The sequence below is a fragment of the Bacillus rossius genome, chromosome 16, assembly GCF_032445375.1.
Source record: "Bacillus rossius redtenbacheri isolate Brsri chromosome 16, Brsri_v3, whole genome shotgun sequence".
Lineage (NCBI taxonomy): Eukaryota > Metazoa > Arthropoda > Insecta > Phasmatodea > Bacillidae > Bacillus > Bacillus rossius.
In genome coordinates this window covers 11,279,713-11,420,126 of record NC_086343.1, presented here as the reverse complement: position 1 = coordinate 11,420,126, position 140,414 = coordinate 11,279,713, and the positions used below count along the sequence as shown (strand labels likewise).

General features: G+C 39.0%; 1 protein-coding gene across 1 annotated transcript; it reads left to right on the top strand.

Annotated features, from left to right (window-relative positions):
• The first annotated feature begins 62,366 nt into the window (after positions 1-62,366).
• LOC134540233 (apomucin) lies at positions 62,367-133,491 on the top strand. Its single transcript, XM_063382848.1, has 6 exons — positions 62,367-62,529; positions 119,377-119,458; positions 120,761-120,835; positions 124,289-124,465; positions 125,606-125,797; positions 130,881-133,491. Exons 2-6 carry the CDS (start codon positions 119,389-119,391, stop codon positions 132,500-132,502), a joined length of 2,136 nt encoding a protein of 711 aa, XP_063238918.1. The 5' UTR covers positions 62,367-62,529; positions 119,377-119,388; the 3' UTR covers positions 132,503-133,491.
• Positions 133,492-140,414: the final 6,923 nt, after the last annotated feature.

Sequence of the window (140,414 nt, the reverse complement as noted above, 5' to 3'; positions counted from 1 at the left end):
TTAATATGCACTAAAAAGTAAAAAAAATAATTGCGTATTCTTCTACAACTTAATATTCAACTTACTTTTTCTACTCATCAATATGTAGGTACGATCTATGTGTTTACCACGCAAGAAGGTAGGTATAATGTACTTAGTTACAATTAGTTATTTTTGTAGTCGGTGTCAGCCAAGGATACACTACAATATTCCTAGCAATAATAATACGAGAATACTTAAAGAAATTTTTTTTTTTTCCAAATTAACTTTTATACGAACGACAATATACTGTGAGTACTGTGACAGAATACCAATACCTAATTAAACCCATTTACTAATAACTTTTATACGACAATATACTGTGACAATATCTGAGACCTTGAAACTACATAAATAATACCTAATTAAACCAAACAAACGAACTTTAATACGACACTATGCTATAACATAATGTAGCAAACGGTGATACGAAAATATAGCCAATATTAAACACACATACTTACCGTAAGAAGGACGGTGTAGGTATGTGTTGAGTTAGATTTGAAGTGTGACACCGACTCCAAAAATAACAATAATTGTAACTACATTATACCTACCTTCTTGCGTGGTACACACACAGATCGTACCTACATATTGATGAGTAGAAAAAGTAAGTTGATTATTAAGTTGTAGAATAATACGCAATTATTTTTTTTACTTTTTAGTGCATATTAATTTGTTTTGGAATTGGTTTTTGAAGTCGGTTTTTTCCTTAACATTTGTGTATTACCTGCAAACTCTATATATATATATATATATATATATATATATATATATATATATATATAGTAACAATTATTAAAAAATTATTTTAAAACATTTAAAAAATGTATTTTTTACGTCATGGACTTTGAATGGCTGGGTTCAATATTGCTAAGAGCAATTTAATAATGATTTGATTTTTGATTTGATTTTTTATTTCATTCAATATATAATAAATAATGGTATAGAATATGTCAAAAAAAATTACAAATAAACATAAATACAAACACATAAACAGGTACAAGAACAGTATTAAAAGCATTACAAAATTAAAATAATATAATTTAACAGCCGCTCTTCCATGAATAAGCACCTATTATATATTATATATAAAATAAATTATATATAAAAGAAAAGTCATACATAAAAAAAATTACGAAGCTACCTCCTGTTCATAATCATCTATATTATAAAAAGCCTTTTGTGATAAATAAAGAAATAATTCATTTTTAAATAAATTATATTGGTCCATATTTTTTAGAACTGATGGTAATTTATTGAATAATCTAATACCAACATTTCTAACTGACTGTAAAGTTTTTTTTTCTTATGAACCCTTTGCAGATGAAAATCTGCATTAATTCGGTTTTAATCATTCCTCCACATTCATTATTTACCAGGCAACTGATCTCCACTATACTCACTACGAAATATTTTATTTCAGAACATATAACGTCATGGCAGCCATCATGATTTCCGCCATTTTGTTTTCGTCTGCTAGAGTGCATCCGACATCTTGGTTTATTTTATACCCGCTAGAGTGCAGTACTATCCAACACAAGATCGTCAGCTGTCGTAGCTTTCGTCATCTTGTCTTGTGTATCAATTTGTTGTCCTGAACATCTTGAAAAGCAAGAGAAATTATGTAAAGCATCTAATTGAAAAGCGATTGGCTCCACAATGTCACGTGGCTTTCGGGAGAGGATATATAAGTGACTAGTATTCAGTGTGACTCACATTTCGCCTTTGTTTGTGGAAGAGTGAGAACAATGTTAATCATGCCTCGGACTTGATAGCTGCAGTAGCGTCAACGGCGAAAACTTTGACACCATGTGCCATCAGTAAAGGAATGTTTTTCGGGGTCAGCCTGACCTATCACATACAACAACAGTAATGCCAACTCCATCAACCCTTAAGTGACCTTCGTTGGCCTAGTATGTACGCAGCTTTAGAAATACACTCTATATAGGTCTACATCGCGTCGCGGGGTGCGAAATTCCTATGAAATGAGCATCAAAATATGGTTTTCGAAAGATGGTTAGACTGGTGTACTATTATCTGTGTATTTTTGACGTGACAACGTCTAATAAATCGATGAACGCCGGATGCACGCACGAAAGTGTCCCGTTACGCACATTGTTCCGTTACGCTGTGTCCCGTTACGCTCATTGTACGCTTGCGCCGCATCTATCTCTCTTCCACTCGACAGTTTATAAAGTGAAGTGAAAAGTTAATGTGGTTTTCATTGCTTATTACAACAACAATGTCGGCAATAAAGGTTAATTATTCTTGCATTTTAAAAATCTGATTACTAGTATAATTTCAAGTATTTATTCTTTTATTATTAAAAAAAATGATTCAATTTTATTCATAAAAGTATGTAATCATTTCATCAATGTTTTGTTATGACGTTGTCACGTTAAACTATCGTCCGTAAACCGACTTTACAGACAACCAATTTTTCTATTTTTTTAAATTAATTTTATCTGTAAAATCTTTTAAATGTTATCAAGCGCGGTTTTTATTTTCTCTCGAATGATTTTTGATGCTTAAACATCTTAGTTCTTGGTATGCGGAATTTTGTAGGAGCAATTTCATGAATGGAACTCAACTCTAAGGAACGTAAAGATGTAACCACGGTGCCGAAATCGTAAAGATGCTGGACCCACGTGTAGCAACTTAAACCCGTATATATTCACTTTCGCAAACATTAGGGGACACAACAAAAGTACTTGTTTGCCAAATGAAACTTTATGATAGTGAAACTAACCTGGAATATATATATATAATTATTGCGTGTTCAAGTTTTTTTCAGCTCGTGTGATGTTACCAACGTTGCTGTTTTGTGTGTTACAACCAAGATTTACAAAGTAACTTGCAATTAAACATATCCTTCCATTATTTATTTTTTGTCACGTATTAATTTTTTCTTCTTCTTTTCGACTCTTACGTTAATTTACGTGTATTTTAAAGTATTGATTTTACATATTTCTGTCAAACATATTGGTTGAAAAAATCCCAGGAAATATTGATGGCTGTCGTATATTTAGTGCTTTTGTAATGGAGGATTTTTTTTTAAATGTTTTGTTTTGTGGTCGTCTCATGGTTAAAAACCACACGTTCACAACATCGCAATATTCAATCACCTCGGGGATATAAGCACGCACAAATTCTCAGAACGTATACGTCAGTGCAGAGTTCAGCTCATTCCGAACACGTTATTTAAGACACTTCTTGTCTAGACGTCGTGTTTGAGGTGTTTATGGCTTGTCATAAATGTGACAAGTGAATGTGTTCGTTTATCTCGCGGGCTGTGCTGAAGGCTTCGTAACCACAGTTGTACTTGGCGATAATACGGATTTTCAACTAGGCTTTTAATGATGACTGCCAAAGAAATTTAGAGCAAAGATGGCACATGTCACTCCGAGCTTTTAACTTACTTGACACCCTGTTGAGTTTTAGCTACGGTTGAAGGCGCTTCCGTACCACTGTCTGGCACTGTTGGCTTAGTAGATAGAACTACTGGTTGGGTTGCTAACATATGGAAAACTTATCTCGCAATAAAATTGAAATGCAGGGAAATTATCTGAATATCCTAGTTGTGTCGAGTAAAAAGTAAAATTCATTTCATAAATCTTTAATTTACTCGTGCAATTAAAAATCATTTAATCTACAAAACATTAATTTTATTTTAGAGTAGACATTTATAAAATTGATCTGTCAAAAAAAATTGTGCCATACAGAGAAACACAAGAAATTGTATATACCCAGTGGGTTGTCAACATTGCATATTGATTTTTCATTCATATTTTCACGAGGACCCTAGGGTCGATGCTGGCCAGCCAACCTGTGCGCCTGCCTGCGTGATACAGGTGGTGCCTCCCACCCTCCTATTACTGCTACACGACTAATCTTATTAGCAGCGGCGCCACACTACCCTCCTTCCCCTTCTCCAACGCTTCCCCACTGAGCCCGGAGGATTCTCAGCGGCTCTCGAGGGTTCGGCACGTTCCCAGAGCCCCGTGTGCGTGTCTGTATTTGAGTTATTTCTTACACTTATAACGTTTAAGACTAACTTCGTGCCAAATAACTGAAGTAATATTATATACAAACAAAATAAAACACGATTCCGAAATCAATGGATGTAAGGACGACGCATCAGTATATGCATGCCTAGAAATCTCGAATTCGGTGGACACGTGTAGGGATGAATCGGCACCCCTTGTGAGAATTCGGAAGCAACCCTTTAATGGCCGCTTCCACTACGGTGCGCTTTTAGTGAATCCCTTAGCTAAAGGTATCCATTTGGCTGGCATTCGAATGCAGCTAAGGACTATAGGGATGAATCTACAAGGGAAAAAAAAAAAACAATTAGAAACCGAATTAATATCATGAAAATTACATTTCCAGCCATAAATTGAACACCCAACGGCGTTGATTGGACATGGGTCACTGTCGCACGAATGATCCTTCGCTCGTACAGCGACGTCTTCGAACCTGGCTTCCTTGCCCCGTAATAAGGAAGGCTTTTGTGAGATGATTGCAAGGGGATTACTGGGTGGTGTTAAGAAGGGGGGGAGAAGGGACGTAAAAACAAGTGCAAGCGAGCCTGCAATCACCGATGGCCAACGACCTGATTTAATCCTCTCTCTCTCCCTCTCCCTCTCCCTCTCCCTCTCCCTCTCCCTCTCCCTCTCCCTCTCCCTCTCCCTCTCCCTCTCCCCCTCCCTCTCCCCCTCCCTCTCCCTCTCCCCCTCCCTCCCCCCCTTTTTCAACCGCCTCCTTTTTCCTCTTCGATGGGCAACTGCCTAAGGATTTCATTGAAGTGGAGTCAGACGCCTTGAACTGTCCCGAAAATACAAAGTTCGCCGTTCCGTCGTGCAAGATCGTGCGTTAATTCATACATTTCAACGAATGTATTATACCCAACCCAATTAACTTTTCATTTTAGTCACAATCATTTGGACGTGCGGAAAATTTTCCCTTCCGAAAAAAAAATTAAGAACGAAATTTTCTGCGGGAATTTAATAAATGTTACACAACCTAACCTAACATAATTTTAATTTTTTTTTTCCTTAACCTAACTAAAACTTAAGTGTGTTTGTCGGTGAGGGGTCTGGGTTAGGGAGGGACCTAGGTGAAAACTATACTCCTTGTCATGCTGGGATCGGCCATTCAGGAAGAGGGTCACGTGCATCGTGTGTCTTGTTCGGGATTGGCCAGTCATGCCAGTGATTGAAGACATGGGTAATTCCGATTTCTTAAATATAGGTTATAACTGTTAGGTTGGGTCCAGGTAAAACCTGCACAGACACCTAAAAAAACCCGAACATAGACTTACGGGGTGCGATTTGCATGAATTAAGCGCAGGAGAATAAAGGATAGTCTGGATGAAGAGTTGGTTGGGGCCGAAAAGAGTCTGCCATGCGGGGTTTGGGGGACTTAGACCAGGGATGTAAGCGCCCCTGGTGGTGTGTCGTTTTTCTTCAACGAAAGAGAAAAATCGTCTGAAGATGCACGAAAGCAGATAAATCGTGCGCCTGACTTCACGTAAATGAATCTTAACGTTCCTCCACTCGAGTAGCGGGTTGACCAGCGACCTTGACTTCACCTCGCATTAAAGGCGTGGATCGTTTGCGGAAGATTAAAGTTCGGTTACTGCACGGACACCGTTACATTCTGACTGAAGATAAAACTGTATATTCCGTATCTTTCTACAGCGAACAGGAAAATATTGTTACGACCTATGTGGGGAGAACTGGGTTCGTAAGGAATAGCCCAATTAAGTTTTATTACAGTTTTATTAATTACTAATATTTACATTAATAATAAATAATTGTACTTAACAATTTCCGATCACCAATAACTGGCAGTTGAAAATGTTTATTCGCGAGTCTCTCAATGTCTGTCAAGTTCCACAGTTCGCGCTCCTCACTGGAGCAAGGCACGACATGGTGGTTCGCCCCTTACCTCGCGCCTGTCCACACACACACAGTCTCTCGCCACTCAGTCGCACTCTCTCGATCCCGTCGCTCCGCATCGCGCCACTCTCGAGAGGGGTGGTCTCTCACCCTCTTCGCCGATGTCGCACTTCCCTTCACTCGCGAAACTCTCGGAACTCTCGCGGAACTCCCACGGAGGCCGACGAGAGCGGCCTTGACCGAGTCGCGTCATCCCTGGCCCCACCCGACGTCCGAAACATCAAGAACGACGACTCCTATTCACGCCACTTCACGCGGCTGCGTCTGCAAGCCCGGAATTCTCAGGCCGCTAAAGGTGACAATAGTCCGTGGCGGGACGAAGTGCGGGGAGCAGAAGGATGGGGGAGGGGGAGGAGGGTTAGCGACGACCCTTGTAATCCGGCCAGGCACGCGTGGCATGCCTTAAGTCAATGAACGGCGCGTGACGTCAGAGGGCCGTGCAGGTCCGCCAACCAACATCGCGACCTTGTCTCTAGCGTTCCTAACAACATTGAGATTGCAGGCTTCCACAGCATTGGTTTAATTATTATATCTGGGGTTTGGAGGTTGAGTCGCGTCGAAGTGGCAGGTTGTACCAACGCTTCCCTCAGCATTTCAGTACGCATCTTCAGGGTTGCCCTAAACAATGCCTGCTGCAGTGCAGAGTGAATCCTTGGTGCATTCTACCACTTCGGCGTGACTTGACCTCGAAAGCTAAGACAGTTTTTTTTAAGGAAAATATATGGCCAGGTTATACGTAAAATGTACGTCAAAAACTTTGGGTTGGCCTACTTAGGCTGGACATGAAGACGAAGAGGCAAAAACATCGATGAACAGAGGTCCGGTAATTGTTCTGTTCACCGCGAGTTTTTCCCGTGTACAAGGCGATACACCGGATACCTCTTCTGTGGAAAGACATATAGGTTAAGATACACAATTGGCCATACGTAAGGTAACCGTTCGCCGATATTTCTACTCGTTTTGGATTATTCAAACCATTCGTAAATAATGTACGGAAAAGTTCACAAAATTACAAAAGAAATTCCCGTTGAAACTTTGCTATGGGTTACGATTACACACAATAATACGTGCATATTCTTGTAATAAAATAAATAAAACTTTCCCACTTGAGTTGAAATCGGTTGTCGTCTTCCGTCGATCGTCGTTGTGGATTTATGGCTTTGGCGCGGACACAGTTTCGAATTGTGAAAAGGTGAGTACCGGAGGTTTTTTTGAGGACTTCCGAAATTTCGTAAAATAATAGATCTTTAAAAGGTGCCTTGAAATGAAAATTTACTATCAGAACTATGATGTTATCTGGTGTTTTTGGAGAACCAAACTAAACAAAAATACAGTAAAGTAGCACTAAAAAAATTTACAATCATAATTTTATAAAAAAAAATTTAACTTACTCCGAAGGTTGTATGATGTCTGAAATTGATTTATTTTTTTGTTTTTTTTATTTTTTTTTATTTTTGGGGCTTATACGGGAGAAGGCGAAGCTGCTGGAGGAGGGGGGGGGGGGGGGAGAGAGAGAGAGCTGCTATTGGCACCATCGTTACTCCCCTAGGACTGCCATTGGTTTCTGGCAACTGAAACGAACCACTCAGGTTCACCGTCACTTTTTTTTCCAAGGTTACGTCTGATCGCGTGCGTGAGGTGTGCGTGCCAGGAAAGGTTTTATTTTTACCCGAAGTCCAAATTCTTGCTGTTCATCACGTTGAAAGATTATTGTGTAACTCTCTCGATGTTTTTAAATTGGCCTTAATGGATATATGCGCCGATACTTAAAGGAACATCTGTCCCTAAAGTGCTAGTTTTCTGAAATACTATTAGTCTTTGCCAGTGATTTCAATGTTGCTGTTATTGCCGAGGTTTAACCCCGCGCGGTGAGAGGTCCTAAATGGCATGCCGGACCCAAATAACGCGCGGTTCTGGAGATGAGTTTATCGCCTGGAGCCCCGCACGCACTCCAGCTCTTAATTACCGCATCGGGCGCCGTTTTTTCTTTTGAGACCGCTCTTGCGCGCAGTCCGGAGTCCGCGCGGAAGTCTGAAACCACGCATTAGTGCCGGTCCAGAGCGCAGGGTGCGGGACGAAGTGCATTCTTGCACCACCGACTGGTCGCAGCCGCCCAGAACCGGCTCGCCCGGCGGCCAAGCCGTCAGCGGACGAGGATGAGGAAATTTGGCGTGGTGACTTCAATGAAATTTTAAGAGAGTAACCTTTTTTACGATCGAGCCCACTACAATCACATAACGGTTGTCGAGGGGGGGGGGGGAGGATGAAATCACAAAATGCATGAAACAAGAACTATTAATTACTTAAAATAGGAAAATGCAAGCTAAGAAATTTTTTAAACGTTTTACCTACAGTATGTTGTGTCCGGAATTTATGGAAGTGACACGCGTGGGAATGACTAGCTTTTTTTAAATTCTATATATGTTTAATTTAATTTTAGAAATAACATTAACTTATTTACAACTTTATTTGTAAGTTGGTTGCAGGAAGTATTTCATAGTGATTCACGTGGGATGGCACACACGCAGATGTGGAAGTAGGAAGTGTTTGTGCAGACTTTGTGGACCAATGTGTTGACGCGAAGACGCATCGGTGACTGTGTGTACTTAAACTTGTTTACTTTACTCAGCGCTGTACAAACTAAGGGATGGATCTGTGCGCGTGCTACTGGGATTGGTGGAAGCTTCTAGAAGCATTCGTGCCTCATGATTCCAACATATGATGAGATTAACTTTGTTTTCGTTTGGGCGAGCCTGGTATGTGGTGGCCAGTTGTTGTAATATAATACAGTTTCGATTATTCAACTTTTAATTAAAATAACATGAGGATATCAAAACATGCATCATATCTGACCGGTACAACTCTGTACAGGTGACAGTTGTACGTACGTAATAATAATTTACAAAAAAACTCGGGTATGTTTAAAATTAAATTATTAAATTATTACTTTTTTTTTTTGTAATTTCACCGTACTCAATTGCCCTCTCACCTACACATACGTTAACATAATGTTTATTTGTAACAATCAACGTCACTTTTCAGGTAAAAGATAGACGCAAGCCTTTTTAGAAGTTTTTTTTTTAGTTACCGTTAAATCATTCTTAACGTTAACAATCACGACTCGGTGACAATGAAAACATACAAAAATATTGTTAGCCAAATAGAGTTATTACAATCACAAATTTAAAATTAACTTTTATGTCATATTAAATTTATGTATAAAATATTCATATTAAGTTTTATGCCAAACGCACACATAGCTCTCATACTTGACGATACTTAAATTGCATACCACTCCAACAAACACGTCTCAGTTCAATGTTCATGTTGTCCGTTCATAATTGACACACTCGAAAACTTTACTACATTTGAAGCAAACGTTAACGGTGGCAATTAACGCCCTGTCTTCGGCTGTCTTTGTGTGCGTCTACGCCGCGCACTGGTTGGTTAAGATAGGCGAGGTACGCTGGAGCTGGTAGGGGAAGCTTAAGATGTCCATCAAGTTCTGTCCCTGCCCGAACACGCCCGAATAATATTCACCTTCGGCCAACCTCGGGTTTATTTATATGTATTTATATTTCTATGTTTATTTTAATTTAGCTATACTAACCTAACTAACCAACCGTCCAAAGTGTTTTAAAGTGTTTTTATGTAGCTAACCTAACCGACCACTTTTAATATTTGAATTAATTTTTCCTGCGCAAAAATAAAAAAAAATCCCTAAGTTGGCCGAAGGGGAATTGTTCGGGTGTAATCGGGAATGGCAGAACTTCATGTGCATCTTAGGTCTCCCAGCTGGCAGTACGTATAAGGCGTGCTGCTTGGACAGCGAGGGTTGCTGTCGGTCTCCCCGGACCAAGAGTGACCTGAGGCCTGTGGATCGCAATCTAGTTGAAGTCTGTGGTAGAGGAGTGACCGCGACTTATGGCTAAGCTTCCTTCCTCGATAAAGCTATCCCCTTAAATTCGGTCAGTAGCTAGTGCGGCGCTCGGCTCTAGAACCCACTACCGTCCGGCTGCGAAGAATCATTGACCTCTGCGGCCGCAGGACACAAGTACAATTAATCGACTATCCCTCGTTATATCAAAATATAATTTAAATTTAAATTTAAATTTTGGCGAAAAAAAAATGAAAGTATAGCGGCGGCAGGGATTCTATCCGTCAACCTTCAGATTGGTAGTTAGCGATGCTAACCGCACGGCCACGAGGCCATATTGGAAACAATTGTTTCAGATGGTATAGCCTTTACATATTTATAAAAATTTTGTTTTGTGTTGTGGAAGTTTTAAAAACGTATGTAGTCCGCCATGTTTATTTCTTATAGTGGTAGGAGGGAATTTAATAACCGTACCGATTGTGCTGAAAATCGGTGGACGATCGTTAAATTACATAATATTAATAATTCAAACGACGAAAATATGATTGAAAAGTCAAATCGATGGTTGTTCCAATCGAGTGGGAGAGAGATGCCACGCATGCTTACAATGAGCATAACAGGACACATCCGTAGTGGGACATCCGTAGTGGGACAACGAGCGTTACGGGACACTTTTTCGTGCGTGCAGCCGGCGTTCATCGATTTATTAGACGTTGTCACGTCAAAAAAGGTCTGTAGTGACCATCGGCCACATCTTCTTAGGATAATAATGTAGAAATAGGTGTAACTATTTCAATTCTTCAAGAACAGTAACCTCTGACGAATAAAGCATAAAGAGATTGTCGTGATGACTTCAATGCCGATAAGACACTAACCTCTAATGTACGAGGACGCGAATAAATTATTTTGGTGATTTCAGATTGAATTAAGAGTAACCTCAAAGTCTTTAAATGATTTATTTTCAAAAGTCAGTTTTTAATGCTCATTTTTCTTCATATAAATATTAATGCAATTTGATGAAGTGAGTTCCAGAGGAATATTCCACGTTTTTTTGCGCCATCTTCCTGGTAAACCGACATGATTCAAGTAAATTGAATAAGTTTGTTTGTGGACTGTAAAATATTACAAAATGTTTCATCAGATGTTCAACGGGGACAGCGAATTATATCCACCCTCACATAGAATGCAAAATGTTTCTCTTAAAATAATACAGGATAAAATTGTCTTTAAATACAACCCAACGCAAGGACTTTGCATGTATGAAGTCAGTTTTCTCATTGTAACTTTTCATGGTCTACATTTCTTTATTTTAATGTTTTGAAAGTTAACGACCTGTCGTCTTTACCTCCAAAGCAATTTAATTTTATAATCACGTACGACAACTTAAATTAATACAGTGTGCTTGCCATTTGTACATCCAAAACTTGAAAATTGTTAAGAATATAACGGACAACAAATTTGAGTCAAAACAGGTGTACTTTTTAGAGTTTTATAATGATTTCAGTTTAATTTGGAATTTTATTTTAGTCCCTAATTGATAGTTTGAAGTGCTGTGCCGCAGAAAGTGTCTCTGAGGCTACCTGCAAATTAAATTTAAAAAAAAAAGGGAGAGGGGAAAATAAAAATCCTGAAACTTTCGTTTTTTAATTTATTTTTTTTCGTGTATATCCGTTATTTAAGTGGTATCGTGATTTTTTTAAGAAGGTAAGATGGATTTGGATTTCCTGACAACTTTATAATCGCAGATGTCTTCAGTAAGCTTCATCTCTGTCCTTGTATTTTTCTTCACCCTTACCTTCGATTATACCTTTAAGTAATCTAGTCTATTACTATAGCTAGGATCCTACATACGTCATATTTGTTTCGACATTCTTTAGGCAATAACATTTTCTATAGATTAGTTTTCAAAATTTTGCGTTATTAATGTATTTATAGCTATAATTAGTGTAATACGTGAAGTAAATAACATCATGACTTAAATGTATTTTTGGGAATGAATACAGCTGAATAATATCTTATGGTCTTTGAAAATCTTGATATATGTGATATCTGCCTTTACGAAGACAGGTTTTCAACAAAAAAGTTGTTAAACATGAAAACATATAGTGTTTTATTTGGTTCCTAGATCTCCCACTTAAATTTATCATACAGTTGTGGTTAAACCCCCCCTCCCCCCTCTTTTTTTTTTCACAGCCTTCTCTCAATCTTCATCTCTTTGGTTCGTTGTGTAACTAGTGGGATGTTTCTTTGCTCTTTAAATCTGTCCGAGATCTCTCGTCTTTGGTCACTCGGACCAGTCCATTTGATCTTGTTGCGTCGCACAAGCTGTTGTTAGACACGGTCCGGGCTGTTGTTAGAAGTCGTTTCTTGTTTGTTTTGTTTTTTTACGTTGGCTGTACCGCCTCGATGGTGTGGCTTTCGGCGCGCACGGCGCAGTGGTCACAGAGAGCCAACTTCCCCGTTGTATCTCCAACAATTTCTCCCCCTCCCTCCCCCCACTTATCAAACGAGTCCCCACAGACGATTCTTCCCAATCATTCCTGTCCCCCATAAAACAATACATGATTGCTGGTTGGCTCGCTCCCCTTGCGTACTCTCCCGTCGCGCGAATCCAGCGAGGCGTACCGGATATACGGTACGCGTGCCAGTCCGTCGGTGCAAGTTATCGGAAAATTTTTCGTCCTGGTACGGAAAGATTAGGACCAGAACTTAGGAGAGAGAGAAAAAAAAACTGAAGTTGTTGAAGTAATCACTAAAATAGTAGTGCATTCCAAGTGAATATCCTTAATGCCTTAATGCCTTAATGACCTTGCAACGCTGTGAGATAGCGCCTACCTGCAGAATGCTTCCAAAAGATGGCGTCAGAAGTTATAGAAGATTTTTTTTATGTTAAATTTGTGAGATTTGAATCATTCTTTTACTTTCCTAATTTCAATTAATTAACATCGAGAATTAAGAAAATATTCAATTTATCGCTGAAAATCAATTTTGATTACGTATGTCGTTATAATTCATTAAAGATTATTGAATGAGACGATTCATTCGCAATGTAGTTTTTCAAGAGGTTCTTCATTAATAACAATTTTTTGTCAAATACTTTATCATTATGTGTATATACGTATGTATAAAATAATTTTCATTTGCACAAAATTAAAATAAATTAAATTTTTTATAAATATTTCGTGTATATTGAATTGTTGTTACCTATATTTATAATTTTTTTTCAACGGTAAATAAGTGCGGCACTCTTTAAAATTCTTTAAATTTCTCTAATGAAAAAGATTTTTTTTTTTTTCAAGGTGCAGATACGTGGATTTGGAACTTATGCATGTTTTCAGTACTTAGGGATTGAAATGCTGTTTAATTTTTCATTACCATAAATAATTACGCACAACTACGTGATCGGGAATATTAGAGTGAAAAAAAATATATTTGCGGTTCATCCAGTTTATCATTTTGAAAAAAAAAACACAGCTTAAAGGTAAAGCACTGATTAATTGAGGCGAATTGGTTAAATATTACTCCGGTCGACTTTAAAGTGAGCTTAATTGCGGTGATCGATTTTTAGTCATCCATCTGCTCATTTTTGTGTAAGCATTTTCCGGGTTACTTTATACTCGAAGCTCTGGCAGCGTTTAGCATTCTTAGCTAGTAAAATGAAAATTGAGTAATGCTATTAATGACGCTACAGGTCTTGTCGTTGTTGGGGTCAATACACCCAAAATCTTTTCCCACGTTTTTTTTTCTTTTCTTTTTAAGAGTAAGTCCGTAACACTTTCCCCACTAAGCCTTTCGGCGTAAGAAGTAATCGTCAAAATTCTTTTAAAATATTTTTTTTTTTAAAATCCAAAACTTAAGAATTTGAGGTCAGTGCCTTGTCGCAGTCATCCTAAAAAAGTAACATTTTGCGTGTTTGTAAGTTATGTTTTTTTTTCTAAGGTGTGTGTTTCTAAGTTATAACAGTACGTCACGGGGTAAATGTAAAATTCATAGACCACGAGTCGGTCGCTCGTAAAATTTCGGATTTTTTAATGCTGTAAAATTGAAAGGTAGGTTAGGTATACCAATAAATTATATCCTTGCGAATATTCGTTACTGGTAATTTTTTCCTGGAAGGGAGCCTATATGATCGTAAAAAAAAAATGAAAGCGTGTCTGGGTTTGGTGAACGACATTTAATTTTATTTTAAATAGAAAATTTTCATAAATTTTTTTTTTTTTTTTTCGCCCACTAAGTCACACGAACAAGTTAACGAAGTGTCCAGAGCGACGGCAGAAGTTATTGGATGAATCCCGTCACTTTCCTCCATGCAGTGTTTTTTGCGTGCAGGTGGGAGTTCCGTAACTAAATATTCGTGTTCGGAACATGTGAATCATCAACTCTAAAACATTTTGAACCAATTTTTTCTTCGATGTTTAATATAAACTACATCGGAATGTTGATGCGAAGAGCCGAACAGGTGATTGATGGATATATATATATATATATATAAACGACAAAAACAAATCACAAATTAAAACAAATTTTTACGAATCGATAAATTTCGAAAAAGGAATGAGATGTTATAATTCTTTCTTTCGTGTTGGCGATGATTGTTTTTTTTTTTTTTTTTTCGTATATCGATCCGGGGAATGATTTAGACATCTTTCTACATTCCACAAAAAAAAAAAATCGGAAGGAAAAGGAGACGAACGAAGCATCTTGTCTATCTTGCAACGCACATTCTTGTCCTCAGACGTCTTGTGTACACAGCTGGCATTCTCAACCGTCTTTGGTGTTCCTTGCCTCGCCGTGTTATGCCGACAATACACATTCTTGCGCCTCAGTTGGTGACGCTATCTTCACGTAGGACGTCTACCAACGCCGAATAAAAATCTGCAAAGATTACGAAGGTGAAATGGTTTACGCTTAGTTTCCAGACATTCTGTCTACTGTATTGATTTTCCTCTACATGCTGTCATTTTAATAAGTTAGAACAGCGGCAAAAGAAACACACAAACATGATGGCATGAACTACGCTGTTGAGTAAACAAAATGCAACGTAATAAAGCAAATTCTTCATTTACAAATGAATGTAGTTAAATCGATTTATGCCATCCTTTTTCTTTAGAAATATATCTGACTAATTATTTGATTTAAAATCCCCTTAAATTTAATACATCATTTATGATATTAAAAACATTTTTTCACAGCATTTTATAGAATGTAAAACAATGTTTAAATTGTACAGAACAACATTTCCATTTTTGAAAACATTCACAATTTTGCATAAGTCATTGAGATAATATTTTTTCTTAAAATTGTTCTATAAAACCATGGTTGTCACAAAAAAAATATTTATTGTGACAAACGAAACATTTTTTGATAATGAACCAGTAGAAATTAGGCCATGTTGCCACAAAAAATTTTTTCGTACTTGTATATTAACAGAAAAATCAAACATGCTTTATAATTATTTGAACTGTGCAACATTATTTTATGACGTAGTTAGCCACTACTGTTATAAAGAAAAATTTTGGTAACAAGCCAATTTCAAATAAATATTAATCTCCAGCAAAAACAAATATATAAATAAACAGTAATAAATTGAATTTTTTTTTAAAGTAAATCTTCTTTGCTGAGGGGGCTACAGTTTTCGAGCGTTACGAAAATTCCGATCGCATGAGGGGAATAGTTAGGTAGGTGGTGGGGGAACCGTTAGAGGAGGAGAGTGCGTCAGCGGCGACGCCACTCCAACGCATGCGCTAGCGATCGAATGGGAAGACTGCAGGAAGGGAGATAGATACTTAGCGTAGCATGTTGTATGCTAGTTGCAGCAGCCTGAAGGGGAGACGGCAGGCTGAAGTATAAACGACGCTAAGGAATTCTCGTAACATTTGCTTGTGTTTTTCTACTCCTCAGTTTTCGTAACGGCTGACGATTGACGCTACCGTATTTCTTTTATCTAAAGCATCTACAAATTGTTTATTTGTGTGGTAAAAAGTTATTGATATGTGAAACTAACTTCATACTTGATTTACAATTTAAAAAAGACTTAAGAGTTTAGCTTTATACTTGTACTTTATTTTTGGTATGTGAACACTGATTTGAAATTTCAAAAGGATTTATTGACTTGTGAGATAGACTTTATAAGTTTACTTTATGTTCGATTGGAGTGTTTGTTCTTTTATTTCATTCAGCTTGAGATTGTGATTTAACATCAGGCCTAGAAATAATAAAAAGGCAGAAGCAAATACGAAGGAAACGTGGGAATAAACCGCCTAAAAAGGCGTCAATTAGTGCCAGTGAACGAATGCAAGAGAACATGGCGGGGGAAAAAAAAAAGCAGAAAAACTGCTGAACTGTATCACTCCAAGACTTGGTGTCATTCCTACACAAATATGCTTACATCAGAGGTACAGAAGCAGAGATATAAATCTGTGTTAATAAAATAAGGATAGTTTGTCCGTCTGTGTCTGTCTGTCCGTCTGTCTGTCCGTCTGTCTGTCCGTCTGTCTGTCAGTCCGTCTGTCTGTCCGTCTGTCTGTCAGTCCGTCTGTCAGTCCGTCTGTCAGTCCGTCTGTCAGTCCGTCTGTCAGTCCGTCTGTCAGTCCGTCTGTCTGTCCGTCTGTCTGTCCGTCTGTCTGTCCGTCTGTCTGTCTGTCCGTCTGTCTGTCCGTCTGTCTGTCCGTCTGTCTGTCCGTCTGTCTGTCCGTCTGTCTGTCCGTCTGTCTGTCCGTCTGTCTGTCCGTCTGTCTGTCCGTCTGTCTGTCCGTCTGTCTGTCCGTCTGTCTGTCCGTCTGTCTGTCCGTCTGTCTGTCCGTCTGTCTGTCCGTCTGTCTGTCCGTCTGTCTGTCCGTCTGTACGTCTGTCTGTCCGTCTGTACGTCTGTCTGTCCGTCTGTACGTCTGTCTGTCCGTCTGTACGTCTGTCTGTCCGTCTGTACGTCTGTCTGTCCGTCTGTCCGTCTGTCTGTCCGTCTGTCTGTCCGTCTGTCTGTCTGTCTGTCCGTCTGTCTGTCTGTCTGTCTGTCTGTCTGTCTGTCTGTCTGTCTGTCTGTCTGTCTGTCTGTCTGTCTGTCTGTCTGTCTGTCTGTCTGTCTGTCTGTCTGTCTGTCTGTCTGTCTGTCTGTCTGCAGCTTACGTAGCGAGGGGACGGCAAGGCCTAGACATGAATAAAAAGGGAGTTTGCACCACGAAGAGATTTTTTTTTTGTGTTATTCAACTTTATTTTTATTTATTTTTTTGTATTTTTCGACCGCATTATCTCATTGATATCCATGACAATCTGTCGCATTCTTGATTATGCTTCTTTTCGTCTCCTGGTAACGGCTATTGTATTGTTAATATCTAATGCTTTTTTCTTCTACTGGTAACGGCACTTGCATTGTTGATAGGTAATGATTTCATCGTCTCCTGACAACGGATATCGCATAGTTGATAGGTACTAATGATTTCTTCCACTGGAAACTGCAATTTCATCGTTAATATGAAATGCTTTCTTCGTCTCATGGCAACGGTTATTGCATTGTTGAAAGGTAATGCCTTCTTCGTCGCCTTGCAACGGCTATTACATTGCTGATAGGAAATGATTTCTTCTCCTGGCAACGTCTATACCATTGTTAATAGGCATTGCTTTCGATTGCAGGTAATTGCAAATGCATTGTTAAGTTAATGCTTTCTTCGTCTTCTGGCAACAGCTCTTGCATTGTTGATAGGTACTTAATGTTTTCTTCGTCTCCTGGCATCAGCTATTGCATTGCTGGTGCCGCATCCACTTTCGGATCATAATCCAGTCTTTCTGTAATCATCTTCGCCATCATGCTGACATGAATTTTTGGTTGAACAAATGCGAATTTGATCGTCGTTGAAAACTGCTGTGTCAATGATGGTTTGTTGGGTTATATTTCTTCCCGTTTACATTAGTTTTAACAATTTTTTTTTACAAGTTCATTTCCAAAATTTGATTCAGTTTTTTTTTTTTAATTTCGAGGCGTGACAGTTGCGTACTCCCGCCTGCAGACTGCCTTAGTGAAGCACCGGCTATTCAACTAGTCTTAAATAGAACAGAAGTGGCTTCTACGGGAGGGTCCTAAGGGCCGTAAGTAAAATACAAGCAGGTTAATCAAATAAAATGGAGAAATACTTTTTCTTTGCCTCGTGTCACGACTGTGGAAGTCGGTTTGAGAGTCAATGACATGGGAGTCAGTCGCCCGACTAATCCGTGTTCGTGCATTTTCGGAATATATGTTTTTTTTTTTATTGTTGCCCTGAAAGTAAAATTTAGGTTAGGTTAGGTCTGCTGTGTAAACAAAATGCTCCAGAAATTTCGTTCTTTACCTTTTCTTTTCCAGGAGGGTAGATTTTCGCACGTCTGGGTGATCGGCAGCTTTAACTTACATGGAGGATAGGATTTGTTAAGTAGTTGACGTGATAAGTACGTACAATCGTTGTTAGAACTGACATCATTGCAGAAACTCTATATTCATTTCTTTTTTTCCACGGGAGAGGTGGATTTCACACGTGTAGGTGATTGTAACTGAAATGAAATGTATTTTATTTTAGGTCAGAAAAAATATAAAAAAACTCTAAAATAGCGAGAAAACAATTGTCTGTTGTTCCGAGCGAGCGGCGAAATAATTCGTATATGTTCGGAACGTTTTTTTTTTGACGTGACAGTCTAATAAATCGATGAACGCCGGCTGCACGCACGAAAAGGTGTCCCGTAACGCACATTGTCCCGTTACGCTGTGTCCCGTTACGCTCATTGTACGCTTGCGCCGCATCTATCTCTCTTCCACTCGATTGGAACCACCATCGATTTGACTTTTTCGAGGCACATTAAACTTGAAACACTCCCATTCGTTTCCTACTTTTCCAATAATCGTCCTATCCTTAACAGAATAACACAGATTGGAAGAAGTTAAATAGCAAACATGTATAAAAGTTATAGTTAAATTAATCTCTTCGTTAAAGTAATAAACATATTTGAATTAATGAGTGCAAATAAAAGTAAATTTATCAATTAAATTGTAGATTTCATTTCACTCCTTCTTTGTATCCATACAAAATAGTGATAATTCAATAAAAATGATTCAATTTTATTCATAAAAGTATGCAATCATTTCATCGATGTTTTGTTATGACGTTGTCACGTTAAACTATCGTCCGTAAACCGACTTTACAGACAGCCAATTTTTTTTTTTTTTTCCTTTTACGGTAGAGGTGGATTTGACACGTGCAGGTAGGTGACCATAACTAAAAATAAATATACTTTATTTTAGGTCAGCAACGATTAAAATACTCTTAAAATAGCGAGAAAAATAATTGTCTGTGTTTTTTTTTTGTTTCGACCGCGAAGTTGCAAAAGCGAGCGGCAAAATAATTCGTGTATGTTCGGGATCTGTTCAGGGCGTCTTTTTTTTTTTTTTCCAACTATATGTTTTGGCCCCTGACTAACGGTTGCGAAATCGATTTTCACCGTGCGTTCTCGGATCCGACAAAAGATTTGCGGTCGCGACGAATATATACTACCGTGGTAAAAGATTTTCCTTTTTTTTTATTTGTTTTTCTTTCTTCTTTGCATGTTTGAATAATCTCTTCCGAGAACAATTCTCCTGGCCCCGGCGACCGGCGTTGTGAGGTCGGACGCGCACCGTTAGGACGTTATTGCAATTCCCCCCCTCGGGCGCCCCGACCGTTATACCTCGTCGTACCTGCAGGGTGGGTCTGAACTCTTCCGACATACTTGGGCTGCTGGTTCATTCCTGCGGGGTGCTGTCATAACTTAGAAACACACAACTTAGAAACAGATAACTTAGAAACACATAACTTTGTATTTACTAAGTTATGACAGTTCTAAGTTATGACTTTCTACGTTATGACGTTTCTAAGTTGTGTGGTTCTGCGTTGCGTGTTTCTAAGTTACGTGTTTCTATGTCGTGACAGTTTTAAGTTGTGTGTTTCCAAGTTGTGATAGTTCTAAGTTATGAGTTTCTACATTATGACGTTTCTAAGTTGTGTGGTTCTGCGTTGTGTGTTTCTAAGTTACGTGGATTTTTCCAAGTTTTCTAAGTTATGACAGTTCTAAGTTGTGACTTTCTAAGTTATGTGGTGTTCCCCATTCCGGCGAAATAAGTTGGAAACCTCTATGCTACGTATTGCCTAAAGCGCTTCACAAAGTTGATCTACGTCTTTGAAGTTGGGGGTGAACATAATTTTTATTGTAAATAGTAAAGTATTTAAGTACTGACTAGTAAGCGTCTGGATTATGTTTAAATTGAATAATGTTCGAAAAAAACACTGCAAATTTTGCGGCTGTTGGAAATTATATAATACTAGCTGCCCGACCCGGCTTCGCACGGTTGTATTAATGGGGGAGAAAATGTGACCAAATCTCTTATTTTTACAGTTATAATAAATGAAGTAAAATCAAAATTAATTAATTTTGACAAAAACTTAATACAATGCTTTGTAATGTACCGAAGAAAAAACGAATAGCACCGATGGTTTCCCGACTCTCGAGCACGCAACGTTGTCTTGGAGACGAAGTGCCCACTGTTTCCCGGGGCTTAAGACCATTAATCGAAATAAAAACTATCCTATCTCTCAAATTGGAAAAAATTACACATAAATGCCAATTTTCATCGAAATCGGTTGACTTGGTGAAGAGTTCACTGGAAACAAACATCATGACACTGGATTTATATATATTAAGATAGTAAAGTATTTAAGTACTGACTAATGAGCGTCAGGATTATGTTTCAATTGAATAATGTTCGAGAAAAAACTGCGAATTTTGCTGCTGTAGAAAATTATATAATATGAACACATTACAAAATATATATATATATATATATTGAAAATAAAGGTGTTACTGCCAACTATAAAGAATTTTGCCGTTATCTTTCGAATGTGTGATGCGATAAAATAATCAAGAATGAGCGTTTCATGTAACAAGAAAGAATATTTGACTTGTAAACGTAATTCCAGACTCCGCTGTCTGCTAAATACATGAATCGCTAGTTGCGCATTCTGGCAGGCACGAGCTAAACTAACCATGACTTTTCTCTCCAGAGAAGACTTGCCATATGGCGTAACATAGTTATTATCTAGCACACACGGGCGTCCAAAATATTTATGCTTAGTATAAATTATTCAACCATTTCAATTGGGCTAGACCTAAAGCAAAATTGGCAGTGAAGGAATGTATATGTATTAAAGAATTTTTTTTTTAATGTGTCATATTACTAACTCGTTGCATTGTGTTTAACGCTACACAAGTTCCAATGACATTGTGCACACAAAAGTTAAAAGAAAAATCACTTTAATTAAAATTGAGCGCCTCTTAAAATCTGTGACCTTCCTACTTCAAATTAAGGGTTGCTGTTATAACTTAAACATACAACTCGGAAACACACAAGATATAATTTTCTAAGCTATGCCTGTTTTAAGTCGTGGATTTTTTTAGTTATGTGGTTCGTTGTTGCGTGTTTCTAAGTCATGACAGTTCTAAGTTTTAATTTGTAAGTTATGGTAGTTATAAGTAGTGTGTTTCTATGTTATGATGTTTCTAAGTTACGGTGTTTTTACGTTGTGTGTGTTTCGGCGTTGTGTGTTCCTAAGTTATGATCGTTCTAACTTATGACAGTTTTGAGTTAAGTGGGATTTTTTTTTTCTCGAGAACTATAAGTTACTGCTGTTCTAGGTTATGTGTTGATCCCTTTAATTTACCGTCGTCTTAACACAGCGCAGATCAAACGCCGTCGAATCGGGTGGCGGGCGTGAAGGAAGGGGGGGTGGAGGCTTGCTTGTATTGTAGCCCGACAGTCAAGGTCGGACCTCTTAGAGTATTTATAACTGCTTCCTTTCCCCCTCCCCCTTCTCCTTTCTAACGATCTGATGAACTTGCGGTCAATCCCGTCTTCTGGTTCCCCGTGTTTTTTTTTGTTTTTTTTTTTTTTGCGAGCCAGCGCCTGTCGGTCATTTTACGCTCGGGCGCGTCGATGCCACAGGGCGGATAGAAACTCTCTTGTCCCCCTCCCCACTACACATTTCCCCACTTTTCTACTCCGCTCCATCTTTCCACCCTCCTCCCCCCCCCCCCCCCCCACCCATTTACGATCCACAACCACCTCCTGCATGTTAAACATGCCTGCGGAAGGTTGCTGTGTGTATTCAGAACACCTGTTTTTTTATTTATTTTTTATTTTCACATAGCTGGGTTTTGTCTTTATTTACTGTGCTTCTTGCTGCTGCCTCGTCGTGTTAGCTCACTTTGTCCGTCGGTGCTATAATAATATTTTTTTTGACGTGACAACGTCTAATAAATCGATGAACGCCGGCTCAACGCACGAAAAAGTATCCCGTTACGCTGTGTCCCGTTACGCTCATTGAAGGCTTGCGCCGCATCTATCTCTCTTCCACTCGATTGGAACAACCATCGATTTGACTTTTTCTAGGGACATTAAACTTGAAACACTCCCATTTGTTTCCTAATTTTCCTATCATCGTCCTATCTTTAACAGAATAACACAGATTGTAATAAGTTAAATAGCAAACATGTATAAAAGTTATAGTTAAAAAAATCCCTTCGTTAAAGTAATATACATATTTGAATTAATGAGTGCAAATAAGAGTAAATTTATCAATTAAATTGTAGATTTAATTTCACTCCTTCTTTGTATCCATACAAAATAGTGATAATTCAATAAAAATGATTCAATTTTATTCATAAAAGTATGCAATCATTTCATCAATGTTTTGTTATGACGTTGTTACGTTAAACTATCATCCGTAAACAGACTTTACAGACAACCAATTTTTGTTTAATTTTTTTTTTATGTCACTTGACATTGGCTTGTTTTCTGCGTGTTTGCGTGTTTCTTTCCTGTCTGTTATTGAGGTTTCTTATAACATACAAGGTAATCGTTATTTCCCCCATTTCAAAAACCATTCAATAAACGCATTTCAAGAAAGTTAACATTTGATTAATGTTACACCTAATTTATCACCTATAATCAAAACGAGTTGATTCGTTAACAAAAGTACACCATACCAGGATGAGTTTTTAAATTTAATGAATGATTCGTTTATTTCAATCTGAGGAAGTCGTGTTAATTTCCCCGCAATAAATTTGCATTTCTACGTCAGCCAGTCCAGTCTGTGTTATCAGATGGATACACAGTGGAGCCACGCGTATGTGTTGCCTGTAAGAGTGATGCTGTGTGTGAAATACGTAAGGCATGCGTTCGTTACGAAGCACGTACGTATCTCGACATGTCTTAAGATGCTCCGGAAAGCGTAAGCGATCGTGTGGAGAATGTCCTATTGACGCCTGCGCGTGCGATAACCACCATTAAGCTTATGCGCTTCTTGTTGCAGTACAACTACTTTCAAGGCGCAAACTTTCCCCGTGCTTGTAGCTTCACGTAATTACACTTGTTTCCAATTAATCACTGCTTAAAGTTAAGGTAAAAAGATAAATAAAATAAAAATTTATAAAATTCTGTTGTGGTGGTGACGGGTGTGGAAATAGACTACCATATGTGACCAAACTGAAACACACCAAATTTCTAATATATCATAAACTGAATCAATATAAATTAGGTATGTATTTCCAAAACCATAGAAACCATAAAGATTTAAAGTTTTAGGAAAACCTAATTTTATGGGTTTAATTAATTATTTTTTTTAAAAATAAAGATTTGTAAGAGGAAGGCTACATTTTAACGTTTAATCCAAAACTGTATGTTACACATGCCTTTAAGTTCATAAATAAAAACATTAAATTAGGACTTGTTTGCTAGAAAAGAACGTTCAGAAACAAATATTGTTATATTATAAATTTATTTAAAATCATGCGCAAAAACATGACGAAATATCGTAAGCTGATTAATTTGGGAAACCACCTCCTTGAAAGCACGTGGTATGTACTGGTCAGCGAACTCTGCTGGAGGAGACGGCGTGAGGTCTTTTCCTCGCTGGACAATGAACTTCCCCTCAAAACCCCTTCTCCTCCCCTCCTCACCATCTTTCTCGCCAGGAAATGTGCTGTTTCACGTTCCGGGCGGTCGACAAAGTCATCTGCCTAAACTATTCTCTCCATCGGTGCAGTCGATAGGGTCGTGATGAAGACGTCCCCCCCCCCCCCGACCACTCCCTTATTCACGTACCCCTACACCCCCTCCCCACCACACCTCATTCCTTCGCCACGCTCGAGGATGAAGATCCTGGAAGGACATCTTAGTTCCGCCTCCTTTCGTACTCCACTCCCGAAAAGACACTTTCGACAGGCGTGAGATTGTCCCGGCGCGCTTTCAAAACCCAATTTTGCATTGGCTGAAGAATCTGCAGAGATACACAGAATGTATATATTTTAAAAAAAATTTGGTTGTCTGTAAAGTCGGTTTACGGACGATAGTTTAACGTGAAAACGTCATAACAAAACATTGATGAAATGATTGCATAATTATATGAATAAAATTGAATCATTTTTATTTTAATAATAAAATAATAAATACTTGAAATTATACTAGTAATCAGATTTTTAAAATGCAAGAATAATTAACCTTTATTGCAGAAATTGTTGTTGTAATAAGCAATGAAAACCACATTAACTTTTCACTTCACTTTACAGTCAGTCGACGAAACAGATAACGTGTAGATGACTTGTAATTAATTTTAAAAACTGGCGTTTAGCTATAAAGTTTAAATATAATTATGAACAAGTTTTCATATAAATAAACTTATCAAATATCTATAATCAATTATATGAATCACCATAATTTTTAGTCAATTGTAACATAACCTCTTATTACTGCACTCGCCGACAGCGTAACGGAACAATGAGCGTAACGGGACACTGCGTATCGGAACAATGTGGGTAACGGGACACTTTTTCGTGCGTGCAGCGGGCGTTCATCGATTTATTAGACGTTGTCACGTCAAAAAAAACTAGTTGAAACCGAGGCTCCATAAGGAATTCCCGTACGTTAAGGTCCTCTAGAGTCATTAACCGCGCTAACGATGAAACACGTGTGTTATGTCGCAAATTTAACTTATACAACAATACACTCTTAATATAAAACAAACGTGGAATTATTTAAAAAAAATGACGAGATAGATGAACACATACGCAAATTTGTGTTTTCAACTACATTTCTTGACGCGAATCGCACGTAGTTTCCGCATCCGCCGCTAGAATTCGCTGCCGGAGCAGCTAAGTCGACTATCGAATCATTTGATTAGCAGACAGAAATTTTAAACTATATAACGGAATGGCTCCGGTAAAAACGGAAAAGACTTGGAAAAAAAAAATTCTAAAAGGCTGGTTTGAACCTGATTTTCCACAAGGAATTATATTAAAATAGTGCCCATCTTCTTAAGATTCATTAAACAGTTAATACTATAAAGGTTTTTTCGTTTGAATTTTGTGGACTTTGGCTCGCGCCATCCGCCACAGATGGCAGCACTGTGGTTACTCATTTCCGTTCCATACGACTTCCGACAAAATCAAAATTACTCCTTCTGTATTCCGTACATCGAGGGTTAACTTGTTACACATCAAAAATGTCCGTGAGAACAACCGTTTTAGCCCTTTTCACGGTCACGTTATAGACAAAAAAAAACATGTAACGAAGCGTGTACAGAAACTTGCAATGGCTCTTAAATGCTACTCGTAATCACGCTTGTGAATAATTTCGATAGGTTTGTAAAGAGAAGCCTAAGATGTCCATCAAGTTCTGTCCCTGCCCGAACACGCCCGAATATTCACCTTCGACCAACCTCAGGATTTGTTTTATTTTTAGCGCAGGAAAAATGAATTCCAATATTAAAAGTGGTCGGTTAGTTTAGCTACATTAAAACACTATGGACGATTAGTTAGGTTAGTATAGCTACATTAAAATAAACAGAGAAATATAAATATATTTATAAATAAACCCGAGGTTGGCCGAAGGTGAATATTCGGGCGTGTTCGGGCAGGGACAGAACTTGATGTACATCTTAGGCTTCCCGTTTGTGAATAGCGCGTCAACACCTGGAGCTCTACACGACATTTGGTGACTGTTGAAGGTGAGAGAAGTAAGGTTTGAAGATGGAGGGATGGTGGGGGGGAAGATGGAAAATAGGCAAATCGTGTTTTTACTGGAAGCGTGCAGCGGTGCAGAAGCGGGCAGCGACCGAGTCGGTTGCCATGACAACGGGGGAAACAATCACCGCATTCCGTTATTCACCCGAAGACATGAACATGCTAACTAAGTTCTCCGAATAGCAACAGCGAATGACGCTACGCGAATAAAACACACACATATATATATATATATTAACCAATCACGTTCGACACATCTTTGACGTCAGCGCGGCCAAAATGGCGGACATCACACATTTCCTAATTAGAAATTTTTTTTGCTATTCTGTATGCATCGTGGGGACAGTATTACTGAAATGTGAGAATTTTTTTTTTTTTTGCGAAAGATTGTTACACTTTTGTAATACATTATTTCCGTGTATTTCTTGAGGTTTATCCGTGAAATGTTCGAAATCACTGTTTTTTTATTTTTTACGTGACAACGTCTAATAAATCGATGAACGCCGGCTACACGCACGAAAAAGTGTCCCGTAACGCACATTGTCCCGTTTGTTGTGCCCCGTTACGCTCATTGTACCCTTGCGCCGCATCTCTCTCTCTTCGACTCGATTCGAACAACCATCCATTTGACTATTTCGAGGCACATTAAGCTTGAAACACTCCCATTCGTTTCCTACTTTTCCTATCATCGTCCTATCCTTAACAGAAAAACACAGATTGGAAGAAGTTAAATAGCAAACATGTATAAAATTTATGGCTAAAATAATCTCTTCGTTCAAGTAATAAACATATTTAAATTAATGAGTGCAAATAAAAGTAATTTTTTCAATTGAATTGCAGATTTCATTTCACTCCTTCTTTGTATCCATACAAAATAGTGATAATTCAATAAAAATGATTCAATTTTATTCATAAAAGTATGCAATAATTTCATCAATGTTTTGTTATGACGTTGTCACGTTAAACTATCGTCCGTAAACCAACTTTACAGACAACAATTTTTTTTTTCGAATTAATGTTTAATTTAAGTAAATCATATTGCCAAGGGCGTATTCAAGTAGGGGAAGGGTGTGGGCTATGGTCTCCCTCTAAAGACATATACTTTTTTTCAATAATAATGCTACCCATTTCACCAGCTTAAAATGACTCAAGTGTGGCTCAATGTTTGGCCACTGAATATGCAAAATAGAAGCCGTGTCTTTTTAAACACGTATTAGGATATAAATTTTTAAGCAGTTGTACATAGTGTAACCTTATACCTTTCATAAGCGAAAATTTTTATATAAGAATTCCAGATTTCGAAGAAGCACTAAAAAAAAGTTTTTCCATAATATTTTTATTCTTCCCTGGTGGGTATTTCCATAACCCCTATATTCTCAAAAAATTTCGAAGTCTGTTTAAAGAATTTTTTTTTAGTTAAATTTTACCATTACATGTACAAACCTGGTTATTTAATATAAATTGTATCAAAATAGACTCAATAAATTGGCAGTTACACTGAAAGAGACTAAACGGTCTGGAACAAGTGTTTGTGTAATTACAACGTAAACTAGATCAGAACAATGAAGAGAATATCTAAAAACAAAACATTTCCAATATTTACTGCGCACATTAATGAGCAAAATAAAACCAAAAAAACACTCCTTGAATATTTGATTATCTTTCCCGTGGTTTAAAAAAAATTATGGTCGTATGAAATATAAATAAAAATATCAATCATAAGTACGGCAGTAATTATTCATTATTGTTCCCAAAAACGTTTTTTCATATACCTATGCAAAAAACAACCATAGTGTAGTACAAAATTTACCAATTTTTTTTTCTTTGTGACTGGTTTACAAAGGAATCTTTTTTCTAAAGGTACAAAAAAAATTATTTCTATGTCGCCTATGATTCCCCCACCCCTGGTTCAGCAGTTATGAAAATGAATCTAATTTTTATTTTTTTTTTCGCCAGTTCCCCCCCCCCCCCTTCTCTTCCCGGAGCGACAACGGGCAGGTGGAAACGATCGTGACTTGGCACGTTCTCGAGAAACCCCCCACAGATCGATCTATCGATCCATCGATCGACGCGGCAGTCTGCGAAGGGGCGGGTCGAGAAATGAGAATTCCTCTTCCATCCAAAGTCTTTTGTGGTCTCGGACGACCAACAACCCCCCCCCCCCCCCTCCCTCCCAATACTTTTTTTTTCCTTTCTCTAAGCGAGATGAGCTTTGCTGTGGAGCAATAGACGGGAAAGGGGAAGGGGGGGGGAAAGATCGTTGTATTTACACAACGCCATGATTTTTTTTTCTAGCGGAGCAGGTGAAAGACTCTTTGGCACGATTCGTGTTATTGACCCGGCCATCATGATCAAGTGGAATCGATGCTAGGAAGTTTCGCTGGAGATTTCCGGCTGCCTCAGGGCTAACTTCTGTTTCATGAATGTAAATAAATATATATATATATATTTATATAATTAATCTTTCAGCACACGTCCTTGATGTGTAACATCCACCCTCCGACCGAAACTCGGACATGAGAAAATTAACTCAAGAATTCTTTCAAATAATGCCGAGCGTGTGATAAATATAAATATCAACTACATTTCTTGACGCGAAAACAAAATTAGTTTACGCACCCGCCGCTAGAATTCGTTGCCGGATAAGCTGCGTCGACTATCGAATCATTCGATTTGCAGAGCGAAATTTGTAAACTACATAATGAAACGGCTGCGGTAAGAGCGAAAAAGACTTGAAGAAGAAAAAAAAATTCTAAAACCCCGGTTTTAGACCTGATTTTTGGCAAGGGTTTTATTAAAATTATGCCCATCTTGTTAACATTAATTAAATAGTTAATATAAAAAGTCTCCCTTTGACTGTGTGTACATTGGTTCGCGCTATCCGGCACAGGTGGCAGCACCGTGGTTACACATTTCCGTTCCTTGTGACTTCCGTTCCATTCACGAAATTACTCCTACCAAATACCGTAGACAAGAGCTAAGACGTTCCACATAAAAAAAAAAAAAACTCTTTTAATATCAAGTTATTGCGGACAGGCGTTTCACATAGATTTTTTCAAAAAATTTTCACTTACAAGTAAATATTTCAGTGTTGTAATCACAAGTTGTTAAGAACTAATATTTCGTATACATTTTCTAAAGTCTTCACTTAAGGCACAATGAATTCAATTATAGAGTTACAGCGTTAAGTACCAACACAACAAAAACTATCACTATGTCTGACTACAACGGAGATAAACTTGTCTTCTTTTTTTTTTTTTTTTTTTACGCAAATTGCCCAGTATATTCCTAGACCAACGTGCACAGTCCGTCGTGTTTTCTACAAACATCACAACCATCCTGTCCTTGATTAGTGTGCCTCGACTTAGTATACCCATGCAACTCAGAACGCACAATAGCTCTTGCTGATCTTCAGCAACGTAGTCAAGTCTTCTGCAATGGAGATTTTTTTTTTTTTTTTTTTTTTTTTTTTTTTTTTTTTTTTTGCGAGTGTTTCGATTGTGTTGGCGGTCGACTCCGGCGGCGGTGTCTCGTCGTCCTGGCGTCTTCGACTGTAGGAGGGGAGTGTTGCGACTCGATACATCGACTCCTCGAGCGGCCGCAGATGCGGATTCCATGGTTTAGCGTCGGACAAAACATTAAAAAAAAAAGGGGGGGGGGGTGTTGTCGTGATAATCGGGAAGCCTATGATGCACTCGTCCTTCTGGACACATACCCGAATACTCACGTTGGCAAGCCTTCTTTCAACAGACGAGAGAGCCAAACGCCCGATCGTGCATCTTCGGTTTTATTATTTTTTTTTGTTCATTGTAAATAAATATACAACTCATGATAACTAATGGTCAATTAGGTTAAGTTAGCTAGTTTATAAATACTTTAAAACATTGTGGACGGTTGATTTGGTTAGGATAGCTACATTAAAGATACTGTGAAATCATGTAAACGGTTTCCTAGCGCTGCATAGCTACATATTAAAAAGTTATTTGCTAAGGAACCATAAAATGATTTTACAGTATTTCTAATGGAGCTCTACTTACCTAATATAACCAACCATTCACAATGTTTTAAAGTAGGTATTTATAATTACTTCTTGCTAATTTTAAGAATGACATCTTATAAGTTAAACCCGTGCATTTTGAGAATAAATGCCCGCGAATTTTTTTTTTCCCCTCAAATGAATACACATGTGGTACGGAAAAAAAAAAAAAGCGAGCATGAACTTTGGGGAACTTCGGGTTTGGCTCTGTCGTCTGTGTAAAGAAGGCTTGCAAACGTGAGTATTCGGGTATGTCCAGAAGGACGAGTGAATCGTAGCTTTGAATATATATACTGTATAGAAGTCGCCAGCCCAGGTTAAAATTTCTAATACGGTTTTGAGGTAGTTGGTTAATTCACCGCCGCAATCGCCACCATCTCTAGGGCATCGACTTGTGGTGGTCCCTAGCGGACAAGTCTCGAACTCTTCAAACACCCCTTCCCCCTACCGTTGAACGACGTTGAGCTGCAGTGAATGATGGATGAGGGGAGCGGGGAATGACAGCGGGCGACAGCACTGCGCTCTAACGTGTAAATAACAACTAAGACGATACAGGGCGTTACGGCAGCGCACTGCAGCGGCGAAGTTCCCAAGCTGCTCATCATAAGCTTCTGAAAAACGTAGAGTAAATCCTATCCACTCGCGACTTCTATACAGTATATGTATTCAAAGATCGTAGGCTTCCCGTGATAATCCTCGGGAGGCGTCGAACCGGGCGCGACGACGACCGCACTAATGAGACGTTGTGGCCTTGACTCGGCGCGTCGGGCGACAAAACCCGAAGCGCTGAATCGAATCCGCGGGGCGAGAGCTTCGGTGACATTTCCGAACAGGTTCGACTAATCGAACCTAATGGTTTTGTTTTCGTTTGTCGACAAGTCTTCCCCGCATTCTGCAGGCGGGGGTATTTTCCGAGACGATGTACGTGCCGATCGACGTCGATTTAAAAGGGTGCAGAGTCCCGTTCCGGCTCATCATTCTGTTTTTTTTACGTCTAACACGGTTGAACTTGTGGACTTCGGATAGCCCGAACTTCAACAAAATTGATATACATATATGGTGCATAGTTTCTGGACACTTAACTGGCAAAGTTGAATTGTTAACATTATTGTTAGCAGTATGAATGAAGAGAACCAAATTAAATAAATAACTGAAAAATTTTATGTTTAAGGGCAATGAGGATGGCTAATGCGTGTTATGGTTTTTATTTTTTTAGAAAAAATTATTATATTTTGTTCAGCCTTTTAAAATCACAAATTTTGAGCAACTAAAAAGGCTAATCAAAATTAATTTTTTTTCTGAAAGGAATTAAACTATATTTTAAATATAATTGTGTATATAATTTAGATATACTCATCACTGACTCTGTAACGCTTATGGATTGTTTTCATGCGCTTACAGTGTAAAGTTTTGATGCTAATTTTGTTGCGAACTGTATGCAATTTAGCACCTACATACAAATTATTTTTTTATTTTTTTCTAAACAAATATACGCGGAAAGATGGCGTACAAATTCCAAAAAAATATTTATATATATGTATAATTTCCAGTTCCCACCAACAAAAGGAAAGAATTTGAAAGCAAATCGCGGTGCTATCCCCACTCCCCATTCCAAAATCAAATTCCACGTACGCTCCTGATGAAGAATACTGTGAATCCCTGACATACAAATGTTTACCGTTCGTAATTCTGTAATACGCCCTGAAAACACGTGTTTAAGCATTTTTAACTTTCGTAAAAATTTAGTTTGAAAACGTAATCCGGAATCAAAAGTACTTTCCGGTCCTCGGTGGCCATGCAGTTAAGATTACAAGGTAATTAGCATGTAAAGACGTCAAGTGAAATGAAATGTGGTCATATCCTACACACAGTGAAAAATCTTTAATCCGGCTCATTCAGGACAATAGCCAAGCCAGGTTATCTCTTCTGCTGGATTATCGAAGATCAACATAGTCTTAATGGAAAACCGCAGAAAAATTAATACCTGTAAAGTACAGTGGTATTTAAAACACATAATGAGCTATAGAAAGAGAAAATATAAAGCGGTAGTTTTTTTTTTTTGACGTGACAACGTCTAATAAATCGATGAACGCTAGCTTCACGCACGAAAAAGCTGTTTCCCGTTACGCTCATTGTACGCTTGCGCCGCATCTATCTCTATTCCACTCGATTGGAACAACCCTGGATTTTACTTTTTCGAGGCACATTAAACTTGAAACACTCCCATTCGTTTCCTACTTTTCCTATCATCGTCCTATCCTTAAAAGAATAACACAGATTGGAAGAAGTTAAATAGCAAACACGTATAAAAGTTATAGTTAAAGTAATCTGCTCGTTAAAGTAATAAACATATTTGAATTAATGAGTGCAAATAAAAGTACATTTATCAATTTAATTGTAGATTTCATTTCACTCCTTCTTTGGATCCATACAACATAGTGATAATTCAATAAAAATGATTCCATTTTATTCATAAAAGTATGCAATAACTTCATCAATGTTTTGTTATGACGTTGTCACGTTAAACTATCGTCCGCAAACCGACTTTACAGACAACCAATTTTTTAAATTCATTACGGAAATGTAACCCACTGGAAAACTAAAACACCACTGAAATTGTTTTCGTGAGTAGACCCCGCTCGGATATTTTGTAGTTTTTTTGAAATCGTGTTGGTTTTTTTTCCTGAAGCTCTGCGCACCGTGAGCGTGTGTGTGTGTTAGGGTAGGCATGAGACACCATCAGCAGTGCGCGCGCTGTAGTCGCTTCTGGCTTTGAATATATATACTGTATAGAAGTCGCGAGTGGATAGGATTTACTCTACGTCTTTCAAAAGCTTATGATGAGCAGCTTGGGAACTTCACCGCTGCAGTGCGCTGCCGTAACGCCCTGTATCGTCTTAGTTGTTATTTACACGTTAGAGCGCAGCTCTGTCGCCCGCTGTCATTCCCCGCACCCCTCACCCATCATTCACTGCAGCTAAAGTTCGTTCAACAGGAGGGGGAAGGGGTGTTTGAAGAGTTCGACACTTGTCCGCCAGGGACCACCACGAGTCGATGCCCTAGAGATGGTGGCGATTGCGGCGGTGAATTAACCAACTACCTCAAAACCGTATTAGAAATTTTAACCTGGGCTGGCGACTTCTATACAGTATATATATTCAAAGCTTCTGGCACACGTTGCTCAAGAGTTAGAGATGGAGAAAAAGAGAGAGAGAGAGAGAGAGAGAGAGAGAGAGAAAAAAAGGGGAGGGGTGTGTTGCCGTCGACAATGGGGGCTAGATTCTGGTCAAGACCATCTTGATCGCCGCCTGTGTGGGGCGCGCGGAGGAAAAGACAAGACTCTTTTGGTGTCGTGCTCTTCAGCCGACGCGAAGCGACGTGGTGTTGACGTGGGAAGCGACCTCGTGCGACCACCCCCCCCCCCCCCCAACCCTTTGCCAACGGATTAAGGCGCTTCGCACGTACCTACCCATCTGTCCAAAGCATGGCCATTCACATTCGATTACGGGAACTGGACCCAGGATCAGATACGCCCCCCCCCCCCCCCCCGGAAAGCCATCATTTCACAGACGAGAGAGCCACACCCGAAGTTCCCCCGAAGTTCATGCTCGCTTTTTTGTTTCCATGATTTCACAATATCTTTAATGTAGCTATCCTAACCAAATAAACAGTCCACAAATATTTAAAGTATTTATAATGTAGCTAACCTAACCTAATTGACCATTAGTTATCATGAGTTACAATGAAACAAATAAAAAAAACCGAAGATGCACGATCGGGCGTTTGGCTCTCTCGTCTGTGAAAAGAAGGTTTCCCACGGGCCCCCCCCCCCCTTCCCTCCCCCACAATTTTACAGTCACGTGGCTACATTATATTTGCATGTTTATTTCTTACCTACACTCTTTCTAGAATGTTGTTAAAACTGAAAAATACAGGAAATAATTATGGTTACTATTTTACAAGTCCAAACTAAGCTTTATTTATAAAATTATTTTTATTTAAAATAACCACAGCGAGTATGTATATTTATTTCACACACAGAGATAAAAATAAACAGGGCTGGGTCCAGGGGTCCACCCAGCCCCACCCTTGTGAGGGCCATGGTCCAAAGGTAGGCTGTTACTTATTTGATGTGCAAACACTTCAGTATTCTCGGCTTATGGCGTTTGGTAGGGTAGTTAGGGGGTAGTTTAGTGAACGTGGAACGGAAATACGACACCAAAGATGGCGGTCCCCACGTGTCGCAACCACAAACCCCTGTGTAGTCGCTTCCGTTAACATCAGGGGACGTACCAGACGTATTCGTGTACCGAACGAAACTTTTATGATAGTGAAACTACCACGGAAAAATATAATTGGTAAAGATAAAAATAGTCATAGTTAAAGTGATCTCGAAGTTTTAAAATGCATGCCTGCCTAAGGAATCTGGCATTACAATGATTATAATTAGGGACCGGAAAAATTCGCGGGTTCAATGACCTCTAGGATGAACTCCACAGTTCTACGTACACTCGGTCAAATGTCACCCACCCATTGGCTGCTGTCTTGTGAGACGTCCCAACGTAGCAGCCTGTGATTCGATAAAGCTTTGGTCGCGGTGTTTCTCATTGGTCCACAGACTTCCAGGTGAGTTGTGAGCCAATAGCAGAGGCAACACTGAGGTATAACTATTTGTATTTTAGCCTGTCGCGAAATGAATTCGCGAATTTTTCCGGTCTCTAATTATAATATCAGAAAATAAAATGGCGAGATATCAAGCGAAGTTAGTTGTTGACAGTGAAAATAAGGGTGACATTTGGTGAAATTCCGGTGGTTTACTGCATGATTTGATGACCTAACTTAATAATGCTCACAATGTTTTTTTTTTCTTCCAATTAATTGTAAAAAAAAGTCCACAATATTTACAAGGTATCTGGAAAACCCTCCCCCCCCCCCTCCACCAAAAATATATTACTACCAAGGTATATATTAATTCCACGTAATGACGTCATGACGGCCTTCAAGGACCCGCCATTTTGTTTTCGTATACTGGAGGATGCACCCATTATATATTTTTTTTATGTGCACTCGTTAGAGTGCAGTAGTGTCAATCAACAGATAGTCAACTAGCATAGTGTCCGCATCTTGTCGGCCAACTTCAGAATTTGTAACTATCGACCAAAAAAAATCGGTAAAATGTATATATATATATAATGATTGAGTGCATCGATAAAAAAAATTGGTTGTCTGTAAAGTCGGTTTACGGACGATGGTTTAACGTGACAACGTCATAACAAAACATTGATGAATTGATTGCATACTTTTATGAATAAAACTGAATCATTTTTATTGAATTATCACTATTTTGTATGGATACAAAGAAGGAGTGAAATTAAATCTACAATTTAATTGATAAATTTACTTTAATTGCACTCTAATTCAAATATGTTTATTACTTTAACGAAGAGATTATTTTAACTAAAACTTTTATACATGTTTGCTATTTAACTTCTTCCAATCTGTGTTATTCTATTAAGGATAGGACGATGATAGGAAAAGTAGGAAACGAATGGGAGCGTTTCAAGTTTAATAATGTGCCTCGAAAAAGTCAAATCGATGGTTGTTCCAAAATCGAGTGGAAGAGAGATAGATGCGGCGCAAGCGTACGTACAATGAGCGTAACGGGACACTTTTTCGTGCGTGCAGCCGTCGTTCATCGATTTATTATACGTTGTCACGTCAATAAAAATAGAAATGTAGCCGCCTCGCGCCGCGCTGCCGCGGTGTGTGCGCCCGCAGCGGCTCTCTGCAGCCAAGGACGGGAACTGGTGGGAAAGTTGTCGTGTTGCGGCTCCTAGTGTCGTCGCGAGGATGTTCAACTCCCCGCTCGTGGATAAGGAATGGAATGGATGTGCCCACGCGGTCCGGACGAGCTTGTCCGCCTGCCGTGTCCGTGACAACCTGGACAGAACCTGCGCGTCCGTGGCGTCCGATCACCCCGATCCCTTCCAGATATATAGATTTTATAGGTAGAGACAGGAAAAATTCGCGGGTTCATTTCGCGATAGGCTAGAATCCAAGTGCTTGTAACTTATTGCCGCTTCAGTGATTGGAACACAGTTTGCCTGAAGGACTGTGAGCCAAATGAATGACCCTCAACGTAAGAAGTATCGAATCATAAGCATCCCAGTTAGCAGGTGACACGAGTCAGTAGCCAAATGAGCTGGTGTAATATTCCCGCGTACATAGAGGATCGTGGAGTCCATCCTAGAGGTCATTCAAACCGCGAATTTTTCCAATCCCTAATTATAGGTAGAGCCACGGAATTTTCGCGCATTCATTTAGTCGCAAGCTAGAATGCAAACCTCCACACTGTCGCACTGTGTTCATGATTGGACCGCAGTTATTTGGACACGCCCCTCTAGGACCGTGAGCCAACGATGTCCAGCTAGGAGAGAAGAAAGCGAATCAGGTAGTGCCAAATAACAAGGATAAAAATGTTCTCGCTAAGAAATCAACCAATGGGAAAGTAAACATGGGTCGAGCACACCTATAACTTTGAATTCTATCCTGAGGCCAGAGTAATCCCGCGAAATTTCCGGGACTCTAATTATAGGGACTGGAAAATTTTGCTGTTTCAATGACCACTAGGATAGACTCCACGATTCTCTATGTACTCGGGCAACTATCACCTGGTCATTGGCTACCGACTCGGGACACCTGTTTACTGCGGTTCTTATGATTCGATACCTCTTTTGTTGAGTGTTTGCCATTGGCTCAGAGTCCTTTAGGTAAATTGTGGTCCAATCACTGACGCAGCATTAAGCTAAGCGAGTTTGTATTCCAGCCTGTTTCGAAAGGAATCCGCTAATTTTTTCCGGTCTCTATAGATATATGAGCGTGTCTTTCAATACTCGCCAGAGATATTGTAACATCTGACCTCGGTATCGAGAAAATAACACGTGTTCTCGTGTTGCGAATACACTTGTGATGCGAGACACTCGAAGCACGAAATATAAAATAATGCCAAGCGTGAGAACTAGAGACTGGAAAAATTCGCGCTCTGGATGACCTATAGGATAGACTCCACAACCCCCTACACACTCGGGCAAATGCCACCTGCTCATTGGGTACCGACTCGTGACACGTGTCAACTGGGACGCTTGCGATTCGATACTTTTTTTGGTTAAAGGTTTTTCATTGGCTCAAAGTCCTTCAGATAAACTGTGAGCCAATCAGAGAAGCAATATAAAGGTACAGTTTTTTGTATTCTATCATATCAAGAAATGAATACGCGAATTTTTCCGGTCTCTAGTGATAACTATGCGAAAAATTATGTTTTCAACTACATTTCTTTGACGCGTATCACACGTAGTTTCCTCACCCGCTGCTAGAATTCGCTGCCGGAGCAGCTTCGTGGACTATCGAATCATTTGATTAGCAGACTTGAATTGAAACCTATATATTGATGCAGCTCTGATAAAAGCGAAAAAGACTTGAAATAGTTTTTTTTTCCAAGCCTTGGCTCTATATCTGAGTTTCGACAAGGAATTTTATTAAAATACTCCCCATCATGTCAAAAATTGAGTAAACAGTTTATAATATATAATTTCCTTTTGTCTTTGTGAACTTGTGGTTCGCACCTGCCACATATGGCAGCACCGTGGTTACACATTTCTGTTCCATTCACGGAAATTTGCTCCTACCAAATGCCGTATACCGAGAGCTAAGGTGTTACACGTTCAAAAAAAAAACTTTCATAAAAATTTTATGCTATAGGTAGAGACCGGAAAAATTCGCGAATTCATTTCGCGATAGGCTAAAATACAAATAGTTATACCCCAGTGCTGCCTCTGCCATTGGCTCAAAACTCACCTGGATGACTCTGGGCCAATGAGAAACGCCCGACCATAGCTTTATCGAATCGCAGGCTGCTACGTCGGGATGTCTCACAAGACAGCAGCCAATGAGTGGGTGGCATTTGACCGAGTGTACGTAGAATTATGGAGTTCATCCTGCAGGTCATTGAACCCGCGAATTTTTTGCGGTCCCCAGTTATAGGTATTACGAATTATTTTTAAATTATGAGCAAAGCACAAGAGATAATAAAGAGTCCAAATGATTCAGGATACTGCCCCCTTGAGTGGCGAAAGTTGGTGAATGTCCTTCCTCTACCAGCTCTTGCAGCCGCATGGTTGACCTCTGAGTCAGTCGTCGACGGACGAGGGGGTCTTGCGATGTATGCGACCCGCGTCACACGCGCGTGCCCACAACGTGGCGAGGCGTCGGCGTCGCGTTTCAGTTCAACGCTCGCTGAGGGGCCGCGGTTGACCTTCCTCCCCACCCCTCCCTACCTACCTACCACCCTCCCCCAACCAACACGTCTCAACACCCCGCAACAGAATGACCTTGGAACACGTCACGAAGGAGCGGCAACCTCGCACACCTCGCGTCTTAAGTCTTCCGTCACGTAACTCTACAACAAACTGTTTCACTGTTCTCAAAAAGTTGGTAAGTTCTTAACCGTCCCTTGATAACTTGATGTAAGCTTTTGGACATACGCCATTGCTAAGCACTTTTTCTGTAGAAGAAAACTACAAAATACCCAAAAGACAAAGATCACAATTTAAGCAAAAAATTGCTGTTGTCAACAGGATATAAACACCACATAATATTCCATAACAGGAATATGGTCAAAAAAAAAACAAAGAAAAATGGACTAAGAGAACGGAAAAACCCTCAAATGATGACAGCACAAAAATATTCAACCCAAAAAAATTCAGCACAACAGTTCAAACGAGACAAAAATACTACAGAAAAAGTGCTTAGCAATGGCGTATGTCCAAAAGCTTACATCAAGTCATGCACTGCCATTGCACAAATCTTTCAAAGATAACGTCCCTTGATAAAAAAAATATAATTGTTAAAGTTTTTTTTTAAGTGTATCATCTTAGCTCTCGGTGTACGGCATTTTCGTGGTAGTAATTTCGTGAATGTGTCACCACGGTACTGCCATCTGTGGCGGATAACTCCAACAAAAAGGAAAACTTTTACTTTTTAATGAATTTTAAGAAGATGGGCAGTATTTTGATAACATACTTTTGTCAAAAAATCAGGTCAGAAACCGGGGTTTAGTATGTTTTTCCAAGTCTTTTTTCGCTTTTATCAGATCCGTTTCAGTACACAGTTTAACCTTCTCGCTCTGCGAATGGAATTATTCGATAGTCGACGCGACGTACACAGTTGTTCCGGCAGCGAATTCTAGCGACGGGTGCGGAAACTTAAGAGTGATTCGCGTCAATAAATGCAGTTGAAAACAAAATTTGCTCACACATTTATCACGCTCGACATTAATTTAAAGAATTCTACGTTATATTTCGTGTCCGAGTTTCGTATTATGAAGTGCATCTGCAACGTGGAAAAATAATGAATTCATTCGTTACCGAGGTTAGATGTTAATACATCTCTGACGAGTATGGAAAAGGCTCGCTCATATGTTTTTTGACGTGACAACGTCTAATGAAACGATGAACGCCGGCTGCACGCACGCTGTCTCTCGTTACGCTCATTGTACGCTTGCGCCTCATCTATCTCTCTTCCACTCGATTGGAACAACCATCGATTTGACTTTTTCGAGAAACATTAAACTTGAAACACTCCCATTCGTTTCCTACTTTTCCTATCATCGTCCTATCCTTAACAGAATAACACAGATTGGAAGAAGTTAAATAGCAAACATGTATCAAAGTTATAGTTAAAATAATATCTTCGTTAAAGTAATAAACAAATTTGTATTAATGAGTGCAAATAAAAGTAAATTTATCAATTAAATTGTAGATTTCATATCACTCATTCTTTCAATCCATACAAAATAGTGATAATACAATAAAAATGATTCAATTTTATTCATAAAAGTATGCAATCATTTCATCAATGTTTTTTTATGACTTTGTCACGTTAAACTATCGTCCGTAAACCGACTTTACAGACAACCAATTTTTTTTTCAAGTGCATTTATATAAGTGAGGTTATGTTTTCGTATGTAGCCTATAAATTATTATTAATTAGACAACCATTGTATTGCGCATCATTGGTCTTGTGTAGTTATTGCATTACATTATTGTTAAATAAATAATTTAAATTAATAATTTGGAATAAACATTCACCATAATTATTGATTTCAATAATTAATTAGAATTTATCTCGATTATTTTTCTAAATTATGTAATTAACTTTATGCACGTGTTTGTATTAATATTGAATACTAGGAATTCATTTAAATTTTTATAATTTCATTGAATTTATACTTTATCAACCGTATTCATTATATCACAACAGTCCTTTTATTACTTTATTAATTAATCATTTGCATGCAAATGCCAAGTAAGTATAACGTCTAACGCGCATACATAAGTACGCGCACACGTATTTGTTTACTACACAGCAGGTTGGAAATCACGGGGGTCACATCCTGTGCTCACACGCCGTGTTCTTTGTTGCTACTGAATTTTTAATCGTGAAGCCACCTAACGGGCTCCGCCCACCCGGGCACACATTAGGTGCGCAGAGCTTCAGGGAAAACAACGCGATTTCTAAACTACACAAGATATCCGAGTGGGGTCTGCTTACGAAAAGCATTTAAGAGTTCGCTGAGGGCCAACAAGTACTTTTTATTTCGGATAGAGATTTTAAACAGTATTTTTAGAAGAGTTAAAAATGGCTAAAACGCATGATTTCAAGAGTCATTTTTAGGCGTAAAACAACCAGTACAGATTCTTGAAAGCACTTGAGGGACTTGTATTACACCTTTATCTTCATTTCTCGGCCATATAATGTTACGGTCACCGCTCAAGTTTCGCAGTTGTCCTGTGCACGACGAGAAGACTGCGCGCCAGTCCAGAGGAGACACCGCGCTAGAAGCACCAGCGAGCGTCGCGCTTATCATCCCGCCTCACTAACACACATACACCCCTGACGAGGCGGGCCCCCGGTTCCAGCAAGGTCGAGATATCTCGCCTCTCCAGCGGCGACAAGGCGAAACACTGTGCGGTGCGACCAGGTGCGAAGATAACGCGCGCCCCGGGTTTAACGCACGAGGGGGTTTTATCTCCCCTGACACCACAAGGTCGGGAATGTCAAATATTCTTTTCCGGTCACCCGGTGAATACCGCGGCCAGCGCGTAAAGAAGCTCCCTGTAGTGAATGTTCGCCCCTCTCTCTGCAAATAATTAGATATGATAGAAGGCAGCTGTCTTGTACATCCGTAACTCGGAGGCATAACACACTATGTCAACGTTTGGGCAAAGTTCTTTTTTTGACGTGACAGCGTCTAATAAATCGATGAACGCCGGCTGCACGCACGAAAAAGTGTCCCGTTACGCACATTGTCCCGTTACGCTCAATTTACGCTTGCGCTGCATCTATCTCTCTTCAAATCGATTGGAACAACCATCGATTTGACTTTTTCGAGACATTAAACTTGAAACACTTCCATTCGTTTCCTACTTTGCCTATCATCGTCCTATCCTTAACAGAATAACACAGATTGGAAGAAGTTAAATAGCAAACATGTATAAAGGTTATAGCTAAAATAATCTCTTCGTTAAAGTAATAAACATATTTGAATTAATGAGTGCATTTAAAAGTAAATTTATTAATTAAATTGTAGATTTAATTTCACTCCTTCTTTGTATCCATACATAATAGTGATAATTCAATAGAAATTATTCAATTTTATTCATAAAATTATGCAATCAATTCGTCAATGTTTTGTTATGACGTCACGTTAAACTATCGTCCGTAAACCGACTTTACAGACAACCAATTTTTTTTTTAAACCATAAAATTTACTACCGTTTGACTTTCCTTTCTAGTGGCATACAACATTAGTAACCACAATTTGTAAAAAATTTAGAATTTTTGAGTAGAAATTAGTTGAGTAAATAAGTGAGGCACTACTTAAAATTTTTTAAAATTTCCTGTGGAAAAATGTTTTTTTTTCTGACATAGTGTCTCCTCCGAGGTGTGTCGCTAATGTGACTACAGCATTCCAGCTCTCCATTCGCCTGAATTTTCAAGCATGTCAATCGAGGCCCCTGTCTTTATATATATTGAAATACGTTACCTAGCTAACATAGAAATTATTTGCTCTTTAAAAAATATGCTTTTAAAATGAAGTTTTTTTGTTTGCTTTAATTCTATCTTTTTTTAATTTCAGTGATTTATATATATTATTTTCATTAAATGGATCGTATAGTTAAAATACCACACGTGGCATGAAATAGACAAGCATCACTCAATACACACAAGATTTGCTTTTTGCAAGTGTTTTAATTTCCTGAATAACTTAAGATTTGATGGTGTAAATTATGTAATAAAAAGGTAAAGTAAAAAATTGGTTGTCTGCAAAGTCGGTTTACGGACGATAGTTAAACGTGACAACGTCATAACAAAACTTTGATGAAATGATTGCATACTTTTATGAATAAAATTGAATCATTTTTATTTCAATAATAAAAGAATAAATACTTGAAATTATACTAGTAATTAGATTTTTAAAATGCAAGAATAATTAACCTTTATTGCCGTAATTGTTGTTGTAATAAGCAATGAAAACCACATTAACTTTTCACTTCACTTTATAAACAGTCGACGAAACAGTTCACGTGTAGATGACTTGTAATTAATTATAAAAACTGGCGTTTAGCTATAAAGTTTAAATATAATTATGAACAAGTTTTCATATACTGTTAATAAACTGTGATCAAATATCTATAACCAATTATATGAATCACCATAATTTTTTAGTCAATTGTAACATGACCTATTATTATACTGCACTCGCCGAAAGAGTAACGGAACACAGCGTAACGGAACAATGAGCGTAACGGGACACCGCGTAACGGAACAATGTGCGTAACGGGACACTTTTTTCATGCGTGCAGCCGGCGTTCATCGATTTATTAGACGTCACGTCAAAAAGGAAATGATGATAATAAGTACGTAAATGTGCTTCCGAGTCCAGGGTGTAATTGGGAGCGGTGCCAATGACCTCGTTAAAGAAACAGAAAACTGCAAAGTCAGGTGTTTGTGCGGGGGGAGAAGGGGGGAGGGGGACTTAAAATTAAAATAAAAGTAAGCCCCTGGAAGAGAGAACTCGTTGTACAGGTCTTCTCGGGAGCGTCGATGGTTTTCGCGGAATTAAGATGTACACGGTTGCCTCATGAGTTCTCCGCCCGGGCTCCAGAGTATATGTATAGTCCGTTCTCGCTTAACTGGACATCCATAGCCCACATATACCGTGTCCCGCGGAAACAAGCTAAGTTGATATGTTCTGTACCAAAAAAAGTGTCGTCATCGAGCTATAGGCATTTTTATCCTTTTTTTTTAAAATTCCCCAGATCACACATTTTACTACTGTTATAATTTTAGCTACGCAATCCTGAATAACGCTACTATGAAACACGATACATGACTAATGAGGCATTTCTTTTTTTTAAATTCCGTGAACATCGACTGTTAATACTTTAAAAATCTTGTACATTTGTAACTTGGCAAATTATGTATTTTTAAAAGATGGCTCAGTGGTGACATTTTCTTGACTTGAGATTTTTTTTGTGTACAATCAACCTAAGATACTAGTTACCAGTTGTATACTTTGATATGATTGTAGCGATCATAAAGTACAGTTAAAGGCAAGATTTCATGGTGAATAACCTACATAAATTAAACCGGAAAGCAAGTCAGTAAACTCCGCAACACCACAATCCAAAGCAAAACACGACATACAAAGAAATTAACCTTATTTTTTCAATTAAAATGTAAAATTATTTCTAAAACCTTTAGTTTAGTCATTTGTTTAGAAAGTATAGGCTTATGTGATGTGTATAAAGGTTTTTTTAGTGTCTAGCGTAATGTTTTTCGTTTGTATTCAGTAAAAGTAAAAAGCTATTAATACGCATATATTAGTTAAACGACCTAATTTACACGCAAGTAAATAATAGCAGTCCATATGATACAAAAAATGAAAATGTATTTTGTAATTGAGCTTCCAGCATTACATATTTATCTTTATTTATAATAATAGTATTTTCATGGTAAGATGACAAACTCAAATTCAAATTTGAAACTGTCGCCATCAGAAAGAAGTTAAATTTTTACAATCAATATAATATAGTGTTTGTTACCACTGAGCCAATGCTTAAACAATCTATGTAAATTTAGTATATCTAATAACACATGGTCTTGTTTTAATACGTGAAATGGTAATCATGCCAAATTTGAGTAATTTTTTTATATCTGTGCACGATATTAGAGATATGTACGTAATTCCAGACAAAAAAAAACATGAGAACAAAATCTTAATTTTTTAAATAAAGACATTGGCTAAAATACAAAAGAATAAATTCTTGACTCCCAGTAAAGTTGTCTCATCGGCAATGAGCAAGTTACATGTCCCCCTAATTCACGGTAATTTCTGTTTTTCCGTGCTTTTACTGAAATCAGATACTCCAGTCAAAATCGTGGATTTCCTAATTGTTTTTGTTGACAAATTTTCATTTCATTTTTTAAAAAAAAAATTCTTTCTTTTTCTCTCTTAAAAACAATTTTCTGCTGTTTGCAATGAAATACGGTTTGTGTTTAAACCTATCACGACTAGAGGCAGGGTCTATCAGTTGTCAGGCCCGTTAACCACAAACCGACTATACGGATCTGTCTGGAAAACCAGTTCCAGCCATACGAGACAAACCTCCGCTGGGTTTTTGCTGCCTCTGGAAAGGGCAACGTAAGGGGAGGGGGGGGGAAGTGTGTGGTCGCATTACAACTTGAGTGCACAGAAATTATTCTCTCTCTCTCTCTCTCTTTCTCCCTCCCTCTTTCTCCCTTCTCTTCCGGACGGGCGACGACGAAGTCTTGTTCTTCCTACGCTGCGCGTGGTAACAGCAAGGTCGGCGTCTTCCGAGCTGAATAAAAAAGAATAATAATAATAACTTGCAGGCAAATGCGTTTCTGGCCTTCCGGCCGCAACGTCAATGTATGTCTACCACCCCCCCCCCCCCTCATGCACCACTTCCATCACCAACAACTACTGTTCTGCCTCCTTCAGCTAGCTTCCTTGAAAAAAAGTGGAGCCTCAGCGTCTGGAAGTCTCAACCCCCCCCCCCCCCTATTTCTTCCTGGCGAACTAGATTCGCATTTAGGTATACCCCTGTGACCCAAGTTTTAATGAAACTGCTCCGATAAAAGCGAAAGACACGTGAAAAAAATACTAAACCCCTGCTTTAGACATGATAAGGACTTGTGACAAAGGGATTTTATTTTAATACTACACATCTTGTTAAAAATTAATGAAACAGTTAATACTATAAAGTTTCCTTTGGCTTTGTAAACTTAATTCGCGCCATTCGCCACAGATGGCAGCGCCGTGGTTACACATTTCCGTTCCATGCGACTTCCCGTTCCATTCACGAAATTACTCCTACCAAATGCCGTACACCGAGAGCTAAGATGTTTAAATATTTAAAAAAAAAATCAACATGGCGCTGAAGCCTTGAGAACAAGTAGTAGCGGCAAAGAAACGGAAGTGACCGTCTCGCCGAGTGAAGACTCTTGCAGACGTGTCCACGGAAGGTTCGGTCGGCAATTCACGAGACGAGTAGTACCGACGACTCTCGTTTTTTTTTTCCTAGCCTAAGTTAAAACTAAGTGTGTAAGGGAGGGGTCTAGGTAGGGAAGACTCTAAGTGCGTCTCAGGGCAAGCCCTATACGCTCTAAACATGCGGGTTTTTAACCATGCAGAAAAGGTCACGTGCATCATGTGCTAGGAGGGGATTGGCCAGCCATGGCAGACGTTTTCGCCATGACTAACTCCCCTCACTCTTAATTCTAGACTAAAACTAGATAAGTTGGGCCCAGGTAAAACCTCCATAGACAGAGGGAAAACCCTGGGCACATACATGCGGGATGCAAAGGTCATGCATTATTACAAGCAGGTGGATTACAGGAATAGAAGGATGGTCCTGGAAGAAGAGTGGGGCGTGGTAGAAGTTCTACTATGCAAGGGGTGGGGCACTTGGACTTTTAGTCCGCATTGGTTTGGTCAGGTCTGGTCTTTTTGGGGGCGGCTTATGCCGTTTCCCGTCGTGCTGCCAGTTAGCACTCATTGTGGCTGTGTAATATGATCGTGTAAGTGGGCGGTCGCGAACTGTGGCGTCGGACTAGACTCCAGAGTGGTGACATAGCTTCAGGTCGACCTGTCGCCAGCAAAAGGCAGTCGGTCAGTTAGAGAAATTGCCACCATCTGTCATTGAAAAGTCCTAGCTGCGGTTTGGCATTGTGTAGCTGCGTGGCTGCGGCGATGCTCTCCTCACTCTCCTGACCCTCACGAACTCCGCTTCCCCATTTCCCCCCTCCCAATCATAGCAACACCGCGCCAACACGCGCCAGGCGCTAACGGGGTAGCGCGCGTTCGCGCGTGCCTACTTCGGCGTGCGCGCGCAAGGTCGCGTGTTCGAATGTTCGATTCCTCCCCCTCCCTCCCGCGCAAACGGTGGAGCTGAATTGTTGCCCCTTGGAAGGGCAGCCCTTCAGGATTTTTCTGGCAATGGTTTGTTTGTTACAGCGACTGAAAGGGCAGCCCATCCAATTTCTGAAAACATGTTTCTATAAGTGTTTAAATAATCCTGAAAAATTACCCCTTGGAAGGGCAGCCTATCAGGATTTTTCTGACAGTGTTTTTGAAAGTTTGTCTGAATTGTTGTCCCTTGAATGGGCAGCCCTTCAGGATTTTTCTGACAGTGGTTTGTAAAGCGACTGGAAGGGCAGCCCTTCCAGTATCTTAAAATGTGTCTATTTTCGTAATTTTATAATCTTGAATTGTTGCCCCTTGGAAGGGCAGCCCATCAGGATATATTTAACAGTGGTGTTTTTTTTGAAAGGTTGTCTGAATTTTTGCCTCTTGGAAGGGCAGCCCATCAGGATTTTTCTGACAGTAGTGTTTTTGAAAGGTCTGAATTGTTGCCCTTTGGCAGCGCAGTCCTTCAGGATTTTTCTGACAGTGGTTAGTTTGTAAAGTAACCTAGCCTAACCTAGCCTAACCTAGCCTAACCTAGCCTAACCTAGCCTAACCTAGCCTAACCTAGCCTAGCCTAACCTAACCTAACCTAACCTAACCTAACCACTGTCAGAAAAATAAGTTTATTTAACTTATTTTTTAAACTTGTTTAAATAATATATTTATTTCACTTATGAATAGCAGTCTGAATAAAGTGAAAATAAACTTACACAATTTAATTATTTTAAATACATTTTTCAAATATAATCTACAAAACTTTTTACAGTATGTATGTGACGTTTCTCCAAGTACTGTCAGTTCGGACTTATCATTTTGGAACTGCCGTGTGTATGCAAGGACGGTGGCTTTTAAGTTGTCATAATTTCTTGTTATGAGTATAAATATATTGCTTTCGTGAACATTGCAGGAGTCATACCGTGCATGGGTATTAAATAAACAATACCTGGGCTCGAGAGATCTCAGTCTGTATGGGAACAGTGTCTCGCAAGTACAAACTGTCAGTCCAAATAATCAGTCCCATCAGCTGAGTGTGTGGTAGACATATTTGTTTGTACTCTTTGTTTGCTTTGCTATTTTTTTTTTCCTTTTTCTAACTAAACGTGCAACTGCAATTGCAACATCCATGTGTTTCATCCATATTCTACGTTGAAACGATACCTCCAACAACAACAGCAACCACAAGACTGATCGTGTGTTGGGAAGTCTTCAATTCAGTCCAAACTGTCAGATCATGCTGTTCGGTCCCAAACTGAACACCTGGATTGATAGTGTGCCCAGAGGGCCTTAATTCGATCCAAACGGTCAGTTTAATTTTTTTTTTAATTGACACTAATGTATACCTTAGTGATATGTTGTTACCAGATTTAAAAACGCTCACTTGATGACAGTATATTATTTACGATTATTTACCTAGTGGATTTCATTCAAGCTATTACACAAACCATTAGTTTTCACACCATAACTGTTTTATTTTTTACTGTGAACCAATTGCTAACCATAGTTATTTCAACTTTGGACATGTAGACAACCGTATTTTAAAACCACAAGTAACTCAACAAAAACACACGTATAATACACGTTGAATACATGGAGTATCTACTATGAGCGAGTAAGAGAGTTTAGATTTATGTAATAGTCGCTCATCGACCCGATAGTAATAAACTTATCACTGACGTCAGTCTCGTAGCGACATTTTTTTCAACTGATAATCGCGGCTAAAGTTATTTCCTTCTGATGAGTTTCCCATGCGATAAACAATGTGCGTTATGTTCAAGGAAAGGTGAGACTTGTTTTTTTTTTTTTTGTGTGGTGACAACGTCTAATAAATCGATGAACTCCGGCTGCACGCACGAAAAAGTGTCCCGTAACGCACATTGTACCGTTACGCTGTGTCCCGTTACGCTCATTGTACGCTTGCGCCGCATCCATCTCTCTTCCACTCGATTGGAACAGCCATCGATTTGACTTTTTCGAGACATTAAACTTGAAACACCCCCATTCGTTTCCTACTTTTCCTATCATCGTCCTATCCTTAACAGAATAACGCAGATTGGAAGTTAAATAGCAAACATGTATAAAAGTTATAGTTAAAATAATCTCTTCGTTAAAGTAATAAGCATATTTGAATTAATGAGTGCAAATGAAAGTAAATTTATCAATTAAATTGTAGATTTCATTTCACTCCTTCTTTGTATCCATACAAAGTAGTGATAATTCAATAAAAATGATTTAATTTTATTCATAAAAGTATGCAATAATTTCATCAATGTTTTGTAATGACGTTGTCACGTTACACTATCGTCCGTAAACCGACTTCACAGACCACCATTTTTTTTCATGTTCTGCCAGAAATATTTAGGATTTGACAGATGTTTTATGGTGCATGACAAAAAAATTAATTAAACTTAAGGAAGGACATTAAAGAAATGGTCACGAATGCCTCGAAAAATTTCCCGAGATAAGCGTCAAGTTGTTGGAAGTCAGGGAAAATAACATTTCCCTGCAGCGCCCTTTGCCAACTTGCCTGTAGTTTTAGACGATGAGGGATGGATGATCTGGGAATGGAGCGTTGACGGAATGAATGAGTGAGTGTATCGGGAGCACCAATGAGAAAACCCACAGACCCACGGCGACGTTGCCACGTTTCCCACGTGCCAAAAAAAAATAAAAAATTCCGGTTGTGACCCCGCTGGGGAATTGAATCCCTCGTCAGTGAGAGGCGAATATTCAGGCGAGCAAACACATTTTTTATTCTGGTGTGAACATGTTTTAAGTGCTGGCAAAACAGCCTTTACTACAACTACTGCTGTGCTTCCTCGGAAAGTACTTGGAAGACGTCCTTCAAAGAGACAATATCGTCGGGGTTAGATTACATTTAGTCAAAGGTGAAATTTCATAACTTATTTTGCTTTTAACTTTTTTTTAAATATTTTTGCCGGTGATTCGAATTGAATCGATTGCATAATTAATTAATATTTAACAAGTGGTTTTATCAAATAAATAACTGAATAGTGACAAAAAGTATATTACGCAGAATGTCCCATAACTCATCTTAAAGCCGAGAAGAGTTGATAAGAGGTTCTTAAAAAAAAATAAAAAAATGAAAAGTGACTTAGTTAATTAGGTACAATTATATACTGTGACTAATATTTTTTTTTGCAACGCTGTCATTATTTCGTACCATTGATAACAATTCAAAATAAAATCAAACATTCCATATTTTTTAAGTAAAAAAATAATTATTTACACGTCTTAGGTGCCATACAATTATTTAATCGGGTAACTGACTATCCACAGTATAAAAAAAAACTTTGCTAACTTAGAAAGTTATCTGCTCTAATTAGCCAGCTTTTCAAATAATGTGCTAAGTTAGCAAAGTATTTATTTTTTTACAGTATGACACGTCACATTTACCCGATTAAAATTTTCTTTGCCAGACAATTCTTCCAAATAATGTTTTCCTCTCTAAAAGTATAGCATGTTTTAATTTAATTTTAATTGTTATAAATATATATTAGGGTTATTTGTGATTTCGTAGCAAACAAATTTAGTCATAGTATTTAATAATTGGTGCAAGGTGGGGATTAAAAAAATACTTTGGAAAAAAATGACTATAACTGGAAAAATAAGACACTACATGAATTGCTTTTAATTCAGATCCGCAATTTACTGGCTTATCAACTGCTGTCGGCTTGACGTTGCGTTATGGGACCACCCGTATTTTGTTTCGTGGTAATTATCTTTAGTAAAAAAGAGTTTTTTTTCCTGTATTTCTTGACATGCCACGTACTGTACGTATTTATTTCTCCACACGTTAAGAAGACATTAAATAATCGTTGTTTAAAAACTGTAAGATTTATCCACGCGTGTTTGGCCCTCGGATTAGTTTGAGGAAAGATATATCTTGCCCTCGATAATAATAAAGTTGGCCATCACTGAGGTAGAAAACAAAGAAAAGGGGGGGGGGGGACGCGAATATTCACTGGGGCCACTCTTTTCAAGGGCTATATGTCATTCTTCAAACTAATATGACGGCCAGACACACATTAAATAAATATTACATCACAACCATGGTTTATTTTTAGTGTCGCATATTTCTGTGTAGGGTAAACAATTCGAATACGTGGCACGCCATAAAATTATTAAATATATATAATATGTAAGAAGAATGACAGTGAAATATATTTATATGTGTGTGTGTGTGCAAGTGAGTGAGAGAGAAGAATACCATGGATTATTAGCAGTGTAATTGGCAAGTTATCCTACATATAAACAAACACAAATAGCTATTATGATATTGCATCACAAGATTCTTTATATGGCCCGTGGGATCGCAAAACGAAAGGGCAAACTGTCATTAAAATATTTTAACGTAACAACGTCTAATAAATCGATGAACGCCGGCTGCACGCACGAAAGTGTCCCGTTGCGCTGTGTCCCGTTGCGCTCATTGTTCCGTTACGCTATGTTCCGTTACGCTGTCGGCGAGTGCAGTAATAATACGTTATGTTACAATTGACTAAAAAATTATGGTGATTCATATAATTGATGATATATATTTGATTACACTTTATTTATATGAAAACTTGTTCATAATTATATTTAAACTTTATAGCTAAACGCCCGTTTTTAAAATTAATCACAAGTAATCTACACGTGAGCTGTTTCTTCGACTGTTTATAAAGTGAAGTGAAAAGTTAATGTGGTTTTCATTGCTTATTACAACAACAATTTCGGCAATAAAGGTTCATTATTCTTGCATTTTAAAAATCTGATCACTAGTAGCTATAATTCCAAGTAATTATTCTTTTATTATTAAAATAAAAATGATTCACTTTTATTCATAAAAGTATGCAATCATTTCATCAATGTTTTGTTATGACGTTGTCACGTTAAACTATCGTCCGTAAACCGACTTTACAGTCAACCAATTTTTTTTAATGATGAATCAGGAGAGGAATGGCAGGTTTTAATTTCGTAGTATTTTCTTCCTAGCTCTAAATAATGATAATGATGATGAACGATTCCCCACTAACTAAATATAACTATATTCATTTAATTGAGAAACGTTCCGAAGCCACGTCGCGGAAAGTGAGAGTAGGCAGGAAGTTCCTTTTCCCGAAAGAAGAGCAGTGGCGCGCAGGAGAGCCAATCAGGAAGCAAGAAGCGGGTGGCATGATATTTCCCGCCCACCACATCAGTTGTGTCTGCATCACGCCACTGTGGCGCATTCGCTGACCGCGCAGGGCTATATAGGTGCGTGGCAAAGGAAATGCGCGGTTTTTTTTCTTTCCTTCTAAAAAAAAAAATTAAAAATAATAATAAATCAGCTTTTTGCGTCAGGTGATGACAAACCCCTCCCCTCCCCCCAAATCCCCAACAATTCCTCGACCCAACCACCCTCCTTTTCAAAAAAACATCGAAACTTGCTTTCCTGTCGGAAAAAAAATGGGACTACACGACAGGAATGCGATCATCCGATGTGGATTTTACGGGCGAGGCAGCAGGAAAGAAGAATTCGCCTATTGAGACGGCGATTCGCGTTCATTAAGGGAAATTTGCTTCCCTGGCGCGTTGGATGTTCACATCAGCTATACTCGATCCGCTGTACTGTCCAAGGGGTACTCGGTGAATAGATTCGTGTGTTCTACACCTCTCCCCTCCTTTTTTTTTTTACCATCGTGACATAAATTATGAGCACTGAGTATGTAACCAAGTGGAGTTTTTTTTTCCCTTGACTATTTTGCTTCAAACATTTCGTGTTTTTATCGTGATTAAAATCTATTTCGTAAAATAACAATATTGTGGACGTTGATAAATGACTTAATAACTTTAAATACCCGTTTAAGTATATTTATACTCTAGCATTAACCGAGAGCATACACGCATATCGGTGTAATATACAGTTCTGAAGTTGTCACTTGTCGTAAAACTTATTATCTATAGAAATTCCTTCATTAATACCTTAAAAAACGTTTTCTCGAAATCTTGTAAGTCTAATTTTTATCAGGTTTTTTTTTTGGGAAAATCTATATTTTTATTCATTAGTTAAATTATAAATGCAAAGCGTTTTACGGTTAATTCAAAACTGCGTATTACATTAATACATGTAACCAGTTCATGATAGAGATGCAGATTTTCTAACCATGACGTAAACACGTATTAAATTGATAACACCTTCAATTCGCAATCAAACGTATTTATATTATTAATTGAATTTAAATCATGAGCAAAAATAATTATAGACTAAAATAATTTACAAAACTACCACCTTAAACTTTGGGCATAACCGTGAGACTTAAAAACCTATCAGATCATAACAAATTTTAAACTCAAGAATTATCTAGGTTACGTAAGTGTGACCAAACTTTATTCGTTGTTTTTTGTTGTCCTTCGGAATGAAAAAGTTCAAATGCTAACGTGAAATATCCTTCTTTAGACAAATATCCTGTGATAATTCCTGTCTTTTTTTCCCCCATCATAAAATACCACAGCTAAATTTACATTACTTGGTTACCTGCATTATTACGTTTCCCAAGGTACTCCCATTGAAATATTTGGACTAATAATAATAGCAATACATTAGCACCTTCATAGGTACGACTAACCACCATATTAGTTAGAACAAAGGGGTTGTCTGTAAAGTCTGTTTACGGACGATAATTTTACGTGATAACGTCATAAGAAAACATTGATGAAAAATTGCATACTTTTTAATTTTCAAATATTATTTACAGTTTTTGCAAATTTAATTTAAATAATTTGTTTAAATATAATCACGAACAATTAGTTAAAAAGCCCTCCTTAACCTGTTTGATATTATAGAAGATTTTCTCGCACGGCGGTTGGCCGGTTCTTGCACGCTCGGCTCAGGCGGAACGTGATAATTTTTCGTGCGTGCAGCCGGCGTACACCGATTTATAAGACGTTATCACGTCTAAAATTCCTCTTAGTGTGTACAAACAAGACAATGTTTATTATGTAGTTTAACATTTTGTATAGCGAGTTTACCTAAACCGTCTTTTTTTTATGATTTTAACAAAAACGATTATCTGCTAAAATATGTTGTAGTTATAGTCTGTCTCATGCCTAGATTGCAAAACATAGTAAAGATCAACCACTGTCGCCACATTCATACTACCCATTTTGTTACCTAACATTAAACTGTAATTTTTATAGTACCTATTTTAACTATAGTAAATTTATTTTTATTTTTATTTTTTAAGTCTGGATATCAGTGTCTATTGACAGTATTATCACAGTTGTAGACATACTGTCAAAAAAATGCCAATTATTATTTCACCGTAGAATTAATTTGCAGCAGTCCGTCTCTCATCAAGGCATTTAGTACATTTAACTGCTATGCTCGAATTAGTAAAAATAATAATAATTTTATATTATATAACATATAACTGAAAAAAAATTAGTATCTTTCAAATACCACTCCTAAGAAATCAATTATTAATACTACCAGATGGCGCTATTGATGAAATGCGACAAAAAAAAAAGCGTGTTTCCAAAATTCTCAATCCAAAATTTTACTTAAAAAATACGATGTTTCAAATACATTTTAAAAAACTTTTTTTTTTAACTACACGAAAAAGTTGTGTACGAAACGTTTTGGCTCATTGTTTGAAGATCTGGCAACACAGCACACGGTTCTAATAGCAGGAATCATGCCTTGGGAAGGGAGACTTAATGCCCGTCTGAACGCACACTGCATTCTAAGGATGAGACGTGCAATAGTGAAAAAAAATGGGGTGTGGCTGTGTTTTGGACACGGCCGTGTGTTGTACGTGAATACGTGTACGTAACAGGTAACATTTTGTATGCAAAATATAAAATACGCTGTTTTATGCATGTTATCATGTTTATTTTATTTTATTTTAACACCATATATATTCACTGTATTTTACACCAATGTTTTATATATGGAATCGATAGCTTTCGATGAGAGCTGACGATTGAAACTCAAACGAACGTCGTAGCTTCTCCGAGTCAAAAGTTATTCTAAATGGAAATCTCTAAACGCAGCGAAATGACCTCAAAATGGCGGCGCTTCCCCCCTCCTCCGCGCGCGATGCGTCACAGTCCACACTTAGCGTAACGAGTTCTTTGATCCTTTAACTATCCAGTGGTGTAATTAATATTTGGATGGAGATGACAGATATGTAGCTGCAACACCAAACTGTATCCACCGATTTTGTTATCATAGGTTTTTTTTTAATTGCCTCCCACTATGGAAGCAAATTTAAAGACGTATTCGCGTCAGAAATAACGTGTCGCGTGTTGTCATTTGGAAGCTGTGGAACTTCCCACCCACGCACCGACGGCATGAAAACTGCGCATGACGTGCATGATCTCTCACGAGTTCGCTGGCCTTCGTTTGTTCCGTTTTCATAGTCGGGCAGCTTGGAAGGCACGTTACAGTCAGCCTGTGATCACGTGTCGTGCGGGTGTGTGCGTAAGTGAAGTAAAACTTCACAGATATAAGGATAGGAAATATTAGGGTACTCTAGTATTTCAAACACGCGTAATCATGCGTTTTGAAAATTGAGCTTTATTTACTAGTGTCTGCGCTTGTTTTCAGTGGAATAAAAAAAATAACATGATACATAACCCTGTATGAAGTGTCTATACAGATTGTAACAATCATAATGTTATTATCTTTGAAATATTTGTGCAATGGGAGTGCATGACTTGATGTAAGCTTTTGGGCATACGCCATTGCTAAGCACATGTATGTCTGTAGAAGAAAACTACAAAAAACCCAAAAGACAAAAACACAAAGTAAGCAAAAAATTGCTGTTGTCAACAGGATATAAACACCACATAATATTCCATAACAGGAATATGGTTAGCAAACAAAAAAAAACAAAGAAAAATTGACTAAGAGAAAGAAAAAAAAAACCCATAAATGATGACAGATCAAAAATATTGAACCCAAAAAATTTCAGCACAACAGTTGAAACGAGACAAAAACACGACAAAACGAAAAGACGAAACAACACACAATAGTTTTCCAAAACAGAAACAACCAACGTTTCGGGAACTGCTATCTGCTCCCGTCCTCAGGTGCCCATATTCCTGTTATGGAATATTATGTGGTGTTTATATCCTGTTGACAACAGCAATTTTTTGCTTAATTTGTGTTTTTGTCTTTTGGGTTTTTTCTAGTTTTCTTCTACAGACATGCATACATGTGCTTAGCAATGGCGTATGTCCAAAAGCTTACATGCGCCTGAGGACGGGAGCAGTTAGCAGTTCCCGAAACGTCGCTTGTAGTTGAAAACACAATTTGCGCGTATTTATCACGTTCGGCGTTATTTTAAAGGATTATAAGTTGAGTTTCGTGTCCGAATTTCGTATTATGAGAGTGTCCGCAATATGAGGACACGCGAATTCGCTCGTTGCCGAGGGCGTCAGCCAAGCGCGGCTCCAGAAGGGGGGCGGTGGGGGCGATAGCCCCTCCCGAGACCAATTTCATTGATTAGTGTATATTTATGTTTACTTAAATATTTAATTTAATATATGTTAAACTTTTATCTCATCAGAAGTTGCATGGAGCTACCAAGATTCTGTATTTGAAACCTGTAATTTGTAAATGATATTCCGAGGCCAATATCTGACCACTTTCATTTTTTTTTGGAACTGTGGCCTTTTCTTTGCGCGCGATAGCCCCTCCCGAAAAATCATCCTGAAGCCGCCATTGGCGTCAGCCGCAGCGCTAGGAGTCAGTGAACACGTGATCATCGGGCGTCTTGTCGCGTCAGCATCAGGGTGACCCGGGGGGGGGGGGGGGGGTCGGGGGCGGTCATGAGTGTGGACCTAACTGGACACTTTGGCCCCCGCCGAAGGCAGTCTCGCTGACACCGGATCCCCTTCCTCCTACGCTATTCCTCTCCTCTCTCTCTCTCTCTCTCTCTCTCTCATTCTCTATCTCTCTCTAGAGACGTGCATTCTAGGCCAGGAAGTCCATGCACTTTGTCTGACATTTACTTTTTACCGTCAGCAGTACTGAGATCATAGACGAGAGTTCAACTATGTCCCAAGACTACTGATCTAAAGGCAGAGGAACGATGCTTTGGCGTCGGAATTTGGAGGCCATCTTGAAAAAACTGTATTTTTTTATGCAAGGAAATCGGGGGGAAAAAATAAAAATTTACAAAAAAAAATTCAATAATATGAATTTAAATAATGAACATTCCGCCATCTTGGATTATGACATCATCGCGGCCTCCATATTGAAAATCCGTAATTATTATCCGAAAATTTCGAAAAAAGTTTGTAATTGTAATTTGGAAAATTTTTCTTCATAATCTAGTTGCCAGTGCGATATGTGCGGGGTAGGCCTATATGAAATGATGGGAGAACGGGACTCCTTGCACTAACTAGGAGGCAGTCTCGCCTGAAATTCGCGGAGACGTTGGTCGAAGTCGCTGGAAAGAAGGTTCTTGCACCCGGCACGCGTCTCGTGTAAAACTGTTCTCTGCGCAATCTCCGTGACGGCTTCCCCTCTTTATTTTCCCGTCCGCAAAGCCCGCGCGCGCGGTGCATTATAGGCCTTCTCGTCCCGAGATCCACGGCACAGATGACGATCGAGACAGTTACCGGACTGAGAATTAAATAGGGTTTATATAAAAATTACATGCATATTCGGACTTGTAATTTTTTTTTTTAATTTGAAGTAATAATAGCATCGCATGTTCGAGACAACCGCCATCTAGTATTAAGACGTAACTGTTGCAACTATCGTTACGCCCGCCGTCTTGAAAATCAGTAATTATTAACCTATTTTAATAAATAAAATTGTTTGTCTGTAAAGTCTGTTTACGGACGATAGTTTATAACGTGACAACGTCATAACAAAACATTGATGAAATTATTGCATACTTTTATGAATAAAATTGAATCATTTTTATTTTAATAATAAAAGAATAAATACTTGAAATTATGCTAGTAATCAGATTTTTAAAATGCAAGAATAATGAACCTTTATTGCCGAAATTGTTGTTGTAATAAGCAATGAAAACCACATTAACTTTTCACTTCACTTTATAAACAGTCGACGAAACAGTTCACGTGTAGATGACTTGTAATTAATTTTAAAAACTGGCGTTTAGCTATAAAGTTTAAATATAATTATGAACAAGTTTTCATATAAATAAAGTGTAATCAAATATCTATCATAAATTATATGAATCACCATAATTTTTTAGTCAGTTGTAACATAACCTATTATTACTGCACTCGCCGACAGCCAAACGGAACACTGCGTAACGGAACAATGAGCGCAACGGGACACAGCGTAACGGAACAGTGTGCGTAACGGGACACTTTTTCGTGCGTGCAGCCGGCGTTCATCGATTTATTAGACGTTGTCACGTCAAAAAATTCTAAAATTTATAAAAATATGAATTAATTAAAATTGAATACATTATTACTTAAAAACCACCGTTGCACGTAACGTTTGCTGGAAAGCGCCAACTATAGACTATAATTCTGGGAGTGGCAACAACTGAAATAACAATGCAATGGACACTCTGGTCAGTATACCAATACACGAAACATTAAGGATTGAGGTGTTGAATATGATACACCTGTGCCCTAACCACATCACTAGAGCACGATAAGACACGGCCGGTCCCTCATTTTTAGGGACCGGATATTGGTGTCCTATCCGTTGCCGATCTGTTGCCCAAATTCCGCGCATGCGCAGAGCACACTTTTTCGTCGATTTCGGTCTAGATGTCGGACCCGCGTCCTGCGCCATTAACTCGTATGTAGTCAGTCATTTTTGTGAACATCGGGGGACATACCAAGTGTGTTGGTGTGCCAAATGAAACTTTGTGATAGCGAAACTATCCTGGAATTCATTCTGTACACTTTAATGATCGTAACAAGGAAAAAATCGCAACTTAAAAAAGAATACTTGAGAAAATTAGAAAGGCGGTTATATATATATATATATATATATATATATATATATATATATATAGTTGCGATGGTGCTGCTTTCTAGTATATTTTTTGCAGTAAAAATGATATCGATGGTTTCCAAAATTTCGCTAGAATGCGTTGGAACCAGTTTCTAGCCTCGCGCGGGGCTCCGTTTTTGAAAATGTTAGCCGGTTTTTTTTTCCTTGCTGGGATTCGGTTGGGACACGTTCTGGAATACGGCCCGCGAGTCCCAGCAAGGCAGTGCTTATTCGCTACCTTGCCCGAACGTCTTGGAATACCGTTACGATCTTTGAAACACTAATGTGTGAACACTGTCCCAATGAAAAAAATAAAAAATAAAAAAACCGATAAGGCAGTCATGGGGACTGTCGACAGAAGTGAAAACATGAAACTTTGTTTTTAAATGTGTAATATGTAGGGACCGGAAAAATTCGCGGGTTCAATGACCTGTAGGATGAACTCCATAGTTCTGCGTACACTCGGTTAAATGCCACCCACTGATTGGCTGCTGTCTTGTGAGACGTTCCAGCGTAGCAGCCTGTGATTCGATAAAGCTTTGGTTGGGCGTTTCTCATTGGCTCAGAGTCATCCAGGTGAGCTGTGAGCTAATAGCAGAGGCAGCACTGAGGTATAACGATTTGTATTTTAGCATATCGCGAAATGAATTCGCGAATTTTTCCGGTCTCTAGTAATATGAAATCATTTCTACTTCAAATGTACGCAAGAAAATGAATTTGATATTATATCACTAGCATGTCGGTGACGCGTTCCCATTAGTTTTTGCCCCTACCGAAAATCGCTCATTCGGCTAAAGAAGTTTTCACTTATAAAGAAAACAAACAATAATTTTCTGTATTACCATCGGGAAACCAACCGCTGGACTCACATTCCAGAGAACGCGAGTTCGAATTCCAGTCCAAGTATCTTTGTTTCGGTTATCTGTTGTGTTTCCTGGAATCCTAACAGATTGCCTTCTCAGTATTCCTGTTCCTACGAGATACCGTGCGTGCACCCGTCTCATGTGAACGATAACTGAAACCAGACACAGAGCGCTCTTTTTTTTTTACACTAGTGATATTACACTAAAGACTGTATGTTGAAATTATTTGCGGCAGAACAACGATCGCAACGGAGGCACCGAGTTAAAAACTTTAGAAATAACAACTTTGAATAAAAGTAATGAAGTGGAAAAAAATTGGTTGTATGTAAAGTCGGTTTACGGACGATAGTTTAACGTGACAACGTCATAACGAAACATTGGTGAAATGATTGAATACTTTTATGAATAAAATTGAATCATTTTTATTGAATTATCACTATTTTGTATGGATACAAAGAAGGAGTGAAATGAAATCTACAATTTAATTGATAAATTTACTTTTATTTGCACTCATTAATTCAAACATGTTTATTACTTTAACGAAGAGATTATTTTAACTATAACTTTTATACATGTTTGCTATTTAACTTCTTCCAATCTGTGTTATTCTGTTAAGGATAGGACGATGATGGGAAAAGTAGGAAACGAATGGGAGTGTTTCAAGTTTAACGTGCCTCGAAAAAGGTCAAATCGATGGTTGTTCCAATCGAGTGGAAGAGAGATAGATGCGGCGCAAGCGTACAATGAGCGTAACGGGACAAAGCGTAACGGTACAATGTGCGTAACGGGAAAACGAGTCATACCTTTCCGTGCGTGGAGCCGGCGTTCATCGATTTATTAGACGTTGTCACGTCAAAAATCCAGAAAATCAACACGGCGTGTGAGATGGTCTTAAGGACCACTTTAGCAAAAGGCATCCTCGAGAGGTCAACCATACGGCATTTTGGTGGGAGTAATCACGTGACCGCGACGGAAGACAAGGAACGGATGTGCGTTACAACCGCGGTGCAGCCATCTGTGGCTTATGGCGATAACCGATGTTCACAAAGACAAAGGGAAACTTAATGGCATAAACTGTTTAACGAATTAAAAAAAAAATGATGAGCAGCATTTTAATAAAAATATCCCTTGTCGAAAATAAGATCCTAAGCTGGCGTTTTAGGATATATATTTTTTTCAAAGTATTTTTTTCGCTTTCAGCAAAGGCGGTTCATGATATTGTTTAAAATTTCGGTCTGAAAAAAAATAGGATTTTGGAAGTCGTAGCTGCTCCGACAGCGAATCCTATTGGCGGGTGAGGAAACCTACGCGTGATTCGAGTCAAGAAATGTAGTTGGAAAAAAAAAACAATTTGTGTGTGTATTTATCATGCTCAGCATTATATTAAGAATTCAACGATAAAATTTCGTGTCCGATTTTCGTATTACAAGTCTATTTGCAGCACGAGAACATGTGAATTTGTTCGTTTTCGATGTCACACATCACTGGCGAGTACTGAAAGACTAGATCACATTTTTGACGTGACAACGTCTAATAAATCGATGAACGCCGGCTGCACGCACGAATAAGGGTCCCGTAACGCACACTGTCCCGTTATGCTGTGTCCCGTTACGCTCACTGTACGCTTGCGCCGCATCTATCTCTCTTCCACTCGATTGGAACAACCATCGAATTGACCTTTTTCGAGGCACGTTAAACTTGAAACACTCCCATTCATTTCCTACTTTTCCTATCATCGTCTTATCCTTAACAGGATAACACAGATTGGAAGAAGTTCAATAGCAAACATGTATAAAAGTTATCGTTAAAATAATCTTTTCGTTAAAGTAATAAACATATTTGTATTAATGAGTGCAAATAAAAGTAAATTTATCAATTAAATTGTAGATTTCATTTCACTCCTTCTTTATATCCATACAAAATAGTGATAATTCAATAAAAATGATTCAATTTTATCCATAAAAGTATGCAATCATTTCATCAATGTTTTGTTATGACGTTGTCATGTTAAACTATCGTCCGTAAACCGACTTTACAGACAACCAATTTTTTTTTTAATATTTAAAATGTTTGTGGAAGTACATTTGACCCGAAGTCGTCCTGAGTTTTGTGGGTTCTAGCTAGCGCTTCCATTCTAGACCGACTCGCGCGGGAAGTATACTTTTCACTTAACCCCGATCAATCCCCGAAACGTATCCCTAGTTCGCCGCTGACCCGTACAACTTCGTGGTCGGAATAAAGATAAAATACTCATTTTTTGAGATTTCATAAATTTAGAGTATTTTGAATGTAGCTGATATAACATAACCAAATCATTAATTTTGGTAATTATCACCTTTACGAGCGGAAACCCCATCCTGAAGAAAATAAATAGGTATATAAGTAACATCTTATTGTGAATATTCTAATACTTAATCAATGATTTTTTATTATTATTTATGTAACTAACCTATCTTAATATCCTTTCATTTTAGTTATCACTTAGACAAGCAAAAACTTTATATCCAGAATGTTGGGAAATAAATAATGATTTTTGTGAAATGTTTATTTTGGCGTATCCAGTTTATATCAAAGATTTATAGTGCATAGCTTCAAAATAAAATAAAAATTTCGGTGAATTTACGGTTTCAAATCTCTCTCACACACACACACACACACACACCTACACACACAACAGTTGCTCCCAGAAAAAAATGTTCCTCAAAAGTTCCGTTCATATTTTCAAAATCAAACTTATTCTTCAGCTGTGCATGACAAATACAAACAATTCCTTTCTTTAATTTTAATACTTTATTTAAAAATATACAAACTGTATACGCGAAAAAGGAACAATCGTCGGATTTCGATTAATGCGATGGTCCGAACATAACCTGTAAAGAAAAACGCGGGCACCCGGGGTCGATGGAACGATTTATTGAGGGGGGGGGGGGGTGGATTCTCCCGCGCGCTCGCGACTGCAGCGCTGCTCTGCGGTCGCGCGGCGAACTTGGTCCCTCCGCGCCTGCGCAGATATGAGCTGGCGCTGCGCTCGGCCCGTCGCTACTCGCTACCCGTGCGTCGTGGAGTGCAGGTGTCGCGGTGGGCCATCCCCCCTCTCTCTCTCTCTCCTCCTCCGCCTACACTCTGTCCCTCCCTCGCTACCGGAGGCCGGGCAGCGCGCTGCAAGTCCGGACAGGTAAGTTTCACGCGCCGTCTTCCGTTCTCTTTCCAAGAGCTTCATGATGTGTGTTTGAACACCTTCAGCCCTCGGCACAACGGCAATTCTTCAGGACCAAGGGCGGATACAGAACGAGGTTCAGGCAGGGGCCAAATTATTATTATTTTTTCTAATAAATTTTAGTATATTAAGTATTGAAAAATAACGAACAGTTAAGTTAGGTATGGTCTTAATTAGCTTGCTGCTCTATTTAACAGTGGGTCGGAAGCTGATTGATAATTTTTGTAGTTCTCATTTTAGTTATGTGTATTTGATTTCTGGTTCAAAAAAACGTGATGTTGTTTATAGCACTGCAGTAAAATAATACTTTAGTAATTTTGGAAAACTATGATTGTAAAAATCAGAAATTGTTCAGGGTTCGCTATGCCGCCCTTTTTTTCTGGTAGGAGAAATTTCGAGAATGGAACGGAAATGTGTAACCACGTCATTTTTGGCGGTTGGCGCGAACCAATGTTCTCAAATACAAACGGAAACTTTATACATTTAACAACATGGTCTGTATTTTCACCGAATTACTTGGCGAAAATCACATCCAAAGCCGGGGTTTAGTTGTTTTTTTTTTTCTCCCCCGAGTCTTTTTCGCTTTTACAGGAGCCGTTTCATTGTATAGTTTAAAATTTCGCTCCGCAAATGGAATGATTCGATAGTCGACGTAGCTGCTCCGGCAGCGAATTCTAGCGGCGGGTGCGGAAATCTACGACCGGAAATTCAGTTGAAATCATAATCTACGTGTATTTACCACGCTCGCTATATTTAAAAAAAAAAAAAAAATTCTACATTAAATTTTGTGTCCGAGTTTCGTATTATACGTGTATTTGCAACATGAGAACACATGAATTTGCTTGTTACCGAGGTTAGATGTTGCCCATCACAGGAAAATACTGAAAGACTCGTTGAATTTCGTGTTCCGTATCGAAATGTTTTTTAAACAGAATTTTTTTCACAAAATACAACCCAATATCGGTAAAAAGTCACTAAATTTGTTTCAAGTTTGAAAATAATTTTTAACCAATATGTGCTGAGAAAATTTGTGGCCAAACAATTAATGCAAGAAAGCTATTTTGGATAAAGTACAGTATAATCCATGTCGCCTGTTTAATTATTTTGTAGTTATTTTTTGAAGGGTTACAATCTATCAATATGATAAATGTTAATATTGGACGGGGCGTTTATTAGCAACATCTCTTCGATGTGTAAAAAATCAATTAACTGATTTATTTACTGTTCTATTTTTATTACAGGTATAGCGGGGGAAAAAATAAAGTCCAATATGCCATAGTATCAAAGTTTTGGAGTTCTCGTTACACGTACGTCATATATTTATTTCTAACAGTGTACAAAATTAATTTTCGAAATTTTAATTTTCAAAAAAAAATCGTGTCACCTTTTTTGTTTAACTTGGTAAGTAGTACTTTTTTTATTTTTTACTAAAATATAATATAAAAAAGGAAATATTCTCCGTTATTAATTAAAATGTATCGTTATTTTATACTTAGTACAGCCTCGGAATCGTGTTTGTACCACCATTGAATATACATTATATATATTCAATGGTACCACGAACGAATTTGCATTACCGTCTGACTTAGCTAGAGATAACCAAAACTGGCGCGTACTTCATCGATTTGTACGCTGAGGAAAACATTTTCCGTTTAATAGTTGTATATATTTGCAAACATTTAGATAGCATTAAACTAGTTTTTTTTTTTAACAAATTGAACTGATAATTTTTTCAATAATTATTTTAAACCTTATTATTTTATATTATCCGAACTTTTCTTTGAAAAAGTTCTAGTTATGACTAACAATGCAGTGGAAGTATGTAATAACACATTTATTTCATACTTATTCACGTGTTTTGAGATTCGATAATTTGATCCCTATGCAGCACTATTTGATGGCAAGCTTAATTTTTTTGAGTAGTTCTGTAAACCTGAAGAGAATTTTGAAGATCAGTGGTTTAACTGCATGTGTCGTTGGGTGATGTAAAAATACAAGTACTTGGCTTCTTCGAACTTGTCGCATTTCCAAACTGCACGCTGTATGAACTGAGTAAATACTTGCGAAACTATTTGTTCCGTAAGCATAAAAATGTTTCATTAGCGCAGCAAAGTATTTATATTTCACAAATAAATACGTCGAAAACTTGTTTGTTAAAATATAAAATAGCGATTGCCTCAGTAAAAAAAAATTTTTCTACCACATTGCTATGTAGCATACAAATTTTTTAATGTATCTTAATTTTTTAGTTAATGTTTGCTGTTTCTGATAGTAAGGATGTGTCCTTTAGCGATGGAGCCTTTGATTTCAAGGCTGGGTGCATATATTGAGAAACTGTGTGTGGAAGGATAATGAGCATTCTGTTAACACTAACAGATGAGCATACAAAAAAGTGCTATTACGGCAGTCATTTGTATGAGTATTTCACATTTTCACACTCTTATTTTCAGGCAATTTTCAATTTTTATATGTTGCAGTAATTTGACGGTAAATATAACAATAAATAAGTGTGTTCATTAATTTATTATCGTCTTTATTGGTGGCGAAGTTACGGCGATACATTTTTCCTTCAACTAAACATATTTTCTGTTTTACATCACACCTTGGAATTTTAAGTGGTAACCATTTCAAAATTTAACAAAAAAAAAAACTAATTTACGGGTAAATAAAAATTAAGCGTAGGCACACACTTGCTGGAAAGTAATTAACGCTTAAAAAATCCGGCGTTGCCATAAAAAAGATAATAGTATTTTTACATTAAAACCAGTCATTCACACGTTCACACAGTTTCAAGCAGTAGGCAAGTAGTAAAATGATCATGGCAAGCAGGTGTTACAAACATGTTTTTTTTTTTCATTCAGTCTGAGTTCGGAATTAGCTAGACAGTAATTGGTCGGCTAAGCAACTTGACTATTTAAGCATTTTTCCTGAAAGATCGCGCCACAAAACCCATCGATGGAATGTCGCAAAGATGCATGTAAAATACGCGAAGACTCTTCCGTTCACTTAAGACCGCATCGGTGATTTCGCAACTATTGGCAAGGTCAGCTACAATATCTGACGTATTTTTAAGACGCATTTTAAAGGATCGTTCGGGCAGAAGGGTCATTTGAGGAGATAATCGGAAACAAGCCCAAGAAGTCATTAATGTATGGATCATGTTGACTGCATTTGGCGCATCTGGTTTTGTAGGGAGGAAAAAAAAACTGCCTAAATAACTCGTGGTTCATAAACAAGAGAAAATTTTGATACTGCCAGACAATGGTTTCTCCCGTTTTATGATTCTTTCGTGCTTGAAGACTATTTCACCCACGAACGCTTGCTGTTTACAGACTATCACAGACTGCCGTGGGGCTGACCCTAAAATAAAGAGCTACTTGATATCTGTAGACCGATTTTCTATTCATTTTGCTTTTCCGTTCCGGTTCCAAACGACCAATTCGGGTGAAATTTCGTGTAGGTAAATCTGCGGTACTATTATGCGGACATTACCGTTTTCCTATGAAAAAAAAAATATCACATTTATTTAAACACATTACTATACAGTTAAAATATTAATACATTCCCGTAATCTGTAACCGCGCAAAGCCGGGTTTATGAATCACCCCGAGAAGCGCAAAGCGATTAAGTTAAATAATGAAGTTTTCGACTACCAGTTTTTACAATTACACAAGACGCATAAACGCAACACACATATTGACCAGCACTCGCTTCCTTGTGTGTGCTATTGTAGTTCTTGTGGGTTTCTCAGCACTTCAAACGTAGGCAAAAAGATAGCTACTAACACATTTGTTTGATATGTTTGCATAAATTATTCATAAAGTAACAGATGTTAATTTATTATATTTTAATATGTTTTAATTTTTTTTCAATTTCCAAATACTTTAAAAATTAAATATCTTGGTGTGCTTCAAAACGGTAACCAAAAGAAAAAAAAAGGAATCGACTTCAGCTGCATAAAATTAAACTTACCATAATTGTTCCTTATTGCATATCCAGTTGCATCTAACATTGAATATTAAAATAAAGGTAGGAATATAATATAAATACCAAAAATAATTTTTATTTTGGAAATACTGGATTCCTTTTAAGGAACAATTGTTGCGTGTAACGAAAATTAATTTTATTTTTACGTAAAATATTAAAAATAAAGAAATCAGTTGAATGTGTTTGTGATTCCAAACTGTTACTACGTCCAAACTAAATTTGGTTTTGAAAATTTGAATCGTAGAAATAGGGAACAATTCCCCTCCCCCCAATTATTTTAAGATGTACTTTTGAAAGATTTTTTTAGACTAATGGTTCCTTTTAAGGGGAGATGTGTTGGTAAAGAGCAATAACAATGATCTGAAACGAGACGGAACTATTTTCTCAGGTGGCGCGAATATCTCTGTCCCCCCCCCCCCCCCCCCGGCCTTCCCGGGCCTATAAACCAAGGCAGTGAAAGGAGTGCGCGGGTTGATGCTCCGGGGAAACCTTGACCGCTTCCAGACACGCCGGCAGAATCAGTTCCTGATCCCCGCTGGGCTGTTTCTTTTCGCGAAAACCTGCTACCTGTTCACATACCCCGAGTCAGACACACGAATAAACCGGCACCCCCCCCCCCCCCCCCCCAATTCCCAAACCCGAAAAAAATTATAGGAGATACGCCCATGGTTGTAGTCAATCCCAAAAATAAAATTCATCATTCCAGTGATTACTTTGTACTACTATTAATTCAAAGTGTTCCGCTCTAGTATACATGCATTATGGTTTAACGGATCTGCGTTTTGCTAATCGAACGTTGGGAGAACTGAACTGTTGAAACCAAAGATGACGTCTTTCTGTTCCTGTATCTCTCCTTCGAACCTTGACCGCGCACTCACAACGATGAGACGGGGGCTTTTCCTCTTATCTCTTCCCGCTTTCCTTGTTTGTTGTGATTTTTTCTTTCTTTCCTCCTCCTGCGGCCTGTTGTTTTAATCCAATCTCGCGTGTTTTCTTTTTTCGACTGTCGGGGGAAACTCCCCGTTCTCCAGAGGCTACGCGCCATCTTTGGCAGTTCTCGTCTTTATCTGCCCCGGTCGAAAGGCGTAACTTGCCCGTGGCCGAACGCAATCACGCTTATTTCTTGCGGCTCGATTTTTTTTTTTCTTCCCTCGGCACTACTTTTTTTTTTTTTTTCTCTGCCGATTCTGAATTTGAAACTTGACGGTCTGTAGAGTTTCCCAAGGCTGGATGGTATACGTCTTTGAAGATGGAGCTGAAGAAACAATTTGTTTTTGTTAATAGTTATGTAGGTATTTAAGATAGAACACGAGCGTCTGAAACATGTTTATTGAATGAAGTTTTATAACCACCGCGAATCTTGTCGCTGTAGCAAAACTATTAAATTGAAATAATTAAGAGGATGCACACGACACAAAAATTGTATGAACAGTAAAGGTGTTAGTCTCAATTATTTCAATGAATAATTTTGCTTCAGCGACAAAATTCGCTGTGGTTGAAGAACTTCATTCGCAGTTAAATAAAGTTTTCGGATGACCTGTGTTCTATCTAAAATACTTTATCTATTATTTACAGAATAAATGTCCAGCTCTAACGTACACACGAGCCTTAAGAAGCACTTTAGACCATTAAGTTGTATATGCAGATGTTTTCAAAGTATTTTGCCACGATGAGCTGCAGTTCGTTGGTCATATTCAGACTCGCCGTGTGCATTATCTGCTTCCTTCTTTTGCATCAGTGGCGGGAACATAATTTTTTTTTCGGACGATAGGCGATTTTTTGACGTGACAACGTCTAATAAATCGATGAACGCCGGCTGCACACACGTAAAAGGATAACTCATTGTCCCGTTACGCACATTGTCCCGTTACGCTTTGTCCCGTTACGCTCATTGTACGCTTGCGCCGAATCTATCTCTCTTCCACTCGATTGGAACAACCATCGATTTGACTTTTTCGAGGCACATCAAACTTGAAACACTCATATTCGTTTCCTACTTTTCCCATCATCGTCCTATCCTTAACAGAATAACACGGATTGGAAGAAGTTAAATAGCAAACATGTATAAAAGTTACAGTTAAAACAATCTCTCCGTTAAAGTAATAAACACATTTGAATAAATGAGAGCAAATAAAAGTAAATTTATCAATTAAATTGTAGATTTAATTTCACTCCTCCTTTGTATCCATACAAAATAGTGATAATTCAATAAAAATTTATTCAATTTTATTCATAAAAGTATGCAATCATTTCATCAATGTTTTGTTATGACGTTGTCACGTGAAACTATCGTCCGTAAACCGACTTACAGACGACCAATTGTTGTTGTTTGCCTGGACCCCCCCCAGAGAAACCATCAATTTGACTCATTTGAGTGTCTCTCGAGAACTCCCTGCAGTTTGCTTCGTAGTAACTTTGAATATATATACTGTATAGAAGTCGCCAGCCCAGGTTAAAATTTCTAATACGGTTTTGAGGTAGTTGGTTAATTCACCGCCGCAATCGCCACCATCTCTAGGGCATCGACTTGTGGTGGTCCCTAGCGGACAAGTCTCGAACTCTTCAAACACCCCTTCCCCCTCCCGTGGAACGAGCTTGAGCTGCAGTGAATGATGGGTGCGGGGGTGCGGGGAATGACAGCGGGCGACAGTGCTGCGTTCTAACGTGTAAATAACAACCTAAGACGATACAGGGCGTTAACGGCAGCGCACTGCAGGCGGCGAAGTTCCCAAGCTGCTCATCATGCGCTTCTGAAAAACGTAGAGTAAATCCTATCCACTCGCGACTTCTATACAGTATATATGTATTCAAAGGTAGTACGTTGACAGTGGGTCCTATTGACTCAACCGCGAATCTTAACGAGCGAGCGTCGAACTTGGCGAACGGTCGGGACTTGATAGCGGGTCAGCGCATCTCGCTCGGGGTTTCCCGTTAGAACTCGGGGCATCTCGTTTACCGTCTAGCGCGTGTGTATGCGTGTATGTGTGTACCGGTGGCGCTGCCAAGCGGAGCAGCCCGGAAGAAGGCAATCCTCGCCGGCTAGCTGTATCCTGCTCTCGGGAGGGGGGGGGGGGAGGGGAAGTCTTTTAAGATTCACAGTCACTCGACCAGTCCCCACAGGTTCTCTTCTTCGGCAATCGGGAAGCCTACGATTCACTCGTCCTTCTGGACATACCCGAATACTCACGTTGGCAAGCCTTCTTTCAACTGACGTGAGAGCCAAACTCCCGATCGTGCATCTTCGGTTTTTTTTTCGTTCATTGTAAATAAATATACAACTCATGATAACTAATGGTCAATTAGGTTAGGTTAGCTACATTATAAATACTTTAAAACATTGTGGACGGTTGATTTGGTTAGGATAGCTACATTAAAAATACTGTGTAATCATGTAAACTGTTTCCCCCAAATAAATACACCTGTTGTGGTACGGAAAAAACAAAGCGAGCATGAACTTCGGGGAACTTCGTGTTTGGCTCTCTCGTCTGTGAAAAGAAGGCTTGCCAACGTGAGTATTCGGGTATGTCCAGAAGGACGAGTGAATCGTAGGCTTACCTCTGCAATCATCAAGAGTAAAAAAATAAAAAAAAGGAGTTGTCTGTAAAGTCGGTTTACGGACGATAATTTTACGTGATAACGTCATAAGAAAACATTGATGAAAAAAATGCATACTTTTAAATTTTCAAATATTATTTACAGTTTTTGCAAATTTAATTTAAATAATTTGTTTAAATATAATCACGAACAGTTAGTTAAAAAGCCCGCCTTAACATGTTTGATATTATAGAAGATTTTCTCGCACGGTGGTTGGATGGTTGGTTCTTGCACGCTCGGCTCAGGCGGAACGTGAGAATTTTTCGTGCGTGCAGCCGGCGTTCATCGATTTATAAGACGTTATCACGTCAAAAACGTAAACGCTGCCAACCTCAGCAAAAAAAAAAATTTTTTTTTGTTGTGATCACACTTTTTCTGGAAGTGAAAAACATGACTAATTTTAAAGAAATAAATCAAAGTTTTTAACAATAATTATAATTATTTTAGGAATTTACTTGAGAATACTACACATATATGAATATATTGAAGCTCCTTTCACGATTAGAGATTCAATTTGTGGATCAACATTTTTTATAGCAACAGGATTCCATGGTATTCATGTAATCATCGGAACGACATTCACTTAAAAAAAAAACAGATGTTATAATACTGTAAGAAGACACTATTTTATGGTCTAAGGAAAATCAAATACTATAATTAGAAAGTATTAAAACTTATTATGATTAACAAGCCGGGTATTATCAACCTGGTAACGAGTGTTCGCCATTTTATTCTGGTACTGCAATATAAGCGTGAGACAGGCTATAGATATCCTCGCGTGTATTAGTCATGGTTTAGTGTCGTCGAATGTTACGGTCTCTCAAGATCTCGCTGCAAATAAAATCATATACAAATATGAGTGGTCTGTCAATACCAGAAGGGGGAACAGACTTTACCGTGTTATGAATTTTGTTAAAATACCTTTATCGTGGGAGTCAGCGTGTATTCATCTAATGGGCTACGTGTAATAAAGCTGTGACGTAGTTGTTTCTTCACATGAGAATAATATTGGTCGAGTATAAAGTAAGAAAGTTATAGACCCCCCCAAAAAAATCCTTTAAAAATTTGCTTATTGTTCTTACTGTTAAACGTTACAGCATCACAAAAAAAAAACACTGTGTAATGGATTGTGATGAAAATTAGCAAAATGATGAAATATTCAAGGATGTATTTTTTCAGCTCGTTAAGTTGCAATGTTTCTGCTGGACGAAAACTCTTAGCTCTTATTTTTTGCACGCGAAGGAAGACAGGGGTGCACCTAGTAGAGAAAAGGCGAATGTGCGTAAAACGTACCCGGTGAGTTGGGGGGAGAGAGGTTCTGCCCCATTTTCTAAGGTACGAATTATAATTTTTAGTACGCTGTAATTCCAGTATATAGTAAAAATGCATTGTTTTTCTTATTTGATATTAGTTTTAGGTACAGTGGCTGCAGTTTCCGAGCGAGAAATCCTCCCGACTGTTTTTCTTGGACGGCCGCGCTGAAATGGATCGAGCGGGAATCGATTCTCGGAAGCTTGCTCGGTTGGTACCAGTTGGAGGGAGAGTTGAATTTCGATCGGCTGCGCCTCTCTCGTCGTCGCTAAAGTGGCCTTAATGCCACGTCCTCCCTCAACGCTCGTTGCGCGCCGACATCGGCGACTATTATGGTCGTAGCCCTCTCTCCCCCCTCCCCCACCCCCTCTACCTATTTTTTTCCCCCGTTCTTTCACCCTTCCTCCATTTTGTACCCCCCACTTCTCCTCGTGACCTCTCTCTCCATCATTGTCCTCCGAGGGCATTGCACTCTCCTCGCCGGAGCAAGACCCTTGTTCGATTCCCGATGGCCGCCGCGCGCCGTCAGACTTGGTTCATGAACGACGCAACCAACGCGAAAATGTCAGTCGTTTACGAAACACGCAGGTCGGGAAGATGTGAAATAATAGAAAAGCGAATTTTTTACAACAGTATCACGAAAAGGAAATAAATTTTCTATTAAATTTGAAATTAAAAAAAAAATATTTTTTTTTTACCGCTGGGTGAAAGTTAAAAAAAAAAAAAAACTTTAAGGACGTCGTGGGCTTCTGTGCACGTAACTTCTGCGTCTTTTAAAAACGGTTTTCGGAACACTCCTCGAAATCTCAAGCCAAAACGCAAGGAAGTTGGAATTTTGACGATACTTGCATTGTGATATTGCACATTTGTGTATTTTATAAACCAGCAATCTGAAGATGTGATTTCTGAACGATTTGCGTCATGCTTTTCTTACACTCTTTTGAGTTTATTGCGTGTTTTATAACCCCGGCCTTATCAAGTGAAACTTCACACTTAAATTACTAACGTGAATGATAAAACTAAAACAAATTTCACAATGGTAACACACATGGTGACAAAAAAAACCGACAAAGAGTCTTGCAGTTATGTGGACTCTACTTTGATAGCTATTACTAGAGACAGGAAAAATTCGGGGATTCATTTCGCAACGTGCTGGAATGCAAATAATTGTACCTTCATGCAACTTCTGCTATTGGTTCGCTGTTGACCTGGAGGACTGTGGGCCAACTATAGACCCTCAGTCAAAGCAGTATCGAATCACGAGTCTCCCAGTTGAGACGCCTCACAAGTCAGTAGCCAATGAACAGGTGACGTTTGCCCGAGTGTGCACAGGATCGTGGAGTCTTATCATGGAGGTAGTTGAATACGCGAATTTTTCCAGTCCCTAGCTATTACCCACCCCCTCTCCGACATCGAGAGTCCCACTCCTTAGCGTTGCTCTTTTCATTACGCTCTGTCATCGCCACGACTTAGCCCTACTGGCTGTAAAGAAGTTTAAGTTCAAAACGTAGACAAATTTATGACACCATAGGTACTCAATTAAACTTTTCAATCCATAAGAGGGAAAAGGAGGGAGGTTTATGCCTCTTTTTTAAGGTACGTATTATGAATATGGTACACCGTGTCTGAATGTGGCACGTTGAGGGAATTTTGGAATACCGTAGATAATTCAGCAGTACAAGTTATCATTTGCCATGCCAGAATTATTGTGGTGAAGTAAAGTGGTCTTCTGTCGGCCGCCATTTTAGTTGGCGAGGATTGCAGGTACCTAGGTGTCACCAGTGTCGTCGATGATATTTATTTTTAATCTCGAGTGCAGTCCCATTTCGAGGTTGTAAAGCGGAGACCTTACACCTAAGCCAATAGGCGATAAATAATGGAAACATACATGCGCCCAATTTTTTTTTTCTTTTCAAAAATGTGTTAGGCCCTTTCCGCCTACCCGGGCACACATACTGTGCGCAGAGCTTCAGGAAAAACAACGCGATTTCAAAACTACTCAACATATCCGAGTGGGGTATAGTTACGAAAAGCATTTAAGAGTTCGCTGAGGGCCGGAAAAAAAATTTTGATTTCGGATTAAATATTTAAACAATATTTTTAGAAGAGTTAAAAATGGCTAAAAACGCATGTTTTCAGAGTGATTTTTAGGCGTAAAACAACCGGTACAGATTCTTGAAAGCACTTAAGGGACTTGCATTACACCTTTATCTTCATTTCTCGGCCATATAAAGTTACGGTCGCCGCTCAGATTTCACAGTTGTCCTGTGACGACGAGAAGACTGCGCGCCAGTCCAGAGGAGACACCGCGCTAGAAGCACCAGCGAGCGTCGCGCTTATCATCCCGCCTCACCAACACGGATACAACCCTGACGAGGCGGGCTTCTTAAGGGAGTATATAGTGCTGGTGTCGTCCGAAGGAGTTCTAAGACCCGTGGTTGTCTACGGTTAAGGCAAAGCTACGTGACTCGGACTGTACTGCTGCGGAGCTCTTCTCTCGTGGTGAGACCTGGAAGAGGGCTGGAGTGCTGGACCTCTCGGCTCTTTGCAGCCTCTCCTCATCCTCTTCTCCTTCCAGCACTCCCTCCCTCGCCCCCCTCCCTCTCCTCCTTCCATTGTTCGCCGAACAAAGAATAGTGACCTCCCGAGTCTCGTGTGTGGGCAGAAAACAGCCCGTGTCGCCTCGTCCGCCTTTCCTTCGCGGTTTTCCTCCTCCCCCCCCCCCTCCACCCACCCCCCTCATCATCTTCCTCATGTCTAGCTTCCTTGGTCCGCCGCCTGCCTGGAAGTATTTCCCGCGGGCTTTCTCAAGCGCGCGGCTTCTTCCCACAAGGCGCTAGTTACATCACTGGCAGCGGGGAGAAGTGGATTTCAAACACTTAGAAAAATTGGGGGGGTGGGGGGGGGGGAGAAGTAAGAAAATAACAAAAAAATCTAAAAAAAAAAATTGTAGAACGTAAAACATTTGTGTGAGGAAGTAAAATAAAATAAACCAAATAAAAAATAAATAAATAATTGTTGAGTGCGGACTTCAAATACTTTGTCTGTGTGTGGGAAAAAGGGGGGGGGGGGGGAATAAAATAAATTAAACACAAAATCTAAAAACAATTATCAGTTGGCGTTGCGTCTTAAGTTGAATAATTCGCTTAATATTTTAGCGTTATGTTTACATTAAAACATGATCATGATAAAATATTTTTTTTTCCTGGGTAAGTATCCCCGGACCACCTAGTAACTGTTTTTTTTTTGGGGGGGGGGGGATAGGATGCACCATAATCATTGGAAGTGTGGCACCAGTGGAATATATATAGACTACGAAGCTCGTATTTGAAGTAAGTTAGTCTATATTATATTACCAACCTCGAAATGAAGCACAAACTCGCATGATTTTAAGGTAGTCTTTGTGTTCTAGCGTTAATCTAAAAATCGTTATTTGCAGGATTTAAATATGTATTGATTTTAAAGCTACTTAATTTTAGCGTGTTGAAACTATTCCCTGTATTGGGGACATCAATAAAACCATTCGTAAAGGTGGTCAGGCTGTTACACTTTTTTTTTGTTTTTGTGATAGATTTTTTATATTCTCTACGCACGTGTATACATTTACGTGGTTTTTATTCTTATGCAACTTGAAATTCTAATTGTATTCGTTTCTAAATTCGTGAATCGGTCTGAAAATATGTTGGGTGCTAGTTATGAACAAAACAACCTCCCAGAAACGAAAGACTATTAAGAAATAATAAAAAAATTAACGAAAATACCGCACTGTATGGACGTTAAAAATATTTTTTGAGCATGTAGCTATAAAAATTTATTTGAAAAAAAAAAGGAGGATTATGAAGCATTAACACGAATATATTAGTTATTGGCATTAGTATGCGGGATGTAGGCACTACATACTACACATTAAAAATGCTTATATTTTAACTTACATTTTATTTGATGGTTTTGTTTCCCATCTACATTGACTGAGGTTAATATGTATGCAGGGACCTGCTGTCCACACATCAGCCCCTCCCCCCCCCCCCCTCCATCGAAAAGAGACCAAAAAGGAATTTTCGCCAATAAAGGAGTGACGTCTCTCTTTACTTTGTTTTCGAGTATACACAGTACAAAGAGCGAGGTCGCTCGATGGTTAGGCTACGTTCAAAATATTTAGAAATTGGTTGTCTGTAAAGTCGGTTTACGGACGATAGTTTAACGTGACAACGTCATAACAAAAAAATGTTGAAATGATTGCATACTTTTATGAATAAAGTTGAATCATTTTTATTGAATTATCACTATTTTGTATGGATACAAAGGAGGAGTAAAATAAAATCTACAATTTAAATGATAAATTTTATTTTTATTTGCACTCATTAATTCAAATATGTTTATTACTTTAACGAACGGATTATTTTAACTATAACTTTTATACATGTTTGCTATTTAACTTCTTCCAATCTGTGTTATTCTGTTAAGGATAGGACGATGATAGGAAAAGTAGGAAACGAATGGGAGTGTTTCATGTTTAATGTGGCTCGAAAACTCAAATCGATGGTTGTTCCAATCGAGTGGAAGAGAGATAGATGCGGCGCAAGCGTACAATGAGCGTAACGGGACACAGCGTAACTGGACAGTGTGCGTAATGGGACACTTTTTCGTGCGTGCAGCCGGCGTTAACTATTGGGAGTACTGGGAACACACAGCATAAATGGCCCGGACAAGAGTCCAAACCCAGTATTAATGTGAACACTATTTTGTAGCGACACAGTTGTTTTCATTTGAACGTACTCATTTACAAAATATCTGTAATTTTACATTAATATTTTTGAAAAGAATCACAGTGTAGTGGTGCTTGGAAAGAATCAAGAGTTACGGGAAGTGTTGTTAAACAGAGTAATACATGCTGAAAGGTAATGCTATAGTTGTTCAGAGGAGAACGTTCTTGCGTATTTATGTTGACCCGCCTTTTCCCCCCCTTCCCTCCTAGCATACGCTTCCTTTGCAGAAATTTGTTGTGGTTAGTGAAGCGCCTGGGCGATATAGATTCTCTCCCCCCCTTCCTCTATTTTTTCCGCTAATGACCACAACGCGCCACGTGAGTATTTATAGTCGCCTCCCCGCGATGTCGGGGGTGAGGTGTGTGTCTGTGTATGTGTCCATGTGTGTTGTGTCCATGTGTGTTGTGTCCATGTGTGTGTTGTGTCCATGTGTGTGTTGTGTGTGTGTGCGCGTGAAGAGTGAACATTGCACCAGAATCTTAGTCAATGCAATACACCTTTAATTATTTAGATGTTAGAGAAGATAGGAAGCGATTTTATACTTAGTTTAATTATTTTAATAAATTTAAAAACCAAAGATACTATCAATTTTCTGGATTTTTTTATGACGTGACGTCTAATAAATCGATGAACGCCGGCTGCACTCACGAGTGTCCCGTTAAGCTCATTGTCCCGTTACGCTCATTGTACGCTTGCGCCGCACCTCACTCTCTTCCACTCGATTGGAACAACCATCGATTTGACTTTTTCGAGGCACATTAAACTTGAAACACTCCCATTCGTTTCCTACTTTTCCTATCATCGTCCTATCCTTAACAGAATAACACAGATTGGAAGAAGTTAAATAGCAAACATGTATAAAAGTTATAGTTAAAATAATCTGTTCGTTTAAGTAGTAAACATATTTGAATTAATGAGTGCAAATAAAAGTAATTTTATTAATTAAATTGTAGATTTCATTTCACTCCTTTGTATCCATACAAAATAGTTATAATTCAATAAAAAATTATTCAATTTTATTCATACAAGTATGCAATCATTTGGTCAATGTTTTGTTATGACATTGTCACGTTAAACTATCGTCCGTAAACCCACTTTACAGACAACCAATTTTTTTTAATATTCAAGGTAGTCACAAACTATAACGAATTTGGTGGTTTAACTTCCGTAGGGAAATCTTCAGATAATTATTAATATAAATGTAATCTTAATTACAACTTAAATTATTTTGATGTTACGAAATAACGTGTTTGATTTGTGGGGTTTTAAAAGCATTTGCTTTTCATTTTGTAACTTAAACGTGTTCCGACGAAGGATTGACTGTTTAATTTTTTATCTTTGGTTTATCGCGGCGGTACTGGACCTCGTGCGAACGTCATCGATTGGCTTGAGACACTCCTCACGTGCTTTCCTGGGGGGTGGTTATTAATTCAGACTCGAAACTGCTAGACCTTAAGGCCTCCCCGCCTACACGGACACACACGATGTGCGGAGCTTCGGAAGAAAGTAAGCCATTTCAAAACTACTCAACATATCCGAGTGGGGTCTGTTTACGAAAAGCATTCAAGAATACGCTGAAGGTGTAATGAGTAGTTTTCCGTATTTAATTTTTAAAACTCTATTTATATAAGATTGTAAATGGCTAAAACGTCTTTATCAGAATAATTTTTAGGCATAAAACTCCAGCGATAAATTCCTTAAAATGTTTAAGGAACTGGCGTTACACTTTTTTTTTTTTTTTCATTTCTCCACCTTATAATATTATGGTTACCACTCAAATCTCATAGTTTTACCGTGCATGACGCAAAGACATCTTTGTGCGTAGATGCGATACCGCGCTAGAAGCACCAGCGGGCGTCGCACTTATTATCATCCCGCATCAGGTAACAAATACACCACTAAGTGGACCCCGTATGGTAGCAGCTTGGCTATCAGTTTAGCAAAAAATAAAATAAAAAATGTGAATATTATAACGGCAAAAAACCTCAAATGTACATTTTAGAACTATAAATATTGGATATTCATGAATGAAAACTCTTTTAAAATATATGAAAAATCCCGTGACCTGACCTTTCGGGTGTGGTTTGTTGCAGGCAACTATTTACCACAATTTTTTTTTGTGTCGAGTTACTGCCCGCAATTATATAAATGAAATAATGTTGCTTCAGTGGAGGGAAAAAAACTCGATGGTTGTAGAACTTAATTCAATTGATCGTAATCTAAAGCTTAGTTATCTATCTTAAAAAACCTTCTCTATTATTTACAATAAAATGGTCGTTCAGCCCCAACTTCAAAGACCCATACCAGCCTAGGAAAGCACTTCAGAATATAATTAGTGTACATGCTTTAAACTTATTTTGCTTGCAGATTGTTTGTCGGTCTGAACGTAGACCCGTCCTGTACGTACACGAATTCCGAGTCTACGTACGAGAAAATGTAGATTTTTCTCAGGTTTGAAACAACTTTTTAATTTGATGTTGGTCTTTTTTTTATTTATGTTTCTGGCAATACGTGCGGTAGGAAAATAAAATTTAAATAAAAATTTTTTATAAGTAGAAGTTTTAATGTACATGTTTAGTTTTGTTGCTTTGTTTACACGGTAAAAACAAAGTAATTATTTCTCGCAATTTTATTTAAGAAATTTTTCGTCTCTATGTGTTTCCGTATGTTTTGGGTCGTGCGCAGTGGTAAGAAAAGTTTTTGTATCTGATCGTTTTGTTTCGGATTCGTAGCGCGCGTCTTGAGTGCGCTGTCGCGTTAGCTCCTGTCACGTGGTATCGCGATTCCAGAGCTACAAGCAAGCCTACGCATTTCGTTCAGGCGCTTCAGTTCTACAGGATGGCGCAGTCTAAGCTATAAGTAGGGACCGGAAAAATTCGCGGGCTCAATGACCTCCAGGATAGACTCTACTACACTCTACACACTCGGGCAAATACCAACTGTTCATTGGCTGCTGACTTGTGAGTCGTCTCGACTGGGTGTCTGTGATTCGACACTTCTTTGAGTGAGGGTCTCTAATTGGCCCTCATTACTCCAGATTAACAGTGAACCAGTGGCAGAAGCAGCGCTAAGGTATAATTATTTGAATTGTAGCATATCACGAAATGAATCCGCGAATTTTGCAGGTCTCTAGCTATAAGTAGGGGCAGGCGTTTTTCGCGAAAAGATCTGAACGCTTAATAGACTGCAACAAGGTATACCCGTACCTGTGGTTTATTCCTCGCGATTGTCTGCGAGAGAAGTCGTTGCCTTATTTGACTGAGCCATTCAGCATTTCGCACTGAATCACTGTGATTGGTGTTGTTACAATCGTTATGTATCTGGGAGAAACTCACCCAATCACGAAACACAGACGATGTTACAGTGTTTTAACTTTCAGCTAGTCTCGAAATCTTTCCGCGAAATCTGCATGCCCTTAGCTATAAGGTATCGGTCGAATCATTTCCTCTCACGAAAGAACCATCAAAAAATAAAGCCGATTAATATATTTTTACGTGTAAATCTTAGCTTTCGGTATACGACATTTTGTGGTAGTAATTTCGTGACTGGGACGGAAGTCGAGGAACGGAAATGCGTAACGAAGGTGCTGCCATCGGTTGCGGATGTTCACAAAGCCAAAGGTAAACTTTATAGTATTAACTGTTCAATTTCTACAAGATGAGCAGTATTTTAATAAAATTCTGTGTCGAATATCAGGTCCAAATCCGGGTTTTTAGTATTTTCGGTCTGCTAATAAGGTGATTCACCTAGCGGCGGGTGAGGAAACTATGTGATGCGCGTAAAAACATTCAGTAGAAAATACAATTTGCGCGTATTTATCACGTTCGGCATTATTTCTAAGAATTCTACGTTAAATTTAGTGAACTGTATGTGTGTGTCTGCAACATGAGAACACAAGAATTTGCTCGTTACTGAGGTTAGATGTTACACATCTCTGGCGAGTACTGAAAATCTTCGTCCAAGGCAGTTACCAAGTTGATGAAGACTTAAGGTTGAAACCTATTTTGACGTGACAACGTCTAATAAATCGATGAACACCGGCTGCACGCACGAAAGTGTCCCGTTACGCACATTGTTTCGTTACGCTGTGTCCCGTTTCGCTCATTGTACGCTTACGCCGCATCTCTCTTCCACTCGACTGTTTATAAAGGGAAGTGAAAAGTTAATGTTTTCATTGCTTATTACAACAACAATTTCGGCAATAAAGGTTAATTATTCTTGCATTTTAAAAATATCTGATTACTAGTATAATTTCAAGTATTTATTATTTTATTATTAAAATAAAAATTATTCAATTTTTTTCATAAAAGTATGCAATCATTTCATCAATGTTTTATGACGCTGTCACGTTAAACTATCGTCCGTAAACCGACTTTACAGACAACCAATTTCCACCCCACCACCCTTCAAAGTTCCCAGCGAAGTAGCCCTCGCATTGAGCAGCCAGCTGCAGTAAGTATTGATCAAACACTCCAGCAGGAAGGGCGCAGCGCGTGGCTGGCCGACTGAATCATTCTACTTCCTCCCCCCTACAAACCGTGTTTTTTTTATTCAACCGTAACCCCCCCCCCCCCGGGGGCAGCACCTGTCCACGTGGATTGTTTGCAAGAGGGGAGGGGGAAGGGGTTAGGCGGCAGGTGAGGACTAGAGGGGTGCAGCCACGCGGAAACATGCAGTGTGTCCCGAAACTCAACGTCAAGCCGAGAGCAGTTTATAGGCCAGTAAATTACGGTTCTGAATTTGAAAAAAAAAAAAAAAAAAGTATGCGTGGAGCCCACACGCGACAGAAATGAAACTTCTTGCTTGTTGTGGTATCAAGGCTTAGCAAACACAATTCTCCTTGCCCGAGGTCGCAGATAAAATAACGCAATTATGCTATTGCGCAAGTATGCGAGTATGCAAGTATGCGAGTATGCAAGTATGCGAGTGTGCAAGTATGCGAGTGTGCAAGTATGCGAGTGTGCAAGTATGCGAGTGTGCAAGTATGCGAGAGTGCAAGTATGCGAGAGTGCAAGTATGCGAGAGTGCAAGTATGCGAGTGTTCAAGTATGCGAGTGTTCAAGTATGCGAGTGTTCAAGTATGCGAGTGTTCAAGTATGCGAGTGTTCAAGTATGCGAGTGTTCAAGTATGCGAGTGTTCAAGTATGCGAGTGTTCAAGTATGCGAGTGTTCAAGTATGCGAGTGTTCAAGTATGCGAGTGTTCAAGTATGCGAGTGTGCAAGTATGCGAGTGTGCAAGTATGCGAGTGTGCAAGTATGCGTGTGTGCAAGTATGCGAGTGTTCAAGTATGCGAGTGTTCAAGTGTGCGATTTTGCGAGTGTGCGAGTATGCGAGTGTGCAAGTATGAGAGTGGGCAAGTATGCGAGAGGGCAAGTATGCGAGAGGGCAAGTGTGCGAGAGTGCAAGTGTGCGAGAGTGCAAGTGTGCGAGTGTGAGAGTATGCGAGTGTGAGAGTATGCGAGTGTGAGAGTATGCGAGTGTGAGAGTATGCGAGTGTGCGAGTATGCGAGTGTGCGAGTATGCGAGTGTGCGAGTATGCGAGTATGCGAGTATGCGAGTGTGCGAGTATGCGAGGGTGCGAGGGTGCGAGTATGCGAGTGTGCGAGGGTGCGAGTAATTTCCACCTCTCCTGCCTCTCGGTTCCCCCACCAAGTACCTAACTATACCCCTCATGCGATCGTAATTTTCGTAACGCTCAACAATTGTAGCCCCTCAGCAAAGACGTTTCACTTCAATAATTCAAAAAGTGTCGAAGTTTGAGTTATAGGCATCTTTTTGCAAAAGTTGTTAAATTCAAGCCCTGCACCTGTTGATTAGATACTGTGACTGAATATTTTTGCTTCGCAATGATAAATAATCCTACTATTGATAATAATTCAAAATAAAATCGAACATAAAACATTCTATACTCTAAGGGAAAATAATTATGATGGCTTTTCTCGGGTAAATTTGACCAGCCATTTTTTTTAATTAGCCATATTTAAAAAAATTGCTAAGTTAGCGCAATCTCTTTTTTTTACGGTGTGTATAGTCGGATGTTACCCGATAAAAAATTATTGCCGCATAAGCCGCAAAAGTGTTGCCTTTTTCTTCTTCTTTTTTTAATTTTTATCAACAGTAGGTTTAAGACACTTTATTTTAAATTATGGTTTCAGAACTGTGATTAACTGGCAACTGTTATAGGCTTGACGTTGAATTATGGGACAATTATGTATAATCCGTGTCATTTTTGGGGACTAACCGGTTTCTAATTTGACCGTTTCTGGAAAGTAGTACCAAGTGTTGCCCCATTTTCACTGCCGTCAATCGCCAAGCTGTCAACACGGTATCGAACGCAGGCAGATCTCATGAAGTTGTTTGCAAACACCGTTGATAGAACCGAAAGTTTCGTGATACGTAGCCCACGGGCATATCTAACTCAAAACAGCGAGGAATATACGAATAGTTATCCGTATTTTTGAATATATATTCGTTATATTCCGTTATTATACGTCTTCCTCCGTTCGTTCGTATATATATATATATATATATATATATATATTCGTGATGTATATGGTCCTCCGTACTGTATAATATATAGTACTTTCGAATATATATTCTATTATACATAGATGGTAATATATAGGCTACTATAAATATTCGGATATATGTAGTAATTTATATATAGTTAAATATTATATGTATATTTTAATATGGTTATTAGGTAAATATTTGAATATATATGTAGTGTAATATGCTGCTTTCGGATATATAATCGTTATATATCGCTATTGACCTCTTTCTCCGTAGTTTCGTATATAAGGTTCTCCGTACTTTCGAATATATATTTGTTGCATATTGTCATTAATCCTCTCTCCGTAATTTCAAACATAGATTCGTTATATATATATATATATATATATATATGGTTCTCCGTATGTTGTGATATATATTCGTTATATTTCGTTATCAAACCTCTTTTAAAGTGAAGTGGTGCTCCTGTGGCGCTATCGTATTTCAAGCATTGTTCAGACGCACACGTCAGGGAAGCCTTCTTTTCACAGACGAGAGAGCAAAACGCCCGATCGTGCATTTTCGGAGTTTTTTTTTTTTTTTTTTTGTTCATTGTAAATAAATATGGCTGATTTGGTTAGGATAGCTACATTAAAGATACTGTGAAATCATGTAAACTGTTTCCTAACGCTGGATAGCCACATATTAAAGCGTTATTTGCTAAGCAACCATAAAATGATTTTTACAGTATTTTTAATGTAGGTATACTTACCTAATATAACCAACCATCCACAATGTTTTAAAGTATTTATAATGTAGCTAACCTATCCTAATCGACAGCAAAATTTAATGCCACACCGGTTTGTACGATGAGAAAGAACGGCGAATGACGTATGAGTAAGCTACATCCCAAATAAATACACGTGTTGTGGTACTGGGGAAAAAAAAAAAAAATAAAGCGAGCATGAACTTCGGGTGTGGCTGTCTCGTCTTTGAAATGAAGGCTTCACCACACGTCACCTTGGGGGGAGACTGTTACAGGCGTGTGATGCATGCTAGGCTTCCGTTCAACCGAGGAAGGTCGATACAAACCCCAAACCTGTACTCATAAAACACCGACCCGACAGACAGGTTGTTCATTTATTTTTTATTTTTAGGCCGCGGCGGATGTACTTGTGGACCTTGTACACGCGTGTCTTGCGACATCGTACACTTACAACCCACCCATCCCTCCCCTTTCCGGCATATCTTTTTTTTTCTCCTCCGCTTGCGTCCGTGTCTTGACCACGACGGACAAAGATAAAAAAAAACTCCCTGCAGCGACAAGTTTCCAAAAAAATGCCGTTAGCCTCGTCTAGACCACCATTTTGTTTTTGATGTGTAACATCTTGGCTTCTCGGTTTGTGGCATTTGTTGGGAGTAATTTCGTGAATGGAACGGAAGTCTCGTGGAACGGAAATGTATAACAACCACGGTGCTGTCATCTGTGGCGGGCAAAGGGAAGAGTTTTAGTATTAACTGTTCAATAAATTTTAACAAGATGGGCGGTATTTTAATAAAATTCCTTTGTTGAAAACCAGGTCCAAAGCCGGGGTTTAGTTTCTTTTCTTTCAATTTTTTTTTTCGCATTTATCAGGGCCGTTTGATTATATAATTTAAAATTTCGCTCTGCAAATCGAATGATTCCGATAGTTGGCGTAGCTGCTCCGGCAGCGAATTCTAGCGGCGGGTGCGGAAATCTACGTGTGATTCGCGTCATGTGTGTTTATCACGCCCGGCATTATTTTTTTTAACAGTTGTACGTTTAATTTCGTGTCCGAATTTCGTATTATATTGGTACTTGCAACACGCGAACACGTGCATTTGCTCGTTACCAATGTTAGATGTTGCACATCTCTGGCGAGTAATAAGACTCGCTCACTTTTATTTGTTTTTTCTTAATTACATTTCTAATATTGTTACTCGATACCTCCCTTGCATTTCTGGTTATGCCACAAATCTTTTCAACAGATATTACACTAAGTAAATATCTGCTGGAAATAGTTGTAGAAAAAAAAATGCAAGGTACATATCGTGTTGAAATTTTAGAAATAGTAATCAGAAAAAAAAGTAATGATGAATAAACGAAAGGAAAAAAAAAAAATCAACACTGCGTTTAAGACCGAGCCTTAAGAATTGGCAGGAGACGGCATGCGATGACGTAGTTGAAATATGTTTCTACCTCACCGTCAACATGTTGCAAGCCCCTTAAAATTGCGCTAGATGGTGCTTAACCAGGACTGATGTTGGTCAATAGGTACGAATTAGAAAGTGATGCGGGTGCTTCTAGCGCGGTATCGCCTCTATGCATAAGGCTGTGGACTGGCGCGCAGTCTTCTCGTCGTGCACTGGACAACTGTGAGATTTGTGTTATTTCAACGACGTCTTATGGCGGAGAAATGAAGGTACAGGTTCCTTCAGTGATCTGCACCTGGCGTTTTCATGCCAAAATGTTACCACGAAAACGCTCATTTTAACCATTTTCACGCTCCTTAAAATACAATTTAGAAACTTAATACGGAAACGGGACTAAGTCAACCGCCCTCAGTAATAAAAAGCTCCATATCAAGTATCAAAGTTTATTTTTTGATCCTGGTAGCATGATCCTGTGGTATATGATGCTTGCTGTTATTTAGTTTTAATTTAGATCTTGGAAATAAACGTAACCTTGTGATATAAAAATGAATTATGATCATAATGACTAGTATGCAAACAAAATTCCTATTGAAGTGAAACTTCTAATGCGACTTCCAACAAGGTTGCGTTAAACGTTTAACGCTTCTGGGGAGGGGGAATAGAAAGAGACAGAGCGAGAGTGAATGCGTGTTTCATACAATAAATAGTGAGTGTGTGTCATTTTCTCTATGTCCACGAGGTCTCGCCGCGTCAATTTTCTCCTTGGGGCGAACCCGTCCGCTTAATTAAATAAACAGCTTTTATCGTTGAATGATTTCATAATTTATTTTAGTTTGATTTAATACAATATGATTTCACTAAAAATCAATTTATACCCCTTCCTATTTTCATTTCCACATTACGAAGTTTCACTTCATCCGCGCGGAGGGACTCCGCGCACTATTTTTTGTGATATTCGAGTTTTATTGCCAGTATATTTCGACATACTAAATAAAACCGCAAGCATCATGTACCACATGATCAATGTATTCAGGTTCACGCCATCAGAATCGAAGGATGAACTTGAATACGTGATGCGGAACAATTACCCTACACTTTTGAGGATCGTAGACTTTCGTGGTCATTATCTGAAGTTGCCTTGGCTTCTGGGTTCTGTGCCGCGTTAAAGGCGATTATTTAAACCGAAGTTTCGCTTGACCTTGCAGTCGTTATCTTCACGTTAGCAGTTAACCCACTAGAACTAGTTATTTTACTTTCTCACGGTACTTCGAAATCACTCCAGGGCAAATGCTGGGATGTTTTCTTAACTGTGTAGTTCAGGGCAGATTTACTCGTCACAATGCACCTTCGTTGTTTTGTGAGTATCCTTCCTCAGTGATCCAGTATTCGACGTTACGTCTGACGTAAAACCAAAACATTACGCAAAAACAAATCCCCTCCCACTTAGTAAATAACGAAGCCGCCACTGACCCCTGTGCCAAAATGGCGGTAAGAAGTTGGGGAGAGGGTGTGTGCGATCGTTGTCGTGTTAATGATTGAATTCAAATCCCGTCGGGATTGATTTTTTTTTCCGTTTATAATGATGTTTAACGTTAATTCCTGGCTGATGTGAGGTTAACATTTTTTTTTTTTTGTTCAACAATACTCGGTTCATAATGTCATTTATACTATTATTTCTGGTGAAGGTCCATCAAGCTCTAAAAGATAACTCCTAGCTTTTAGCTTTAGCCTACGGTTTGTTTTGCTAACCAACTGAATAACAAGTTTCCTTCAACTTTTAGCAGACACCCGCCCATAGAACACGTCTTTTCTCTCTGTATCGTGGAGCAACAACTATTCTCTCTCTCTCTCTCTCTCTCTCTCTCTCTCTCTCTCTCTCTCTCTCTCTCTCTCTGTAACAACCCCGGTTTCCTTTTCTTTTCCTCTATATCTATTTATCTTTCTCTGTTTCTCCCGTTATATCTTTTTTTTTCTCTCTCTCTCTCTCTAACAACCCCTCTCTCGCCCTTTCTTTCCTCTATATCTATCTATCTATCTTTCTCTGTTTCTCCCTTTCTCTCTATTTTTCCCTCCCTCGGAGGACCGCCACCGCACGAGGCGTGGGAATATTACCCTTGTTTATGGCGGCTAACTTTGGGGCATCTGAACCCCCCCCCCCCCCCTCCCATCACCTTTTCGAACACCTTGTTTCTCACGGCTCCCCCAGTCTACGGGGGCGGGCTGGCTCTGTCGGGGCCTCACAAAGGGGGGAAAATAACCGCCCTTCGCACCTGAGGGAGAGGCCTTTAAATTAACCCTCCCTCCCCCCCTCCTCCTCCGTCTACCTCCGGGCCGCCAATCCCGGTCGCAGCCTGCTCAAAGGCCGCACCGCCGCGTTGATTGGACGCGGTCAGAGGGAAGATATAGGGGAAAGGGGAGGGGAGAGGAGGCGTGGGAGAGATTCTGGCATAACCGCCACTCCTGTGACCTCTCTCGCATGAACCTGGGAAACCAAGGCTACTTTTGTTTCTATTATATATATTTTTTAATTTTTATTTAGCAGAAGAAAACTGTTAAAGCTTGTCTGTGGGGGAACTTTTCAATTTTGACTTCCTCCCCACCCCCGCGACAAACCTTGGCTTACCCACCATAATACGTGTGTGTGTGTACATATAAGTATATACGCCTATACAGGATGAGTTTGTATTCGAACAACCTATGCCCATGTCAATCTATATATAGCACAGAAGATTTATATCAAGCGGCATTAAAATATTTAAAAATTTAAAGATGGCGAGGGCCATTTCATCCCCCCTTAAAGATGAGTGATCGCAGTGGGATTGATTAGAGCAATAGAAGAATTAAAACAGTTTGTCTTGCAAGAATGGGACAAAATCATCCCTGCCTTACGTGAAGAAACTGTGAGGTGGTCATCAAAGATAACGGATTGGTAACCGAATACTTAAGTTCCTGTGCAACGAACAATTTGTTTCGAATAAGTCTGCCCACAGAAGGCGTACATAACATGTAAACTTAGAACTGCTTTTCAGTTCATTTTGCGTGAAATTATGTACCTACAAGGGTTTATTTAGTTTGCTATTTATGTGTTATACGAGTGGCGTAGAGTAACGTATTCGAATGGAAGCATCCATTGGATTCACTTACGCATGAGGAATTTACATAACGTGTATATATACATGTGTGTGTGTGTGTGTGTGTTTTTTTAAGGACAATGCGTAAGGTACTTTTTTTTTTAATTTCTAAACAGATATGTCTCGTAAAGAATTCTACAATATGTAGGGCGAGGCATTAGAGAATTCATAGCATTGACGTCAAAGAATATCCTTCTTTGGTGGAGAGGTAAGTCCAGAGCTGAGTGGAAAATTGCTATTCAGTTTATTTGATTCTCATTTTGGTTAACTTGCAGGCAACTCTATAGGTGGAAAGAGATTAGTAAGGTAAGTAAGAATCATAAATCTTTTAAAATTGTGTTAAGAAAATGAACTCTTAATAAATATATATATGTGTATATAATTTTCAAATTCTGTTTTGTCCAGAACAGCCCTTGTTCTACCGTAGATTCTGTGAGGGTTTGGTGGAAGTGGCTTTGCGTCTTCGTTTTCTTTTCTTTCTTTATTGACGTGACTACGTCTAATCGATGAACGCCGGCTGCCCGCACGAAAAAGTGTCCCGTTACTCTGTGTCCCGTTACGCTCATTGTACGCTTGCGCCGCATCTATCTCTTCCACTCGATTTGAACAACCATCGATTTGACTTTTTCGAGGTACATTAAACTTGAAACACTCCCATTCGTTTCCTACTTTTCCTATCATCGTCCTATCCTTAACAGAATAACACGGATTGGAATAAGTTAAAATAGCAAACATGAATAAAAGTTATAGTTAAAATAATCTCTTCGTTAAAGTACTAAAAATATTTGAATTGATGAGTGAAAATAAAAGTAAATTTATCAATTAAACTGTAGATTTCATTTCAGTCCTTCTTTGTATCCATACAAGATAGTTATAATTCAATAAAGATGATTCAATTTTATTCATAAAAGTATGCAATCATTTCATCAATGTTTTGTTATGACGTTGTCACTTTAAACTATCGTCCGTAAACCGAATTTACAGACAACCAATTTTTTTTTTAAATTTAATTTTCGACCACGTTTTCCGGGTAATCTCCGTGACAACGCCTGCTATTACATTGGAGATGCTTCCTTCGTCTCCATGGCGACGGCTTTTGCATTGTTGGTGCCTCCTAAGGGAATTTCTGAATTCGTTAAATGAGTTAGGAATGCCGTTACACTTCATCGAACTGAAGTTAGGCTCACCGAGCATTTCGCTGCTGAAGACCGTAATGTATTCTCACACGGGCAGCGCCGGGTGTGTCAGCTGATGTTGTTGGTTGAATAAACGCGAACTACAAGGACCTTAGAAAACTTAATCATTTATTTGTGTTATTATTTCGAACGATTTGGTCGTTGTTTAATGACTTGTTTTTTCAAAATTAGATTAAGGGCCGCACGGGCACATCAGCAAGTAGTTAATAAATAATTCAATTCTTGATAAAAAAATATTATTTTTATGTGATAGAAATTATAATTATTAGATTCATTATACTCAACAGGATTAAGATATTGGCTTCATGTAGCCTGAATAAAAAAAGTCAATTTAAAGCATTATACAAAAACCTTGGTTTTTAATTACGCTCCGGAAATCCTTATCAACCCTTAATTCGGTTTTCCTGTGGTTTTCGGAAATCGCACTATGGCAGAAGCTTGGCTGGTTCCTTACTATAGACCGTGACCGAATTTTTCCTCGATATACCTTTTTTGTGTTGTGTTATCTTTTAATTACTTCGTTGTCGACGAGACGTAAAGCCTTAATAAAAATCCCCATATATATATATATATATATATATATATATATATATATATATATATATAAAAATCCTGGCTACGCCATTAGGTCACCGGCACCCCGCAGAAAAAAAAGCAATATCTTGGATTCCCCGCTGTGTTAGATATCGAGCCCCGTGATATCCAACACTTGTTGGCCATTAGGGAAAAAAAAGTGTGTGTGTTTGGAGGGGGGAGGGGGGGGGGGTTTATCATTTTTGGCTCACGAAGGCTTTGGCGGTGGCCGGACACACCGACAGGAAACTACTACGACTTTCGACTGCCAACATAAACCGAGATCAAATGAGAGAACGAATATTATATATTTCAATGGATTTAAGTAAAAGTTGTGATTGAACTGTTATAATGAAAGTGTTCGTTGTAGAAACGGGGGAAAATAATTATAAAATTTCTGCCGGAACAGCTACGTCGACTGAAGAATAATTTTATTAGCAGACCGAAATTCTATACTATATAATGTAACGGCTCCGATAAAAGCATATATATATATAAAATTACTAAACCCCGGCTTGTGGGCGTGATTTTTTTTAAAAAGGATGGAATTTTTATTAAACTACTGCGGTTGGTTTTAAAATTCAATAGAGCTGACCTTTGGCTTTGTGAACAATGGTTCGCGGCATCCGCCGCACGTGGCAGCAGTGTAGTTTAACATAAATAAATGCATGCGGACGGAGAGCTAAGATGTTATTTATGAAATGAAATAAAAAATTGGTTGTCTGTAAAGTCGGTTTACGGACGATATTTTAACGTGACAACGTCATAACAAAACAATGATGAAATTATTGCATACTTTTATGGATAAAATTGAAACATTTTTATTGAATTATCACTATTTTGTATGGCTACAAAGAAGGAGTGAAATGAAATCTACAATTTAATTGATAAATTTACTTTTATTTGCACTCATTAATGCAAATATGTTTATTACTTTAACGAAGAGATTATTTTAACTATAACTTTTATACATGTTTGCTATTTAACTTCTTCCAATCTGTGTTATTCTGTTAAGGATAGGACGGTGATAATGAAAAGTAGGAAACGAATGGGAGTGTTTCAATGTGCCTCGAAAAAGTCAAAATCGATGGTTGTTCCAATCGAGTGGAAGAGAGATAGATGCGGCGCAAGCGTAAAGAATGAGCGTAACGGGACACAGCGTAACGGGACAATGTGCGTAACGGGACACTTTTCCGTGCGTGCAGCCGGCGTCCATCGATTTATTAGACGTTGTCACGTCAAAAAAGAAGTAATCTGTGGGATTGGGATTGTTTGGGTGCTCGACTCCAGGACAAGGGATCTCGAGGGGGGGGGGGGGGGAGTTCCTCGAACTCGGACCCGGGAGGTTGGGAGGTCGGGAGGTTGCGAGGTTGCGAGGTTGCGTGGTCATCGACCCGCCCACAGGGGTCGCGGCGCCGACCCGCGCCGCTCTCGTATTGCGGCGATAGCGTGACCCCGTCAGACGGGCCTTCCCCCACCACCCCCACCAACACCCCCATCAGCACACATACTCGGCGACGACCCTAGAATTAGCGAAACCTTGGGACCTCAACATTTCTGAGAAGGGCCATATCGGTGGGCCTTGCGGCTATGGAATAGGGGAAGCCTTCATTTCACAGACGAGAGAGCCACACCCCCCGAAGTTCATGCTCACTTTTTTTGATTTTTCATTTCACAGTATCTTTAATGTAGCTATCCTAACCAAATCAACCGTCCACAATGATTTAAAGTATTTATAATGTAGCTAACCTAACCTAATTGACCGTCCATTAGTTATCATGAGTTAAAATGAACCAAAAAAAAAAACCAGAAGATGCACGATCGGGCGTTTGGCTCTCTCGTCTGTGAAAAGAAGGCTTCCCATGGAATAGCCCTCGGAGAAAAAGATGGGCGGAGTTCCACCCATTCCTTTTTTTTTTCCCTCTTCCACTCCCCCCTCCACCACACTTTCGGGAAAAATTTGAAAAAAAAAAAATTCCAAGAGAAACAGTAACTTAAAATGTCGACTTATGTTTTGCTTATTAATCTAAAGAAATAATAGATGTTCTCCGAACGAATTAACCTCGTGCTAATTTTATGTATGCATGCTGACGATGAAAGCGCGTCATTACACGAAGCAGTAATTTTTTTTTTTTTTGTATTTTTCTGAGTACGAAATTAAAGGGTATTGACCAGCACCTAAAAAAATACATGCTTGTGAATAAATGCCAACATGTAGTCATAAATACCAAAACTTCTACAAGAAATTAGCGCTAAACTTAATTATGGCAAAAAATGTTTTTGCTTTGCTGATAAGGAAAAAAAGGGCCTGTCTCATTTTGACTTTAAGTATTAACATGCATGTCAAAGATTGTATACACCAAATCACTTATTCCTTACCTACATAGTGTGAAGGTTGTTGCTATACACCTGGTGTTTCCAGCACCTTCTCTTGAGTTTTTCGCTTTACTGTAGCGTATTTCCTTAATTACTCATTCTTATCAACACTTTCTAACGGGGTCGGATTCAAGTTGCGTGGTGGGGGAAGGGGTAAATGTGTCTCCCCAAGAGTCGAACCTACAAAAAAAAAATGGAATGCTGTTTATTCATAACAACACAGTACATTTATCAAATGATATATTGGGAAAAAAAATGTTTAGTATCGTTAAATAAGAAATTTACCTGTGACTTTTTAAAGGGAATTTCTCATTATGTAGTCGGCAACACTGCTTGACAACTAAGCGTGTGGGTCTGTGCTGTATTATCTTCCGTGTGGCGTCGAACCGGGGCTGGTTGCAGCATCCGCCTCTCCCGTGGACCGTGGTTACAAGGTCGGGGCGGGGTCCACGCTAGCCGATGGACAAACCGTGTGACTCAGTTGAATGGAGGCTTCCCCCCCCCTTCTCCATCCCATCCCCCCCCCCCCCCCGCGCCCTGACACGTCACACGGGTGTTGTCGATAACCTGCACACGTCCGACAAGCCGCCAGCTTCCTGTAAGCTGCCACCAGGCGTGAATCACAGCAGTGAACAAAACAACCAGCAAAAAAATTGTTTGTAAAATCGGTTTACGGACGATAGTTCAACGTGACGTCATAACAAAACATTGATGAAATGATTGCATACTTTTATGAATAAAATTGAATCATTTTTATTGAATTATCACAATTTTGTATGGATACAAAGGAGGAGTGAAATGAAATCTACAATTTAATTGATAAATTTACTTTTATTTACACTCATTAACTCAAATATGTTTATTACTTCAACGAAGAGATTATTTTAACTATAACTTTTATACATGTTTGCTATTTAACTTCTTCCAATCTGTGTTATTCTGTTAAGGATAGGACGATGATAGGAAAAGTAGGAAACGAATGGCAGTGTTTCAAGTTTAATGTGCCTCGAAATAGTCAAATCGATAGTTGTTCCAATCGAGTGGAAGAGAGATAGATGCGGTGCAAGCGTACAATGAGCGTAACGGGACACAGCGTAACGGGGCAATGTGCGTTACGGGACACTTTTTCGTGCGTGCAGCCGCCGTTCATCGATTTATTAGACGTTGTCACGTCAATAACAGACGATCAACCATGGCCCCCAAATTCGATTACGGGCCCTGGCCCAGGATCGGTGACGCCCGCCTCCCACTTTTCCAACAATTTTACAGTCACGTGCTACATTATAATTGCACGGTTATTTCTTGCCTACACTCTTTCTAGAATGTTATTTAACCTAAAAATACAGGGTATAGTAAATTATGGTTACTATTTTTATAAGTCCAAACTAAGCTTTATTTATAACATTATTTTACTTAAAAATAACCACAGCGAGTATGTGTATTTATTTCACACACTGGGATATAAATGAACGGGGCTGGACGCAAGGGTCCACCAAACCTAACCTTGTGGGTGGCCGTGCGATCAACAATCTTGGATAACATGGCGAAAAAAACAGGTGAACCCATCGACGACACAGAACAGATAATCGGGGGCCAATAAAGTGATGGACAGGCGAACCCGGCGATGAAACCAAGCTAATATTCTGGACAACACAACCACACGGGAACATTCGAACACAGTAGACTTGCAAAGACAAAACCGTTGCTTGTTCTTGTTTCGTCACATCTTTTCTCATAACATATTTATATTACTAAATGTAGTACAGCAGCGTTAAAAAGTCACGCAAATTTTCAGCATCTCATCAATTTTCTCAACTGTTTGCAGATCAGGAATAAAGTTTGAATAAATTTAACCTTTAGCAAAATTTTCTAACCAACTACAAATGCAAAAAATAGCTATTAAAGGAAAATAGCCTTTACTTAGCTGATATTGTTTGTAAGACAGTGGTATAGCCAACTTATTTGTGCAACTTGACACAGTTTTAATCTAGATTTAAGGAAGTGGAGTTAGCCACGGCTTCAATCGCTGGCGTGACTGGCCAATCCCCGAACAAAGCACATGATGCAAGCATGAGACCCTCTCTCTGCATGGCTGATACCCTAGCATGTCTGGGGGATAGGTTTCACCTAGGTCCCTCTTTAACTCTAACCCCTCCTAAAAAATACACCTAGTTTTACTTAAGTTAGGAAAACAGTTAAATATATGTTAGGTTAGGTGTGTTACATACAATTATCGAAGATTTAGTTACTTCTTTTGTTCCCCCTCTGGGTTGATTATTTTTTCGTAACTGAAATTAAGTAGGTATTGGTTAGGTGAGCGACCATTAAATACTCCAAATTCGTGATTATGTATATTCTCTCAAAATATATTTTTTCCTGACAAAAGTGAATTTTTTTTTTTAGGAAAAAAGGGGAAGGGGCTGTTAGGGACCGGCCTAGGTGTGTCTCAGGCCGAAGCCTATACGCCTAGTCATCCGGGGATTAGCCATGCAGGGAAGAGTCACATGCAACGTGTGATTTTTTTTTTTTTTGATTGGCTAGCCATGGCAGCGATTGAAACAATGACTAACACATTTATCTTGAAATGAGCTTTAATCTATGCTAAGTTGGGCCCAGGTGTAAAACTGACATACACACAGGGAAAAAACCTGGGAGTAGACATGCGGCGTGCAATTTGCATGCAATAAGTGCAAGAGATTACAGGAGACTATAGAGTCGGTTGGGGTAGAAAGAGAGTTTTCACCATGCCGGGGTTTTGGGGTCACTTTGGACTGTTGCAAAAAAAGAAAAGTTTTATAATTATTTATTTCGACCGCAAAGTTGCAAGGGCGAGCGGTGAATTCCGAATGTGTTCGGGGAATCGTCTCGGGAGGGTGGAAGGGGGAGGGGGGTCGTGACCACTCAACTCCACCCATGGCTCCCGGGGGAAGGGAAAAAAAAAATGAACCAGGAGATTAGGCAATCCTGACGGCCCGCCACAGAACGATTCGAAAAACGGGCCCGCCCGAGTGAGTCAGAAACGTTTCTCGCGAACGGACGACGATGCGTTGGCGCGCCACCACGCATGCCGACTGCACGCGTCAATCCTCTCCCGTCGATCACGTGACTTGCTGATTCCGACCGGTTAACAATCGTCCCTCGCCGATGCAGTTTCAGTGATGCCAATTTGTTGGTTTTCCCCCCAAATTTAGGGGTAATCAAGATGTACAGGGTTTTTTTTAGGGGGTACATTTATTTAGGGGGATTTTTTAGGGGGAACATTATTCCAGAATTTTTTTTTGAGAGCGTGAAATCAAAGTGTAAATCTTGAAAAAAAAAATAAAAAAAGAAAAGCATGTAAAATGACACAAAACATAATAATTTTTAAACTGAGATAACGCTCAAGTGAACACAAAAAACCATAAACTCAATACAAACAAAAACGTACGACTTATACAATTTATATTAAGCCTCGAACCCAACCAACAAACTAAACCAAACATTAACTCCAAGCGCGGCTATAATTAAAATATCAGAAATAATAGCTGAACGGTCAGCGTGCTTGTAAAATGCACCCACGTAAATACAACAGCTATTTTATACTACTTGAATGTATTTTATATTTATATTAGAAATAACCTCTCAAACAGAGTGTACGACAAAAACTTTAGGGGTTTTTAATCGAAATCTAGAGGGATTTGATGTTGGTCCTAGGGGGAACACTCTGTAGGAGTTGGCAACACTGTGCAGTATCTGAGGGTCCCTCCTGCCTCGGTACAATCATACGGTGTGCATAGCTTCAGGGGAAGAAAAAAAAACCAACCGCTCGAATTGAAAACTGACAAAAGATATCAAGATTGGTGCCTGTTTACGAAAATAACTTTTGAGGACGAACCAGTAGTTCTGTCTCAGTGTTTGGTTTTTATACTGTATTTATAGAAGAGCGAAAATGTCTATAACTAGGGGCAGGCATTTTTCGCAAATAAATCCGAACGCCTATTAGACTGCAACAAGGTATAACCGTACCGGCTGTTTCTTCCTTTTGATTGGCGGCCGTTCAGGACGCGTTTGCTTCCCCACTGAATTACTGTGATTGGTGTTGTAACAATCGACGTGGAACTGAAATAAACTCACCCAACCACGAAAAACAGACGATGCTACAGTGTTTTAACTTTCAGCTAATCGTGGAATATTTTCGTGAAATATGCATGACCCTATCTATAACGTGTGTTTACAAAATACTATTTAGGCATAGAAACATCTTGTAAGAGTTTTTTTTTTTGAAAGCACTCAAGGGACTTGCATTACACCTTTACCTTCATTTCCCCGCCGTATAACGGTTACGGTCACAGGTCTAGTATCTCACAGTTGCCCCATTGCACGACGAGAAGACCGCGTGCCTGACAACCCAGGTTGGCAGTGCTTCGGTGCTTCAGTGCTTCGCTGGCGGCCATACGAGCGATGTGACGTCACGCCATCTGGGTATCCGGTGTCGAGAGGCGTGTTCTGTTCTGGTCTCTCGATTGCGACAGACGATTTCCTGGTAGGCTGTAAACACACGTGTTTGCAGCAGTTGGCGCGCGCGCCTTATATAACTGAGACTTCTTACTTTCGTCTCGGTAGTTTCTCCGGAGGAGGCTTTGCCGAGCGATAACATCGTCGGCAGGGGGGACAAACATAAACCTCAGAGGTAAGTTTAGAAACCATGAAATCTCTTATCGCTTTAAGGGCACCGCCTATCCAGTCATATATACGGTGTGCGGAGCTTCAGGAAAAACAACGCGATTTCAAAACCACTCTAGATATCCGAGTGGGGTCTGCTTACGAAAAGCGTTTAAGAGTTCGCTGAGGGCCGAAGAGTACTTTTGATTTCGGATTAAGTTTTTAAACTTTATCTTTAGAAGAGTTAAAATGGCTAAAACGCATGTTTTCAGAGTAATTTTTTAGGCGTAAATACAACCAGTACAGATTCTCGAAAGCACTTTAAGGGACTTGCATTACACCTTTATCTTCATTTCTAGAAGCGAAAGTTTTGAAATTGTCCCGAGGGCCTTTGTGAGTTTTGTGACTGGCTGTCTGAAGCTTCCCAGAGTCACTTCTCTCGTCGAGTGAAGGGTTTGCGTGGGGGGGGGGGGGGGTTATTTATTGATCCTGGGGTTGCTACACAGAAACACTTTCAGCGCAGGCCCCCCTGGTCACGTGTGCATGATGCATGCGTTATGGAGCCTTCAGGGCACTGCTACGCATGGCTGCTTTATCGCCCTGTCAATACTTGCTTTGGGGCAGCACTCGGCAACTTTCGTGTGGCTGTTAGATTTTCAAAACCTTTTGTTATAATTTTTTTTAAATACCTACTAAGTATTAGCACGACATGCATAAAATAATCTTATCCAAAGAATAATCACACGGTTGCCTTCTGGTATTTTTGGACATGCGCAAGAACGAAAACGATGGGAAGTCATAACTGATTATTTCACTTCAGCTGTTGCAATGGATGTAATACTTACGCAAAACCACTAATGTTGACTTTAACAAAGGCTGCGGCTCACGCGCTATATATATATATATATATATAAATTTAATTTTGCGGAAATACTTTTTTAAAGGGCTATTTCTGAAATTTTAACGATTTCTTGATATTTCTAAGACTATAAAATAGTGTCTACTGAGAGTATTATTACAGTTGTTTTCATTCTGACAGAAAAAAAATTAAAATTCTATATGTACACCAATTGTTATTCACATAAGAAACTATTTGTAGCAGTTGGTCACTTAATAACAAGGCATTCCATAAAAGTATGTGCGTTGCTGAAAAAAAAAGCCAATTTTCTAGAATAAAAATTAAAAGATGTAAACGCAATGTTAAACAAAAACTGTTCAAACCAAGATGACGTCTTTCAATTACATCTCCTCACAAACAATAATAAAAAAAACAGGAATTATCAGAAATGATTAAATACGCCAGGAAAATGTATTTCCACGATTCTCATGCATTAAAACAAAATTTTTCATAACATCATAAAATTGTGTCTGAAACTTTTGTGCTCTATTGCGTGCATCTGGCAACGTCAGGGCACACCGAGACAAGGACTGCGCTAATTGCAGAAATCGTGCATTGGAAAAGGAGAGGGAAAGAGTAAATGCCCATTTAAATGCACGCTGCAATCTTAAGGATGAGATGCTCTATAGATAACTCTTTCGCCGCATATCATTTGACCAAATTTGACCCCGATGAAGTCTGGCAACGCAGCGTTCGTGCAAACGCGATCCCGTGAATAATAATATGGGTTTCGTTTAGGGTGTGTGGGCGGCAGCAGGCTTACGGAATGAGAAAGGTTAGAGGGGAAGCCAAAGCAAGGAGTGTCGGGACAGTAGACGAGCACAGCTGTGAAAGCTTCATACACCCGAGTAGGGTGTGATGGGGGAGGAGATACATTTGCATACAATTAGTGCAGGGTCCTAGTAAAAAAAATGGTGGGCCGAAAAGGGAGGGGAGAAAAGTTACTCCCCCCTCCATTTTGTGTACCCCGTCGTCGAAGGCCGGTATGACGTTGCCGTTTACATCACCTACCTCACAAAAAAAGGGGTGGGGGGAAATTCTGTAATTTTCCAAAAGATTCCTTTGGAAACCTTTGCACAACACATGGCTATGGTTATTTTTTGCATGTACGAAATAACGTTGTTCGAGATAATACTGAGTATTTCTTAATTTTATATCTTAATCGATGTTACCTTCAAGCATTTTTTTTAAACCTTGGGAAAGATAATCAAATATGTAACATTTTTTTTTAACTTTATTTTGTTGTATCATGCTTATTAATGTGCGCAGTTAATACTGGAAAGCTGTTCAGTGAACGGTTTCGAAATAACTTTATAACTTTTGGAGGTACTGGGAGACAACACAAAGCATAATAATGCCCGGGGTGATAATCCGAACCCAGTATTACTGCGAACACTTGTTTTTGTAGTGGTACAGTTGTTTTCAAGTAAATTTACAAATGTCTGTAATTTTTACATGAATATTTCTGTTCCACTTACAAAAATAATTTACAGTGTACTTCAATTCTTAAATTCATCTGTAAAACTTTTCTTTCGTCAAAAGTACCGGGAAGAACTTTTTTTTTCCTATCTAGGGTTTTTTTACTGCCGTTATTACCGCAATATTGCGCTGCATTTCGTGTATGCGGAATATAACTTCGCGTGTTTCGTGAGGACATTTAAAAAAAAAAAAAAGTTTAAAACCAGATCAAACTTAACTCGTAACCTTACTTTGTCCCGAATCCAGCCGAAGACACGTAATCGTCCAGTGATACTTCACACAGTAACTCGGTGCTATGCATGCTGAATATTTTTGGATTTTGCGTGTTTCATTGTTCTGTTTAATGGAGTGCGTCCCTTTTTCAAATATGTTATATATATTTACGGTAAATATTGTAAAAAAAAAAAAAAACTTGTAGAATTTCGGAGGGGCTTGGTTTTCACAAACTGAAACATGTAGAATACTTTGTGCAGAAATAATATCTGTCAAATTACATTTTTAACATTCATGGAGCTTTTAAAAAAGGGAGAATAAAATGTATTACAGAAATAATGCTAAAAAAATAATTAATGACAATACTACTGGCTATTACATAATATAGTTTAAATTTGATAGAATTAAGTTGGGTTAACTAAGATATCACAATACTCGCAGTTTGAGAATATTTGAAAAGCTAGGTAAATTTAAAAAAATATATATTTCATTAAAAATAACCTTGTAATGAAATACTCAGCCATCATCAAACACAAAAAAATGGCATTATTGTTATCCATTTAACTCTCCTTGTGTGTAAGTACGTGGTTGAATAAGAGCGGGTGCCAGTTTCTACTCGGCGATTTCTTTTAGATCCATCGTTTACTTGTTCGATTTTGATGAGACCCGCATTTTGCACTTGTAAGAATATCGGCCAAAAATTGCTGCGAAATTTTTAGCTGCAGGAACAGACACCAGCTTTAAGGCTGGTAGCTAATGTAAAAAAAAAAGATGCAGATCGATGAGGATAGCGACTTTCTTGTATACTTTTTAGAGAAATTTGAGTTTCGCATATATGCATATATGAACACACGCGAAACTAAAATATACTAAGCCTGGTATATACTTTATATCGTTTTAAAATCTATTTTATTTTTGTTACACTACACTTTACAAACTGGCATCCCGATTTATGATACATTCACGATGGATGGTTTCCACATCACCCTATATGAAGTCCTCATAAGTATGGGGTATGTGTTTTAAGATTTTGAGACTAGCTGAGGGCTAAAAAAAACTGTAGTATCGTCTGTGTTTGGTGATTGGTTGAGTATATTCCAGGTGCATGTTTACTGTTGGTACACGGATCACAACCTTTTCACTGTGAAAGAAAACGTGTCTTGAGTGGCCCGTTCGAATAAGGTCGCAAATGACAAGGGAGAAACCATACAGTAAAATATTACGTTTTTTTGGGATACCATTAACAAGAACAGTTTTGAACAGTATTAAGGTACCTCCTAAATTTCTTCTCTATAGAGTCTGATGCACAACTGATGCATTTTCTTTCGAAAAGCCCACAATTGTAACGTTTATTTCCATGGTTCATCTACTGTACCTCAGTTATTTCCGAACAATTTCTGACTTTGTGGACACTAAAATCAATTTACCTAGTTTATACAGGCTACGCTATTTTAGTGCTGGGGATCTTAGAAACAAGACGACAGGTTCGTATGAGGTGTATTTGGAGTGGAGTAATTTTGTGTGGACATGCTGCGCGCGCGTGACCTTGGGTAGCTTCTAGGGGAAGGGGAGGGGTTTGTAAGTGCGTCATGGATGCGTAGGAGCCACATGTCTGACCTCCTTGGTCATTTGTGTAATTACGAGACCTTGCCCCGTGCCTTATCTACACCTTACATCTGACCCGGATAAGCCATCAGTGTTCTCACTTCTGAGACACACACAACCCTCCTCCCCTTCTCAGTTTCTAAAGCTCTGTAACGATACGTTTAAGTTAATTTTGTGTAACTTTTTCTTTATGATTTTATATATTTATTTATTATCTTCATTTGTGGTGAAGTTAACGCGATGCACATAACCACATTTTCTGCCATTTAAAGCACATTGAAATTTTACAAAAATAAGCGAAACATAAATATAATAGATAGTAAAATAGGTAATGAGGTAGAACGCAGAATAAGCTTTACACACCATTACAAAATTTAACTAAAAAATACTTAATTTACAAGTAACTAAAAAATTAAACCTAGCCACACATATGCTGGAGAGTAATTAACACTAAAAAAATCCTGCGTTACCAAAACAAAATAATAAGTTGTACATTAAAACAGGATTCAAGTAGTAGGTAAGACGCGAAGTGATCCATGATAAGTATTTCGAGTTATTTTTTCTATCATAGCCTCATTTGACACACTAATTCGTTTATTTCACCTAGTGTGTACGGAAGTGACTATATACGGGTTTGTGTTGCTGCACGTGGGTCCGCCATCTTTTTTTGACACATTTCCGTTCATCGACTCAACGTTCTATCTTCACGAAATTACTCCTACCAAATGCCGTATACCGAGAGCTAAAGATGTTACACGTAAAAAAACCCGCAGCGTTTGTAAGTACGCTCCACTGCGTGTCATTTGTCCGATTGTAGTCAGACAACCCGGCGTTCGACTACCCGGCGTTCGAGCGAACGCGAACACGCGAGTAAAAGTAAACTGTGTCCAGGCCGAGTTTATAAACTACGCAAAAGACGCGACGACGCGACGCGACCAGAGCGGCGCAGGAAAATTAATTGTCTTTTGTAGAGCTCGCAGTTTGCAAGACAGTCTCCAATCCTTCAACGTCATTGTATGTAACACAGCAGAGCACAAGTTCCTTCCCTGGGTTTCTTATGATGATTCATGTTCATTATTGTACTAGCCAATGCTCGGGATGCGTTGCTATGCCACTTTCGATTATTTTTTTTGTAATTGGTTTTAAGTAGATACACACATACAGAGCATCTCTTATCTTTCGAGATATTTTCTTCTATAAATCTCTTACTATATTTCTTCCTGTATAAAAAATATATATTCATATCATTACCTCTATATCTCTTTGTGTCTGTTTTATCTCTATATCAAATACTTCCCTACATATATCTCTAAATCTACACATCTACATACCTCGCTCTCTATATTTTTATATATAGCTCCTCCTCTATTTCTCTGCACCTCTATCTTCTCTGTCTATATCTTCCTATCTAGTAGTATCTAGATAGTTGGACCGATGTTTGTGTGGCGTTTTTTTTCGTCTCACGTAATTTTATAAAAGGGTATTTGAAAAAAATCGTTCTTTCGTTTTTTACAGTGTTATTTTTAAGGAGGAGATATATGAACCGATAGACGCCAAAAATGGTTTCGACAGTTTTTATGCCAAAGCAAATTTGTCTACTTAAAAGCATACATAACATATTACGAGGTTTTCAAAGACCGTAACTAAGTTTCAATTGACAGTATTGTTACAGTTGTAAATACAAATAATAAATACTCGTTAGTTAATTCACAGGCAGCCATTGCAATGAATTATATACTATGCTCTATCGAAGCCAAGTTTTGGAGATGGGACCAAGGGCGCCCATACCTATGGGCAGGGTGGGTCCGTGGCTCCCCCTAGCTTTCAGGCAAAGAAGAAAAAAAATTAGGTGTTCTGGAGCATTTTGGGCAAATTTTCAGTCTTTTAAGGCCATTTTTGGCCATTTTTTTTTGTCATTTGTGATGGTTTTCCCCCCCTCCCCATACAAATTCTGCCGGCCCCTTCCCCTTACAAACTTTCATATGGGCGCCCTTGGATGGAACGATCTGAATGTATCGCATAAAGAACTGTTGAAAACCAAGATGGCGTCTTTTTGGGTCGACCTTGAAGACGGTCTGAAAGCCTCCGGCTTGTCTCCGCTTTGGCGTGGCGACGTTTAGTATCCCACTCGTTCGCGGCAGAAGAGTCATGGTCTGCGGAGGCAGGCAGACGAGAGGTTTATAAATTGGCGAAGAGGAGGAGGGAGTAAATGTCGACGTCTGTCTGCGCCGTCTAGCCGGCATCCTCGCTACCCGCACACCCTATTGTGTGGTCGGCACTCGCTTGCTTGGCTTATAAATAACATAGGCTCATCAGATGGCTTATAGGGTGAAAGGGTGGGGAGCGGAGTTGAGCTTATGGGTCTTGGCGTTGCCCACGCGCCGTTCGCATTAATATCTGTCCTGAAGCTAGCGCTCTTTTTTTCCTCTCTTCCTCTCTTTCCCCTTTCTTTCTTTCTTTCCTCTTCTCTCTTTTGTTCTCTTCCTCTATTTTTTTCTCTCTCTTATTCTTTTCTCTATCTTTTATTATTTCCTCTCTCTTTTATTATTTTCTCTTTTATTATTTTCTCTTTTATTCTTTTCTCTCTTTTATTCTCTTCCACTATTTATCTCTCTGGTTCTCTTCCTCTATTCCTCTCTTTTGTTCTCTTCCTCTCTATTTCTATCTTTTGTTCTCTTCCTCTCTATTTATATCTTTTGTTCTCTTCCTCTCTATTTCTATCTTTTGTTCTCTTCCTCTCTATTTCTATCTTTTGTTCTTTTCCTCTCTATTTCTCTCTTTTGTTCACTTCCTCTCTATTTCTCTCTTTTGTTCTCTTTCATTTTCACTCTTTTATTCTCTTTCTCTCTGTTTCTGTCTCCCTCTTAACGAGTGGCGCTGCTGCCCAGTAAAACTTGCCGACGGGCGTCGTCGCAATAATTCTTTTCCAGCGAATCGGGAAGTTGATTGTTTCCCCCCAGCTGGAGTTCCAAGGATCCTGACGGCTAATGATCGCGGTTCGCCGATTTATTTGCAAGACTGTTTTAAGGCTCGAAGTCCAGCACGCTTTTTTTGGTCATTCATTTTCCTCTTCGTTGCTTTTGGCTCAAAAAGGAAGTGTCCTAAATTATTTTGCTTTTAATGTTAATTAATTTCAAATTGATTCTTAATATTACACAATTTCATTGTTTATAAAAAGTTTATTTCCTTGTTTTTTTTCTTCTTTTCATTAACCATTTGTATGTAATGAATGAGCTTTCGTCTCAACTTTTTCGTTTAGTGCACCACTTGTAAATCAATGGAAATTCGGGTCTTCTCCGGAACCATAGAAAATCTTGAGTGTTTTACGGGTGACTGCTGCTTTGCAAGTCAACAGCTGGGGAAAACTAAGTACTAAACATTTTATATACATGTGTCGAATTTCGAGACAAGCTACGTGACTCGGGGGCTGTATCCTTTGCGGCAGAACAGGGAGGCTCTCTGGCTCTTTGCCTTTGTTAACTTCGCACCGTCGCTGTTTCCTCCCGAGAGAGGGCGGCGGTCTCATTAAACCGCACGCGGGGCTCGGTAATTAAGGCAGTGCAGGTCCTATGTTCGGGACGATGAGGACTACTGTCCCCCCCCCCTCCCCCAAACCAAACTCACTTCTCACAAATTACACCGCTAGGATTAAAAAAAAACTGGAGGGGTAACTAACTACAACCGACTCCAAGCCGCACTTTACCTTTGAAGTCGGTTCAGCTCATTTTCACAAAAAAAAAATCCTTCGCTAGTGGAAACCATTTTAACATGATTAGTTAAAAAAAAATAACAGCCCCTCAAATTTCCTTTCAAACGTGTTCATAATGTTTTAAATAGTCATTTTCAAAACTTAGGTTTATACCTGAATTTTTTTTAGACTACTAAAAATGAACCTAACGTGATATGTCCTTAAACCAGATTTTTTTTTCTAATACAAGCCTATGAGTTTCAGATGAAAAATGTGTGTTGATCGAACGTGAAGCCAAGCTGGCAAAAATATATATATATATATATATATATATATATATATATATATTGGCACTTAAATCAGTTTTCATCAATAGCACACGTTACGGTGGATTTTTTTCCGCCTTCCATATTTTTGAAGTGAAGTGTTTCGAAAACTTTTTAAAGATGCAGATGTTTTGTTCATAGAAGGCCACGATACTGTTCAATTAATTATATATACATCACATTTTCACTTGTTAAACTTTGGCATAGTTGAAGAAAATAACCATTTTAAATCAAATTTAGTCACAATTTAATATTTTTTTCGCGATGAAACAATATTACCGAAAGAAGCGAGGTGAATAAATTCGTGCTCATGTCTTACTAATTTCAAGTTGTAGTTTTGGTTGACGTCTCGAGACTTCCCTGCTTTATTTACAAACGACCGTGATTTTTCTTGTGTAGGTTGCGGGTTGCCTCGCTAGCGTAGTTTATAAACAGAGACTTAGGCCCGTTCTACGACGACACGTAAATGGAGACGGATCACGTAAACGGAGACGGATCTCCCGGGCAACATTTCACTATCGCGTCTGCTAATTCCATTGTTCACGGGACACGTAGAAAAAAATCAACCGGTGAGATTGCTTTTCAAGGTTAAGAAATATCGCTTGAATTGCTTGAATTTCTATTGCTTGCATCTGTGTGTGAATGTGCGAGTGACTGGTTTTAATGTAGTAGCACCTATTTTCTTGATACTATTTGCTGTATGTTTAATCACTTTCCTTTTTATGAATGTCCATGCTTAATTTTTAATTACTTTAAATTAGTTATGGTTGAATCTTTTGTAATAGTTAATATTTGAACATTAAGTTAAAATTTTAAATTTGTTCTCTGAATATTTAGTCAACATCTGCTTATATCATGCTTAATTTTTAATATTCCACTATTTCATGTAATTGCAGAAAAGTGATCTAAGTGTAAGAAATTGTGTACCGCCTTAACTTCACCACCAATAAAGACGATAAATAAATAAATAAATAAATAATTTATCTATTATGCTTGGAGATCATATCAACAGTAGAATTTTCATACTATAAAAAACCGTCTGCGAGCTGTAGCAGAAACTTGTTCCGTGAGATCAGTCTTCGGGTCCGTGTAAATTGCAGGACGGGCCTTAAGAAGTTTCGTAACGCCCATCGTTCGACGTGCCAGAAGAATAAGAAAACCTGTCAACCTGAATTGCCATCATTGTTTGTGTTGGCCTTCTGAGCGTTGGAGAAAACTGCGAAGGACTGACTCCTCGAATGAAAAGAAAACATCGGGGGGGGGGGGGGGGGGGATGATGATGTTCCGACAGGACACGCTTGGACTATAGCGATTTCACGGGGGACCGATATCGGACCGCGGCGTGGGAAATGGAAGGTAAACAGGCTGACCAACGCTTGAAGCAAAAAAAAAAAAGTTGGCGGGCGGGTGAAAACAGCTGCTGCCAACCCCACCGTGCAGAACCATGGGTGGAAAAAAGTGGGGGGGGGGGGGGGGGAGGGGAAAATCGACGTTGAGTCACCCTCGGCTTTGTACAAAAGCTTCGTTGCTCAATGCCGATGGCATCTGTTCCGAGAAATATCTTCGTTCGTGTTTGTAAAAATGCTAACGACCGATCCCAATCAGGAATGACCTTCTGCAACGTACGTCAGCGCTTCTCCGTCAAGAATGCTGTTGCAAGCTTCCGTAGTTGTTGGACGTGATCTTAACTTCGTAACACCCGTTACTTTTCTATTAATGCTCTTTTTGTTGTTGTTGGTAAATCACTTTGCTTAGGTACAATGTTGCCTATCTTAGAAAGTTTTTTTTTTATAATTCTATGAGTTGCTGCATGAAGCTATTTTTTATATTCATTATAAATTACAAAATTAATTTTTAAAAAATACTAGGCAATCAATTTTAAGTTTGGCCTTTCGCTGCGCTACGTTATTTTGGTTACAGCTGAAAACATTCCCTCATTTAATTAGCAAAAAAAAAAAAAGTCATTGGCTGTTCGTAAAAAATTGGTTGTCTGTAAAGTCGGTTTACGAACGATAGTTTAACGTGACAACGTCATAACAAAACATTGATAAAATGATTGCATACTTTTATGAATAAAATTGAATCATTTTATTGAATTATCAGTATTTTTATGGCTACAAATAAGGAGTGAAATGAAATCTACAATTTAATTGATAAATTTACTTTTAATTGCACTTATTAATTCAAATATGTTTATTACTTTAACGAAGAGATTTATAACTTGTATACATATTTGCTATTTAACTTCTTCCAATGTGTTATTCTGTTAAGGATAGGACGATGATAGGAAACGTAGGAAAATAATGGGAGTGTTTCAAGTTTAATGTGCCTTGAAAAAGTCAAATCGATGGTTGTTCCAATCGAGTGGAAGAGAGATAGATGCGGCGCAAGCGTAAAATGTGCGTAACGGGACAATGAGTCATTCTTTTTCGTGCGTGCAGCCGGCGTTCATCGATTTATTAGACTTTTGTCACGTCAAAATCTTTATTGTTATGATCGGTCGCGTGACGTTTTAGTGCATCATAATAACCCCTAGTGAATATCTGGTGAGGAAATTTGTGAACCTGCAACAATGGTAAGATAGTTATCGGTAGGTGCATGTAATATTTTTTCGCGAAATGATCTGGTGGTTCATGAAAGATATGCCAGCGCTAGCGAATTGTTCCTTTGGGATTGGCGGCCGTCTGTGAGAGAAGCCACTGCCCTTTTTTTTTTTTTCGTCCGGGCCATTCGGGGACGCGTGTTTTTCCGCGCCGGATGGCTGTGATTCGCTGTCGCACAGCAGACATGCACCTGATATAAAACCCAGCCGACCACGAAACAAGAGACGATGCTACAAAGCTTTAACACGCAGACGGCGTGGAATTTTTTTTTTTTTTTTTTCGGGTAAAGTGCATGGGCCCTAGATATAAAGGTTTATTGATGTCAACGGCAAGAATTTTTTTTTTTTTCCCAATTTGGATGGCGGAGCACTGTATTGGCGACCGACCAAGTGCGTAGTGTGTCTCGGCGGTAAATGGGTCTCCTCCCCCCACCAACCCCCTTTTTCATTCTGAGGCAGGATTGGGAACTTCCTATTGAGGGGGCGTAACCCCCCCCCCCCCTCTTTTCTCTGCGACACAGAGACGATACATCCCCCACCCTTTTTCGCCCATACATAGCATGATGTAGGGGCATACAGATTTCGCGAAAATATTTCGGGACTAGATGAAAGTTAAAACAATGTAGCATCGTCTGTGTTTCGTGATTGGGTGAATTCCTCCCAGGTACCATATCGATTGTAACCAACACCAATCACAGTGATTCAGTGCGGAAGTAAACGCGTCCTGAGTGGCTCGGTCAAATAAGGTAACGACTTCCTCGCAGACGGCCGCCAATCACAAGGAAGGAACCACAGGTGCGGGTATACCTTGTTGCAGTCTAATAAGCGTTCAAATCTTTTCGCGAAAAATGCCTGCCCCTACGTATGAACACTCGTAGAAACATGCAGTTTTAGTAGGGACTGGGAATAACTTGCGGTTTCAATGACCTCTAGGATAGTGCTCCACAACCCTTTACATACTCGGGTGGTAAATGCCAAATGCTCATTGGCTAATGATTTTTTATACCTGTTTACTGGGAGAATTTTTTGACGTGATAACGTCTTGTAAAGCGATGAACGCCGGCTGCACGCACGAAAAATTGTCATCACGTTCCGCCTCTGAGCCGAGCGTGCAAGAACCGGCCAACCACCGTCCGAGAATATCTTCTATAATATCAAACAGGTTAAGGCGGGCTTTTTAAAAGCAGCAATTGAAAAAAAATTGATTTATTTGTCCAATTTCGTCATTTCAAATTAACAATTTATTGACGTTGATTTGAATTCAGTTTATTTCTATAACTAATTGTTCGTAATTTAAATTTAAACACATTATTTAAATTAAATTTGCAAAAACTGTAAATAATATTTTAAAATTAAAAAGTATGCACTCTTTCATCGATGTTTTCTTATGACGTTATCACGTAAAATTATCGTCCGTAAATCAACTTTACAGACAACCCCCCCCCCCCTTTTTATATAATTCTCGTGTTAAAGGTTTTCCATTGGCTCATAGCCCTTCAGGTAGCCGTGGTCCAATCACTGAAGCGACACGAAGGTAAACCTTTTTTTGGATTCTGACGTATCGCGAAATAAATACACGACAATTTTTCCGGTCTCTAGTTGGTGGACCTGAGAGATTCGCTGTTCCGATGGCCGTGAGGATAGACTCCGAAATCCTTCTCATACTTGGGAAAATGTCAACGTGTTCATCGGCTGCTGATTTGTGAGACGTCTCAACTTGGGTAGTCTTTGTGATCCGACACGTCTCTGGTTTGAGGGTTTCTCATCTGACGAGACTGTGAACCAACAGCAAAAACTCCGCAGAGGTAGAACTTGTTTCAATTCTAGCCTACCACAATGGCGGCTTCAGGATGACTTTTCGGGAGGGGCTATCGCACAAAGAAAGGTCTTAGTTGCAAAAAAATGAAAGTGGTCAGATATTGGCCTTGGAATATCATTTACAAATTATAGGTTTCAAATACAGAACCTTAGTAGCTCCATGCAAGTTTTGATGGTATTAAAAGTTTAACATATGAAATTAAATATTTAAGTAAACATAAATATACACTAATCAATACAATTGGTCTCGGGAGGGGCTATCGCCCCCACCGCCCCCCTTCTGGAGCCGCGCTTGGCCTACCACGGAATGAATTAGCGAATTCTCCCGGTCTCTAGGTAGGTATTATCAGGACCGTGTTTTTTCTGCGAGAAGATCCCCATGTCGTGATTATTTAATTTAAACATGCAACTCATAATTTAGTATCATTGTTGTTAAACTGGCGCAATACCATAACAAACATTAAACCGTAGATGAATTAAGTCACTCCTACCCCCCTCCCCCGAGAACAACGCCCATGCTTATGTTCCTTTCGCCTACTTTGAACAAACCTTTAAAAGGGTGTTAATATAATATCGTGTTTTATTTTTTGCGCTTGAGTTGAATATTTTTTACCTGATGTATGTGTTTTATTATTATTAAATGGTTTTTAATTTCAAAAAGTGCTTGTATAAATGATAAAAGAACTTTAAGGCAATTTTTAATTTGAATCAAATCATGAACTCAAAGCACATCAAGTTGTTTACAGTTACATACTGTCCTTATGTAGTCTTTGACGTAAAACTATTTAATTTTACAATAATAATAATATCTGAAAATTTGGTGTTCTCAAATCCTTGAAAAATAAATCATTTTTAAAATTTGGGATTTTTTTTTTTTGCCGATTTGTGAGATATATCCTAAAACTGATCACATGGGTTTAGTTATAGCGAGGATTGAAATATTATTAATTGTCCTTCAAAGATCTTAAAATACGTTGAACTCATTGGATTGATGAAACAATGTCACAAATTATAAGCCAGAACTAAAGTTTAAAAAAAAAATTAATGAAAACAAGGTTGTTCAGGAAACACTACACTCTTGACCTCGCGGCGCGGCTAATTGGTTTCCTCCGGTCATTGCACGGGCGCGCGGTGAACATTTTCTTCGCTTTCCGGGAAGCGCAGACTCTTTTAATTCCTCCCCCCCCCCCCTCCCCTCCATAAGCTGGGCAAGGACGTGCGCGGCGCGTAATTGGCACAAGGACAAGGTCGCAGCTGGTTGGTCCACATCCCGGGGGGAATTCCGAGAAACGCTGCTGTGTCACGCGAGCCATTCAGAGAAGAGGACACTCGTCATCGAGGTGGGTTCATCACGCACTGCTGTTGCGAGACTCTCCCCCCCCCCCCCTTTTTTTTTTCTCTCCGCGTCTTCCCGGTGCGCAGAGCTTCGGAAGAAACGATGCCATTTGAAAACCGCTCGATATATCCGTGAGGCATCTGTTGACCCGGGGGGGGGGGGGGCGAAGTGAGCATGAATACGTCTTTAAAATTGCTTCCATAGCGGGAGGCAATTAAAGAAACGAATTATACAGTTTGGTGTTGCAGCTATATTTCCATCATCTCTATCCAACATCTAAATTACACCACTGGATGGCTAAAGTATCAAAGAATTCGTTACGCTAAGTGAGGACTGTGAAGCATCGCGCGCGGTGGAGGGGAAAGCGTCGCCAATTTGAGATCATTTTGCTGCGTTTCGAGATTTCCATTTAGTACAACTTTTGACTCGGGAGAAGCTACGACGTTCGTTTTGAGTTTAAATCGTCAGCTCTCGTCAAAATCTATCGATTGCATATATAAAACATTCGTGTAAAATAGTTACAGTGAATATATATGGTGTTAAAATATAAAAATAAGTTGCTACCATAAACAAAACATTGAAACCCGAAGGACTTCTTAGTGTTCAAACATAACATACATGAAATAGCGTACTTTATATTTTGTGTAGAAAATATTACCTGTTATGTACACGTATTCACGTAAAACACACGGCAGTTTCCATAACACAGCCGCACCCCAATTTTTTTTTTAATCGTGGAAGATTATGCACACACATATAACGGGTCGTTACCACAGCGCCGAAATACCACAACGCCGAACGTACAATAACGCCACTACCATAACGCCGAATGCCAAATTGACCGCAACGCCGACAGCTAGAAAACTGCTGTGTACCACAACGCCGAAATACAGTAACGCCAAAAAATGTTGCTGCGGGGAGGGGTCCACATGAGCAAAATGAAAAACAACTGAATGAATTTGTTTCTTAAATGTATCTTAACGCCGAAATACCACAACCTAACCTAACCTAGGCTAGCCTAACCATAGGCGCCGACTTCTAGTTTTCAGAGGGGGGGCAAGGGGCAAGTCTCATATTGTGGGGCACTTTTAGTGATATGCTATTGCTGTATCTATCTTTCACTGTCGTGTGTGATTGTTGCATGCATAAATTAAATAGGCTTACTTTCCAACCATTTTCGTCATAAGTTGTAATTTTAAGTTACAAATTCGATATAACGACACGTTTTTGAAGTATAAAAACCATATCCATAATAAAATTTGAACATTCTCATTTAGACTTGATAATAATTTACCATAATTTTGAGTCAGTGGGTGTAGAATGGAAAATGCATTAAGAACAAGCTACAATTTATTTACAACATAGCAGGTAACACACAATTACCAACATTCATTCATTAAAGTTCGGATCTCAACAAGTGTTGGCTTGTTAATTTGAAATTATTCCATTACACCAAAAACACATGTAAATAACATAAAAAGTTTGATTTGTAAATACAGTAAGAACAGTCATCACTTACACGAAAATGTGTTTTGCCGAATCGGATTCTTCAAAATGAAAGATGTCGCGATTTCATTCAAATCCAAACAATTGGCAGTACTTGAATGGGCATTCAGAAGGGCTATATGGTTCAATCTCGCCTCTGTCATAGTAGATCTTAAGTAGTTTTTTAATCTACGTAGCATCGAAAATGATCGTTCACTTTCACATGTAGTAATTGGAATAACCATGATGATTCGTACAAGCTTGTGAAGTTCATCAAAATAGTCTTTCATATGCTGCATACCATCAGATTTTAAGATGTCAACCACATCTTTGAAGTTTGCAGGGGATTTTAAATTTTGCCCCTTCAGGACATCATGGAACATATCGCGATGCATTTCTAGCCGTTTGCTGTTGAAGTCGTTTCCATAAAATGCTACAACTTCGTCAGCTGGAAAAGAAGGGGTCAAAAGAAAATGTTCCACAGAGGTCAGCAATTTCCTTGCTTCAACATCAAATCTGGTTTTGAGACCTGATAGTATATTATCCATGACTTCAATGTATATCTGCCTATAATTTTCTTTAGGAGTGAATTCATGAGGTGGAGTAGGACCATCATATCTTGCTGGCAATTTTCTTTTTCTATTTTCTCGTGGAGGCTCTAAATTCAAAGCCTTTGAGTTGTGATCAACTTTTGACCAAAATGCATCAAACTGCTCTCGCAGCTGTTTTACTGTGTCCTCCAAAACACACAGAATGTGGCACGAATCTTTCATATGCAGCATTTTGCCTTGTAATGATTTGTTTGCGGCAGAAAGATGCTGGAAAATTAAACACAACAGTTCAAGCATTACCAGTGTATCTGATTTTTCCAGATATCTGAGAAATCCGGAAGCTTTGGTGGCAGCCTCGCTGGAATCTTGACTAGAAAATTCGTCTAGAAAGGCTATAACATTACTGTAGTTAGACAAAAGAGTCTGAAGAGAACAGTAACGCATAACCCATCTTGTAGGACATAGTGGCCTTAAATTCTTGCTGTGTTCTTCTTGAAACCTTTTAAACCACTCAAGGCGTTTTGGGGAATGCTTAATAAACCCAATAATCTCACGCAGTAAGTTCATTGCATCTCTAGCAGTTGGAACATTCTTGATGCTATCTTGAGTAACTAGATTAAGAGAGTGAGCTTGACAATGGACAAATAAGGCTCGATTTTCTAATTCTCTAATTTTCTTCTGCAGACCTGAATGAACACCTGCTACATTACTGGCTCCATCAAAACACTGACCTCTGAGGTCCGACACTGGTAACTGAAGACGAACTAGAACATCGTTTGTTATGTTGAATAAGGTTTGAGCTGTAGTGTCGGGGGTTTCGTAGAATCCTAAAAAAAGTTCTTGAATTTCAAGATTTGTATCTACTGTTCGTACACAAAATGACACTTGTTCCTTAGTTGTACAGTCAGTTGTTTCATCGACTATCAATGAAAAATGTTGGTTCTCTTTAATCTCGAAAACAAGCTTATTCACCACTGCATGTGACAAAATAGACAATATTTCGTTAACGATGTCGTGAGAAATCCATTTATAACCATCTCTTTGTAACCAAGCATCTAGTTCCATGCTGTCCTCAGCTCTTAATTTCAGTAGTTTCAGGATATTTGATGACTCGTCATTGTGACCCCGAATTGCCAATCCTTGAGTTGCTAGAAACCGCACACTGCCTATAATTTTACCCAAAGCAATTCGGGCCTCATCCATTTCTTTAGCTTTTTTTGTGGACAATTGTTTGAGCACATTAGTACCAGCTTGAGAATGAAAATCTGCCTCCGTGCATTCCCTGTGAAACCGAGACTTCTCATGTTCATTGAATTTCTCAATCGCTTTTTTCCAATTGCAGAATCCTAGTTCCACAAAAGCTGCACTAAAAGTTTTATTCACACACTTATTCTGAGAGTAAATAGTTTTACATATTTTACAAAATACCTTATCCTTATTATTGTCATATTCAAGCCAAGCAAATTTATTTTCCCAGTCTCTAATAAAATGTCGATTACCTTCTTTTTTTGTTCCGAAAGTCTTTTTTCGTTCTTCACCACCTTCACCAGTAACAGGAACTTGTGCTTCTTCCTTCTCCTTTGTTGATGAGGCAGAAGTTGTCTGCTGATTGCTGTCGGTAACAGTCAGATCTGTGTGTTGTACAGTTTTATCACTGGGCAGTTTTTTTATGTACTTCCACATAATGCACCACAGTTAAAGTGAATAAGTCAATTATATTACACACCTTAAAACTTTATAAATTCTAACGTGCACATTGGCATGTTTTCACTCACAATAAAAACATTGAAATACTCGGCATCGGTAAATACAAACCGCAGGGAAGGCAACATTTAAAAACAAAATAAATTGATGTTCCAACTGATAGCAGTCGTGAACGTAAAGGGTTGTAACATTTGAAAGCAAAAGATACCGAAAGCGAAAGTGACACCTGATAGCATGTGAAAGGCGGTAAAACGTCCGAGCACAAATTATGCCGATAAGTGACACCCGATAGCAGCACATCCTGCCAACGCAGTGATCCTGTGGTCGTAATCGGAGCCCATGTGATATGCACCATGTCTATAGCGTGACCACCATGAGTCGTAAAACGTAAACTTTGATTGACAATCACCTTACCTTAAAATTATTCTGAAAGTTCTAGTTATGTTACACTTCAAGAATGTAACTAATAATTTTTGTGACCAACGAGGAGGGGCGACGCCCCTCTTATCTGTTCAGTGGGGGGGCAACCGCCCCTCCTGCCCCCCCATAGTCGGCGCCTATGAGCCTAACCTCACCTAACCTTACCTAACCTAACCTAACCTAACCTAACCTAACCTAACCTTTGTGGCAGTCCTGCAAGGACATTTTTCGGCGTTAATGTATTTCGGCGTTGTGGTAATTCGGCGTTGTGGTACACAGCAGTTTTCTAGCTGTCGGCGTTGTAGTCAATTTGGCATTCAGCGTTATGGTTTTCGGCGTTATCGTACGTTCGGCGTTGTGGTGCGTCCCCACATATAACGTAGCAGGGAGAAGTTTTCCCAGAGCGGATACCAAAGTGGGAAGTACCAATTCATCCTCTGGAAAGAAGCGCACTGCGTCTCGGGGAGGTCAATTGCAGTTCGTCACTTCGCCCACGCGACTATAGTGGAGTTCTCGTCACGAACCACCGCCTGTTTGCCGACGCACGCGACCTCAGTTCTCAAGGTCGCGTCGGAGTTAAGCACAGCTGTGTACTCGAGGGAAGCCTTCATTTCACAGACGAGAGAGCCACACCCGAAGTTCCCCGAAGTTCATGCTCGCTTTTTTTTCCCCCGTTCTATCTCATTGTATAAACCGGTGTGGCATTAAATTTTGCGGTCGATTAGGATAGGTTAGCTACATTATAAATACTTTAAAACATTGTGGATGGTTGGTTATATTAGGTAAGTATAGCTACATTAAAAATACTGTAAAATCATTTTACGGTTGCTTAGCAAATAACTTTTTAATGTGTAGCTATCCAGCGCTAGGAAACCGTTTACATGATTTCACAGTATCTTTAATGTAGCTATCCTAACCAAATGAACCGTCCACAATGTTTTAAAGTATTTATAATGTAGCTAACCTAACCTAATTGACCATTAGTTATCATGAGTTGTATATTTGTTTGCAATGAACAAAAAAAAAACCGAATATGCACGATCACTCGTTTGGCTCTCTCGTCTGTTGAAAGAAGGCTTGCCAACGTGAGTATTCGGGTATGTCCAGAAGGATGAGTGAATCGTAGGCTTCCCGTGTACTCGAGACCTCGTACAAGTCAATTGTCCTCGTGTCAACTAGAGCATTTCGGCCACGGGCCGCTGCAAATAGCAACGACCGACCTGAGAAGTTGTAAATATTTTCATTTTCACAATCAATAAAAAAATAATTCCAGCAGAAACGTTCAGATTAAAAAAATAAAACTGAACACACTTATTACAAACGCACAAAAATTAAAATGTATTTAATGTTCTACCTTTATTTCGTACAAAAAAAAAAGTACAGTGCATAGTACGATTTCCCGAGAGACGCATTAGGCGAATACTGCATGCATTGCGAACTGCCTACGTAGCAGGCTACTATCACACTTATTATTCACTTAAAGGGATAGTATCCTAAATTATTTTACTCAATATTTTGTGGATTGAACATGATTTTAAATGAATTTATTAGACTACCGTATTGATTGTTTATGAAAGGCTTTTTTCTACTAAACCATGATCGTTAACTGTGAATTTATCTGTTGACCCTTAATACAAATTTATAAAAAAGTATATATTTTTTATTAAAAATGCTAATTATAGTAAATAAAACATGTAAATTTTTATTTTACGAGTATTTTCGTTGGACCTAACCTACAAAATGATTTTTTTAATAGTGACCTTTTTTTTTTGCATGGGAAACCGTGAGTTGTGCACACATTTGTTTACTTACGTACATGCACACTTCAAATCTTGTCGATTACCCCCCCCCCCCCCTTCTGTGATGTCACTTCCGGGGTCAAGAACGTATGAACGGGCGCACGTATTTTCCGCGAAAGATATCAGATGGCTCGTTTGGACTGCTGGCGCTAACGATCTGTTCCCTTGTAATTGGCGGCCGTCCGCAAGAGAAACCACTGCCTTAATTAGGCCGGACCATTCTGGACGCGTTTGCTTCCGCAGTGGATGGCTATGATTGGATGTGCCGACAGTAGACGTGTACGTACCTGTGTAATGAACCCAGCCAACCACGGAACGCAGACAAAAGCTGCAAGATATCAACGCACAGCTGGTCTCATTTTTGACGTGACAACGTCTAATAAATCGATGAACGCCGGCTGCACGCACGAAAAAGTGTCCTGTTACGCACATTGTTCCGTTACGCTGTGTCCCGTTACGCTCATTGTACGCTTGCGCCGCATCTATCTCTATTCCACTCGATTGGCCTATGCGTCCGAGGAGAAGAAAGACAGCGGCAGCACACAACTTACATCTACACGTGAACTGTTTCGTCGACTGTTTATAAAACGAAGTGAAAAGTTAATGTGGTTTTCATTGCTTATTACAACAACAATTTTTGCAATAAAGGTTAATTAATCTTGCATTTTAAAAATCTGATTACTGGTATAATTTCAAGTATTTATTCTTTTATTATTAAAATAAAAATGATTCAATTTTATTCATAAAAGTATGCAATCATTTCATCAATGTTTTGTTATGACGTTTTCACGTTAAACTATCGTCCGTAAACCGACTTTACAGACAATTTTTTTTTTATCAATTGTATGAATGGTTTTTAAACATCCGCTAGAATTGGTAGAAACCAGTTTCTAGCCGGTGTGTTCCTTTACTGGTATTCGGTTCGGACACGTTCTGGATTACGGCCCGCGAGCTAAGTTTATGTTTGTATCTGAATAAGGCAGTTCTTATAAGCTACCTTGCCCGAACGTCTTGGAATACCGTTACGATCTTTGGAACTCTAATGTGTGACTCTTATCATGTAGAAGACTAGGCTGTTAAGCGTACCATGTACATAGAAGGCTAGGCTGTTAAGCGTACCATGTGCATAGAAGGCTAGGCTGTTAAGCGTACCATGTGCATAGAAGGCTAGGCTGTTAAGCGTACCATGTACATAGAAGGCTAGGCTGTTAAGCGTACCATGTACATAGAAGGCTAGGCTGTTAAGCGCACCATGTACATAGAAGGCTAGGCTGTTAAGCGTACCATGTACATAGAAGGCTAGGCTGTTAAGCGTACCATGTACATAGAAGGCTAGGCTGTTAAGCGTACCATGTACATAGAAGGCTAGGCTGTTAAGCATACCATGTACATAGAAGGCTAGGCTGTTAAGATGCTTGTCCTGTACTTGTGAGGAACAAATGTATAGGCGGAAGATAGTAGTAAATCAGCAACTGCAACTCAAGCCTGAAGTTCCTTCTTGGGGTACCTACCTAGCCCTTAATTTTGGCTAACAGAGTGTGCACCGCTCGGCACTCGAACACATATACGCCAAACTGCGGAGAACTTACAGGTACGCGGTAGCCGTTACAACACCCCCCCCCCCCTCCTACCCACACAACATTTTCCTTCCTCTTCTTCCAGACAGAAACCGTAATACCGCACCCGCCCAATTAACGGAACCCGCTGAAGCTTTAGAGGGGTGCGCGCTAAGTGACCCCTCCACTTTTCACTGCTGTTTTCACCCGCCAGGGGTTAGTATCAGGTGTGCGGAGTGTCGTATGTCGAGTGACTCACTCCCTCGCGAGGTCACTCGACATCGGGGCTACAACACGGGCGTTTCGCCGTACATGTTTCATGTTTCATAATTACTGCGACGTACGTCAGGAGTTGATTAGAGCGCGACTGTAGCAACTCTCGTCCTCAGTTGCAGTCTGCACTACTTTTAATGGACGGTTTCTGCCGTTAGCCCTGTCCTTGTTTTTGGAGTGGTAGCCGTGGATCCTTTTGGGTTGTATCTTTGGAAATATTCCGTGTCAAATGGGGTTAGAAATTTTTTTTTGAAGTAATAGCCCGTTTGGCTATTTTAACGCAATTATAACGTTCTGATAAATCTTTTTTGTATTAATATCTACAGTAATGATTAACTATGGGGTATTTGGAGATTATTTACTCATTTTATCTCTAGTAGCACCGCCACTGACCCAGTTGCGAATAAAATACTGTAGAATTTGTTTTAAAAACAATTCTAAGTTTTGTAGGAACATTTAAAGCATTAAAATTATTATTTTTTAATTAAAAAAAGCATATTTGCATGTTTAGGAGATATAGGTTTAGCATGATGAATGTTTCCTTGAAATACTAAACAAAACATTACCAGAGCATTGTTTCCTTGATAGCTTATATAGAAATATATAATTTAATCCTTTGTAAATTACACATGTGATACTGTTTATTTTTCTGAATTTATTATCCGCAAGTATTTTTAATCGAATGTTTTTTCTCCCCGCTTATTAGATCCTTGGAACCTTATCTGATGTTATACGTAATGTAATGCCTGGCTTGCGTTCAGAGGAAAGGGGGACTGTAGACCTTAAAGCAGTGTTGTTTTGTGTTTCAGAGAATCGAGAGAATGGCAGGTTTAAATCAACTCCTTACATGCAGCTGCGTACTCTTCTCCGTAGCGACGCTAACAACTGCAGGTAAGTTGTGTCTCCGATCTCTCGGATATTAAAAGCATATTCTAAATATTTAGTTTATATGTCATAAAAATGCTTTTACCACTCCTAGATCATTTTTTTCATCATGTCTTCTCTTATTGGCGCTTATCGACTGAAGAAATGTTTTTAACAATGAACTGAACCAATGCAAAAACATAACACCCGTGAATTATCGTTAATTAACTACACGGATTTCAAACCATCTGGCCAAAATATTTTACAAAGTATCTATTACTCATAATATTTGGAGGTTTTTAAAGATATTTCATCTCGGTTATGTAAGAAAAGTTTTATATCAACTTTCTGAAGCATAAGTAAACAGTCAATAATATTTTCACTATACTCTCAACCATAATAGTATTTTTCTTCAAATAATCATGTGTTGACCTCTTCGCATTGACGAAGCTTAGCAGATGTTTTTTTTTAAAATGATTTATGCAACGGGTAATTGTGATATAATACAATTATTTGGACTACACTAATGCAGTTTTCGCACTGTCTTTTCTTTAAGACAAACAGTGCAAAACTAAATGGTATACGTCCAAAGAAGTGAATTAAATTAGCAAATGAAACTTTTCTTTTTAACATAGACCCATATATATTGGGATAGTTTGTTCTTTTCAGGAATATTATTAGCGTTTTTATGGTCTTATATTTGTAGATTTCTTTATGAAATAAGGTTCAAGGTTCATCACTAGTTCGTCAGTCACTGACGGGGATTGCGGCTCTTTATGTTTAAATGCGAGTGTCACTAAATATTATGAATTTAATCTAAAATCTGCACTGAGTTACCGGGTGCTCCTAAACGCAAATTTGGCAATACTTCTGCGGAACTTGTTCAGAAAACTCTAATGCATTTAGCGATGATTACAAGATGTCTATGAAGTTGAGTCGTACTAATGTGTGTTCATTTAACAGTGTTGTGCACCTGTAAACACAATATCATTTAAAGAGAAACATTTATTTCAAAGTTCAATACAAAGTGGACCATTTGTCATTTAGCTTCATTTTATTATAATGTACAGAAATATATTAACGCTATGGTTCAAAATTTAAAAGATCATGACGGACCTTTTTTATAATTATTGTTAGTCACTCTACCTTCTGGGCTTTATTTGGGGTTACGAAACCAAAAACACAATGTAAGCAAGAGCATAGCAAAATTAATTTTTGAACTTTTTTTCCGGATATTTTGGATATGGTAGCATTACTGGCATACTCCAGTTTTTGAACGGTAGTAACACTTTTTTTCGTAGTGTGTAAAATCACTTTTTTTTTTTACAGTGCCTTTCGATCGTCAACTGGGTCTTAGCAGCAGCACGTACACGAATAAGAACGTCACGTCGGACAGCGAAAATGGTGAGTGAAGAATGTGGCGCCCCTTTAGAAAATAGGTATAGTATATTTAAAGGGCTTTTCAACGAAGGATTCACGTGAAGTAAACGAAGGGTTCTTCGTGATGTCGGATAACTGGATCCTCGTAGAAACCACACAGTATTTTGACTTCCGAGTTCCCGCCCGTTTAGGGTGAGCGCGCACACGTAGAAGAAATTACTTTCAATCCCAACTTCGTAGACGTAGGCCCTATCGTATACAAGCCTTGGGAATGATTTAAGACATCGGCGTGTCTTGTGAAAGCTAACCATATACAACCTGATTAAAAAAAACTTAAAATTGTACATGTACCATGCATGGTATAGCAGTATAATTAGCGTAGCTTTCCGTATAACGCCCGTTACAGTACCCGCCTATAACGTTCTTCAGTCCTGTGTGTAATGTAGCGTCGCGGTGGCATTACACCCAGTGAATAGTAGAGGTACGGACGAAAAGTACTATGCGTGGGTAAGGGGGCGGCCATTAACTAAGCGAAGCGATTTTTTTAACCACCCTCCCCCCTTGGTGAGATTTGGCGCGACCCCCCTCCCCCTAATCAAACGTGAGATTTTTCAAAATGCGTATTTTTTTTTAGTGTAATTACGTTAATCTGTGCTTGATTGCTTTGGATTAATTAAAAAAACATAATTCTTGATTATTTTTTATTTAAGACTAGTTAAGACTAGCATTTAAGACAGTGTAGTAGTCTAGAATCATAGTGAGAAAATCGAACAATGAAATACTTAAAGAGGAACTACTAAAAATTCGTAAAAGAATATTTATTCTTATTCAGTCCAAAGGGGTGTGGTCCTGAGAGTGACTTTGTGGCGTTCGCATAACCGCGATGAATATTATTGTGTTGTATTTAGCCGTATTTCAGTGAAGAAACATGTTTTTACATAATTTAACCCACAGTTTTCTCGCTATTTAACAATTGTTTCTTGCGGGGTAAAAACGTGATAATTGCCGCCCCTTTTCCTCCACCACGAGAGATTGGGTGAGATTCGGCTCGGTTCCCCCCCCCCCCCCCCCCGGCATCCTAAACGCTTCACGTAATTTATGTACGCCCCCTAACTCGAGGGTTCTCGCGCTACTTTGCAATTGGAAATAAAATTGCAGATGTTTGTTAATTTTTTACATTTAAATGACAGCAACTGTATCGCGCTACAAACAAAATGTTCGGATTACTATTGGGTTCGAATTCTTGCCCGGGATTTTTATCCTCCTTATTTGTATAATGTTCCCTGAATGGCTTTCTAGTGCAGATTAATAAGCACGGTAAAAAATAGAGGTCAATTATTGAATAGTCGATTATATTTCCCATGGTTTGAAAAAAAAAATATGATTATTAAACATCAATCAATATTGGACAATTTCCATAAGTGCAATTATATTCGTAAATAAAGCTCCGTTTGGTCATAAAGACATAAACTCAAGAGAAAACATTGTTATTGACAGTTTTATTTTACTTCATATCTACTTCACATTTTCACATAATCACCATTCAGTTCAAAACACTTTCCGTAACGCCGTAGGTACCAGTTTCTTTCGTTCTCTGCACAGACGTTTGCCGCCTGGAAATGGAACGGACGCCTTGGCCATAGGCATCATGAACTACAAATACGAAATGCGTGTAGCCTGAAGTACAGGCGCTCAGTAAACATCTCCGGAAAACGTTAAAGCAAACTCGAAACACGAATCGAAAAAATATGGTTAGTTTTTTTTTTGGGACGTAAAATATTTACATTCTAGGTGGTGAACTTATATGCATAGGGCTTAAAGAAACCGGTAAAGCATTGCGAAAAGTTCTTGAAACTGAAAGGAGGTTGTGAGAAAATGTGAGTTAGATAGGTAGTAAACTAGAACTGTCAATAAAACTTTTTTTTCTCAAGAATAGCCCTCGTGTGTGTTAAATATTCGTTTCAAAAAACGTATTTCATACTTGCAAAAATTACCACAGCAGTGTGTTTTTCCTTGTAGTAGTGCAAACTATTTTTTGGCAACTAGTTTCAAAAGGATATTTCATAAAAGTACAAAATATAAATAAAAGAGCGCGTGTACCTCGGCTCATGTGATAAAAATGAAACTTCTTTGACAATACAAACCTCTATTCGTAAGTATATCGTAAGGGATAAAACGGCAGAGAGAGAGAGAGAGAGAGAGAGAGAGAGAAGATAATTTTATAAATAAACATTAATTAACAGAATTATTACTCACGTCAAAATAAGCTGAAACCCCGTTGTTTCCCTCTGCCCAAATACCCCCTTACTAGACGCCAGCGAGTCAGAGTGGCGTCAGGCGCGGGCGGGTACCTACCGCCGCGACCCGCCTATCCCTGCAGCATGGTAGGGTTCAAGGGAACGAGTTCTCTGCACCGTCCGCAACCTATTCCCCGTCCTTTCTGCATTGGAAAAATTAAATGATCCTGCGGACAACAATGTCCAAGCTCCCGCCCTTTGCTTAGTAGTTTATTTCTACTCTGTCCAACTCTTCTTCCGGAACCATCCTTCTGTTTCCCGTAACCAAACTGCTTGTTATAAATGCATGGAATTTTCGCATCCCGCATGACAGTGCCCAGGGTTTTCCCTGTGTATATACAGGATTTACCTGGGCCCAACTTAACCTAGTTTTAGTCTAGAATAGTCAGTGAGGGGAGTTAGTCATGGCTAAAACGTTGCCATGGCTGGCCAATCCCCCTCCTAGCACATGATGAATGCTTCCTCTCCTGCATGGCTTAAACCCTACGTGATTAGAGGGTATAGGCTTCGGCCTGAGACGGACTTATAGTCTCTCCCTAACCCAGACCCCTCCCAAACACACTTAGTTTTTTTTTTTTAGTTAGGTTAGGGAAAAAAAATTAAGTTTCCCAACTAATTATCTTTGAAAGATTTGTGCAATGGGAGTGCATGACTTTATGTAAGCTTTTGGACATACGCCATTGCTAAAGCACATGTATGTCTGTAGAAGAAAACTACAAAAGACAAAAACACAAATTAAGCTGAGTTAAGCTTTTGGTTCAATATTTTTGTGCTGTCATTTGTGGGTTTTTTTTCCGTTCTGTTAGTCCATTTTCTTTGTTTTTCTTTGTTTGTGATCATATTCCTGTTATGGAATATTATGTGGTGTTTTATATCCTGTTGAAAACAGCAATTTTTTGTTTAATTTGTGTTTTTATCTTTTATGTTTGATTTTTGTAATTTTCTTCTACAGACATGCATGTGCTTTAGCAATGGCGTATGTCCAAAAGCTTACATCAAGTTTCCCAACCAATGTTACATGGAAACTTTACATCAAAATTAGGCCTTAAAATTAGATTCACTTCCAAAATCAACACACTCTGTCTGACAACTTTTACCCCCCCAGGCACACTTCACCCGAACTGAGCGACGGGAAGTTTTGCCTGGCCCAAGGGAAGTTTTCACTCGTTTTTGTTTGCAGTGTGCATGATCGACGACGTGCTGTACCAAACCGGCGACGCCATCCCCACGGCCAGCCCGTGCGAGAAGTGCGTCTGCCGGCCGCCTGGGTTCGCCTGCTCCATCATCACGTGCGAGAAGCGACCCAACTGCCGCGCGCTGCAGCGCTCCAACCAGTGCTGCCCCGAGTACAAGTGCGGTGAGTGTGGCGCGCTGCCTAATCAAGACGGCAAGCCTTCTTTCCCGCAGACGAGAGAGAGCCGAACTCCCGAAGTTCCCCGAAGTTCATGCTCCCTTTTTGACGTGACAACGTCTAATAAATCGATGGACGCTGGCTGCACGCACGAAAAAGTGTCCCGTTACGCTCATTGTACGCTTGCGCCCCATCTATCTCTCTCTTCCACTCGATTGGAACAACCATTCGATTTGACTTTTTCGAGGCACATTGAACTTGAAACACTCCCATTCGTTTCCTGCTTTTCCTTATCATCGTCCTATATCCTTAACAGAATAACACAGATTGGAAGAAGTTAAATAGCAAACATGTATAAAAGTTATAGTTGAAATAATCTCTTCGTTAAAGAAATAAACATATTTGAATTCGAGTGCAATTAAAAGTAAATTTATAAATTAAATTGTAGATTTCATTTAACTCCTTATTTGTATCCATACAAAATAGTGACAATTCAATAAAAATAATTCAATTTTATTCATAAAAGTATGCAATGAATTCATCAATGTTTTGTTATGACGTTGTCACGTTAAACTATCGTCCGTAAACCGAATTTACAAACAACCGACTTTTTTTTTCTTCCATATCTTTAGTTTTTTTTTTTTTGCAATCGGTAGGACAGGTCAGAAGACCTTTTTTTCCTTGACTTGGAGATAGTATAAGGCAATGAGCCTAAAAAGGCACACGTTCGGTGAAAGCTATTAGTTTTATTTTTCTCTCCCCCTCCCCAACCACGCATGCAGAATTGAGATGAGTCGTTTGTGTGCTTTTAAAACATTTCATTGACACACGCCTTTGCTGGATTCGCAGGAAAACATCGATGATGGCCAACGAAGATGAAGACGTAAACACGTGAACAAGCCAAAATAAATGGATGCCAAATTTTAAATGCGCAGAGAATTAATTCCTTCCGCGCTCTCCATAGCATATAACATTTGACTTAAGCTGATTTTTTTTTTTTAATGTCTTTGCTGTCCATTAGTGAGGTTTTTCGAGTGGCGCCCTGTGAAACCATGCAGTGGCGTCTGTCGGTGGAAGTTGTTCGACTGTATCTTTCCCGTGGCGAGGATCCGTGGAATGAGGTGTTGTCGGGTGTTGTTCCAGCAGACTGCGAGCACGAGGGCAAGGTGTACCACAACGGGCAGAGGCTGGACGACAGCCTGAACCCGTGCAAGGTGTGCTACTGCCAGGGCGGGGAGATAGCGTGCACCGTCATAGAGTGCTACAAGAGGGACGACTGCGTGCCGAGACACGTGCCGGGGATGTGCTGCCCCAAGTACGACAACTGCCCGCCCAGAGGTGCGTGCTCTCCGGCGCTAGCTTGGGAACAAACACTCCTCGTTTCCCCTTTCCCCTTTCCCATTTCTACCTTCTCCCCCTTCCCTTCCCACCACCCCTCTCCTTCTCACCCTTATATCACCTACCACTAAACCTCCTTCCCTCCCTTATATCACCTACCACTAAATCTCCTTCCCACCCTTATATCACCTACCCCTAAATCTCCTTCCCACCCTTATATCACCTACCCCTAAATCTCATTCCCACCCTTATATCACCTACCCCTAAATCTCCTTCCCACCCTTATATCACCTACCCCTAAATCTCTTTCCCACCCTTATATCACCTACCCCTAAATCTCCTTCCCTCCCTTATATCACCTACCCCTAAATCTCCTTCCCACCCTTATATCACCTAACCCTAAATCTCCTTCCCACCCTTATATCACCTACCCCTAAATCTCCTCCCCTTTCATCCCCTATAACTCCTGAAAATCTGCTTCAGTAAATATCCTTCTTTAAATATCCTCCCCTCATGTAAACACGCTTTCCTCTAATCCACTCGCTTACCTATTATAAATTCTGAAATTTCGTGGAGAAACTCAACTACACATTGTGTTCTAGCAGGTTACAATATTCTCAAGGAATTTCTTGCAATAATCATACGAGAAATTCTGAAGTTCTGAAAACACAAGTAAAATTATATTTGATATTTTTTAGTCAAGACAAATTTTAAAATTATTTTTAAGAAAATCTTTTTCTTTGTTATTATATTTTACATTTGTTTAATATTCATTCAATATAATGAAATAAGAATCGTTACTATGCCATTGGTAATTATATTTTTTTACATAAATTTGTCTTAAGTTGCAACAGGTGGAAAATAAGTGCAAAATTTCTTTAACACTTTTGTTTTCATAAGAGTGAGTGCTATTAATATATTATGAAGGTAAATTGGGAGTATTTTAATTATAAAACAAATATTAAGAAACGAAATTAACAGTAAATTGAACATACAACAAAAATACATGTTACACTATTTAACATAGCCTACGTGAAAAGTCAGATATCTGTAACTCAACTTACAAAAAATTACTCTTCCATCTGGTATATACCATAGTCAATTAATTTACAGTAATTTGTTTATTTCATTACTTAAAAAACACAAGTAAATCAAAGTGTAAGTTGATGTCAACATAAAATACAACTTAACAAATGACCATGCTATGTTCGAAAAATATATATACATTTCAGCTACTTCTATATGCTACATGTTATTGTGGAAGTTCCTACAAACATTTACGCATTACTATCATCTGCAAAATGAATATTTAACCCATATTATATTTCAGAAAAGTGTTCTTGGGGCAACATAAACCACTATTTTATAGCTATATCTTATTTTTACTGCCCATTAAGAGAATAGATACGGTGTGACGGAAAAATAAATCATATTTGTAGAAACTTTTGTATTATTAAGTTAACCTTGGGTCATGTCAATTTAACTGTGGCTCAATTATGACGTTGTCAAAATATACAAGTGTTCGGAATGGAACTTAATAAATAACTCTGCCCAATTTTGGTTTTCAGTAATAGCCAAGTCAGTACTCGAAACATGATCAGGTGAATTACGGCTAGGGTAAACCTAAACAATCTTGTCTCACAAGAGGAAATCATGCCAATATTCGACAGTTGCCACATAGTCACATGACAGTGTTTACAAATAAGGGAAATAAAACGTCTGCAGCACGAAATTAGTGGTTCATCAAAGCTTTGAAATGGTTTGAATACACTATTAACTGACTACAGAAATGCTATTGCAATCTTGCAAAAAAAAATTCAATAGTGACGGTTTTGGTTGCGACTCGAGAGTGATGTGCAGAAATCATTCTATTAGCATTCATTTGAAATACGCAGAAACAAAATCGATAAACTGCTACAATAATTGTACAAGAGCGTTTACCGATTAAACTAGATTAATGGTGTTTTTGGTGTAAAATAAAACCAGTGTCTTTATAACACTATGAAAAAAAAACAGCATGCAAATCCATTTGCTCAGTTGAATCATCTGATTGACACTTTTGAAAATAGTTGTATTAATATATAAAACGCCACAATTTTCTTTCCCCATAATGAGTTACCATAATATACTTTCTCTTGATGGTTCACAAGTCCTGTAATTGCGGAGCCCCTGAAGTCAGTATTAGTATATTCAGTGTCCTTATGGCAAAGGACCTACAAATAACAGATATGTAGATTTTCTGTGAAGGAACTGTTTATCAGCCAGTCGAGGCAACGAAAGCTCATGGCTTTACTTTAGTCCTTGGCTTGACAATAATATATTTTTTTTAATTTATGCATATTATTGTTAACCCACAAAGTATTCATTAAATAAATCTTAAATATATTTTAGCCTTCTTTCCAAAGTACAAAAATGTTTATATGATCATCTTTCTACTTTAGTGTGTATTCCTAATAATTTTGCTGCCTTATAAATAATTTCGATGCAATTTCATGTTAAACTTAACATCTAAATTGGACTACGTATTTTATTTTGGGTTCAGATATGTTGAAACCCACAAGAAATTTACGTAAGCATTAAATATGATTCCGCAGTACCCCATAAAATATGTATTTTATCATAAACCAATGATAGTGCAAACAATCTTAATCTGTAATTGTCCACCTTCGGAAATTCAAGTAAGGGTGAATGACAAAACGTTAGATGTCGGATACTTCCGTAAAATTTTGTAAGTGAACTGTAAAAATAACTATTAAAAAAATTTTTCTCTCAGTCGTACTAAACAGTATAATCTTTTTTATATGTTATTTTTGAATCCAACTGTGTAAAACTTTACATGTAGTTGAAGAATCTCATGCAAATTATTTATAATTGTGCTATTATTTTAATGATTATAAATTTTAAGTATTTCACATCATGCAAATCATTTACAAAAAAAATTATTTCTCGCCAGTATTTTTTTAAAAATACTGTATAGATGTTGTAAGTTTGTGGAGTCCCCTGTTCTGCGAAGTCCACTGTAAGCATAACTGGCGTATGACCACGAGATCGTTTCGAATCGGTTCTGATTTGTGTTCTTTTTTTGACGTGACAACGTCTAATAAATCGATGAACGCCGGCTGCACTCACGCAAAAGTGTCCCGTAACACACATTGTCCCGTTACGCTGTGTCCCGTTACGCTCATTGTACGCTTGCGCCGCATCTATCTCTCTCCCACTCGATTGGAACAACCATCGATTTGACTTTTTCGAGGCACATTAAACTTGAAACCAGTAGCGGCCGGTGATGTTAAATTATGGGTGTTCACACACTCATCATACATACACACATGCTAACACATATGCACTCATAAAGGAAAAAAAAAAAAAAAAAAACCACCTACCTTACTGCGTTCTTGAAGCCTGTTTTGGTGTCAGATTATCTGAGTTGGTGCGGCACGGTAGCAGTTACTGCTTATCTTGGAGTCGTGAAAGATATATTTCGTTTATTACACAAACTCATGTCTGTAATTGTAGCCCGAATTAACACAAGGAAGCTTATTGAGCAGACTAGTTGTTTTTTAAGAGATTTTAAATTGTTATTCAAAATGGTAAATCGCTGATCAAGCCTCACATAAATGATAAAAAATTATGTTTGATGTTCTTGATTTTTCAAATTTGTGGCTGGGCTTAATCTTATCAAACTGTTGCACCTGAAAGCAATGTGAAGCTAAAAAATATGATTTTACAAACTTTAATGCTACAAAGGTATTGCACCGTTATTTATTTGTAAAAAAAATGTATTCTTCTGTTTTTCAGCTGAGCAAACTTGTTGATGACTATGATTAAAATCATGCATGCTATTTATTAGTCTTTTTTCTATTGACAACATTGCTAAAGCAGTAAGTCTTTCTTCTGACATAGTGTTCCTAAATTTTTAATTGTTAACTTTTCCTTGTAGTAAGTTTTCTGTTCGCTAAAATTGTTTAAACGGAATTCATTATGGCGATTTTTAAAAATCTTACATGTTTGCTGTACGCGCCAAATAACGCAGTCACATTTTCACAATTAAAGTCTTACAACAAAGGGAAACTTTATAACATACCTCAGAAAAATGTTGTCCTGCGTAAGGCACAGAAAAATATTTTACAAACGCACAGTCACACTAATTATTTAAAGATATTTACGCTCGCATTGAACCACACGCAAATACTTGTTTCTACTGGACGTAAATAACTGAAAACGAAAAGTTTGTTTGGTTAGGGGTGATAGAATTGGAGTGGAAAATGCTGGCATCTACCGGGCTGATTCATAAGTTATGACTTACTTCTCTGATCAGTGCTGCTGTGCGTGCTGAAATTTGGAACTCCATCAATGAGCAACGAAACGCCAGGACAATCACGAGCACACCAGAGTCGTGCACTCGTCCAGTGCAAAATGTCCCGTAGGAGGTGACGTAATTCCTTCGTGCGCATGCGCAAAGGGACCGAGGCAGGCATGCAGGCAGCGCGTTTCGTGCACAGATCCATTGTGAACACTACAGTGTTGCCGAGTCGCCGCAATCGAAATAATAAAAACAGACTTCCGTGACAGATGCAAACAAAGCGACGAGTGTAACTCTGGTAGCTGGCACTGGTAAAAGTAGATAAAAATGAACTTTTAACTCTACAAAATAAATAAATGTTCTTTAAGAAACTTGGTGTGCTCTTTAATACCGGCCGCGACTGCTTGAAACACTCCCATTCGTTTCCTACTTGTCCTACCATCGTCCTATCCTTAACAGAATAACACAGATTGGAAGAAGTTAAATAGCAAACATGTATAAAAGTTATAGTTAAAATAATCTCTTCGTTCAAGTAATAAACATATTTGAATTAATGAGTGCAAATGAACGTAAATTCATCAATTAAATTGTAGATTTCATTTCATTCCTTCTTTGTATCCGTACGAAATAGTGATAATTGAATATAAAAAATTATTCAGTTTTTATTCATGAAAAGTATGCAGATCGTTTCATCAGTGTTTCGTTACGACGCTGTCACGTTAAACTATCGTCCGTAAACCGACTTTACAGACGACCGAATTTTTTTTTTTTTTTTCGCAGACCCGGCGCGGTCCGCAGCCAACAACTCGGTCCGACCCGCGAACGCCACGGCGGCCAGGGAGGCGCCGCAGACCAGGGACGTCGCCGACGTGAGGCTGAACCTGCTCGGCGAGACGGAGGCCGCCACGACGAGCCGGCCGCCGTCGGCGAAGCCCGTCTCCAACAGCGTCGACGACGACCTGCCGCAAGGCGACGACCCCCAGGTCGCCTACGACGCCTACGACGACGGCGACGGCGGCGACGCCAACTCGACGAGCACGACCAGCATATTCTTCTACGACGACGGGGTCAACTCCACGACCACGCTGGACTACGACGGCCGCCGCGAGACGACGAGCTCTCCGTGGACGGACGTGCCGACCTTCCCCACCGACTGGACCACGTACACCCCGGACTGGTCGTCTGACGGCTCCCCCGGTACCACGCAGAGCACCAGCTCTGTCAGCGACTGGTTCCCCGACTACTTCCCGACCATGCCGGACTACTGGTACAGCAACGTGACCGCGGACTACTACACCACCGACAGTTCAGACGGTACGTCGAGTACACCCGGGTCCACAGACATTCCCACTTCGAGCGCCTCTGAATCGCAGACCGTTTCAGAAACTTCTCCGAGCACGTTCTCGACGACCACCGCCGACTTTAACGTCTCGGACGACGCGACCGAAGGCTCTTCCGCGGAACACCCGACGACCCACTCGGTTACGATTTACCCGAATCTGACGATGCCCGAAGGAACTTCCAAGCCCGACGTGGTGGGCATATTCATCGACATCGTGAAGACTTTCAATCCGGCGGGCAGCTTCTTCGGCAGCGGGGACGAGCCCGACGCGCGGACCTCGAACTGCGTCGACGGAGGCGAGGACTGCGACCAGTCGGGCGGGGAACAACTCCTCGGCGACCTCGGAGAAGCCAACGCCACCTCGAACGGGACCGAGGGAACCACCGCTGGACCCGACGCGGAGCCGTCGACCACGGTGGAAGGGACTGGTGACGGCGGGGACAACTCCACAGTCGCCGGCGACGAAGGGGAGGCCCAGGGAAGCGAGCAGGTCGAGGCGAGCATGCAGGAAGGCGCAGGAGACGAGCCCGTCAGCTCCGGGATCATGCCCGCGGACATAGCCCTGTCGGACCAGCAGCGCCTGGAGGAGGAAGAAGGATCCACCGGGGAGTGGAGCGGCGTCGAAGAGTCGACGACCCAGGATTCTCCTCCCGTGGTTGCAAAAATTCTGCCCGGCGTGCTGGCCCTGAAGGCCAACGACACCGCTGAAGGGTCGACTGTCGTCGGCTCCAGCGGGTCCGGAGACCCCGGAGCGACCGCGGAGGACGCCATACCGAAGGAGTGGCTGAAGACGGAGGTGACGACGACTTCGGGCGACGACGCGGAGGGAGCCGGCGCGACGCAAGCCGACGACGTCGGGTCGACGGCGAGCACCGAAGACTCGTCCAACTCGGCGGAGGCTGACGGGGGCGAGGCGGAAGCCTACACGAGCACCGACAGCGGACATTCTTCAGAGGTGGACTCTACTGTCGCCGATGACGGCGGCTCCACACTCGGCCCGGAAGCCGGCGACCAGTCGACGGAAAAAGGAGAGACTACAACTTCAGAAACGAGTAGTTAGAAAAAAAAATTGATATGGACGTTGTACTCTTGCGGTCTGGTACAGTTTTGGTCTATTGAGTACCTCACATGTTAAAAAAAAAATTAAGAACTTTTTTTTTTTAAATGCTGAAAATTATCCTCGGGTGTTTAGGTATCGTACCACAAACAATTCACCTGAAACAATTTAAGCAAATTTTTATACTACGAAACCGTTTCAATGAGGTGTATTTTTGAAAAAAATAATAAGTGGATATTTAGGGTTTTATCTGCAGTGAAAAATTCGTAATGAATATTTTTTTAATATAGTAATGTGCCACGAAGAAAACAGATAATTGAAATAAATTTTTGTAACCAATAATCTTTCAAATATCGGAGTGTGCATTCATAAATAGTTGTGACGTGTTTTATATATATTTAAAAAAAATATTGATTGAAGGGCTATATTTTGAAAAAACCTTCAGCATGTTTACTCATTACTGCCAAATAACTGACATTTAAAATTTAAAGCTTTATATCATTACTAAAGAGTATTACATATTAGTGTTGGGGCTAGTATTAACGAGTAAGAATTATCGGTAGTGATGAAATGCTGATGATATTCCGATATTCGAAATATTTGGAGCCATACTAACTGTATGAACCCAGTACGAGTACCTGTACATTACATAAAACTGTATTACTACGTGTGTTTCATGGCGTTTTCACGCAACAGTAGCCAGTTAAATATTTAAACCTACAGTATTATCGGTTTCACGGTGTGGTGTGGCAGCCCTTTGCTCAGAGAGACCTGACGAACACTGATTGAGCACTTTCCCTGAGCAAAGTGCCTTTGCTGGGTGTTCTGTTAGCTATAGGGTGAGTAGAGTAACAAGCCCATGCAGTCGGGACCAGCATTAAGTAGGGCACTACATAGAATTATTGTTTGTGTATGTTGTATGCAAATGTTGTAGTTGTGTCCTTCTTTGTGTTCTGTTGGAATAAATCTAAAATTTTTAATATTCCTATGAATGGACGATTTTTTTTTGGTTTTGTGTAAGCTGTTACTTCAAAAGTCTGTCTCATGATTTATTTTAAGATCTTAAGTAATGGCATATTAGTCAAAACATTTTAACAAATTTGTTTCAAAAATGTAACTAGAAAGAAAATAACGCAAATAAATTTAATGGAAATAAGGCATACATAAAACTATTAGCGTGTACAAAAGAATCAATATTGTTTACGAAATTTCTTATAAAAATAATTACTTTAATAATAGTTTTGTAAAATTGTGTTAAGCCCATTAGCCTAACGATCAGCTTCATCATAACAAAGTCAAGATAATTCATTCGTAACATAATCATTTTCCTGGTTTGTGTGATCGAAATTAAAAGAAATGTCATTTGGCCCAGAGATATTTTTAATTCTTAAAATTTTCAGCGCTGGGAATACAATGATTATTATGTTAGACAGTATTAAATTTGATTTTTTATTTTATTTTGAAAATTGTTTTACTTACAGAGATATAACAAATGTATATTTAGTTTGCATTAAAGAAAGGTATGTAAGCTAATTGAAGGTGATGCCCTTTAAAATGAATATGATGGAATTACCACTGGTCATGTATTATTTAGACCAAAATCGTGTTAAAATGTTTTAAATTATTTTTAAGCACGCACCACACGTAAAAGAGGCGTCTAAAAATAAACCAAGAAATATGAGATCCCGTTTGTAACTCGTTCGATTTTATTTTTCATATGAATTTTAATGATGTGATGGGTAGTCACAGTCGATTTGTTTTCTTTTGTTAAATGTTCCGGACAAGCACAAATTAATTTTTTAATAACTTACTATCGAGGAAAGCTGCCTAGATTCATAGACGTCGCTAGAGTACTGGATGGACATTATTCCCTGGAACCAGATACCAAACCATTGATTTATTGAATTGAAAATAATCATGATCCAACCTTTTTACAGAGTTCAATCTGACAGGAAAAATCTGAAACATTCATGGAATTAAAAAAAAAAAACATTACCACATATCAGTTACAAAACTGGACTATTAATGTTTAAATATAGCATGTTCCTCTAAAATCTGTTAAAAGCCATACTTTCGACATTAATTAAACATAAGAGAAAAATTTAATGCATCAACTGGGTAATGGTTTAAAGATCTTGAAGCACAATAAATTTTGTGAAGTAATTCAAATGCTTACAATTAATAATGCAGTGTTTCAAAGTTGGATAAAAATTAGTGATTCAGTAATACAGATTGCCTGCGTTGGATGCATAACATTGGTGGAGATGATAACGGTGCAAACATTTTGTGCAGGTAAAGATTTTATGGTCAGTTTTGACATGTTGTGTGTGATGTAAATGTTTCAATACACATTTAAAGTTTAGTGTAATTATGTTAACTTGGCAAGATTTATCAATGAGAACAGGGGTAATAATGTTGGGTTGGATAAGGCAAAAAAGGGAAATTTTCTAGAGGGAGAGTTGGGAACCCTGTTATCCTTGATCCTGATCACGGTCATACAGACAGGTCTGGCAACTTACCTTAATTAATTCTCCGCCGGCTTAGTGAAGCTCGCTGCGGCCTGCGAACTAACGGCGCTAGTAGTAGTTGAACCCATCATTAGCATTGTGTTCAATGGGAGTTTCTTATAAAAGTGGAATATTTTTTAAAACCCTGTTTAGCTTTAAACAGTCAGTTACAGTCATTGGCGTAGCTGTGTTCATAATGTTGGGGGGGACAAATAATGATTTTGATGTCATGTAAACCCATTCCCCTCTTACTAAGACGGGGGGGGGGGGGGGGGTCCGGGGGTCCTCCACCGGAAAATTTTGATTTTAAAAGTGCAAAATAGCGCTTTTTAAGTAGTTTTTGTATCTAACCATTGGATACATCGATGTTAAAATTATTATTGTTTCCTTAAGATAAAATTTGATGAGTGAAGAAATTACAAATAAAGTTGGGCAGAATAATATTACAAAATAAAAATATCACGGTCAAGAAAATTGGGGGGGGGGGGGGGGGCAGTCCCCTCCACCCAAAAAGTTCAGGGGGACACGTCCCCCCTGTCTCCCCCCCGGTTCCTACGCCCTTGGTTACAGTATAGGATTTTTAATTTATTTCGGGGCTGTGTAGGCTTTGCCGCATTTGTTAGTTAAAAAGAGTTTGAGAATGAGCATACCAAACAAGCCAAGATCTTCAATAAGAAAGCATGTTTTAAATGTCAACTGCGTATTTGAATCGATGATATTCGTTTGCCATACATTTGAATATTCACGCAAGTGTCATTCATTCAAATATGATATTTTAAATACGGTAATTATTATTAATATGTGATTTCATCTATGACTTTCCTGGTATTGCAGCTTGCAGTTTTTTTTTAACCGGGTCCTTAGACACGTTAAAAAAAAACAAGATTTTTTTTTTATGGTTTTGAGTCGTTACCTTTATTATAAACATCTCTCACGTCACTTCATGAGGAAAAATTGTAAGGCATTTGTACAGATTGTGATTTTACCAAGCACTCGAACAAATTTAAAAAAAGTAATCTAGGAAAAAAAAAATTTCAAAACTTTGAGACGGAATTGGAATTAATGTGATACAGTATACGAAATGTTGATTTGACGTAATGCAGATAACGGGCTGAACTACAACTAGCGTCGTTAGTGCGCGGGCCGCCGCGGAGACGGACGGAGAATGAATGTATGTACGTGAATGAATGAATGAATGAATGAATGAATGTAGGTTGCCAGACCTGCCTATATGACCGTGAATCCTGATAGATCAACGCCCGGGTCACCTGGTTGTAGCTTTGAATATATATACTGTATAGAAGTCGCCAGCCCAGGTTAAAAATTATAATACGGTTTTGAGGTAGTTGGTAAATTCACCGCCGCAATCGCCACCATCTCTAGGGCATCGACTTGTGGTGGTCCCTAGCGGACAAGTGTCGAACTCTTCAAACACCCCTTCCCCCTCCTGTTGAACGACGTTGAGCTGCAGTGAATGCTGGATGAGGGGTGCGGGGAATGACAGCGGGCGACAGTGCTGCGTTCTAACGTGTAAATAACATCTAAGAAGATACAGGGCGTTACGGCAGCGCACTGCAGCGGTGAAGTTCCCAAGCTGCTCATTTTACGCTCTTGAAAAACGTAGAGTAAATCCTATCCACTCGCGACTTCTATCTAATATATAAAATTCTCGTGTCACAGTTTTCGTTGCCATACTCCTCCGAAACGGCTTGACCGATTTTGATGAAATTTTTTGTGCTTATCCGGTATCTATGAGAATCGGCCAACACCTATTTTTCATCCCCCTAAATGTTAGGGGTAGTCCACCCCTAATTTTTTTTTTATTTCCAGTTTTTGGTAGGAAATCACCATGGCAACGGCTGTTGCTTTGTTGATGCTTCATTCGTCTCTATGGCAACGGCTATTTCATTGTTAGTGCAGTCCTCATCACCGTTGAAATTTTGCAAGTACTTTAAATATCAAAAATTGCCCTTTTTTTTCAAGTATATATATTTTACAGACTTGAAACTTCACAGTAATGTTCCTTATGTTACGCAGGATGACATTTTCCGAAAATTAGATCCCATAGCATAGGTGGTTAAAACCAGGCAACAGTGGGTACTTTGTCTGCATGAGAACAGTATTTTGCATTGTTCATGCCTTCTGCGTCTCCATGGCAACAGGCATCGCGCGGCAGTGGCGTACCCACAACGAGGGGCATGTATTATGAACGGCGCAAGAGTGATCTGCCTGTAGACTGCCGTAGCGAAGTACGGGTACATCAGTTTTATGTTGCGTGCACGAGTCGGGAAACCATCGGTACATTATACAGCATTGTAATAAATTTTCACGGAATTTTTTATTATTTACCATTACTGTAAATGGGAGATGTGGCATAATTCTTTTTCCATTAGTATAGCCGTGCGAAGCCGGGTCGGGCAGCTAGTACAGTATATAAATATTCAAAGGTTGTAGGCAGGTAAACGTTGGCCACGTACCGCGACATTTCTGGGACTGCGCAGCGCTCTCTTGTGATCACACCACAGGAGTTTCAAACTGCAGGAGAGATTAGTATTACGTGTTACTATGCAACTACCACAGTCTTCAGTCACCTGCTTGAAAGTATAGTTAAATTTCATCGTTTTTTTTTATTTTCTGAAAACTATTAAAACAATTTGTGAACGTATAGAAGTGATAGTGTATTGCTTACGGATAGTGCCTGTTCTGTAGTGCTACCAGCTTAGTTGTAACTTTCCAAGGACACAGTTGGCACTATGGAAAAATTAATTTTTTTTAAATATTAATTATGCGTACTTTATAATCTGAGCGAATTAAATTTAAAAAAAAATATTTAAAATAACGTTCAGGTTTTTATCATCTAATATTTGATGTTTTTAACCGACTTCAAAAAAAAGAGGAGGTTATCAATTCGACTGTATGTTTTTTTTTTTTATGTTTGTTACCTCAGTACGTTCGACTGGGTGAACCGATTTTGATGATTCTTTTTTCATTTGAAAGCTGGTGCTTACCGTGTGGTCCCATTTAAATTTGGTCCAGTTCTGACAATGACATCCATGATAAAACCATATAAGTCTTAAATTTTCATTAAATGTGTGCGCGACAAAAGGACGAATAACTCAATATCACGCCAACCGATTTCGATAATTTTTTTTTATTGGAAAAGACATACTTCAAGGGTAATTTAATGAGAGTTTGGTTAGGTTCTGATCATGGGATCCATGACAAAGTAACGGAACTCTTCAATTCTTAGGAGCCTGCCATGGCGCTAATTAGCAATAGCAACATTTTTTTTTAAGTTTGTTATTTTAATTTCATTTAATTTGGTTAAACGTGACTTCAAGAGGTAGTTCTTCAAGACACAGATAAGACACGACTAACACGGGCCGATACTGGTACATGAATCTATAATGATCTGTATAATGAAGAAGCACATTATTAAAAAAAAACACTTCATACCTGTATTTATATTTACGAACTTAAATTAAAAAGTATAAAATAAATAATATTTTAACAAAATCTAAAAACTGACTTCAAAATAATATACTTAAATGAAAATGCAATAAAAAGTAAAAAAAAAGTACTTTATTAATTTTAGGTTTGGTACCTCAGAACATTTTAACTACGTTATGGTCAAGCAATTGTCGTAGTCGAATATGATGATCAATGGAACTCCTTAACGGCTTACAGCAAGGGTGCGATCTGTGGCAGATTTTCTTACTATAATCAAATTCCAATGCGTTTACGTTCGTTGCTGCATTGCATTACTCGAGGTGTATTATGTGTGACCTTCATTGTGGGAAAACAGATTTCGTAGTCTTGTTATTTCCGTTAACGATCTATCGTCGTGTGGTCTATTTAATAATTTGTTGGCGTCCAAATCTGATAAAGCTATGCCTTCCAAGCTTTTGACACGACTTAGTGCAACATATATTTGACCTTTTGCAAAGTTTTTTTTACCAAGGTCGATTACAGCTCTTTCGAGGGTGGTACCCTGTAGTTTATGGACTGTAACCGCCCAGCTTAATATTAGAGGCAGCATACGGCGCTCCACATCTCCGTAACCTCTTAATGCCTGAAACGCAGTACTAGATGGAGGTATGGGTATGCAACCATTACTATCTTTTAGCCTAAGCCCAATAGATTCGTCATCAAATTTAACGTACACGGCTTCTGGTAGCTCTCCATCCTCCAGTTGATCTCTCCTCAAGGCCGGCCATTTGATTTTTTTTATTATACCCATAACTCCATTCACTAGTCCTTCTGATACGGAGATGTTGCGTCTCAACATCACTCGGGAATCGACGCCAATATTTATAGATGGCAGAAAACCACCACAGCTATTGACGTCTTTGGGAATTACGTTCTCTGGTGGTGTTCTACCATATGTCGCTACTTCACGAGACTCATTCACTGCGTTGATTAGATAGGTCCGGTGCAGCTTTGCATTTTCCTTGGCAATTTTTTCGTTGTAATCGTCGACTTGCCTCACTGTGGGGAAAATACGAACGGCGGCTCCATCCGCAAATTCACCATTTAAAGACACGTGGCGCCGCTCGCATAATAATTCCAGCTGAGCCGTCGTCAATTCACCTACCCGTAAACTGTTCAATAAATCGATGAATTCGCTATCATCGCGCTGTCGCATGTTTATGGTCAGTTCACAAAAAAAAACTGATGCCACAAATTAACCTCTGCTGAAAACCACGATGGCTGCACAAAACACCAATTCCCTTTCACTGGAGGAAGCTGAAAGGCGATCGTGGATCAAGCTGATACGTTTTGCTCGTTGCCCCTCCGTCTCATTAGATAGACGATCGTTGATCAAGCTGAGACGATGACTACGTTTTTCTATATTTTCCCTGTTCAAAACTTTTTCTGTGTAAAGCCGCATTTTCGAAAGTCTATTTTTGCGTTCTTCACATGTCTCTTTTGAGATTGTCCTCGATGTAGATTTCCTTTGTTTAGATAGGCGTTTATCCCTGACTTCGTTTGTTTCCTTTAAACGGCGCTTTCTCATTTGATCAGCACGTTTAGTAGGTCTACACATATTCAGACAAATTAGTTCGTGTACTTCAGAGTCCCTAAAAATGAAAAAAATAAACAAACATTTTAACAAAAAAAACCGACTTCAAAATAAACAATTCCAACACAAAATAATATGCACTAAAAAGTAAAAAAATAATTGTGTATTCTTCTACAACTTAATAATAAAATTACTTTTTCTACTCATCAATATGTATGTACGATCTATGTGTTTACCACGCAAGAAGGTAGGTAGGTACCAACCCACTTCAAATATAACTCAACACATACCTATGAATAACAAACAATTATCAAAATGTTTTATAGAGTTCTCCTAAGTAAAATGAAATGAAAAATATTAGACTACTTAAAAGTCAATCAAATTA

Coding starts and splice junctions, on each gene's coding strand:
- LOC134540233 (XM_063382848.1), top strand. CDS start 119,389: ATGGCAGGTTTAAATCAACTCCTTACATGCAGCTGCGTACTCTTCTCC. Junction 120,836..124,288: donor CACGTCGGACAGCGAAAATG/GTGAGTGAAGAA, acceptor TTTTGTTTGCAG/TGTGCATGATCGACGACGTG. Junction 124,466..125,605: donor CTGCCCCGAGTACAAGTGCG/GTGAGTGTGGCG, acceptor TTGTTCCAGCAG/ACTGCGAGCACGAGGGCAAG.